Source organism: Malaclemys terrapin, chromosome 25, assembly GCF_027887155.1.
Source record: "Malaclemys terrapin pileata isolate rMalTer1 chromosome 25, rMalTer1.hap1, whole genome shotgun sequence".
NCBI lineage: Eukaryota > Metazoa > Chordata > Testudines > Emydidae > Malaclemys > Malaclemys terrapin.
The window spans coordinates 6902039-7044296 of record NC_071529.1 but is presented as its reverse complement, the minus strand read 5'-3'; the positions used below and the strand labels follow the sequence as shown (position 1 = coordinate 7044296).

The window sequence follows — 142258 nt, the reverse complement described above, 5'->3', positions numbered from 1 at the left end:
CAAAACCTTTGTGCTGTATTTCGGGGTTCTCAGCCTGGACCCCCAGGTGATGGAGAGGAGTCAAGGGTTTGCAGTCACCCAGCTCTACTCAGATTGGGAAATCTGCTGTGTGAGAAAGGCTGAGAACCCCAGCACCAAGGTATCAGTATTATAGCATGTGAAAAGCGACTACAAATGCTGGTTTAGAATTCCCCTGCCCTGCCAAGAGAGGCTCTGAATTCAAGAGGAATGTATCTGTAGCAAGGTAAGACAATCGAAGGCTGCCATCGGGGATGCGTGTCCCAGGCACACAGAGCGCTATTATTAAGTGTGCATCCCTGTTTACACAGCTGTAGCAGTCATGCTAATTGCCTTACAGACGGGTAGGAAGGCGAGGTCCCTGTCCCAAAGAACTGCCCGCAGAAACTGGAGCGATGGAGAGAGCGGAAAAGGGAGAACAAGGAGGGACGTTAAAGAGCTCGGGGGAGATTTTCCGACGTACAAATGGGAGTTAGGTGTCTGGCTCCCATTCTCTTTCCAATGGGAATTGGGCCCCTCACTGCTCCTGGTCCCTTTGAAAATATTTCCCTAGACTACACAGTCCTGTAGCCTTAAAATTCAACCTGGCCTGCAGGGTGGTTCCCACTGAATTCCTGGGATCAAAGACACTCTTCTTTCTGGAAGGATAAGGGCTCACTCAGGAATCAGTGGGTGAAATTTTTCTCCAGCCTGCGTTACGGAGAAGGTCAGACTAGGTGATCGATGAGCGTATGAGGAACGCAGCTAGACCATCACAAACCAATGGGTTCAAACAGCAGACCTCACAAGAGGACTTCTCCTGCTAGACGAGGCCAAACACGTAAAGGGACGTACGTATGGCTGAAATGCACCCCTGTACCATACATCCATTGGAACGGTATGTCCCACCTGAGCCCGTTCATGTGCACGCCAGCCCCAGGGGATAGGACATACCTGCACAGACCTTTAAGCAAGACATGCCCCACTGAAGCCCACGCGGAGGCTTGAAATGCTCACCGTCAGCACTGGCTGTCTTCATCACCTCCTTCAGCGTCTCCTTTGCTAGATGGAGTCCCATGCTGCTCAGGGTGGACTCAAGGTCGTGGAGGTCAAAGTGGTCATCCTTGAGCTTGCTGATGGCCAGGCAGGTGAGCTGCAGCCCTGCGGGGACACAGCCAACGCACGGCGGGGTGCACGTGAAACATAACTGCTACGGCATCAGGGACAGCAAAGAGAAGGGGGTGGCCAGACGGTCTTGGAGGCTGATACGGCCGAAGCAACGGCACAGGAAGCTTCCTGTACACTGTCCTGAGAAAGTCTCAGTGTCTGCACTGGGAGGACTACTTCGGGGTTGGGGGAGGGGGGCAGGACTCAGACTCCATGATCTAACCAGTCCTTGACATCGTCAACACAGGGATACCGTGGAAGTGCTCAAGCATGCACTTGAGTTCCATGCTGAAAGCTAAGCACATGCCCAAGTGCGCTGCTGAATGGGGGCCAAGAGAGGATCTTGCTATTATAGGGTGAAATTCACCCTACGCCCAGGCCTCTGCACCACGGACACTCCCTTTGGAGGGCTCCAGTGATGCACGGACCTCGTGCAGGGCCCTCGGCACAGGTTGGAATTTCCCCCATAGCCTCGGCCTCCCTGAAGTTGCTGGGAGTTTTGTAACTGGCTGGTTCACGATGCCTCTTCTTGATACGTCAACAGTACGTAACAGAGTGTGTTTGCTCCGAAGGCTTCAAAATCATCCAGAAACCTGTACCTCAAACGTTATCATCCCACGGATATCAGGTAAACAGACCCAGCCTCCCAGGGCTGCAGTGGGCCCAGCTAGGGCACATGACCCCCGTGCGCGTTACCCTCATTCACAGCCTGAGCCCGCTACATTCAAAAGTCAATGGAAAGATTCCCACGGACTTCAACGCGTGCTGGATCAGGGCCTTAGATCAACGGCTGCTCAACGGTCAAGCCGGGAGAGAGGGTGGGATTGGGGCTGGCTCCATCTTTACAGTGTTGCACCTGGAAAATGCTTTGTGCAGTTGAGAGATTTAGGAGCCTCAAAGGGAAAGATGCAGATTCAGGCCTCCAGGGGAGCCAAGGCTTTGCCCCCTGGTCAGAGGGCAGCGGTTCAATCTGGTTCTGGAAACCCTGCCAAGCACAGCCCGGATTACAAACATTCCTGAAGACCGCAGCAGGGCTGCTCCACAAGGATGCGCGAGGCTGTGCAGCGTCTGCCTGCGTGACCTCACCAGAAAGAGCTACAATTGTAGGACACGTCAGTTGCAGTCTAGGGGCTAGATTCCCCAGTCTGCTCCAGCGGTTCTGGGTGACTTCTCCCATGCAAAGCAGCTGGGACCTTGTCTGGAGCAACTTCATTGCTGCGTTGCACTGCCAGAGCGCATCAGTGAATCTGTCCTCCCACCAAAGCTCCTTTCTCTGCCCGGCACGGCGGTCACTCACCCACAGATTCTGCAAAGCGCTTGGTGGAGGTCACTCCCCTGATGAAATCTTTCAGGTTCACCTTCCCGCTGTCTGTGAGATAAAGAACACGGGTGGAGACTACGATTAGCAATGAGCTAACGCTCTAATGTTACCATCTCAGCCTCCTGCAACACGTCTGCAGCCACAGCGGCTCGGAACGTCACAGCGACGACGGAAATCAGATGCTCCTTGTTGCCATAAGCGCAGAGCCTGGCCACTGGAACTGCGGGAGAGTCTCCTTAGCAGTATAGAGTCTATGAAGCATTACAGAGCAGTGCTGCTTCTCCCTGGGAAACGGCAGCAGTGACCCATACCCGCCAGCCAGGACATAACACTGGGGAAAGAGGAATGGTAACATCAGGAAGCACACAGCATTGGCTATAGCAGCGGGATTCTAGACTATTAAATATCAGAGGGGTAGCCGTCTTAGTCTGTATCCACAAAAACAACTAGGAGTCCGGTGGCACCTTGAAGACTAACAGATTTATTTGGGCACAAGCTTTCGTGGGTAAAAAGCCCACTTCTTCAGATGCTTATGCCCAAATAAATCGTCCCCCTGAGGTAAATGCTCACCGTCAACAGGACATAACTGGAGCACATCGGAGAGCTCTTCGCTGGACAAACTGACGTCCAAGTTGCTCAGCACAGACTTCAGGTCTTGAACACCAATCTTCTCATCTTCCAGCTTGCTGATGATGCTAAAGGCATCCTGCAGGGCTGCGGGCACACAGACAACAGGCCGGATGGAGTCAGCAAGCGGCCAGGACTTATCTCTTGCAAACAAGAGCCACCGGGTTAGCTACAGGGAGAGCAGAAGGATGGGCCTACAGGTGCCATCCTGAAATTCTATGGTCAGCATTAGGCAGGCGGTCCGATTAGCCGGTCCCTTCTGGCCTGTCTCTGAATGCCAACACGCAACAACGCAGCTACAGAGAAACGGCTCTGGATACGTTCGTTACCAGCACTAAAGACGAAAAGCAGGCGGGACAGCTGAGGTAGCAGGATCTCCGAGTCGAAATGACCTAGTTGACGTGAGCAGAGCAAGACTCACCCAGACAGGACCCAAAGCTGCAGGGCATTGTGGGATGAGCTGCAGCTCCTGTCTTTCTCTGCCTGGCAGGCTGGATGTCTTGGGAGTCCTTGCACTCATGGGGCAGCAAAGTGAAGGATTGTGGGGTATGTTTGCACACGGAAAGAACCGGGCTGTTCCAAGGACACCCATGGCCCGTTTAGCCTCCCTGCCCATCGTCCACCCTTCATTAGGAGACTGGCTCTTACCTGGCGAGGTGACGAAATGCTGGCTCCTGGAGAGAGCTCTCATAAAATCGGTGAATTTGACCCTCCCGGCCTCTGCAAGGAGAAAGGCAGGACAGCTGGGAAGGGAACAGGCTCCCAACAAACACCAGATGCGACCCAGGAGTGCCCAGAATGCTGGCCAACGGCTTCTCATGCTGCCTGGCGAGAGGGACTAGGCACCATTCAGAGTTATGGCATCTCAAGAGCCACCTTGTGCAGTGCACAGCATGGGGAAGCTGGAATCGCCCCTGCTTTGAACTCACGTCATTCTGAGTCCTATCTTGCCTCCCTAGGAACTTCCTTTAGAACCTCAAAGAAGTGGCTGCCAGCTGAAGAACCTTGGCTGAACCCTGGCAGCACGGCAAACTAGCACGTAAGGTGGGTGTCTGGGGAGAAGGTATTGTCCTGCCTGGCCTTGCACAGAGCACCACGGCCTCTGATCCCACTGGAGTCTGGGGAAGTTCGAATGCGGATCTGGGTATAAAGCTGGGAGATTGGGCCCAGGGGATCAGTCAGAGAACAAGCCTGGCTGGTCTCTTACAACGTCCTGCCATCCAAGTTATCCCACAAAGTCAAACCCTTCACCCAGGCACCCCGTTTTATCTGCTTCACGCTACTCTTTAGGAAGAAAACCCCATTTTTGTCTCTTGTGCTCACTTGTCTGCTAACACTCACTTTCAGCCCCCCTCACACCACCAGAGGAAGTAACAAAATCCTAACCCACCTGACGCTCACCCCACACATTCTAGGGGAACCTGTAACGGTAACACTCAGCTCTTTAGACACTTGGCATGTAATACTTTATATACTTACTCCCTGTGGGGTCAGCCAATGTCATCACATCCATTTTACAGATAGAAAAACTGAGGCATAGAGCGATTAAGGCCTAGATTCTAAGGTATTTAGGTGCCTAACTCCCATTGATTTCAAATGGGAGTTAGGTGCCTAAATACCTTTGAGGATCTGGGGCTAAGTAAGTAGCCTGGGATCACGCAAGAAGTCAGTGGGAAACTAGGAACAGAACCCAGGAGTCCTGTTTCAGAACATTCCCAATACCTGTGTCACAAGTAGCTAAGAAACATTCGAACATGTACAGTACTCTTAGTCGGATTCCTTTCCTGGTTTATATCCAAAAAACGGAACGATCTCCCCTCCCCCGAATTCATTCTCCCATTACTCTGCACATTTTGAAATCGCAAAAAGCTGTCAGTGAGAAGTGAAATCAGGTGTGAAGGCATCAGATTGTCCTGATTCTATTTACCCGATATCAGTCTAGGACTCTACCACCCTGGCTGGCTGCCCTCATGCAGCAGCGGATTTGTCCTGGAAGGTGAGTTGGCAAATTTAGCAAAAGGAACGTTTCATTTGGACTGCAAACAGCAAGAATTCAGCGAGGTTTTATTGGTGCGTCTTCACCTGAACTCCTGGGAGCAGTGGTTAGAGACTGAGCATAAGGACTCCTAGGCTTTATGCCAAGCTCTGCGCGGGAGGGTTGTGCAGTGTTAGAGAACAGGACTGGGAGTCAGGACTCCTGGGTTCCAGGCCGAACTCTGCCACTGTCCCCTTGGCAACCCCCTCAGCTGTAATGGTAACACGAGGTTTGCAAACCGCCGGAGCATCTCAGAGGTTCACAGACCTCAAGAGGTGGTCTGGGCGACAACCAGAAAGCATTAGTAAGGCACATGCTCCACCCCGCTCTGCTTACCGTCCACGTGAGCCGACTTCAGCACTTTCCCGATCACTTCGTTGGCTAGACACAGCCCCAAGGTGCTCAGGCTGGTCGCCAGGTGGCTCACCTCAAGCTCGTCCTCTCTGACGTGCTTGACGGCCCTGATGGCCTCCTGCACCGCTGCAGAGGGTCACAGAACGGGAGGCCCGTGAGTGCTCATGGTTCGAAACCAGGGGCTTTAGATCTAGCCCCCTAACTGGCACCAGTCACACCTCCCAGGCGGCACTCCTATGTCCCGGAGCCTTCCTGGAGGATGCTGAATTAGCACATTCTCACAGCCACTCCGAGACTGCAGCCACTTTCCACCCTCGGTTGGGCCCAGCGGATCACTGGGAACAGAGGTGGATTAGGGGTTTATGGGGCCCTGGGCCACTGCAAGTGGGGACCCCTCCCTACCTCTTCCACTTGCAGTCCCCTCCCCCCGTGGCGTGCCTGCCGGGCAGCAGGGTTGAGGCGCAGGGGACTTCCCCCACCTGTCAGGTGCACCTGCCGGGGAGCGGGGTTGGGGCACGGGCGACTTCCCACACTCGGGTGGGTGGAGTGGGTCAGGGCGCTGAGGTGCCCATTTTTCTGGGGGTCCCCCCACTGGCTGGGGTCCCATTGGCCCAGTGGCTAATCCACTGCTGACCAGGAAGCCCTCCCCCACAGGAACAGACTTGTCCCCAGAAGTCAGAGCGGGGAGGGTAACACTTCCGGGGCCTTGGCAGAGGGCAGGCCACCGTGGGAGGAGATACCCCCTGGACACGGGTACGGTCATGCAGCGGAGCCCTCTGTCCCGAGATGGAGTCAGTCTCTAGCTCCCTGCGCACCTGCTCCAGAGCTCGCACGTGAGCGTGGCGGAAGGCGTGGAGGATGGACTAGGTTCCCAAGGGGTCAGCACCCACAGCTGGGGAAGATTTTCACAGGAGCTCAGCCCACCACGTGCCCCGGACGGGTTGAGCTCCGCTGAAGACCTGCCATTGGCTGGGGGTGCTGAGCACGTGCGAAATTCCTCAGCCCTTACTGGGCAGCGCTCTCGGGGCTGCAGGACAGGAGTCCCCGGCACGCCCCGGCCTGCTCAACGGAGCTCGGCTGGTGTGTAGACCTGAGTCAGATCCCAGCTGGCGAAAACCTCCAAAGGGCCCCTGAAGTCAGTGTAGCGATGCCGACTTCCAGCTCCAGCTGCTGTGTGTGACACTCTGCGCCCGAATGCCCCATGTGCCCAAAGCTCTGGGGGCGTAAGTCCCGGCCCCACGTGCCCAAAGCTCTGGGGGCGTAAGTCCCGGCCCCACGGGCCCAAAGCTCTGGGGGCGTAAGTCCTGGCCCCACGGGCCCAAAGCTCTGGGGGCGTAAGTCCCGGCCCCACGGGCCCAAAGCTCTGGGGGCGTAAGTCCCGGCCCCACGGGCCCAAAGCTCTGTTTGATCCGAGGCAGCTCCAGCAGTGACGGCTGGAGACGCCTTCCTGGCTGTGACTCGGCACTCAGAGACGTTGCCATCAGCTCACTGGGCTTCAGCACCGACTTGCCCAGGGAAATGCCAGCGATGTAGCACACACACAGCGAGCGCCTTTCTGACGCAAGGCACTGCAGGAAAACGTGGACAGCGGGGGCTGGGGAGAAGAGATGAGCCCCTGCCTCCAAATCGGCACAGATCCAACAGGACCCACACATCCTCGCACAGCTGGTTCTCGTTAACACGCAAGCCGCTTGGCATCTAGCTGGCAGTGTAAGGGGTCAGTTACCCTCCGCTTCACTTTAAGGTCCCTTTGCTCTTGCCAGAGGGGTGCAAAGAGCCTTAGGGTGCGTCTGTGCCGCCGCAGTCCTGGGACTCACTTCGGTCCCGCTTCTTCCTTGTGCCGTCATGTACACTAGTGCAAAGCGAGCCTGGCCTTTGACCCCCCATCTCGCACTGGTGTCAGTGGCCACCCAAGGGGCTGGCGAATGGAGAATCGTGCCCTACATGTTCAGCGCTCCTAATAACACAGAGATGAAACTTCACACTAGGCTGCAGCTGGCGTACAAAGACGACAAACGGGGCCGGATTCTGATCTCCCACCAGCTTTGCTTTGGCTTCAATGCAGCTATTCCTAATTTACACTGGTGTAAGGGTCAGGCAGGGTGAGGCCCATGATACCACAACATCCGATAGCAACAGGTGAACTGCAGCCTATAAACCCATATAAAACCAACAGCGAACCCAATCCCCTGGATGGCCTTCTACATACCACTCTGCACTGGGACGTTCTTACCTATGAAGTTGGAGAACCGCCTGGTACCCGTCAAGGCTGACATCAGTTCTTTAATATCCACGGTCCCGTCTTCTGCAGGGGAAAGCACAGTTCAGGTGTTCAGGGAGAGGAGTGGCAAGATTGGGAAGACGAAGGGCCTGATTCTGGCCTCCGACAGGCGTCAACCCAGAGTATTGAGAGTATCCAGAGCCAATGGGGCTCATCTAGGGTTTACACCAGCGTCGGACCAGAATCAGACCCAGAGCGATGAGTGACATCATCCAATCTGATGTATGAATGTAGGTTTGATCTTAGCTGGCTGCATCTCATGTCATGGAAAGTGGGTGTAGCATGTGCCCAAAATTGAGCAGGCCTGGGGTACACGAGGGGGTGGGGCATGAGCCAGGGTGATTTAGGGCTCAGAATTTTCTTCTGTGGCCTCCTCTGTTCTCCACATGAATTTCCATTCGTCTGGAGGAGAAGGAATCCCACAAGCAGCTTCAAGGACTCGGACCATTTCTTACTCTAGCCGGCAAGGAAATGTAACCAGAGAAACACAAGGTCATAGTTAACGGCAAGGCAAGAGTTAAATGCTGCCTGTTCAGGTGTCTGTCTTTAAGGAGTCAGTTTGTCCTTCCCAACACGTAAGACGGTCACACAAAGAGCGAGATCCGGTGCGTTCAGACTGCCAAATGCAGGGAAGCCGAAGCATATGCTGGGACTTACAGAACCCGCTGAAATACTCACTGGAAACAGAAAGGGACTTGGTCACCTCCTCTATCTCCTCTTTGGTTAAGTGGACCCCCATGTGGTCCAAACACGACTCCAGCTCCGAGATCTTCACCTGGTCCTCCTTGATCTGCCCGAAGGCCTGGATGGCGTTGTTCAGGGCTGCGGACAGGGAGAGACGGCGTTTGGATTGGGGCCTAACGCCGTATGAAGCCAATTACCCCTCTGCAGAGGAAGCTCCGGACCGGTGCAAGTCATGGCACGAGGGGAAGGGGGACAGAGACGCAGGCCCAGAGCGCTCACTTAGGAAGCTCTGACTGCAGCACTGACGCCAGATGAGAAGAGAGGGCTCGATTCTTTCCTCGGATTAGAACAGAGCAGCTACAGCGGTACCCAGGGGAAGCAGAACGGGCTCATCCCTCTATATAAAATAAAGGTAAAGTCCGGCCAGCAGGAGAGGGGAGAGCCGGGTTATATAGCCTGGAGCCTAGTGCCTGATCACCTCACCATCTTTAATGTATTTACCCTTCCAGCCCACCTGTGGCACAGTGAGGTGAAGTGACATGACCATGGGCACACAGGAAGTTGGGGGCAAAGGAGGAAAGATCCAGATTCAAGTCACAGCCTATGACCCTAACCACTGAGCCACTGTCCCTCTGAGGCCAGCTGCTCTGTTACCTGAAAGTGAAGAAACGGAGCAGGCAAAGCTAGCCACAGAAGGCAGTGCCCACAGGGTTAACATGCTGGCTGCTCCAGCTGGTAGGAACCCAGCCCCCCTCCCCAAGAAGAGGGCTCCGGGGGCAGATAGAGACCAGGCCTGCAGAACTCATGTGCTGTCAGCCCCAGAAAGCCAGGAGCTGGGAAGAAGCAGGTTCCAGGTACAAAACTCTGCCAGCGTTTCAGCTGTGCAGGCATTGGGGGGGGGGGGGGGCAGGGAAGGACCTTTCTGTGATGCACAGGCTCAGTTATTGGCACCCAGAGGCCTCAGCTGAGATCGGGACCCTGTCACGCTGGGCATTGAACAGACACTCTTTGCCCTGAAGACCTGACAAGACAGACAGAGGGGAAACTGAGGCACGCAGCAGGTCAGTGGCAGAGCTGGGCCTAGAACCCAGATGTCCTGGCTGTCAGCCCATGCACCCCCCCATCCCCAGGCACTTCCCTGCATGAAGAAGGGCTGGAGCATGGCCAGCTGTATTGGCTCTCTGCCCCCTGAGGATTCACCCAAATGGGGCGAGGGCAGGGCCAGGTTATCCCCTCTCTCCCCAGCTCGACATTCTCCCCCATCCAGGCCCTCGCTCACCTCCTAGCGCAGAGAAGCGCCGCATCTTGGACACCAGTGTCATGAACTGTTCCAACTTCACTCTTCCATCTTCTGCAAGGCAAAGGGGGTTCAGCCGTGGGGCGGACGGGGCCCCGGACACACGGGGACTGACGTCCGAAAACGGCCATCTGTAGGGTGCATTGGGGCTTCGGATGGGTGCTTACGAGGTCCCAGATGGGTAATTAGACCCTTGAACTGATAAACACCCGGGGCTGTGACTTAGGGACCCCCCTGCCTCCAGTCTTTGGGCTTAATATGGAGATGGGGGGCACACTGCAGCTGACCCTCCCCGAAGGAATTCTGGCTGGTTGAGCCTGGTGTCACAGCCCCTATGTGCCTCATGGGCAGTGTCCGAGTCACGGCCCCCCTCTCCCGTGCACATGCAGCTGGGGGGTCGAGTGCTGCCTGGGGACGGAGATCAAGGAGCAGGAGCGCCTGGTTCCCCCAGGCAAAGAGGGCAGCCCCGGCTATGCTCACGGTCAACGGTCACAGACTCCAGCATCTCCCGGAACTCCGTCTTGCTTAAATGGATGCCCATGTTGGCCAGGGTTCTCTCCAGGTCCCGCACGTCAATCAGGTCCCCCCGAATCCGGCTCATGGCTTTAATGGTGTCCTGAAGCACTGCAGACATGGAGAGAGCACACAGCAGCCGGGCCGTTGGTAGGAAACTAGCGCCCGGAGGGATGGGAGCTAGAACATGGCAGCCAAGCCAGAGTCAATACCCTCGTGGAGTGCCCAGTGTCGGGACCAGAGCTCGGCGCACGGAGCTCACTAGCTTACGGGAAACTGGCCAGTTTGTTCTCTGCTCTTATCTGACCCCTCAATACAGACTTTATTGTCATCAGCTGCATTGCACTGGCCTTGTCTTGATTGGGGGAAAGAAGTTGTGGTTGGCATCATGTAAGCTACCGTGATTTTGCCTCTAGGGTAGACAGAGGTTAACACTTTGCTGGGTGAAATGGGGTTGAAGTCATGGTCGATAACATGAGTTAGCCAACGTGACCGCCTTTGCTAGTCAAGAAAAGGACATCGAATTCCTGAGTGGGACTGGAGGGAGAACTGAGAGCCTTCTGCTCCAATAACACAAGTCTCTTGCACTCCAGCTGAAGAAGAATTTCTCTTGCTGTGACTGATATTAGACCCATTCGCCTCTGTAGGCTGCAGCCACTAGAGGGCGACAATCACACACACACACACACACACACACACACACACACACAGAGCAGCTCCGACACCCCATTTGGCAGAAGGCGAGTGACCCGCGTACACAACACATCCACACTGCAGTCCCTCCCTCACCCCAGGAGCAGAGAGCTGGGAATGTTCAGAGGCTGTTTTTATATTAGGATCAAAGCTCTCAGCTCGTCTTCAGTGACAAGTAAACGCATAACAGGTTCCTCCAACAAATGAATCCGCCATTTTACCTTCCCCGCGTGGATAGTTAATTGAAGAGCAATAAACATTTCCGCCATGTCATGCTCTTAGAAATCAAGGGCCTGATTCGGATTTCACACGGGTGTAAATCGGGGATAATTCTGGGAAGATCAGGCCTGGTTTGCAGCAGTGTGACTGAGAGCACAATCTGGTCTATTATGTGCCTCTTCTCGCCCAATTCCCATTTCTTGTGCAGTCCCAGAGCCTTAAAATCCCTCTTGTCCTGCTGGGGGATGGCTGCTCTGCAGGAAGAGTTTTGCTGGCTAACATTGAGTTCTTGCTAACAGACACCCCTTAATCTGAAAGACAGGAGCCATTTTAAGATCCCAGGGGCCAGATGTAAATCATGCATAAATCGATGTCGCTCTAACGACCTGACTGGAGTGACGTCGATTTCCACCAGCTGGGAATCTGGCCCATTGACCTCAGTGGAGCTACGGCTGATTTACCCCAGCAGAGGATCTGTCCCCAGGACTGTACATCCAGATTGCATGCAACAGCTTGAAACCAACCTGGTTTTTACGGCTGAATTCAGCCCCGTTTCCCACCTCGCTGCCTGGAGCGGACAGCAAGGGAAATTCGGGTCCCTTGTGTTAAAAGCACCTAACGGAGCTAGTTTCAAAGGTCACCAAATGCTGGAAATGGATTTGCTGAATCAAACGAGCGTCCGAGCCCACTGAGCAAGAGCCCACGCCCCTGTGATGCGTTCCTTCCCATCCGTCCGAGCCCCCACTCACCTAACAGCTTGGAGAACCGCGGGCTTTTGGTCAGGACTTCAATGAAATCTTTAATATACACCTTCCCGTTAGCTGCAATGGAGAGAAGAGCTCAGATTACGAATCAACAGCACCTCCAAAGCTCTGGACTGAGGCAGGAGTGGCGGAAGCACCCTAAAAGTGGGGGGGCCACAGGTGCCCGAAACATGGCCCTGCCCACCCCGTGCCACACCACTCCTTCTCCCTGAGCCCGCACGCTGCCCATTCCCACTGAGGCCCTGCTCTCACACTGCCCTTTCTCCACAAGACCCTGCCCTCTGCTCGCTCCTCTCCGCCTGTTCCCCCGTCGCTTGTCCTTACAGCCAGTAAAAAGCGAGGGGGCCCCTGGCTCCCCGGGTCCAGCACCCCTGGACCAACACACAGTGAGAGAGAAAGTCCCCTACAGTCTAACGAAGGGGGGGAGGAGAAACAGAGGCAAAGGAGTGTCTCACGCAAGGCCACATCACAGGAGAGGGGCAAAGCTGGGAATAGAACCAGCCTGTACCACGTCCTAGCTCAGTGCCATCTCCTAGGCCAGGATGCCTCGCTCAGGAGCTAGCAGGCAGAGTGTCCCTGAAGTGGTATGAAGAGCGGCGTGAGGGGTTTCAGTGCTTAGTACATTCCCGCCAGTACAGAACACGACGCCCGTCTCCACAGCAACACAGGCTACCACCGACCAACACATCACCCCTGTCCTCTGCTTCCTACATGGGATTCCCACAGAACAGCGGGTGAAACGCTAGGTGGTTTAAATTTCCTTTCCGGGTTCTGAGCCTCTAGGTTGCGCTTGGGCCACATTTTCAAGCTTTTCCCTGCAACCCCGAGGGCCAGAAACGTACTTTTTTAAAGAACGAAAGCCAGGCGTCTCCCATAAATCACATGACTCAAGGAGCTGGGGCTTTAAGGAAGCCACCGACTATTGCGAGAGTTGCCAACACTGACTTGGGACTGTGGTCCTGAGTCCATTTCTTGTCTGTCCCCACGCACTCACCATCCACAGAAACCAGCTTCAGCGCTTGCTGGAATTCTCCATCGGATAAATGGATCCCCATGTTCTTCACATAGGCCAGCGCCTCACTCACAGCCACCTTGTCGCCTTCCATCTTGCTGAGGGCAGCAATGGCGTCTTTCAGCACTGCGGACACGCAGAGGGAACAAGCGGCCCAGTTGCTCAGGAGGGGCCTGGCTTTCCAAAGGGCTCTGCTCCATTGTCTAGACGTCCTCAGCACCCCACAGGGCACCTGATGTACCAAGTTCCGCAAAATCTGGGTGCCTCGATGGGGACTCAGCCCTTGTGGGGGTGGCCGTTGGTGTGTGCAATGCAAGGGAAGCACTAGTACAGCGTATGCATTCTAACTGCAGGCGTATCTACGCTAAAAACGCTACGGTGACTCGGCTGACACTCTCTGAGAGGCAGTAGCTAGCTCGACGGCAGAATGTGACCTAGTGCTGTCTACACAGGGACTGTTTCTTTGTTCCGTGTCTGTACAGGACCTGGCACGATGGGGTCCCGGTCCATGACTACAGTGTGGATAACATACGCTGGCATCTGCACCCCTCACCTGAATTCAAGCATCCCAGCGGTGCGGTTTATGCACCGACAGGAGTGACTGCAAAATGCCTCGTTTTTTAGAGCCCAATGAAGGGAGAAGCAAAGAGAGAACAGTGCGTTGGCTGGAGCTATCCCTAAGTAGCTCCTCTTCCTCCGGGTTCCCGCCGTCTCCTCCTCCCCACTCCAGTTCGCGCGCCCTGCCATCAGGCAATCACCCACCTGCTGCCAGTGAATCCCTCACCCTTTTAGCAGAGTCCCTTCCCTATCCGGGCAGCGGGGACTTAACCCACTCCCTGCCAGCACTTGTGTGTGGGGACCCTCCACTCTATACGGAGAGAATGAAAAGGACATGGAACCTGACTCTCCGTTATCCTGCATGTTGTCAATAGGGTGACCAGATGTCCCGATTTTTATAGGGACAGTCCCGATATTTGGGGCTTTTTCTTATATAGGCTCCTATTACCCCCAACCCCCTGTCACGATTTTTCACACTTGCTGTCTGGTCACCCTAGTTGTCAAGGGCTGTGCCGTTAAGGGCTGAGCTTCCCAGCCAGCGTCTGGGCAGGGCCCTGCGAAGTTCTTGTTATGCACAGCCGGTTGGAACCAGACTCCGAATAAGGCAGAGCTCTTGCAAGCACCTTAAGTATTGAGTGATCGCCGACCCCCTGCCCAGTGTGTCATCATTTACACCAGTGCAAAGCGAGCGTGAAACACACCCATTCTGATCTGATGCTCTCACTTTGCACCAGTATGAGTGAGTTTACAAGGGGCAGGGCAGGGCTATGGAGCACAGCACAATTTGACTCTCCATCTTCCTGCCCAATCAGGTCCCCACTCACCTGAAAATTCGGAGAAGCGCCGGGTGTTGGCCAAAGCCATCATAAAGCGATTGAAGTTCACCGACCCATCTTCTGCCGTGTAAAGAACGGTTCAAAGTGCAAGGTGATGGGGAAGGACGCAGAGACAGGAGGAGAGAGACAGACAGAGGGGTTGATTGTGGAACACGCTGGAATCAGGCTAACATCTGAAATAGACATATTGGGCCAGATTCTCTGGGGCTGTAAATCAGCATCACTTCAGTGGGGCTATCCTGATTTATGCCAGCAGAGGATCTGACCCTTTATCGACTGCCTGACCATTTTCGCCAGCTGTTTTATCGTATGAGCGACAGGGGGCACGTGCTTTAACCACGGACAGGATATACTGGTTTGGATCTTCATACTGAATGATCACCCAGCTCTATAAACCGGGTTGTTTGTTCAACTCAGCCATGTGCCTAGAAGCCAGATCTCTGGACCGGGATGCGTTCGCAAATTGGTGTGAATCCGGAGTCACTCCACTGAAGCTTGACAGAGTTACACTGGGATCAAAGTGCTGTGAGAGGAGAAGTTAGGGCTGGTCTAGCTCAGAAAACCTGCAGCGGGCTCGCGGCACTGATTTTAAAAACACATCTTTAATGTACTTAACCCAGTTTAAACCTGTCTGAATCAGTTTAGCTTGCATCAGTAAATTACTGAATTGAGCTAAACCAATTTAAGGGTACGTCCAGACTACCCGCCGGATCAGCGGGTAGCGATCGATCTATCGGGGATCAATATATCGTGTCTCGTCTAGATGCGATATATCGATCCCTGAACGCGCTTCCGTCGACTCCGGAACTCCACCAGGGCGAGCAGCGGTAGCGGAGGCGACGGGGGAGCCGTAGCCGTCGATCCTGCGCCGTGAGGACGGGAGGTAAGTCGAAATAAGATATGTCGACTTCAGCTACGCTATTCCCGTAGCTGAAGTTGCGTATCTTACATCGACTCCCCCCGCCCAGTGTAGACCAGCCCTAAGGGTTAAACTGGATTAAGTGAGTCAACATTAAAGGTTCGCACATGTTTTACTAGATGCATTTAAAACCAATTTCGATGATAAAAAGTGCAACTTTTCACATGTGGACGAGGCCTCCCGGTAACATACGGCAGCCCCTGATCGACGCGAGCAAAGAGCAAACCTAGCAATGGGCCAGACGCTGAGCCGGTGAAGAGAGGTGTCGCTGCACTGACTTCAGTGGAGCTGTTCCAATGTACACCAACCCAGGTCACGATTGCCAGAGCTGAATTCCACTACACAGGACGTTTGCATGTGTGTGCGCTAAGGCATTCTGTCCACACGGGGAACATGTGTCACATGGAGACGCTGTTTTAGTCTGGTCAGTGCCGTGAATGGGCACGCTGGAGCCTCTGCTTTGCAGTTCCGGGGGCCAGTCCTGCTCTCGGCAACACTGGTGCCGATTTGGAGTAACTCCAGCATTTCTCACACCTCCTGGGCTGTTATTGGGGGGAGGAGGGGGAAAGTAGCGAGTGTCCCCTCCCCCTCCCTGTTGCTCCTGGATGCACCGTCTTGGTGTTGATGGGAGTTGGGCCCCGCCCCCCCCATTTGGAGACACACCTGGGGCACAATGCCGGAGAACCAGGCAATCGATGACTGCCCCACCTTCCCAGGGGCAGTTGGGCTCAGGCTTCGGGCTTCAGCCCTGGAGTGGCAGGGCAGCAGGCTCTGGCCACAGATTTTCAGGCTCCAGCCCCCCAGTGACTCCCCCCCCCACCCCCCTCCATTGCTCCTGGCCCCTGCTGCCTCCCCCTGCCCCAATCCAGGGTTTAACGTGTCCTGAGAACCCCTGCGTCTAGACTGCATCCTGGTGTAACTGAGATTAGCAGCCAGCCCTGGCACTTTATGTCAAAGGGGTCCCATAGTGGTTGGAACGCTGGCACGCACCAGCTGGCTGTATTCTGACCTGTGTACACGCCTCCCCTCACACATGCTCTACTAAAACAGAAAGACAGATGGACAGCTCACTTTCCAGTGTCACTTTTTGCAGCGCTTCCTGGAACTCTTCATCAGTGAAAGGGATGCCCATGGTTTGCAGAGTGCAGCGCAGGTCACCGACCTCAATGTTATCCGCTTTGATCTTGCTGACGATCTCAAAGGCGTCCTGTAAGGCTGCAAGGCAGAGAACGCACAGCAGGTTATTCAATCGCTGTTGTGATTTATTTATGGGCGTGCCCATGATATGCTAGCTGCTTTCTAGGCGGCTCCACATTTTTCCATCTAAACTGTTTTGGGACAGAAAATTGGATTGTTGATTACATTGAATTTTTCCTGAAAAATGACTGTTTTCATCAAAAAGCCAAATGTCCCCAAACCAAATCAAATCTACTCAGCTAGCCTACCTCAGTGCCTCATGGGAGTTGTAGTTCAGTTGTCTCATGCTCATAGTCTTGTCTATGGGCTAGACTTCCTGGCTGGACTACATCTCCCATGATACACCAAAGCGAAAGGCTCCCATTATGCACCAACTCCCCTCACCATAAGGTGAAGCTGTGATGCATCACAGGAGAGGTAGTCTGACCAAGGCGCCTGGACTATAGAGGAGAAGGGGACCATCAGGCTCCTGAACTACAGCTCCCATGAGGCCAGGTTTTGGAATCAAAATGTTTGGGGTGAAATATTTCAGCATTTGACTTTTTGCTGAGCAGTTGAAATTTTCCATGAGAACAAAACCCAGACATTTTCCAATCCGCGCTAGTTGGGTCTGGTGAAGTTACCAATTTCATTCTTGAGTAATAATAAGTTGTAATAAACTGATATTGATAGAGTCTTTTATCTTAGAGGATTTGTGTGTGTGTGAGAGAATGAATAAATAAAACTCGTCATCCACCACTGAAATGGAGCATCTCTGGAGTGGAATGCAACAGCTGCATGACAGTGTACAGATACACTATGCAATGGTTTGGGACAGGAAGTGAAAAGCAATACTGTACTTAGCTGAAGCAGCAGGGGGACGTTCAGGAGGCACCATACCGCTATGCCAGGGCACCAGGGTTCACTATGCGTCCTTTCAAATGCAGCAAAGGCAAAAGGTGTCTCAAAATGCTCGTGCCCAATTCATCTCAGAGTAAGTGGGTCTGATTCCTTGCATCTTGGGATGCCATTCACACCGGTTGAGAATGAGCGTGAAACACAACCGTTGTGCACCGGTATCATGTGGCACCCCCAGTGCAGAGAAGTGAGCAATGCCCCAAGGTGCAGGGCAGGGGTGGGGGACTCAGGCTCAGCAATGGGGGAACAGGAAAAGCAATTCACAGGAGGGCATAAGCTAACACAGCCCCACACTGCATTTTTTTTTCATTTATCCCAGCACCATCCCCAGTGCTCCTGGGGCCAAATCCTGCCATCATTTACTGCAGTGACTGGAGTTATCCTAGATTTACATCACTGTGAATGAGAGCAGACTTCAGCCCTTTGTCTATGGCGTTTGCACCTGCTAACGCTTTGGCCCCAAGAGGTCTCACTCGCTTTGTATACCCAGCTGGACTCAGGTTCAAGTCCTGGCAGAAGAAGTGGCCGAGGAAGGATGACCCGGGGCTAGGCAGCTTGCCTGGAACTTAGGAGTACAATTGTACAATTGCCGGCTCCGCTATGGGCTTGCTGTGTGACCTCAGACACGTCCCCGAGTCTCCGTGTGCCCCAGCTCCCCGTTGGTACAACGGGGCTAATCACACAGGATGGCAGAAATACGTTACAAGAGCAGCAGCTACTATGGTAAGAGAGCCAGAGACATACCCAAGAGGCACCTTTGACTCTCCTCCCCTGGGTTCTCTCACAAGTTTTTAAACCAAGAGTCCCAAGCGAGCCAGGCCGGGCAGGTCCTTCTCACCCTGAAGTTTAGGAGTCCTGCCAATGGGGCTCCCTATCACCCTCACGACCCTTTCCTCTTTGTGGCTGCCGCGCCGCGCCGCTTTCGTGCCCCTCCGCGCTTCTCCTGAGCCGCGTCCATCCTGAGCCGCTGGCTGGCTCGCTGCCATCAGAGGGGAGTGCCCGGGGCTCTGAGCCTGCTGCTGGTGCCGGTTCCACGTGACAGCCCAGCATTCTGTTCTCAGCCATAGTGACCACTGTCCTGTGGAACACTCCGGTGCTCTCCATCGCCCCCAGCCCACGGGGGCGATGTGTTTTGCAGGGGGCCAGACTAGCGGATCAGCATGGTTCCTCCCGGCCTTTAAATCTACGGGTCTGGCGACACTGCCGTGTAAGCCCAGGGTCGGTAGAACTCGAGTGAGCAGGCCCTCGGTTTGTTGCCCTATTTTTCAGTCCGGGGGTCGCAAGCCAGTACTGGGTCGTGGCATGTAAGGCACTGGGTCGCCTTGCTCTGGTCAACACCACCGACCAGGACGTTAAAAGTCCCATCGGCGGTGCTGCCTGGCTAAGACAGGCTAGTGCCTACCTTTTCCGACACCGCGCTGCGCCCTGGAAGCGGCCAGCAGCAGGTCCGGCTCCTGGGCAGGGGGGCCACGGGGCTCCGTGCGCTGCCTCCGCCCCGAGCACCCGCTCCACACTCCTATTGGCTGGGAACCGACCAATGGGAACTGGTGGGGGCAGTGCTTGTGTGCCTCCGCCTAGGAGCCAGACCTGCTGCTGGCCACTTCTGGTAAGTCCGTGCCCACGTCCCAATCCCCTGCCCCAGCCCTGAGCCCCCTCCAACCCAGAGCCCCTCCTGCACCCCAAACCCTCATCCCCAGCCCAGAGCCCTGACCCCCTCCCATACCCCAACCCTGAACCACGCATGGGGGAGTTGCGTTGTATGTAAGAGAGGAGTATGACTGCTCAGAGCTCCGGTATGATACTGCAGAAAAACCTGAGAGTCTCTGGATAAAGTTGAGAAGTGTGAGCAACAAGGGTGATGTCGTGGTTGGAGTCTGCTATAGACCACCAGACCAGGGGGATGAGGTGGACGAGGCTTTCTTCTGGCAACTAGCAGAAGTTGCTAGATCACAGGCCCTGGTTCTCATGGGAGACTTTAATCACCCTGATATCTGCTGGGAGAGCAATACAGCGGTGCACAGGCAATCCAGGAAATTTTTGGAAAGTGTAGGGGACAATTTCCTGGTGCAAGTGCTGGAGGAACCAACTAGGGGCAAAGCTTTTCTTGACCTGCTGCTCACAAACAGGGAAGAACTAGTAGGGGAAGCAAAAGTGGATGGGAACCTGGGAGGCAGTGACCATGAGATGGTCGAGTTCAGGATCCTGACACAAGGAAGAAAGGAGAGCAGCAGAATACGGACCCTGGACTTCAGAAAAGCAGACTTTGACTCCCTCAGGGAACAGATGGGCAGGATCCCCTGGGAGAATAACATGAAGGGCAAAGGGGTCCAGGAGAGCTGGCTGTATTTTAAAGAATCCTTATTGAGGTTGCAGGAACAAACCATCCCGATGTGTAGAAAGAATAGTAAATATGGCAGGCGACCAGCTTGGCTAAACAGTGAAATCCTTGCTGATCTTAAACGCAAAAAAGAGGCTTATAAGGAGTGGAAGATTGGACAAATGACCAGGGAGGAGTATAAAAATATTGCTCAGGCGTGCAGGAGTGAAATCAGGAAGGCCAAATCACACTTGGAGTTGCAGTTAGCAAGAGATGTTAAGAGTAACAAGAAGGGTTTCTTCAGGTATGTTAGCAACAAGAAGAAAATCAAGGAAAGTGTGGGCCCCTTACTGAATGAGGGAGGCAACCTAGTGACCGAGGATGTGGAAAAAGCTAATGTACTCAATGATTTTTTTGCCTCTGTCTTCACGCACAAGGTCAGCTCCCAGATTGCTGCACTGGGCAGTACAGCATGGGGAGAAGGTGACCAACCCTCTGTGGAGAAAGAAGTGGTTCGGGACTATTTAGAAAAACTGGACGTGCACAAGTCCATGGGGCCGGATGCGCTGCATCCGAGGGTGCTAAAGGAGTTGGCGGGTGAGATTGCAGAGCCATTAGCCATTATTTTTGAAAACTCATGGCGATCGGGGGAGGTCCCAGATGACTGGAAAAAGGCTAATGTAGTGCCCATCTTTAAAAAAGGGAAGAAGGAGGATCCGGGGAACTACAGGCCAGTCAGCCTCACCTCAGTCCCTGGAAAAATCATGGAGCAGGTCCTCAAGGAATCAATTATGAAACATTTAGAGGAGAGGAAAGTGATCAGGAACAGTCAGCATGGATTCACGAAGGGGAAGTCGTGCCTGACTAACCTAATTGCCTTCTATGATGAGATAACTGGCTCTGTGGATGAGGGGAAAGCAGTGGATGTGTTATTTCTTGACTTTAGCAAAGCTTTTGATACTGTTTCCCACAGTATTCTTGCCACCAAGTTAAAGAAGTATGGGCTGGATGAATGGACTGTAAGGTGGATAGAAAGCTGGCTAGATCGTCGGGCTCAACGGGTAGTGATCAATGGCTCCATGTCTAGTTGGCAGCTGGTTTCAAGTGGAGTGCCCCAAGGGTCGGTCCTGGGGCCGGTTTTGTTTAATATCTTTATTAATGATCTGGAGGATGGTGTGGACTGCACTCTCAGCAAGTTTGCAGATGACACTAAACTAGGAGGCGTGGTAGATACACTAGAGGGTAGGGATCGGATACAGAGGGACCTAGACAAATTAGAGGATTGGGCAGAAAAAAACCTGATGAGGTTCAACAAGGACAAGTGCAGAGTCCTGCACTTAGGACGGAAGAATCCCATGCACTGCTACAGACTAGGGACCGAATGGCTAGGTAGCAGTTCTGCTGAAAAGGACCTAGGGGTCACAGTGGACGAGAAGCTGGATATGAGTCAACAGTGTGCTCTTGTTGCCAAGAAGGCTAACGGCATTTTGGGCTGTATAAGTAGGGGCATTGCCAGCAGATCGAAGAACGTGATCGTTCCCCTTTATTCGACATTGGTGAGGCCTCATCTGGAATACTGTGTCCAGTTTTGGTCCCCACACTACAAGAAGGATGTGGAAAAATTGGAAAGAGTCCAGCGGAGGGCAACAAAAATGATTAGGGGTCTGGAGCACATGACTTATGAGGAGAGGCTGAGAGAACTGGGATTGTTTAGTCTCCAGAAGAGAAGAATGAGGGGGGATTTGATAGCAGCCTTCAACTACCTGAAGGGGGGTTCCAAAGAGGATGGAGCTCGGCTGTTCTCAGTGGTGGCAGATGACAGAACAAGGAGCAATGGTCTCAAGTTGCAGTGGGGGAGGTCCAGGTTGGATATCAGGAAAAACTATTTCACTAGGAGGGTGGTGAAACACTGGAATGCGTTACCTAGGGAGGTGGTGGAGTCTCCTTCCTTGGAGGTTTTTAAGGCCCGGCTTGACAAAGCCCTGGCTGGGATAATTTAGCTGGGAATTGGTCCTGCTTTGAGCAGGGGGTTGGACTAGATGACCTCTTGAGGTCCCTTCCAACTCTGATATTCTATGATTCTATGATTCCCGGCCCCAACCCTCTGCCCCAGCCCTGAGCTCCTCCTGCACCCCAAACCCTCATCCCCAGCCCAGAGCCCTGACCCCCTCCCATACCCCAACCCCCTGCCCCAGCCCTGAGCCCCCCCAAACCCTGAACCACTCATTCCCGGCCCCAACCGTCTGCCCCAGCCCTGAGTCCCTCTCACACCCCAAACCCCTCATCCCCAGCTCTGTTGGGTCGCGGGCATCAACAATTTTCTTCAACTGGGTCCCCAGAAAAAAAGTTTGAAAACCACCGATCTAGAGCTTGAGCGTCTGCACTGGTTTGTAACCCCAGGTTAGGAATGATGGAGCCCTGGGGCTCCAAGGACTACACTGCATTATGCAGGCCCAAGTCCACCCATAGCCCAAACTTCCTAGCGCCCTCCCAAAACACTCTAGACAGTGGTGTAGCCAGGGTTGCTGCTGAGGAGGAGTGGTGGAGAAAAAAGGCGCATGTCCTTCGGCGGCATTTCGGTGGCCCTGCACATGCGCCGAAATGCCGCCGAAAGACAGAGTGGCGCATGTGCCGAAATGCCGCCGAAAGACGGAGCGGCACATGTGCAAGGCCACCGAAATTATGGACGAGTGGAAAAGGCGCCACTTGGGGAATTCTGGGCTTGGGGGAGCAGGCGCTCCCCCTGCTCCCCCCCAGCTACGCTACTGGCTCTAGCCCTTTGTTCCTGGTGCAACGTGGGAAAACTTGACTGTCCACCAAACTTGACTGTTCAGCTGGTACGTTGGCTCCTGGGATTGTGGGATACTTTCTGGCGGACTCCCAAGAGCACAAGTCCAGTGAGGCTGCCTCTACATTGCAAAGCAAAAGGGCTTGACCCAGGCTTGATCCTCCACTCCTGATCCTTGGGTTAGCGCAATGTGTGTGTAGACGGAAGGGAGTCAGGCTTGAGCCCGAGTTCAAACCCTGGGCTTGCATTGCAGTGTAGACGTACGCTAGGCTTGTGAGGCCACCTTGGACTTGTCAAACCTCTAGCAAAAGAGGAATCCTGGAGAAATCACAAAGCCGATGAGATGAGAGGTGGGATGGTGCAATGGGACACTGCCTGGGGGTCAGGAGACCTCAGCTCAGTTCTGTGCTCTGCTTCAGACTCCCAGCATGACCTCGGACTAGTCCCCTACCTTCTCTTCGCCTGAGATCCCCATCTGTACAATGGCGTAATGGGCCCCCCCTCCATCACAGATGTATTGTAAATAAATTAAAGATGAGAAGAGCTCAGATACTCTGGTCACCTAAATACTGAAGGTAGCTAGATGGGCGTATGGAGGTATGTGTAGAGAGATTAGGCCAGATCCTCTGTTGTGTTGCAGGTGCTCGGGTTCGGACCTCCTACCTCCATCTAGGCAGATGCCGGAGTGGAGCCATCTAGCTGCTTTACTGGGCCTGCACACCCAGGTCATAACAACGCCCATGCACGAAGCTCAGCAGTAGATCCCAAAGCACTTTACAAAAGAGGTCGCGATCATAAGCCTCGTACAGATGGGGAAACTGAGGCACAGAGCGGGGAAGTGACTTGCCTCAGGTCATCCAGCAGGCCAGTGGCAGAACTGGGAATAGAAGTTAGGTCACCCATGGCCCCAGTCCTGCCACCTAGCGGTTAGACATTGCCATTAACTAGCCAGCGTGTCTGAAATTAACCTCCTAGTGGGGGTAAAACTGTTCACATACATTGGCGGATGGGCTGAGGCCCCTTTAAAGAAATTCCCCCCTCCCCCCACGATTTAAATCAGATACATGTGAATTCTCTCCGCCTTTGCTCCTTCAGTTACCTTCATAATCGCTGACACACTTGCCAGCAGCAGATGCCATCCCTGGCTCTTCCGTCCCCACTGGCCCTGCAGAATCAAGAACAGGTCAGTTCCAGGGAGCCCTCCCAGCCGGAACGTGGATGAAGCGACTGTGCGTAGAATTAGATGCGACAGAGGCATGCTGGGCAGAACACATTCCACACCCTGTCCCGAAAGCCCCTGTCCCGCTGGCACAAAGCCAGGAGAAGGTGCCTGTTCCAATAGTCACGTACCAATGCAGGAAGGTTATACGTGGGGATCAGCGTGAGCGGCAAACGGACTCAGAGATGGAGTTGGATTGGAAGCTCTGTGGGGCAGGGGCCATCTGTTTGGGCTGTGTTTGTACAGCCCCTAGCACAACGGGGTCCCTATCTAGGACGGGGGCTGGATGCAGACCCTGGCAGAGAGACGGACGAGCCAATCCAGCAGGCGTCTCCAGCACTAACTTCAGAGGTGAACTCTGTTCCAAACACAGGCCACAGGGAAGGTGCCAATTCCTGACCGGCCTCTTCCCTGCCTGCCTATAAGTTTTGCCCGGCTGGGCACAATTTGTAAATAAACATTGTGCCTAGCCAAGCAAAAAGTGCACGACCTTTACCAGGGCAGTTGGGATGGTTCCTGGGAGGTGGCTGGCCCAAGTTCCCCGCAGCAAGGCAGTAGTAGAGATGGGAATGGTTCCCACAAGCCCTGACTCCTGTGCTATGCCCTAACCACTAGGCAATTCTCCCTCCAAGCTAACCAGCTGGCTACTTTAGGGCTCTCACGCAATATTTTTGTTTCCGAATGAGCCGTCTTCGTTTCGCATTCGGACGCACAAGCGGACACCAGCCCTGCACGTGGACACGCTTGTGCATGCCAGATTGCCCACCTGTGCTCTACCAGGGCATGCGTGCTGAAAGGCTCACCCCTGGCTGCAGCGAATCGCTGTGACTTCTGGATCCTCTCCTGGCCGAAAGAGCTCTCCACTTCTTCCAGAGATTCCTCTAGGTCTTCCTCAATACTAGTGCTCCAAGCAGGCTTCTGTTGGGTCAAACGCCTCTTGGTGATTTTAGGCGATTCCTCCAGCCCGTCTTCCACATCAAATCTAGTTGGGAGCTTTTCTTGGAAGGAAAGGAACCTTGGTCGTGGGGATGAAGATTGTTTACCAGCCCTGGGTGGTTTTTGTTGACGAGCTAAAGAGGAATCCGGCTGAGGTGCGTCAGCTTTCTGCAGGTACTTGACGTCAAAGGACAACCGCGTCCTTCTTCTAGCCCTGGGCTTTGCATCGAAGTCAAATTCACGCCCAGGCTTCCTGGGCTTCAAAGTATCGTAGAGGCCCAGGGATTCTGTGGAGATACAGGGCAGGGGCACTCACGTGAGTCCATCTGCATCACTGGCAAAGGGGGGACATTGCTTAAGGCCTAGCGATTTGAAGGGACCCCATGACAACAGGTAGGCCTCACCCACAGCCCAGACAGCTCCAGGAGGCTGGGGGACGGGAGTCAAAATACCGGACAGCTTGCGGATTGGCAAATGGCGTTCTCCATTGGGTCTTTGTGGGGGAGGCGAGGCGAGGCCTTGGTCGGGGACTGGCAGGGAGGGAGTTTGAGCCCCGAGCCAGGAGCATATGGGGGTGCAATGGAGTAGGACTGGCAAGGAAAGAAAAATCAACGGGCTGGTGTGAAATCCAGGCAGTGGGGGCTCTGAAAGGGGGTCACGGTCACTCTACAGGGGCACAGGCCGGCAATTGCTTTGAGCCTGAGCTGCTGAGGGTCACGCCCGCCCCGATTTGCTCTGAGTTTGATGCCTAAGAGCCACAGTGAAGCTGAGTGCCAGCCCATGAGCCTCACTCAGGCCTGCACGGAAACCTCGTGAAAAGGTGCCACATGCTGCGGCATCAAATTGGTGCCCGGGTTGGGTGAATCTGGGCCCAGGTTTGACACCAGCAGCCAGGGCCAGTTGGCCGCGCCGGGACTTAGACTCCGTGCGATGCCCCGGTCCGTGCGCCTGATCCACGGACGATGTGAGTCGATGGCAGCTCAACAGGTCCCTGGTTCAAGCCTCAAGATGGCAGCCACCATATCCGGCGCTCCAGGGTTGGGCCAGCCTGGGCCTTTCACTCACCCACATCCTCGTAGTGATGCTCGAGGTCGCTTATGACCATCAGGAAATCCGAGATGTTCAGCTGCCTGTCCTCTGCAAGGAAAAGAGCCGGCCAGGCTTGGAGCAGGGCCTCTGGGTGAGGGCCCCATCCGCCTCCCACCTGGGAGGTTACACTACCCGGTAGAGGTGTAGCTAGCTCCGAAACCATGGGCTGGGTGGGATACGGGGACGTGGGGGTCCGAGAGCATGGGCTGGGTGGGATACGGGGACATGGGGGTCCGAGAGCATGGGCTGGGTGGGATACGGGGACATGGGGGTCCGAGAGCATGGGCTGGGTGGTATACGGGGACATGGGGGTCCGAGAGCATGGGCTGGGTGGGATACGGGGACATGGGGGTCCGAGAGCATGGGCTGGGTGGGATACGGGGACATGGGGGTCCGAGAGCATGGGCTGGGTGGGATACGGGGACATGGGGGTCCGAGAGCATGGGCTGGGTGGGATACGGGGACATGGGGGTCCGAGAGCATGGGCTGGGTGGTATACGGGGACATGGGGGTCCGAGAGCATGGGCTGGGTGGGATACGGGGACATGGGGGTCCGAGAGCATGGGCTGGGTGGGATACGGGGACATGGGGGTCCGAGAGCATGGGCTGGGTGGGATACGGGGACATGGGGGTCCGAGAGCATGGGCTGGGTGGGATACGGGGACATGGGGGTCCGAGAGCATGGGCTGGGTGGGATACGGGGACGTGGGGGTCCGAGAGCATGGGCTAGGTGGGATACGGGGACGTGGGGGTCCGAGAGCATGGGCTGGGTGGTATACGGGGACATGGGGGTCCGAGAGCATGGGCTGGGTGGGATACGGGGACATGGGGGTCCGAGAGCATGGGCTGGGTGGGATACGGGGACATGGGGGTCCGAGAGCATGGGCTGGGTGGGATACGGGGACATGGGGGTCCGAGAGCATGGGCTGGGTGGTATACGGGGACATGGGGGTCCGAGAGCATGGGCTAGGTGGGATACGGGGACGTGGGGGTCCGAGAGCATGGGCTGGGTGGTATACGGGGGTACAAGCAACGGAGTATTTCAGCCAGAGAAACCCAGGGCAGGAGTGAAAGGCAAATGGCTCGACTGGACGTGGCACATTTACCGGACGCCTACCGGCCAGCAGCTACTAAAAAAGATTGCAAGTGAGGTCCAGGAGCCATACCCGGGTGGGGAGCTCTGCCAGTGCTCCAAGTGGGGTGTGGGGATGGCACAAGGGGTCACAGACCCCACCAAAAACATATACTCACAAAAATGAAAACCTGAGCTGGGTGGCTGAGGGATGCCCGTCAGGCACTGTCTTACCACACCTGCTGCTCCCAGATTACGACAGAGCCCCCCTCCCTCCACACTCCATTTTTTCACTGGACTCTGGCTCCGCCCCAGCCACATCTGCTGGGAGCGGGGAGGGCCAAGATTCCATCTTCTGGAGGTCACTTCCAATCCCATCAGCCGCTGGAAAGGGGAAGGGGCATCTCCCTCCCACCCCAGAGCCTCCTACACACAGAGGACTTTATGTATCTGCTTCTCTTCTCGCTTATGCTGGTTTCAGACCATGGATTTCACTGGAGTCATACCCAGTTTGCACTGGTGTAAACCAGGTCAGGATTTAGCCCTGTAACGCTGTCCCCTTCCAGCAGCCGCCTTGCAACTCCATGTGCGTTGGGATTCTCCACCTCTGCAATGGGGCTGTGAATGCCACCCTGCCCATGCAGTGTGTGACCGCTCCCTTGACCAGGAACCATGCCTGCTTCCAGCTGCAATGCGCATGTCTCGCTCACCCCTCTAGCAGGCAGCACCGGGGATCATGGCAGCAGGACCTGTCAGGAGCACTAAGGGGAGATCTTACTTTGCTACCTGCACAGGGTCAGGAGGCCAAATGCTCTTGCAGCCCAAGGCAGGATCTGGCCCTAGGCGCTGGCATTTTACTTTAAAGGGATCACACGTTCTTCCACACGGGGACCCGTGGCCACGCACCAGCAGGTGAGAGACTCACTGTTCACGTAAACGTGTTTCAGCGCCTCCTGCAGCGTCTCAAAGTTTAACCCGACGCCCATGCTGATCAGAGCAGGCTGCAGGTCGTCGACGGCGATCAGGCCCTTTCTCATCTTGCTGAAGGCTTGGTAGGTGTTCTGGAAGGCTGCACGCGACACAGGGAACAATAGCACGTTACTCAGCCCCAGAAAGGTCCAGGAAACGGTGCAGGAGCAGGACCCAACCACCAGTGACTCCTCTTTCTGAGGAGTTTGCTGAGGTGTGTCTGGTTTAGAGCGGGTCAGAATCTGATGGAAAATGCCGTCGAAAGCCAAACGGTTCGGGGACTTGTGTCAATTTTGACGTGATTTGATGTAGAGAGAAAATCTGAACACATGCGTCTCTGCTTCCTTTGGGGATGAAGCGGTTTGATCTCCTGTTCCGATAAGACTTTTTGTTTCCCTTTTTAAATGATATTCTATATGTCCCATTAAATCAGAATCCGAACAAACCATTTCCATTTTAGCAAAACAAAAAACTTTTCGACCGGCCTGAAATGGATTTTTCTTTTCCAGAATTTCATGGCACAGGAAAAGGTTGAGCACTTTTGTTCTTGTTCTGTTTCTGAATGGAAACAAAATTTCAAAATCGTGGATTTTCCTGCAAAATGAAAAATCCGGTAGCTGCCCCGATCTAGTCTAGTAATGTACCAGAGGGTTTTATTTTCACATACTGTGCACTTGAATTTCGATGCAGACAGTGGGAAGGGCCATGTACACACTCATGTGTGCACGGGCACATGCATATAATCACAGTGTGTTCTTCCACGGGACCATCAAGGTGAACTCGAGTTCTTCCTCATTTGGTTCCTTTGATTTGCAAGTCACTTTGCTCTTTGTATCTAGAGAAACATCACCCAGGATACTGGCACAGAGACCAGGGTAGAATCCAGCGGGTATCGACTGTATTCTCACCCTAATGAGGTGAAGGCCTTGTGCAGTGTTCCGATTACTCTAGGAAATATAACTATGTGTATTGGGAAAAAAAAAATCAGTGAACTTGAGCTAGGTTATTGTGGAGGATGGACGGATAATTACAGAGAAGCAATGCACTGCTCTGTCCCACTGCTCTATCTCCGGCCTCCCTGTCTCCTCCTCCTTTCCCCTCACTCACCCTCAGTCTGGGCGAAGGGCGAGGTCTCATCCAAAGCTTCCAGGAAATCGGTGAAGGTCAGGCTCCCGTTTGCTGCAACAGAGAAGAGCGGGTCAGAGAGGGAGGGGCTGGGAAAAGCCAGCGAGACAAGCGGGGCCGCTCACCTTCGATGTCGATGGCCTTCAGCACCTTCCGCATCTCCGTACTGGTCACGAGGATCCCCAGCGTGTGAAGGGTCAGGAGCAGGTCGTTGACGTGAATTCTCCCGTTTCGGATGGCGCTGAAGACGAAGCAGGCTTTCGGCAATCCTAGAGCGGGCAAGCCAGGGGACAGTGGGTCAGGGTACGCTCCCAAGGCAGGGGGCACCTTCCTGCTCTTGGCCAGAATGCATGCTGTGGAGCTAGCCACAGGGACTCCGAATCTGCTCCCAGGAGCCTGGCACTGAGAGGGGCAGGCCATGGACCTGCACAAGGCTCGCTCTAGGAACCGATGTGCCTTACCAAGGAGGCTGCAACCCAGGCCACCAGTGGGGATAATTAACACAACCCTTCCAAGTTCCAGACCAGATTCTGGGAACCGATTCCCTCTGGCCTCCCGTTGCCATGTACGCTCAGCGGGTGCACGAGGCCACCAGATCTGACCGGTCACATTCCTCCCCCGCTATGCACAGGGTGTGAGCAATGGCACGAAGCATGATCCTTCAGGGAGCTGTCTGGGCCCTTTGATACAAAAGCCAGAGCCTCTACTGACTCACTGCTTCTGAGGAAGGTAAGGCCCCCTGCAGCAGGAAGCTGTGGCTACCTGTCCGCAGGTAAAGTCTCCTCCTGACCCCCCCCAACAGCTAATACCTGCCGCTTGCCTAGGGCTGGCTGGCTTTTCCTCTGGCCATGTCCCAGAGCTTTACAAAGGTGCCATTAGTCCCATTTGAGAGATGGGGAAACCGAGGCACCGAGCAGGGAAGTGACTTGCTCAAGTCACCCAGCAGACCAGGGAACAGAACCCAGGCCTCCATGTCCTAGGCCGCCCGGGCTCCGCAGCTAGAGGGAACCATCCCTTCCAGAAATCGTGGGTTTTTCTTAAAGCATTTACTGCTCCCAATTCCCCCGCCCCCTCAGAAACTCGGACATGATTCAGATCATCTTCCTGAGCATGTCTGAGTGCACGGACAGCCTGTGAACAGGGGACACAGGTCTGTTATTATTTAAAACAGTGAACCCCCCCCCAACCCTCCTGCCCTCTCCACCCCCCACAAAAATTTAGTTTTTTTAACAAACACCTGAACGATTTCACCACACGTGGAAAAAAAAAAAAAAAAAAAGTTCATTTCCGCCGAGCATTTTTTTTTTTTGGTGGGAGGACCAAAGAAATCATTTCCCACCAGCTGCAACCAGCCTCTCTGAGCCGATTTGATTTCTGGGGTGCGAGGGGGGCACGCGTGAGTCCGGGTTACCTTCCACTCTCTGCACAGCCCATGGCTCGTCTTCCCCCACCTCCTCGTACAGATTCATGTAGAGGTTGTTTAAGACTTTACTCCTCCTGTCAAAGAAGCAGACGCACACAGAGTCTCGGCGTCGGCCCGGGTCACTCACCGCAAACGGTCCCGGGGACGCAGATCTCAGACTCCCCCTTGTCACAGCGAAAGGCTCACAGCCGGGCGGGGACAAGCCCATCACAGGCAGCAGCATCCCACTGAACCGCCTCGCTCCGTGCTCTGCCAGCGGTGACTGCTGCCAAAGGGATCGGGCGGGAAGGAGACCGCCAGGAATCCCGCTCCACAGCCACAAACAGGCCAAGGGGCAGGGAGATATGTGGATACCCATCTGGACGGGGACTCGCCAATGCAGGGTTCCATTCGGCACCGCTGGGAGTTTCCCCACGGCATGGGGGCAGGACCAAGCCCCGCAGCGCAGAGAGGCCAGCAAACGGCCGTGGGCGCTCTCTCTGACTCTGTCCCCCAATACCACGGCATCTGAGCCGGCTGGTTGCTGGCCTTTGAACCACTGGCCCTGGGCCCCCTCTCATTTCCCTGGGCCACCCCCCCGACCTCGCACGGGACGCTCCGGCTCAGCCCGCCCAGGAACAGGCCGCAGGCCGGCCAGAGACGCTTCACGCCGGGCACAGAGAGGGAGCGAGCGTCTCCTGCTCCAGGAGGGACGCCGGACGCCTGCCGTTCGGTACCTGGGCGCCTGGGAGAAGTGCTGCTTGGGATAGCTGGGCGAGGGGGCCGTGCTCCTCCGCGGCCGAGTCCGGCCGTACCCCTTGGCCTCGCTTTTCTTCTTCCTCCTGCTCGCTGCTCTCTGCTTCAGCATTGTCTCAAAGGAGGGGGTGATCTAGGGCCAACAACAGAGGCTCTGCCCCGGTCAGTGGCTCGTGCAGAGGCCCCTGGAGCGGAGCAGCTACCCTGGGGAGTGGCTGAACCTGTGACGCCAGCATAAAGGGGAAAACTGCCCTAGACCAGGATAGCTAATGGGGAATAAGCTAGGCCAGCGTGGCCCTTTAAGGGGAGTCAGGCCCAGCCTTGTCTTTGACAGACTGGCTACCCTCCCAGCTGGCCCCATCGGCTGGGGGTCGGCTGGCCCAGTTCCATGATTAGGCCTGGCTGGGAAAGGGTCCTGGGCTGCCCTCCTGAAGGTGAGAGCGCTCCGTTAGCAGGAGCAGCCGGCTCCTCTGACAGGCCCCGGAGAAGGGTAACGTCCAGGCCGACGGCCTGGGGCAGGTTCTGGAGGAGGGTAGCACGAACTGAGGGGGCAAAGGGGAAAAGCCCCCGAGAACCGTGTGTCTGGAGAATAAAACTGGAGATAGACTCTGGGTGTGGCAGGGAGCCCATCATGGGCCATAGGGACAGGCCAGCAGCCTGCACGGTACAAGGCCCCTGTTCACCGGTACAAGTCACCCGTTCACCAGTAGAACTGCACCCACACGAGGGCTTGTACTGGTATACGGATATCAGTAAAAAAATCCCCCCACCTGCCATAGCGATCCGGGTACAAAGCCAGCATGTAGCTCAGGGCTGTGGTGACGGGGGAGGTGGGGAATACAAAGGGGGAAGCAACATGAGCAGGGCGGGACCCCTGAACACCGTGAGGGAAACTCATTTCCAGCCCTTTGGAGGCCACGGTCACCGTGTGTGCACGCCTGGGGGAGAACCTGATGAGGTTCAACAGGGATAAGTGCAGAGTCCTGCACTTAGGACGGAAGAATCCCATGCACTGCTACAGACTAGGGACCGAGTGGCTAGGCAGCAGTTCTGCAGAAAAGGACCTGGGGATTACAGTGGACGAGAAGCTGGATATGAGTCGACAGTGTGCCCTTGTTGCCAAGAAGGCTAATGGCATTTTGGGCTGTATAAATAGGGGCATTGCCAGCAGATCTAGGGACGTGATCATTCCCCTCTATTCGACATTGGTGAGGCCTCATCTGGAATACTGTGTCCAGTTTTGGGCCCCACACTACAAGAAGGATGTGGAAAAATTGGAAAGAGTCCAGCGAAGGGCAACAAAAATGATTAGGGGTCTGGAGCACATGACTTATGAGGAGAGGCTGAGGGAACTGGGATTGTTTGGTCTTCAGAAGAGAAGAATGAGGGGGGATTTGATAGCTGCTTTCAACTACCTGAAAGGGGGTTCCAAAGAGGATGGATCTAGACTGTTCTCAGTGGTAGCAGATGACAGAACAAGGAGTAATGGTCTCAAGTTGCAGTGGGGGAGGTTTAGGTTGGATATTAGGAAAAACTTTTTCACTAGGAGGGTGGTGAAGCACTGGAATGGGTTACCTAGGGAGGTGGTGGAATCTCCTTCCTTGGAGGTTTTTAAGGTCAGGCTCAACTTATTGGTTTTTAAGGTCAGGCTTGATTTAGTTGGGGTTCGTCCTGCTTTGAGCAGGGGTTTAGACTAGATGACCTCCTGAGGTCCCTTCCAACCCTGCTAGTCTATGATTCTATGAACGCCTATCTGTGAGTGCACGGGCGTGCCTGCGTGCACACGGGAGCAGAGGTGTTCTGTGTGCTCACGGCAGTTTGTTCGTGCACTTCGACGTGAGCAGGTGGGTGTGTCTGCGTGAGCGTGAGTGCATCGCTGTCACGTGCCCCTGAGTCACCGTCAGTGTACGTGCAGGCGTGTGTTTGTGTGCGTTGTGCGCGCATGGACCAGCCGGGCCGGTTCTCACCTCAGTTGCTTTATCTGCCTTTGTTATCCACTTCCTGTATCTCACGTGCCTCGTTGGCGACGCCGGCGCAGAATCTCGCCTGAATTACCGAGAAACCCCCAGGGATTAGAGCCTGGGCATTATTTTCTGCCTCTTTGTGTCTCCTTGTTTTTCAAGCCGGATGCTTTTTACCCGAGAGGGGCCCAAGCAGGGACGCTGGATCTGGCCTTGTCAAACCTTGGGCAAGTTTGGGTCCCAGCTGAGCTACCAGATCCTGGCTTGGGACTGTCTCTACAACAGGCCGAACCACAACCCAACTCTAAAGAGCCTGAACTGTGGGAAAACTTCACGAGGGATCCCGCTCTGGGACCTGAACATCAGCGAGCCATTCCCCGACCAGGCCAGGAGAACGCACGTTCCTCCAGCTGCAAGCCGTGGGCAGAAACCCAAGCCCTCTGACTCACACTGGGGCAAAGCCAATGGGATCCCCCAGAGCCAAGCGATGGCCGAATTGGGAGGTCAGACTGATCAAACGTCACTAGATGCCGCGAGAGTCGCAGCCGGGCGATGTAGGACTCCGACCGGCATATGCCTCACGGCGTTGGGCCTGTAGGTGCAGCAGGAGGGGCCTGTGGATTCGGCGTCGGGGTCCCACTGTTCCCTCCTCACGGGCGGCTGGGATGGCTGTGCGGATGCAGTCCCAGCTCGCTGCATATCCCCGGAGAGAACGGTCACCACAGCCCCGGTGAGCCGGTGTCAGCCTGCCAGCGCACGGGAGACCCGAAGGCGGGGAGGGAAGCCCAGTTACCTCTGCTCAGGGCCTCCAGGCCTCAAGGACGGGAAAGCCCCACTGGCTTCGACGGAAGAAAGGGTCTGGCCATTCCCCTCCCAGGCCTGGAGTTTAACATTAGGGTCCGATGGACACAGGCCACCCCATGCCGGGGGGGCTCGGCTGCTGACAGCCACACATCACTGAGGCTGGGTGCAAGAGAAAGGGCATGACCCCAGGCCCCCGAAGGGACGGATCTAGGCCACGAGGCACCCCGCGCTGTCCTCGCTTACTTTGCTTTCGGGCAAGAGCATCTGGGCTGCCGCCACGCCTCGGCAGCTGGGGAAAATGGCGGCTTGGCCTTCCCCGCGGCTGCTCCATGGCCGGAGACCTGCTGCCAAGCCTGCACGACGGAGGAGCGGGGTGGCTGCGGCAGGGTCTGCTGGTCCGGCGGCTCCCAGAGCTCCATCTCCTCCTCGGCCCCTTTAAATCTGAGGAAAGGAGCAAGAACCAAACATCCCCTAAGCGTGGCCAGCCGCACTCCCACGTCAGCCCGACACACGGCAGCCTCAGTGAGGCCCAGAACGAAGTGCCTCGACGATGGGGCATTCCCCGGGGCAGCCTGCTCACCCAGGCACCCAGGGGAGATCAGGCTGAGCCTGCCGCAGAACTGATCAGCCACCACGCGAGGGAGACAGGCTGATACAGGAGCCTCTGTATTCACAGACGGACACCTACGACGCTCCTTTAGCTGTCGGCAGGATGCAGTCTATGGCTCACAGCTGAGCTGTTCTGATTCCATCCTGTAGGGGGCAGTGGTGGCTTGTGTGCACACACACGTGCATGCACGCACACACACACACACACACACACACACACACGTGCACACACACGCACCCAGAGGCCAGTGCATGGCAGTTGCAAGTTTAACGACCCTGCTTAGATCTCTGTTAATTGAAATTAGGGTGACCAGATAGCAAGTGTAAAAAATCGGGACCGGGGGGAGGGGGTAATAGGTGCCTATATAAGAAAAAGCCCCCAAAATCGGGACTATCCCTATAAAATCGGGACATCTGGTCACCCTAATTGAAATCCTTCATTTCTCACAGGTCACTTATGTCCCCCGAACACCACAGCTCCTCAGATGTGGGTTGCCACTAGCAACCCCAGGACGGGGCCCGGTGCAGAGCTCGGACTCCTCTGGTCACACTTAGCCCATGGGCTTCAGGCACCAGAGTCACTTCTGTGACTGCTGAGTCCGGGCCAGGACTTTAGGAGACCCTGAGCCATGAGCCAGAGAGTCTGTCTGGGTTCCCTCTCTGGAGCTGTTACAATCCACTCCTGTCTTCTCTCCAGGGAGGGGCACTACAGGCTGGATTCTGCTTGCAATGTCCTAGCTCAGGTGGGGGTCTGATAACCAGAGTCACGTCCCTGCTTTGCTAATTACACCTGTCCCCTGTTATGGCCGGAGCTGTCTGCCTAAGAGCTCTCCTGGCTCCATCCTTCTGCCTTGGACTAGGAGGGTGGACTCACCTGTGCTTGAAATCTGGCAATCCTCCCGGAGTAGACTGACGGGAATTGGAGCGAGGGTTTTCCTCCAGCAGAAACCTGGCAGGGTCAAGGCGACACAAAGCCTGTCAAAACATCCAGGGAAGGCCAATGGCCTTCAGCACCCAGGGCCCACGGACTGATTTTTGGAGCAAGCTAGAAAATGAACGGTTAATTGACACTAGCGATCTGGAATTCCAGCCTGGGTTAAACAATAGCTCGGTGAGCAGGGGCTGGGCCAGCAAGGGTTAATGATGCAAAGGGGGTGGGGATCATTGGGAAAACAGTCTATAAGGTGCCACAGGACTCTTTGTCGCTTTTCTGAATTGTTCATTTGTCTCCTGACTGACACCAGATGAGAGAATCAAATGAAGTATAAGGCCAAGTCCCGCCCTGCGAACATTCAGTCCCAGGTATAGGGCATGCAGACTACCCGCTACAGCGAGAACTCCTCTGGGGAGTAAACGTTGGCAGGAGCCGAGAGCCCGATCCGGCAATCAGTGGCAGGGGTCTGATTGCAGGATTGGGGCCTTAAACTGCAAACGGGGGCAGGGACCTCTGGGGCAGGTCCACAGATGGGGAAAACGGTCACCTGGCCACCACTTGGATTTCTAGAGGCTGAGGTTTTAGAACCCATGTTAAAACCTTGCCGTAAGAACTCCAGAACGTACATTTCCCCTTTGCTGTGAGCAGGGCCCTTCTGCACGGAGACTTCTATATAGAAACCGCTCAGTTTGTGAAGTCAGTGGAGCTGGCAATTGACAAGAGTGGGTGATCCATGTGTCTGGAAGGGCCCGGCCGCCTGGGGAAGCAAACAAGAACTGAGCAGGAATTTTCCGACCCAGCAGTTTTTCCATTGAAAAATGGTGGTTTGTCAAAACAGAAACAGAGCTGGGTTTGATGACGTTCCCGACTTGAGAAATGTTAGGGGTGGGGGTAGGGAGGGGGAAGGTTCAAAAATTGTCCAAAGGTTTCATTTCCACATTTTCAAAGTGGAAAAAAAAATAATCTGGATTTCTGGCTCACAACCACTTTTTGTTTAGAAACCGAAGCTGATTAGACTGCGAGAAAGGGTTAAAAAAGAGAAAAGATCAAAATTGGAACAAAACGTTTCAAACGTATCAAAAGCAAATGCTTCGTTTGGCCCAACCCAAAACGACAACTCGGTTTTCTGGTTCGCAATCAGCCTTTGACTTTTCGTCCCGATTTGAGACGGGGGCGGGGAAAAAAGCGTCCCACTCTCGCAAATACAGATACTGGTTCCCACCCAGCCCGGGTGCGAACACAACGATTCCCATTCGCCGAGGGGTTGCAATGACTCGGGGCACTTTGCTCTGCGAGTCAGGCCGACCCGTGCTTGGAGCTGCACGCAGGCCTGACGCAGCAAGGCTGCTGTTCCCAAAGGGCTCCTCCACCAGCTAGTGCTGCAAAGCAGAAGTCAGGTCATGACAGCCACCAGCTTTGTGAAGCCCATCCCTCAGCAATGTGGCAAAGGCCTCCATCCACCCCCCAGAATCGGGTCCCTGAACTGCTGCTCGGTAAAGGCTCCCGCTGGCTGGGTACTTGAGGTGCAAGGGCTCCATCTAGTGGCCAGTTGGAAAAGTCACAAATCTGTATCTCTCTCCTCCTACCTCACCTTCTAGATTTCCTTGCATTTCCCTCCTGCATTTCTCTTTCTCCTTATACATTTAGGCCCTGATGCCATAATGCTCTGCACGGGTGGACCCTTAAATCAGCGAGGTGCCACCTGCAAGATTATGCAGCCTAGGGGATAAAGCACTGGACTGGCACTCAGGAGACATGGTTTCCATGCCCAGTTTTGCCAATAGCTTCTGGGTGATGTTGGGCAAGTCACAGCCCCACTTTGCGCCTCAGTTTCCCCATCTGTAAAATGGGGACAATAATACTGCCCCCCCCCTGTGTAAAGCACGTTGAGATTGGGGCTAGAAGGCGCTAGATCAGAGGTTACTGCGATTAGTTTGAGTTGCGGTAGCATGTTGGGGCTTCAGACAAGTCTATCAAGTGATCTTTAAAGTTGAGGAAACTTTTCTTTAGTTGAATTCCTCTGTGGCTTGAGGAGGGGTGTTCTGAAAAGCGTCCTGCAGCTTCAGGAATGCCTGTGAGTGGTAATAAACACCCCCGGGGTGTGACAAGCTGTCCTGACGCAACTGTTACTTCGCTGTAAATCTATGTTTTGTAGCACTTACCCCGGCACGTACCGAGCTGGGACAGGGGTAAGCACACGGCGGTCAGAGTTCTTCACAAGGAGCCTGAACCAATTGTAAGGGCAACGTTTTCCAAAGAGCCCCCCCCCCCCCCCCCCCCCAGCACCCAGGTCAGCCCCACTGCTTCCCCTGGGGCTCTTCATACCTCTCTCCCAGCTCCAGGGAGCTGCAGCGGGGTGCCCTTCCGGGCTGGGGGAGGCCGCGCCAGGAGCTCTTCCCCCCAGTTCCCAGCCTGGGTGTTGCAAGGAGGGCAAGGAGCAGAGCTACCGTCCTGACCCCATTGCTCACAGGAGAGGGGCCCGGGGGCTGGGCTGCCGTGAGGTACTGGGCTCTTTAGCTCCCCCCTTTCCTGCCTGTGGGAGCAGCTTCCGAGCCGAGAGGAGGGAGATGGGGTGAGAGCTCTGCCTGCAGCAGGCTGCTCAACCCAAGGAAGCAGGCAAGGGGGGCAGGCAGCCAATCAGGGGGTTCATATTGGATGGAGGCCCCCCGCTATCCCAGCTCTGGGCTCCCCACACCCAGCTCTGCCGGTGCCCCTCACTCCTGACCCACAGCCCCCTGCTATCCCAGCCCTGGGCTCCCCACACCCAGCTCTGCCGGTGCCCCTCACTCCTGACCCACAGCCCCCTGCTACCTCAGCCCTGGGCTCCCCACACCCAGCTCTGCCGGTGCCCCTCACTCCTGACCCGCTGCTCCCAAACTGTTCCAGTTCTGAGTCCTCACGCGCAGCTTTGCCCAGGCCCCTCACTCCTGATTGACCTCAGCTCCTCAGCTCTCCTTGGGGGAACGGACAAGGCCCAAATCCACAGGTCCACCTGTAAACCTTTAACACCAAACTCACCCTGGGTTTACGAGCGAGAACCCAACTTACCTTCCCGAGCTGCTTTGCCTGGCACGCACCCTCCTGAGCAAGACCCTGTCCTAGGCCACGTGGCTGAAAGCAGACTATCAGAGGGGGGCACTGGCCAGGCAGGGTGAGGGGCACGGCTGGCACCGTGTGGCAGGGCTAGGTGGATGCCCCAAGGCCAACTCACCTGCCACAAGATCATGAAAAGACATCAGCTTTGGCTCCGTGCAGGGGCCCTGGGCTGTCGGGGCTCTGGACCAGGGCAGGGTCCAACCTGGCTCCCTGATGTCACTGTTCCGGCCTGATGTCACAGTGTGCCGGGTGACAGAGAGAAGCTGGAGGGGCAGATCCTGATGCCCGGACGGGCTGTGTCCAGCAGGGCTCTAGGGCTCTGCCCTCTTCTTACTGACCTGAGAGCAAGGCAGTGCAGCCTCAGGGCTGTCCTATCTATACCTCGCTGCACCATGGCCCCAGGGCCTTTCCAACAGACAGGATCTGTTGGAAGTTGTGGCCACTCCCACTGGTCCTCGTGTTCACCCCAAAACACCCCATACCCTAGGGGCTGGGCTGGGCACTGGCACAGAGCCTGGTATGGCATTCCTGGGGAGATGCCTGGAAGCTGGCCAGCTTTGCATGGCCAGGGCACCCCAAGCAGCTGGAGCGGGGCTCGGATCTGGCTCCGAGCCCCTGGGGCGATCGCAGAGAAAGCTTCCCAGCTCAGCAGCTTCCCGGGGTCCCCGCTCAGTCTCCCTCAGCAGGCAGTGATAGATCCATCCCCGCACGAGGAGTGAGGCGGGCACCCAACGAAAGGACCCTGGGGGTGCCCGGACGGCGCTGAAAGGGGCAGCTCTCCTTTGTGGGACAAGGATGAGGGCTCATCCTCCGTGGACGGGTGGGCTTCCCTCTCCCGCTCTGGCCTCCTGGCTATTCCCCCGACCCCCTTCTGGGAACACCCAGGACTCCTAGCAGGCCCAGAAACCTGGTTACCAGCCCCCTGCCAGTCAGAACAACAGCTGTGACACCAACAGGCCCACATGCCCACTGATCACAGCTGCTGACGCCCCTGTAGCTACTTCTATTGGTACTGACAGATTATTGAACTCTGCTGGTGGTATTTCATCAGGTCCCACTCGCTTCCCTTTTAGGCTGTGCCGCCCCCGCGCCAGCTAAAATGCCCTCTGCTTTCTTCCCTGGCCTCCGCTCCTCTGGGCTCTCCCCTCCTGGCCTTGAGATGCTGTTTGATAGTCACCCTTGTCTTTTTTGACTAAGTCTTGGGGGCATTTATACCACTGGAAACGTACAAACGGCTGCAGGAGAAAATCCTCCACAGCGGAAACTCCCTTGGGGAGCAACCCCCGCCCCATCCCTTGCAGCTGGTTGATTGAGTCAGTGTGATTATCCCTGCAAATCACTGCTGCTTCCATGTTGCTAATTGTACATTGCCCCGAGCCAGGTTCAATTTCCCTTCGCCAGCCCTGGGGCCTGACTTCTCATTAGACACAGCCCCAGCCAATCTCCCCTGCAGCACAGCCTGGAGGGCATTGCCACCCGAGCAGTATTCAGTTTGTGCTGTTAGCTCTGCTACCCGAGCTGAGACAGGCCACACAGGACTGCTTGGCAACCTGCTATCTCCTGCTTTGCAAGGGGGTGACACACTCCTCAGGTTTTACTGCCAGGGCCCCCAAGGAAAATTGTTCCCTGAGTGTCCTTATCTAAAGTAAAAAGAAGAACAGGAGTACTTGTGGCACCTTAGAGACTAACAAATTTATTAGAGCATAAGCTTTCGTGGACTACAGCCCACTTCTTCGGATGCATATAGAATGGAACATATAATGAGGAGATATATATACACACATACAGAGAGCATAAACAGGTGGGAGTTGTCTTACTAACTCTGAGAGGCCAATTAATTAAGAGGGAAAAAAAAAAAAAAAAAAAAAAAAAAACTTTTGAAGTGATAATCAAGCTAGCCGAGTACAGACAGTGTGATAAGAAGTGTGAGAGTACTTACAAGGGGACATAGTCAACGTTTGTAATGGCTCAGCCATTCCCAGTCCTTATTCAAACCGGAGTTAATTGTGTCTAGTTTGCATATCAATTCTAGCTCTGCAGTCTCTCTTTGGAGTCTGTTTTTGAAGTTTTTCTGTTGTAATATAGCCACCCGCAGGTCTGTCACTGAATGACCAGACAGGTTAAAGTGTTCTCCCACTGGTTTTTGAGTATTTTGATTCCTGATGTCAGATTTGTGTCCATTAATTCTTTTGCGTAGAGACTGTCCGGTTTGGCCAATGTACATGGCAGAGGGGCATTGCTGGCACATGATGGCATAGATCACATTGGTAGATGTGCAGGTGAACGAGCCCCTGATGGTATGGCTGATGTTATCTTATCACACTGTCTGTACTCGGCTAGCTTGATTATCACTTCAAAAGTTTTTTTTTTTTTTTTTTTTTTTTTTTTTCTCTTAATTAATTGGCCTCTCAGAGTTAGTAAGACAACTCCCACCTGTTTATGCTCTCTGTATGTGTGTATATATATCTCCTCATTATATGTTCCATTCTATATGCATCCGAAGAAGTGGGCTGTAGTCCACGAAAGCTTATGCTCTAATAAATTTGTTAGTCTCTAAGGTGCCACAAGTACTCCTGTTCTTCTTTTTGCGGATACAGACTAACACGGCTGTTACTCTGAAACTTATCTAAAGTCTCATTTGCAAAACAAGAGCAGCCCAATTGCTGACTAGATGGCCGCCACGCCTCGTGCTCGGCATGAACCGCCTCCAGCTGTTGCAATTCTCAGGTTTTCCCTTAGTGCCAGTTTTGTAAAGGGGCCAGGCCGCTCACCAAAGAGAAATCTACTCACAGGACTGCAGGCTGGGCACTGGCTGCTTTCTTTAACTGCAGCCCAACGGAGTGTGTGAGAGAGTGGGAAACTCCCCTTGAGCAAACGGGGGGGCGGGGGAAGCATGGCTCCGTCCCGTAATTACCCAGCTAACTCGGTTTCCCCCATCATGACCATTTGGCTACACGGACTAGCTGTTTCCAAAGCTGTGCAGTGCTCATGGAGGGTAAGCCGTCTTGCAGGTTCCAGACCTTCACTATCAGGGAGCGGCCCAGCACAGCCTGGGGTGGAGAAGTTATAACTGTAACCGTTGAAGAGAGTGCCCGTGGACCCAGCGGCTGATTGACACAGGCTCAAGAGACATGCTGCGTAGCGTGGGTCCTAGTCCCTGTACTGCTTTGACACAGGCTACAGGTTTGTTTCACCGGCAACTGAGGAGACCAGTCAGCTGCTAACCCCCTGGCTGGGATGCTGATCGCTTTGGGGGTCCCCAGGCTGCCCCTCTTCCCCGGCTCTGAAAAGTCCTAGTGGCACCTGCCCCTGGGCATGGCCACACACGGAGACGGGGAACTCCCCTGTGACAGAAGAGCCCAGGGGAATTGGTTTGCTAAAGCCGAGATGGGGAGATGATATGCTGAAACCGTGCCCGGAGATAAGTCAGAGTAACACAGCGAGGCAGGCTGCCAGCAGATTCCCTGCCCGGTAGCTGTTGTTTAAAAGGGCCGTGGAAGGGGTCCAAGCGCTATTTACGATGTAGTCTGTGTACATTATGTGTTTGTTTCCGAAGTCCCTGCGCAGGACTCGTTCTGAAGCCGACTGGGGACTGTTAAGGCCTCCGCTCAGGGTGTTCAGACAATTGCCCTGCGGTTTAACTCCGTGTTATGTTTTCTGCCCAGGCCTGAGAAGGCAGAAGGGGAACTCGGGCCGTAACATTGCCTCAGCATCTACACCCGTTTCACTCTTCTCGGCGCTCCATCCTCTCCATCACAGGCCGCTTGCTGCAGAGAACACCAGGGCAATTGGACTGGGTGCAGCCAGACCCTCACTGCCAGGGCTTGGCTTGGTCTGGCACCCAGGGGTGCAGCCTGGCAGCCCCTGCTGTTTGTCCCCCAGAATCATAGCTTTTAAACGTCAACATTGTTAATGCCCGGATTGCTTGTGCACGAAAGAAGAGGGAGGGTCAACGATCTCCCCAACCGAGAAGCAGGCTTTCCAAACTGCAGTCTCAAAACCTGCCCCTCATGGCCACTAGATGTCCCCACCGTCCTGGCATGTAACGCTTAGCCAAGATACCAGTTCTTGCAGGCCAGAGCACGAGCTGAATCTCCCCTGTGGAACTGCCCCAAAGTTTAGAGCATTTGAATCTGGAGTCGCACTCGTTAGAGGGGCCAGAAGCCGGCTGCAGCCTGGGATGGCAAGAGCAGGCGAATCCCCGCCCACCTTGTGCTTCCCTTCTCTTTGCACCCCGGGGCTTTTCGTTCATCCGGCCCGGGACCCGAAGGAGCCTGATCCCTGACTGGGGCTTCCCCAGCCACTCATAAAGAGGCAAGCGGCTGTAGGGAGCAGTGTGCATCGGGGCTCTGACAGAAACAAACCAACCCCCAACTTTTCCGTGCCCAATTTCCTTTAAATTAATTTTTTTAAATTGGCCCCGGTTGTTTTGATTTGGTCGAAACAAAAACATCTTGTGCAATCCAAACCCATTCCCCTCCCACGTTCCGATTTGCTGAAACGGTCAAAAAATTCACTGTCGGACCAAAAACTATTTTCCCCTGCCTTTTTGAAATGGCCAGCACCCGGCAAATCCATTATTCACCCAGCGCTCGCTGCTGCCCGCAGCCGCCCCCAGGAGATGCCAGCCATGACCGCTGTCGCCAGGCGCTGCCCCTACAGCCTGCAGCTAAGGACCAGACACGCTCGGAAGCCCTCGTTAGTGCAAAACTTTTTTATTTGGTGCCGTAGAAAAGTCTGAGGTTGGGCCAATCTCAGTTGGGCCCTGGGCTCATTTGTGATCAGTTCTGGAGTTTGCGCCGTGTAGGAGACAGACCCGAACTCCCCTCCTCTCCCCAGCCCTCGGGATCTTACCCTTGTTCTCAAAGGGGCAGCCAGCTGGCATCAGAGCCCCACCCCCATTCCCCTGCGGGTGCCTCTGGGAGGTCAGGGGGGCTCCTTGTGACTAGCCTGGGCTGACGTAGGTTAGACTCCAAAGGGAGCGTACAGTAGCTAAAGCGGAGCTATGCCTGGGTGCCAGCCATCCCTGCCCCGTGCTGCAGGCTCTGGGGGCCTGGCTTGCAGCTGCTCAGGACGGAAGAGCTGAGGGGTAGCTCCCTGCCCTGGCAGGAGGGGGCAGTGCTGGGGTAGCGTGTCTGACTCTGCCGCCGCTTGGTCTGCAGAGTAGCGGCCAACAACTCGCGGGCAGCGGGGGGTTCCCGGCATGGCCCAAAACCAGGCCTTGGCCGCTGTCCTGCACGGAGGGGAATTCGCGCCCCAGCTCGGGCCTGGAAAGCTGACGATGTTCCCCCTTCCCTGGCCCCCCAAAACCACTGGTGGGGGTGACAATCTCACGTATCTTGGCTGGTATACCATCCAGCTGAAGATCTGAAAGCACTTTAACATTCACTTACAAAGCCCTACAAGCCACCTGGGAGGTAGGTACGGGCCAGGAGACCCATTTTTGGCAGATGGGGGAAACTGGGCTTGACGTGGCACAGTCAAGGTCGTGCGGGGAGAACCCGCGTCTCTTGCGCTAGCCTCGTGGCAAGAAGCTCTCCCCAATCTTTGGCTGCTGGTCCAGGGAGAGAAAGAAGAGGTTGTGTCCCAGAGGCCAATTCCCCAGTGTTCCGCTTCCTTGCAGTGACACCTGGAGGGAATTTGGCCCCACGCTAGTGGCTGGAGCACTCCTTATTCATTTCTTTGCATGACCACTAGATGGCACGTCCCAGCGCTGGATTGCAAAGGCGCATCAGCATCATGGTACAGAGGGGGAAACCGAGGCACGGGGGGGGGGGGGGAACCTGAGTGGCCCTGTATGACACACCAGGTGTGTCAGCTACTTGCTGTGGGTTGGAAATCCTGGTAGATCTAGGCTGGGGTGGGGCACGTCTGGGGGGAGCTGGTGTCACCCCCCCTTGTGCTCCCTTGCGTCAAAGGGGCCTCAGCCCAGCAGGGGCACTGGTAGAGCCCATGCTACAATCATCTGCTTTGTGTACAAATGCGGGGGGCGGTGAGGGGCAAGGAAGCAGCACCCGGCCTGGCCAGGGCTTTCTCGGGGGTCACGTGGTTTCTATCTTCCTGGGAAGCAGCCGGGCCAGGGACTCCTGGCCAAGCGGGGCCCACCCCGGCGGCCGTTCAGAGCGTTTCCTTGCGGGCTGGAGAAAGGCAGGGAGACGGGCTGAGGTCGGGCTGTTCTCATCCATCCTGCGTCAGACTCAGCCACAAACAGTCCCATCTCGAACGGAGCTCCCAGTCCCCGCAGGCTGGCCTGCACGCCCGCCATGGCGAGGCTGGCTTCTCCTTATTCCGTGTGCAGAAGGGCAGGCCGGGTCCACCCCCGGGCACGCCGAGGTAGCGACGGGACAGTGGCGTGGCGTGGCTGGAGAGGCCCAGCCCTGCGATACAGTGGAGTGACATGGACACCAGGTCCTTGGGATTGTCATTAAATTACACGGACGCGCTCACGCCGGCTCTTCTGTAAACAGGAACCGTCCCCACTCCGGAGCGGGTCCCAGGGCCGGCGCCGGGGGCGGGGAAGGCGGGCCTCCTTACGAATTCCCGCGGTACGTGATGTTAGTGAAGGTGGAGGTGGCGCCTTTGTATAAGGGGTTGTTGGCCTGTAACAGAAACACAACAGATGTCGCGTCACACAGCCCTGCTTGCCAGCAGGCTGCAAACCACCCAGGGAAGGTAAATAGCATCATCTCCCCTTTATAGATGGAGAAACCGAGGCCTCCTGACCCCACGCATAGGCGCTGACTGTGGAGCACCCACCGGCAGCTCCACGACCCCACCGCCCCAGCTCACCTCCGCCTCCTCCCCTGAGCGGGTGCCGCGTCCTGCTTCTCCCCCTTCCTTCCCAGTGCTTGTGCCACTAAACAGCTGTTTTACACAAGCCTGGGAGGGAGGAGGAATGCGGCACGCTTGAGGAAGAGGCGGGGCCAAGGCTGGGATTTGGGAAGGGATCCAATGGGGGCGGGGAGGGGGCGGAGTCGGGGCAGGGCCGGGGGTGCGAGCTTCCACCGGCGCCAACAAAAGTTGGCGCATGTGACCCCACGCACTGGTAAGAAACGGGCTGGGTCATTTCAAATGGAGAGGACGACCCAGGTTCCCCCTCACTTTCTGATGCTGCGTTCTAGTGCCTGTGTGCCAACAGACAGGGGCCAGGCTGCAGCAGCCTCTCCCCACCAGTTCAACCCCCCCCTAGGGCTCAACCAAAGAGAATGCCAAAGCCTTGCCCTCAGGGACATTTCTCCACTTCGCTACCCAGTTCAAAAAGGACTGTATCTGCCTGGAAGGGATCAAGGGTTGCACGCCAGCACTGAGGGGCACGGGCAGAGCTGGGTGTGGGGAGCCCAGGGCAGGATAGGGGGCTGCGGGTCAGGATTGAGGGGCACCAGCAGAGCTGGGTGTAGGGAGCTCAGGGCTGGGGTAACAGGGGGCTGTGGGTCGGGATTGAGGGGCGCTGGCAGAGCTGGGGATGGGGAGCCCGGGGTTGGGGTAGCAGGGGGCTGTGGGTCGGGATTGAGGGGCACTGGCAGAGCTAGGTGTGGGGAGCTCAGGGCTGGGGTAGCAGGGGGCTGTGGGTCGGGATTGAGGGGCACTGGCACAGCTAGGTGTGGGGAGCTCAGGGCTGGGGTAGCAGGGGGCTGTGGGTCGGGATTGAGGGACGCTGGCAGAGCTGGGGATGGGGAGCTCAGGGTTGGGGTAGCAGGGGGCTGTGGGTCGGGATTGAGGGGCACTGGCAGAGCTGGGTGTGGGAAGCTCAGGGCTGGGGTAGCAGGTCAGCGCTGTGGGCAGTGAGTTTTGCCCAGAGTCCGGCTCTAGCCAAGGTGGACAGTATCACTGTTATCAGCACCACTATATTTCAAAGAACGGGGCCTAAGAATTTCATCAGCCGCTTGTGCCCTGCTGGGGGCCCCCGGAGAGGTTCAGAGCTGCCTCGAACCTTGCCCGGGCGGGATGAGAGAAACGACCTTCCACAGACCCAGCCGCCCCCCTCCCCCTTTGGTGCCGAATTCCCCGCACTCCGTGTCTCAGCCTTTCCGGCCGGGCCAGGCCGTGCACAGGGATGGAAAAGCAGGAGGAGAGTGAGTCAGAAGGACGTGCTGGGGATGAGCGCTCAGGGGACGGGGCAGGCTGCTGGGACATTCTCTCCTGCACACGTGCAGCCCTGCTGACTGGCATGTGTCCGGAGGGCAGTGCCCCATAGCCAGACTTGGGTTCTCCCTCCCCAAGGCCCTTGATCTTCCCCTCCCAGCACCCTTCCTGCCAGAGCATCTCCTGGCTTCCCAGCGCCTACCCAGGTCCCCTCTGACCGCCAGGCCCAGATCCCCAGGGCACGTTGCCCCCGACAGAGGGGAGCGGGGCGCGACCGCCGAGTGCAGTCACCCCAACACACCGTGATGGCGGGAGAGGAGCAGGCTGCCCACCCGACCCTTACCGTGTCCCATTTAGCCCGCGCCCTCTCTTCCTCGAACTTGGCGAACTCCCGCCGGTCGTGGACGGTGATCAGGAGTTTCCAGATGAGGAGGGCGACCAGGCCGATGAGCAGGATGGCCCCCGCCACCAGGAGCAGAACCATCAGGATGTCGGGCCCCTTGGGACAGTCTGGCAAGGGAAGGAGGGAATTAGTGCTCGGCCATTCCCTGCGTAACCCGGCGCATCTACTGCCGCTCCCTCACGCAGCTAAGCGACAGGAGAACGCCTTCGGCCAGCAGCAGTAGCGGATCTCTTATCCTGTGCTACTAGAGGGCAGCATTTCGCCCACATGCAGGGCCGGGTCCGGCGCTGAAGCACATGAGCAGCTCCACTGAGTTATTCTTGGGCCGACAGGTGAGGTTTTCAAAGGGGCCTGAGCACCCAAATCCCCCTGCCATGCACCCTCGCTCCCTTTGAATGCCCCAGCCGACGCGTCTGCAGGGCCAGGGCACTCCATGCTAGGGTCCAGGGGGCCACGCCTTCAAAGGGCTGAGATTCCCAGACAGAGAGTCCGGGCGGGGCGCCGGGAAGCTTTGTGCAAAGCCAGCGGGAACCAGACGCAGATGAATGCTGAGCTCGTGCTACTGCTGAGTGGGCACTGCCCGCCTCTGACCCTGCCTGGCTTTCCAGTGCCAGGGATGGCGAATGCGGGTAACTCCCTTGCATTCAGTGCCAGCGGTGAAGTGCTTGATGTTGAGGGGGCACCTGCCCCCTCACTGCTCCCAGGGCACCTGACAGCCGCCCCTGCCCGGGAAGTGGGTGTCTGACAGCCTTCCCTGGAGAGGAGGGATGCCCCAAGGACGATGGCACGAGCCTACGACCTGGGAGACCAGGGCTGAAGCCCTTGCTCCACTACAGACCTATACAACCTTGGGCCAAAGCCTGGATGTTCCCACGTGTCTTACGCTGGCTTCACATCACGCAGCTAGAAATGTAAGGGGCACAGCCTGCGGCAGCGGGGACATCCTGCAGGTCCCTGAGCCTCCCTGCCCTGACTGTAATGGGGACCCGCGCCCTGCCTCCCGGGGTGCTGGAAGGGCGACCACGGTACAGACTGGGAGGTGCCCTGATGCTCTGAGAACAGGGGCCAGGTCGTACACAGGCTGGGATCTCTCCTGTCCTCGAGCCAGCCAGTCCCCTCTCGTTAACCTGCTTTCCTCCACACACCCGATGGGCGAGGCAGCTGGTGATCGCAGAGGACATCCGCTGCCTGGCCCCTGCTCCCCTTGGGGAACGAAGGACTCCAGGGCTGGGTAGGAGGAGTTCCCGTCTAACACCCCCAGACAGGCTGCTTTGCTTGTCTTGTGGCTTTGCTCGTGTTTCGATCTGTCTGAAACTCTCTCCCCCGCACTGGGCAGGTTGGCTCTGCTCCGCACTCCCCTGTCCTGAGTCGGTGTCTGCGAACACCTGGGTGCATCTGTGTTTGACGGAGGAGGGGACAGACCCGTTCCCCAGCCTCTGACGTGGCGTGCAACCCAAACAAACCGGAGCCACCTTTGCCCTCCTGTCTGTCAGGCCCGCGGGGCCCAGCCCAGCTCTCGGCAGCCTGCCAGCAGTTACACCTGGCGGCTGCTTTCCTGCCTCTGTTTTCCAAGGCGCTCGGGGCAAAGCTTGGGGTGCTGGCGGCCCCCCAACAATGGGATCTGCATGGGGCGTGGTGTTATACCCCTTCCGTACAGGGGACGGCCTGCTTCTGTCTATGCCCAAGGCTGGGGCCGAAAGAGCCCCGAGGCTCCCCCAGATTACGCTGCAGTGCAGAGGGGTCAGTGCAAAGCTAGGGAGCCCCAGGCGTTCTCTGCACAGGGCGAGGTCTCTACCGAGCTCGGCCCCCCGACGGGCGCCCACTGTTCTGAGCTGGGGAGACAAGGCAGGGCCGTGCAGGGTCTCTGCCGCCCACGCTGGCTGCAGGGAAGTGCTGAGCGAAGCGCTGAGCGAAGCAGCAGCCCAGGGAGACGGAGACAGGAAGTCCCGGTGCTGAATGGCGTGAAACAATCCAGTCACGTTCTCACTCAGCCCTGTCAGACGCTCAGGCCCTGCGGCTGAGCCGCACCAGCCAGGACAGGCAAACTGAGGCTTCAAATCCTGCTTCCTGGCGTACGTTCAGGCAGCCCCCGCGGCTAGTCTAACCCGCAGACTGCGCCCGCCAGGCCGTTCTCTTGGCCTGAGGCCGGTCAGCCAGGATCCCCCAGGGGCTGGTCACGCTGAGGCCGCAGCAGAGCCCAAGGGGGACCAAACCCTGAGAGGTGCCAAGACTTTCCACCCCCCACGGACGTCTGGGGAAGCTGACGGACCTGAACTCATTACATGGGGCCAGTCTGTATGAACAGGGTCTGGAGGAGGAAACGGATCGTGTCCTAGGGTGACCAGAGGTCCTGATTTTACAGGGACAGTCCCGATTTTTGGGTCTTTTTCTTATATAGGCTCCTATTACTCCCCCACCCCCTGTCCTGATTTTTCACATTTGCTGTCTGGTCGCCCTATTGTGTCCACAGAGGTTCTTTGTTCTGTTCCTCGTGTTTCGGTCGCATTTGCCGAACGCAAGGGGACGGGTCTCGCTCTCCCGGCGGCGTGAAGCATGGACGCTTACAGCTGGGTGACGGACACCAGAGCCCACCCGGGCTCCAGCTACTCTGGCCCGAAGTCGCGCCTGAGCCGGGGCTGCCAGACACGAGGCCGAATCGTTTCAGATCATCATATTCAGCCTCCGAAAACAGCCAGGGAAGAGTCCGACCACAGAAGTGCCTGTAGCCCCTAGGGCAAGGGAAGGCTGTTTGCCACCCGCCGTGCGGATGTTGGCACGTAATGGGGGTAATTGGTTGGCGCTAGTCCCTGGGATTTCCCAACTACCCCCCAGCCACATTAGGAGTCTGAGCATGCTCATAGTGTGTGTGTGTGTGTGTGTGTGTGTGTGTACACACACCCCTCTGTTAGGCACTACTGTCATATAAATAATACTAGAACCGAGCCGTCCTGACCCCCTGGCTCCTGCTTTATGCGTTAGCATGCCTGTTGCCTTTAGAAATTAAATCCACATCACCCAGCCCTGGGGAGATTTCCTAAGCAGCCCGCCCGTGTGCCATGCCCCACCTCCCCGGGGAACCCGTCGGGGACGATCGCCCATTTGCTGGTGGCCCCCTGAATTCAGATCTTGGCCGGTGGGCTCGATCTGGGCCTGTCTCCAACTCCGTCATGAGCCGGGGACCTCTGTCTCCTGGCCAAGGGTGAAGCGGGGGGTCTCAGAAGAGGATTAGGATAAAGGGCAGATGCAGGACAGAGAATTAACCAAAAGGGGGAGAAGGCAGCAGGCGGGGAGAGAAAGGATCCCCCAGAAGAGCTGGACAACCAATGGGGCAGCCACCGGGGCACCGGATGCCAACTCCTCCCCAATTCCCTGGTGAATTCCCACTGGCCGCACCGGGAGACAGTGAATGGGAGGGGATGGGTTCAAGGAAGAAAGGGGAGCAGGAAACCTACACCCCAGCAGCTCAGGTCCTGTCCCTGCAGTGTGCCATAAACCTCCCCCCACCATATGGAATAGGCCCGGGCTGAAATTCACACCCTGCCTATTATCTCTGGCCTAGCCACTGTGTACTCCCAGGGCGTGTCCGGTCTGTGATCACAGGGCGTGAAAGCAGCTTGGGTCCGGAGCTGTACAAACCCGCCCAGCATCCCGGGCTCCGCAGCTTCACCGCTAGCGGGATTCAGACGCGGTTGGCTCAAGCTGCCGTGGTTACAGGCTAGACACCCGCCCGGAGAGGAAGCAGCTGTCCAGGCTGGACAGAGCCAAGGAACACTGCCCTGCCCTGCAGAGATCCCATCCAGCAGCTGGGATCCTCCGGGACACCTGGCTGCGTATCTCCGCTCCCAGCGGCAGGAGCGGAGCCAGCCCGGGGGCTGACCCTCCTGGGCCGTCGCTCGCTCCCTGTCTCACCTGGCTCCTCGATGACATAAAGGATGGATTTCCCGCTGGAGTCCTCATAGTACTGAAACCGCACCACGCAGTCGTTCTCATTCTTGTAGGTGCAGTTCACCGCGTCTTTACCCCTGTCACCTGCGGGGTGCGAAGGAGAGGCCGTCAGCCCAAGCTGTGCACCCCAGGGGGGCTAAGCAGACGCTGCCCCGCTGGGCAGACAGCGAAGCTGGGGCCGGGTCTGCGAGTTCCCCCACAGGCTTTGTCTAAACGAGGAAGAAGGTCCTAGGCTAAAACAGGAGCTGAACCCTGCCGTGCGATCCCCTTCCCACACCTCAACACTGGGGTTGTTACCGATAGCTCCGGACCCGCTGCTCAGAGCGGTCGCTGCTGCGTGGGCCCCAGGATCCCGGCGCTGGCCGGGCATGTCCGAGCAAGGTGTGAAATCCCAAGGGGCACCCACCAGGTCCTGATCCTGCTCTTACCAACAGAGCTCGACGGGAGCAGGATGGGGACCCAGTTCTGTATTCGCTTTCCTGGCCAGCGCCCCGGGAAAAGAGGCTGGGGCTGGCCATGTGGGGAAGAACGACGCTCGGCGGGCAGGGCGCTGAGCTCCGGCTGCATTAGGCAGGTGGCCGATGGGAGGTCAGGTGAGGCTAACGGGTGCTAGCGACACTCAGTGTCTGAGTGCCCAGTTTAGCTTGCCTGCCGGCAGGCTTACCAACCAGCTGGCACACATTTATACCTCACAGGGGTGGGGTGGGGTGTCTCTGTACAGCCCAAGTGAGTCACCCCAGGAACGCTCAGCCTTTAGCGTCTCGTCTTTTGGGCCCCGCAGCGGGTGGCCTCTGCCTGGGGCATGCGGAGGGGGAGGTTCGGATTCTGGCTCTGAATCAAAGGGGAAGCTCCGCTCCCAAAGATCTCGCTGCTAGCGTCCAGCAGTTTGTTTCTCTGCCGTACACTGCTCCCCCCGCCACCCCCAGCACTTGGGGCAACAAACGCCGATGATCCACCACCCTGCTGGGCGTTCTCGGCTCAGCACCGAGCAGCTGACGTCCGAGGCCTCAGCGGACAGCCCAGCTCCTCCTCCGCTCACCAAGTTCCTGCACCGAGTTGATCTCGTCACGGCAGGTGCGGCTGCAGGTTTGCTGCTCCATCAGCGTCCCCCTCTTGAACTTCTTACACTCCACACATTCCCTGAGGAGGAGGAGGAGGAAAGAGCGATGAAGGACAGGATCATCAGAGGATGCTACGTGCAGCTCCAGGGCTCCCTGGGAAGTCTTTAGGTTTGGGACTCAAAAATCAAACTCACCACTGGGGGCTCCCACAGAGTCCCTGAAGTAGCCCTGCCAAATGGAGAGGGGGAGGGGAGAAGGGCCCCCCCGATCACCCCAACTGCTTCACATTGTTCCCCTATCCTATGTCCCTGCTTCCCAGCACCTCCATTCCCAGTGGGGATCCCCTGTGCTCCCTGATGGGGCCTGGCCCCTGACACAGCCACTGGTCTCGACCTTGCCTCCTGCCAAGCCCCTGGGTGCGTGGGAGGCTTCCCCCAGGGAGGGGGACCCTGATTCTGACCCTCCCACGCAGGAGCGACCCTTTGCCCTGCATCCACCCTGATTTCACGCTGGAAGATCGGCTGCCTCTTGGCATCAGGGTCTTGCAAACCTGCCCCCCATGCCCCTCTGATTGCAGTCACAGTATCCCACAACGTCTAGAGCTCAGTGCAGATCCTTCCCAATGAGGTGCCAGCCGGACCCATGCACCGAGCCCCTGCCAGCACCACCTGCCGAGATCCCCGCAGCCCGGAACCCAAGAGAGCAGCGCCCGCTCTGCCCCCCAGCCCCACTCACTTCTTGATGGTGCAGGCGTCGGGGCAGGTGGGGCACTTCTCGCAGGTGTCCCCATAGGCGCCAGCCTGGGTGCACTCGCATTTCCCGCACTGGCAGAGCCCGTGCCCGCTGCACACCAGGCCGTTGACGGACATGCAGGTGTCGGTGCGGGTCGTGCAGTTGCAATAGTCCCCAGTCCAGTCCGAGTCGCACAGGCAGTCCCCGCAGCTGCACTGCCCGTGGCCTGCGGGTGAACGCAAGGGCGTGAGGTGTGAGCCCAGGCCACCCACCTAGGTTTGCCTGGGGCCTTGGGATAGCGAGGGGCTAATCCAGGCTGGGGCAGTTTCTCTTCACCCCGGCCTCGGCTCTGCCAGGACCCATCAGTCCTGACCGCCCCGCATGGCTCTGCCAATGCACCACCATCTTGACCGGCGCCACCCTCTGCTATTCCAGTCCCCACCAGCAGCTTTGCCCCCTTATCCTGGCCTGCAGCCCCGGGGATGGTGGGAGGCCGAGTTTGGGCCACGGGGGTTTTCTCTGTCCGTTTGGAATGAGCCTAGAAAGCGAAAGAGACGCTTGGCTGGAAATCCTGACTCTTGCTCACTTCCTCCCCGACCCCTAAGTCCTAGGGCCTCTCCTTGGGTCGGGCTGCTCCAGAAACAGACCCAAGTTCCTTGAGACCCAGGTTCAAATCCTCTCCGAGCCTGGGGCTGTTTGGCTCGCAGGCCCTAAAGATCCCAGCGAACCTAGCTGGAGTGTTGGACCCACAGCGAAGTCGACCTGGCCCCTGCCCTCATTGGAGCACTGGGGAATTCTGCCGGTCGCCGCGGTTGGGAGCGGGACCGCAGCCCCTGGCTTCGGCTTTCCTTGGGAAAACTGTCCGGGGCTCCAGTTCCCGTTCAGCCCCGGGCACAGCGTCGCTGCTGGAGAGACTGAATGTGTCACTTTTTAGAGAATGGGAAACTAGGGATGAGTCAAAGGAAAAGTGGCCAGACAGGCCTCAGGAGAGCTACGGGTGGGCAGGCCGGGGCTGGATTGTGCGTGTGTGTGGGGTGCGGAGGGGGGGGGGGGGGCAGTGGTCAGCATCAGGTGGCATTAGTAGAACGATGTGCAGGGACCCCCAGGCTTGAAGAGCAGTGGGTGCAGTGGGTCCGGATGGAGGGAGGATGGTTAAGCTGCGGGTAATGCAGACGTAGCCCGACAGGTGCCCAGGAGCTGGCATGAGGCATCCGGGAGAAGGACGTTAGTATAAACTTCCCTCTTGCCCCCATTTTAATTTCACAACAGGCACGGAGAGAGTGGGGGAGGGGTGGAGGAATGTGAGATACGGACCAGCCCCACCCAGGAGCCTTTCAGCTCCGAAGATAGGTCCGGACGCTGATCTCGTTAACTTCTCGGCCCCTCCTAGAGTGACTCCGGATTGACAGCAGTGTGACTGAGAGCAGGCCCTCTGTAGGCTGCCCCCCCTCCCCCGCCCACTATGGGGCTTTGATGCTGCCACCCTCTCCCCCACAATGAAAGATCCCTGTCTGGGTGATAAACCGCCCGCTCACCCCCTTCCCCCCATGGCTTGTTTGTTTGTTGGGTGTCATCAATTTGTCATTGTCCTGATAACCAGCTTGGCCCCGTCTCAGGCCAAACATCCGGAGTCACTGCATTGCACAACAGCCAGCGAAGCGTGTGACGAACCGGCCCAGATTACACTGGGGGGGGGGGGGGGGAGCCAGTCCTTATCGCTGAGAGACACCGGGACACTAGGAAAAACAGGCCCGCCCCTCCCGCCTCCACTGCTGTGGCAAGCTAAGCATCATAACAACTGCAGATAAGGAGGCCCCAAGGGAGGCAGAAAGCAACAAGGGCACTGGGTGTGCCAGGGACAGGAGCGCAGTGGGGAATCTGGCCGGGAGGGCTCAGCGAGGGTGGGGGGCAAACACGGGGCTGTGAAGGGGAGCCCGGGAGCAGGCTGCAAAGGCCCGAGGCAGAATCTCTCTCATGCAGGGTGGTTCAGACAAAGACCAGCCCCCAGGGACCTTATGGGAACCCCCAAGGTCTGCGCCCTAGGGCCAGGTGCCTGGCAGGGGGTAAGGCCTCTTGGGGGATTTGGGGGCTTCCCTGAGTGCTGATGGCTGCAGGGTCAAGTGGCTGCCCCCGGGGATGTGATTGGTTTGAACTTGCGGATGGAACGGGCCAGGGAACGGCCGGGGGCTCTTTCTGGAGTGAGCGGTGTGTGCATCTCCCGGCGTTCAGGGAGCCTGCGCGGAGGGGAACAGGGCAGGGGCTCGCTGGCCCCCTTTCAGGACATGCTGTTCTGAGTCAGGCCCGCCGCCTGCTCCCGCCATGAACTCTGCACAGCTTGGCTTGGCTGCTTCTGTGAGAAGCGCCGAGGGAGAGAAACAGATGCGGCGTTAACCCAACTGGCTCAAGAAGGGGGAGCATGGCGACGGGGGGACAGCTTGCCCTGTGGCAAGGGTTCTCCTCAGGCATTCCTCATGCCATCTGCTCAGGTTACACCACTGAAATGCAGCCACCTCTGGGGAGGGGACCTGGCACTTGCTACACAGCACGGTACAACAACAAACATCCCGCAGCCAACTACACCGACGGAGGAATTTTAGGCAGCCCGTGTGGAATGACACAAGCTGGAATACAATCAGAGCAAACCCCACTTTTCCTTCGGGGAGCTGCCGTCAGATCTTGGAGGATTCCCGGCATCTTAGACCCAGCACCGGCTCAGTGCTAACCCAGATGGGGAGATCACGGCCTAGGGAACCCCACGCCCCTCCGAGCGCCCCTTCGCACCACTCACCCGAGCACATCTCGCCCTTGAAGCGGACGCAGGAGAAGTCGTCGCACTCACAGTACTTGCCGGTCACCTTGCCGAAGTCACTGGCGTGGCAGACGCACTGGCCGCAGAGGCACTCGCCCCGCTGGCTGCACAGGGGCTGCCCCGTGCCGGGGCTGCAGTTGTCCTGCTGCGCGGGGCTGTACTCCTCCTCGGAGCACTCGCAGCGGGAGCCCAGCCGGCCCGGGGAGCAGCGGCACACGCCGCACTCTAAGGTGCCGTTGCCTTGGTGGCAGACGGGGCTGTTGGACTGAGCGTGCTCCTGGCAGGTGCAGTTGCACTCGAAGTTCACCAGCACCGTCAGGCTGTCCTTGAAACCCACCGGCTTGATGGTGAAGGATTTCTGCTGCTGCTGGGGGCAGCCTCGCACCTTGGCCTCGATGCTGAAGCTCACCTTGGGAGAGAAGCGGCCGGGGTTCGATTCAGGCCGGGCTGCTCCAAGCACAGCTGGGGTCACCTGGCTGCAAGGCCTGAGACCCGGAGCCGTCAACCAGTCCCTTCCAGGCACATTCGACCCGACGCTGCCTGGTGACATGGGGCAGCCAGCCATTTGGAGAGACCCACAGGCTTTATACAGCATCCCCTTTTGTATTTGTCCCAGCCGAGCCCTGCCCCGGAAGACACTACATGCCTGTGACCTTCATAGAATCATAGAATATCGGGGTTGGAAGGGACCGCAGGAGGTATCTAGTCCAACCCCCAGCTCAAAGCAGGACCAATCCCCAGACAGATTTTTACCCCAGATCCCTAAATGGCCCCCTCAAGGATTGAACTCACAACTCTGGGTTTAGGAGGCCAATGCTCAAACCACTGAGCTACCCCTTCTCCCGCAGGGGCTGAGTCTGGGGATGATCCCAGGGTGCTGGGCCGGCTCCTGCAGCGGGATCCCCCTCCCAGCCGGCCGCCAGCTGGCAAGACTCACCGTGTCTCCTATATTGAGGCCCACGCAGGACTTGAGTCCCTGAATGACCTCGTTGTTGAGGCAGGTGGCGTTGAAGGAGAGGGACAGCTCCTCGGGCAGGTCTCGAACCTCCAGCTCCACCTTGGAGCGGATTTTCTGGAGGGAGGGAGGAACAGCGCACGCCCCGCACTTAGGAAAGGGCATCGAGAGGAAGCAGCCGAGCACTGGAAGTGGGGAGCTCGCACCAGTACCCAGCGCAGAGATGCAGGCCTATGGAGACGCAGAGAGGGCCAGCCGGCTCCATCTCTCAGGGGGTCACCAAGCGGCTGTCACATGGTGACAACTTTCCTCAGCTGCCGCCCTGGGCTGGATCGGAACCGGTGACCTGCTAGGGAGAGAGGGAGGCGCTCCTAGAGCTGCGAGCTCAGCGCATGTCCCCGAGGTGCGCTTGGGAAAAGGCTCGCTAGCCAAAGGTCCTTGCCAAGGCCTCAGCCAGAGGGCCGGCCTGTCTGCTGGGAGGAGGGGAAGAAGCGGCTGCCAAGGGGAAGGGGACAAGGTGGGGAATGGGATGACCTCACTTCCTCTGTGCATCGCTAAGGCAGATGTTCACAGCTGGAACCGGCGAGGCTGCTCAGGGCACAAACAGCTGGCAAGTGTCTCTGGGCTGCTCAGGGCTGGAGTGCATGTCCCTCTTTAAGGGCTGAGATCCTGCGGAAGCACCCCCCATTTTGCTCTGCTTCCGACATGAGGCTCCTCTCAAGTGAGGAGACCCCGGTAGGAACCCCCCCAAAACTGCTGCAGGCAGCGGCCCTGGGAGATGCCCCAGGTTTGCCTCGAGGCCATGGAGTCCCTGCTACTCACGCTCACCCCATAGGACTCCAGAATGAGTTGCAGGATGTTGCTGGAGTCGCTGGACAGGATCCCCACAGTGGTGCCGGGAATCAGCTCGCTGTAGTTCTGGCAAGAAAACACACAGCCAGAGGTTCGGTATCAAGGCCTGGCGCTAAGCTCGGATCGCTAGCTTTATGGAGCGCGGCTGCTCTGTCGGGGCATCAACCCGGCAATTGCCACGTGGCCCAGCGTGTACCGGGGCGGGGGTTAAACCCCTGCGGGGGGAGTGTTTGCAACCACAGGCAGGGTGAGGCCAGGGCCAGAGCGCTGGCCTGGGAGCCCGGAGAGCTGGGCTCTGTTCCCGGCTCAGCTGCTGTCTTGTTGGGTGACTCTGGTCAGGCCATAAAACCTGAGAGTGGAGAGCTGAGGGTCATTACAGGCCTGGGAGGGGATCGCGAATGGGTTTCTAGCCACCTGGGAGCAGATTGTGGGCAGACGCAGCGTCTCCTTTCATCGGCCCTGGCCCTGGGGGCTGCCTGCGAATGTCTAGAGTGTGCTGAGCTCCTCAGGTGCTGGGGAGAGGAGGGGAGGGAGCTGCCATTGGGGGCGGAGCTTCCTGGGCTCTGGGCGGGGCATCCAGGACGCCAGCGTGGAGCAGTCACCTTATAGAGGCCAACCACGCTCTGCGTCACGGCAAAGATCAAGTTGATGTTTTTCTGGGAGAGTTTCTCAGTCATCAGGCCCAGCGAGGGATAGTCCTGGGGAGAGAAACGAGTGGTCAGGCCTTGGGGGCTGGCGCTTCCGCAGGCGCAGCAGGTGCTGAGACATCGAATACCACCACCGCAGCCCCACTGCCCAAAACGTCTCACCAGGCCCTGGCCTGTATTCCCCTCCCCTCCCCGGAGGCTGGAGCACTGTCTGCCTTCAGCAGCCTGCTGTAATCCCATGTGGGGTAGGGCTGTTCCAATCCCACAGGCTGCTCCCCTGGGACATGGCTGGGGGAGCCCTGCGATCAGCACACATCCTTCCTTTACTGTCTTACATGTACAGAGGTGCACACACGTGGCCCATGAACATCCACGTGGGTACACACAACTACACACACACGCGTTTACACACAGAGGTATGCACACATATGTATCTGCGTGCTCTCGTACGCAAGCTTCCCGCGTTCCACAGGGACCCGCTTCCCTCCCCCCCGACCCGCAGGCAGGGCCCTGCGTTTACCAGCGTGGTGGAGGCCGAGTAGAGATTATCCTCGTCAATGTGGCACTGTCCGTCGTTCGGCTGTACGATCCCAGCCAGCCTCCCGTCCAGAGCGAGGTGGGTCTTGCCGTCTGTCGTGAAGACCAGCAGGTGACTAGCATCGTTCCTCCAGCCGATCTGCTCCTGCAGCAGAACACAGGAGCGGGTTCCCAGCCTTTTCTATACCTTAGCACTGCTGGACACCATAATTACTGTTACTGCCTGAGCTCTGGTACCTGGAGCTCCCAGGGGTGACCAGCACTAGGGGCAAGCCAGCAAGGAAGTATGGGCTACTCCTAAACATGGGATATTATTAAGAAAGGATGCAAATTAATAAAGGGGACACCCTGATGCTTCAGGGCATGAGCAGCCTTGGGGTCAGGAAGAATTTCCCCTGATGGGCAGGTTATTCCATGGTCCATGCTGGGGTTCCCTGCCCCTTCCTCTGAAGCATCTGGCACTGGCCCCAGAGACTGTTCTGTTCTGACCCAGCCTGCCAATTCCTATGTTCAGCGTTCAACACCCTGCACCTCACACCTGCTCTCGCTGCATGTCCCGCTGGCCTCACCGCACTATGAGATATCCAACCTACCACATCCCGCCTGGTGACCCTTCTCTGCCCCGGGCCAGAGCTCTTACGTCACAGACGGTCGCTTGGATGATGGCATCGAACCCCCCTTCGGGTGCGTCGCGGTTCCGCGAGACACTCTGCTTGCGCACCTCCTCGTTGAAGCGGGTCACCTCGTCCGTGAGCGCCAGGACGTGTTTGTAGCCGAACATGGGCAAGCAAGTTTGGCCGATGCTGCGGGGAAGCAACCGTGGAGAGAAGTACTGTAGCTCCCCAACGCAGAGGAAGGTCAAGACCGTGGACGGCACAGCGCCCCTGCGGCCTAGCCTGCAGCGTGTCTTGCAGTGTCCTTACTGGTATGGGGGTTATCAACCATTTCTGTATTTCCCCCCCAATTCCATACTGGGACGCCTCCCCTTTGCAATAGGGGAAGAGCAGGGTGTTAGCGACTCCCTCAGGGGACACAGAGCAATCGAGTGTAAGGTGCACGCTGCAAACACAGCGCACGTGTGATAATGTGGGTGGAGAGTGCTTGAAAAGCTGGGCCTGGGCATTTTGGAAAAGTTGGCACACACCATCTGCAAAATTGGCATAAACTCCCCATGGAGTGCATGCAGCTCCCTTTGGGGGATCGAAAGCACCAGGATCACCACGGCATAACGTAACGCCAGAAACATGTGCCCGTCCCCGTACGTTTTTAAACCCCCATTCGCCGTAACATTTAAAAAACCATAAATCACCGTGCACTTTGTGAAACTAAAACTTCACCTTCTTTTTAAATCTTCTGTCCTTTAAAAAAGAAAATCAGACAAACCTCCCCTCCCCCCCAATGTATTTTTCCAGTAGGAAATTGGAGAAACACTGAATTTCTTATACCGAAGTTACATAACTCTAATAAATAACAACGGCACTTTACTCTTTTTTAGCCAGACTGGATCACATCCAAAGTCAATCTAGCCCAGCATCTTTGCACCGTGGCCAGTGCCAGATGCTTCAGAAGAAGTGGTCAGAACTGTACAGTAGCAGATGTGGGATAGTCTGCTCCCTACATTAGGTCTCATCTTGGGCCCTAATACAGATTGGCTTCAGCCTTGAAGCACAAGATCTATTATCCCTTCCAAAACATTGGTGGTTGTTAATTATAAACAACTCTGGGTCTTCTTGCTATCCATATGAATGTCCAGTCTCTTGTTCAGTCTTGTTAGGTTCTTGGCCTCCATAACTTCCTGTGGCAGTGAGTTCCACAGTCTAACAACACAGAAGGTGAAAATGTCCTTTTACTCATCTTAAATTTCTCCTCTTCTCATTTGGTTGACTGTCCCCTTGTTCTTGTGTGAATTATATTGTGGTCTTTCTTACTTAGCAGCTCAGCTGCTGTCACTTCTTGAGTCAGCTCCTGCATGCTACTTAAGACTAAGCCAAGAACAGCCTCTCCTCTTGTGGGCTTTAGAGATGGCTTTTCCAAGAAGTCATCATTTAAAAGTGTTCAAAAACTGCTATTCCAAACTGTATCCCGTTGTGCTGCTTAAGCAGTAATAATAATACCTGACTCTTATCTAGTACTTTTCATCAGTAGAGCGCCAAGTATTTTACAAAGGAGCTCAGTATTATTGCCCCCTTTTTAGAGATGGGGAAACCGAGGCACAGGGAGGGGAAGGTCACACGGCAGGGCCCAAAATAGAGCCCTGGCTTCCTGAGTGTCCGTGCAGTACTCCATCCGCTAGGCCACTCATCAACACTTCAATAACCCTCTGAGGTCGGCAGTGTGGAAGAACGGATAGCGCACTGGCTCGGGAGTCAGGACTCCGGGATTCTGTTCCTAGAGCTGTTAGTGACTCACTGTGTGGGTTTGTATAGTGCCCTGCACAAGAGAGCCCCATCTGGGCTGTGATCTCTAGACGTTACTAGACGAAAACAATACATCTCTGCAGATACTGTTCTACACAATGGCAGTAATGCAGCTTACTCTCGTAAGGTGGCTCGACAATCTATAGGTGAAAAATGATATTCAAGTGTTTTATCCTCCTCCTTTTGCAGATGGGGACATGAGGGCCAGAAAGATGTAGCCTTTTGCCCACGGTCCCACAGAAAGGGAGCAGCAGAACCCAGGAGCTGAGCGGTGCGTCTGGCTGAGTTTTCGGATCAGTGGCAGAACCAAATAAAAAGGAAAAAGGGTTTCGGTGAACCAAAAACGTTGACAAAATTTCAGTTCAGCTTGAACGACAAGTTTTGTTTCATTTGTGTGTGTGTGTGTGGTTTTTTTTCTAAATAAAATTGAAATAAAATTCTAAACAAAAAGTGAAAACCTTTAGATTTTTTCAGAATTCACACTCCCCCCCCCCGCCACGACTGAAATAACTTGCCGAATTTGCCACGAAGTCTTGAAGTATTTCAGTATACCCAATCTGCGGTTTTTTGGTGAAAATTTTTTTGCCCAAAAAGCTTCGCCCAGCACTTCCCAGGAGCCCTAGCTCCCTCTCTCCAACTATTAGACACAATGGGCCAGACCCTCAGCAGGTGTGAATCAATGAAGCTCCCTTGATTTACACCAGCTAAAAATCTGGTGGATTGTCTCTCGCTGACATCCTTGTGCCATAAAGCCAATTGGCTTTGTGCACCTACCATCTCAATGCCCCTTGGAAGTCAATGCAAAGACTCCCATTGACTCCAATGAAGGGTAGCTCAGGCCAGCAGTGTTGCTGCTTCCTCTGGGTTGGGACTTACTCATAGCACGGGTTGTCGATGGCTTCTTGCGGGGAGATGAACATGTATGGCGAGATGGGTTTGTCCACAAAGGCCCCGAAGCCGATCCGCAGATTGCTGGTCAGCTGGTGCATCTCAGTGGCTAGCTTGGTGCCCAAGCTCTGGATATTGGCGAGATCGTCCTTCATGGAATTGGACAGGTCCATCAGGTAGTAGATGTCGACCGGGTAGTCCTCCACCTGGCGCACTTGGACGGAGAAGATCTGGGAGTCATCTGAAAGGGAACACGGCAGCGGGGTTAGGAGCGGGTGTAGGAGATCTCCCACGGATCCCAGTGGGAGGGAAGGAGGTTGAGTTGACCAGGGTGACCCTGCTCACAGACCCAGATGGAAGCTAAGTGTTTGCCTCATTGGACAGGAGTCTTCTTCCCCATGGAGAGTCTTAACCTGCTGTGGTGAGACAGACCAGGGTAAACATAAATGGGGATAAAACTGCAGGGCACAGTGCTTGGGATCAAACAGGAATTAATTCTGGGAAGTCCCATGGCCTGTGTTGTATAGAAAGCCAGGCTAGATTATCATAATCCCGTCTCATAATCTAAAATATATGCTGGTTTTATCCCATATGGGCAGAAGTGCAAGGAGCTTGCATGCCTGGCCTAACGCTCCCACATGGATAATGCAAGAGTGTCCTTAGCTAGGCACGATCAACCTCGAATAATTTGATCCTTGGGCGCTAACATCTATTATGGGCATGAGCAGGGATTGCACTGGGGACGAAAAGCGTGTGCCTCTAACAGCAGTGACAGTTTCTGTCAGGCACGCTATTCTGTATCTGAATGCAAAATGTGTGTCCTCCATGCGGTGTGACTGGCACGCAGGGTGTGTGCAAAGTCACGCTGGGCGGAGGATGCCGTTTGATTTGAGGGCCGGACGGAAGCGTCCCCTGGGCACAGACGGTTGTGGGGGGTGCATTGCACGGGCAGACAGCACACTGCTGGCTTCTATCAGCCCAGAGCCTGTAGGTCCGAGCTGTGACTTGCTCGGATCCTCACTGCCCCAGATAAAGAGCATTAGCTGCTGAATCATTCCAGGGGTACAGGCAGAACGAAGACGCAGCCTCTCTGACTCTGATGGAAACTTTGATGGGGAACTTTCCTCCCAGGAAGCATTCACAAGCCCCCAGGATGAGAGAAAGAACAAACCACACATGACAGACGTTAGTCATGTCACTTAGCCCGTGACTGCGAAGTGCTCAGGTGACTATGACGAGATACGAACCTGCATAGAATAGGCGCAGTCTTTCGCCTTCCCGAGACCTAAACGGACTCTGGCTGTACCCCTGCCAGCACTCAGTTCTTGACAGGCTCCTCCCAGCCGGTCAGAACCAGAATCCTGGGCCGTAAGTGAGCAGCCAGGTTCCTCTTTCCCCGCGAAAGGAAAGGAGACACTGTGTGATGTGCCGATGATTTTCAGGCTGGCAGGAGTGGGTCCCGCAGCTCTGTGCCAGGGTATTGTCACGAACCGTTTAACTCCTTCCCTACGGGGCTAGCACTGAGTTGAGCCTTTTGCCCTCAGCTCAGCGCCCCAGGTCACCACGGAGCCGTCAGACTCTCCTCTTCCCAAAGAAATATTCCTTCTCTCCCACCCTCGAGCACTTCCTGGCTTGGTAAGAGACACCCAGAATGCATCGCTCAGCGGCCCCATGGGTGGGCTATCAGAGGTCCGTAAGGAGTTTCCCAAGCACCTTCTCCTCCAAAGCGGTGGGATGGGAGGGGTGCCAGGGCTTTAGGAGGTTCGGGGTTAATTATAACATGGATGAGAACATTCATGTTTGAGGACTCAACTCTTTTTCCAGATACTCAGCCTAAGTCACCTATCTCCTCCCTGCCGGGGTTGCCAATTTTGGTTGGCGGTATTCCTGGAGGTTTCATCAAATGACATACTGTATATACTCATTCATTAGCCCGCTCGTTTATAAGCCGCCCCCCCACCCCAAGATGGTTAGGTAAAAATAGCAAAAACTGTATGACCCTTTCATAAGCCAACCCTATATTTCAGGGGTTGGCTCCTGGCCCGTTAGGGTAGGCCTCTAGCGGGCCTGGACGTTTTGTTTACCTGGAGTGTTCACAGGCACGGAGCTCCTCAGCTCCCAGTGGCCGTGGTTCCCCATTCCCAGCCAACGCCACTTCCCGCAGCTCCCATTGGCTGGGAACGGTGAACCGCAACCACTGGGAGCTGAGGGGCTCCATGCCTGCAGACGCTCCAGTTAAACAAAACGACAATGTATTAGATATTCAATTCAATGATTCCATAGAGTTTAAAATCATCCCATTTTGGTGTAGACCCGTTTATAAGCCGGCCCCCGCTCTTTGATGCATCGCTTTTTTACCAAAAATATTTGGCTTATGACCGAGTATATAAGGTAATCTTTAATTAAAGATTCATCTTTAATTCCTGGAGACTCCCGGACAATCCTGGAAGGTTGGCAACCATACTCCCTGCAGATTTTGGTGCAGCAGGTGTAGCTTGCCAGCTCCCCAGGAAATAGGATAGGAGACTACTTGGCTGCCCAGAGAGGACTAGAAAAAGGGAGAGGCGATCTGAGGGGAGTGGGGATAAAATGTGGCTGCCCCCCTGCTGGGAAGGTGGCTCGAGGGAGTCCCAGGGGCTGTGGCAGGGAGCAGATCCAGTACGGAGTCGCACGGTGAAAACGGAGGTTTCAAAATGCCAATGTGGAGAAGATTCTTAGTCGTGGCTCAGAATCGTCCCCAGGTCCTCGGAGCCCCAGGCCTCACAATAAGCAACACGCACAGACCTCACTGACTCGGCTGCAGTCCAGGGTAAGCAAACCGAGGCCTCCAGATTAGCTGCTCATTAATAAGGGAGGGACCATGGCCCAGTGCACAGGACATGGCCCAATGAGTCAGGAGACCTGGGCTGTGGTCCCAGTTCTTCTGCTGACCTGTCGTATGACCGTGGGCAAGTCCCTTCATGCTGTTTCCCAGGCTGCCTTGGACGCTGTGTATTACGCTGTCTAGCACAAGGGGGCCCCGACCTCAGCTGAGGTCTGTGTGGTGTGCGAGTTGGTTTTGACGGCATTTCACCAGGGCTGTAACGAGCATACTGTGTGTATGTTAGATAGAGACCCAGTGTGTATAAAACACAAAACACAGTCCTACATTACCCGGCTCTCCATCACATCAGACGAGGGATAACATCTTCCTAAGCGCCCCATTGAATTAGGAGCCTCCGTCCCATTTTCAAACCCGAATTTCAGTTCAATTGACCTGGGCAAGTCACGTCCCTGCTTTGTGCCTCAGTTTCCCCCTCTGTTAAATGGGGATAATGATACTGACCTCCTTTGTCAAGCGCTTTGAGAGCTACCGATGAAAAGCACCATACAGGTGCGAGGCATTATTATGATTATTATGCTCCCAAGCACCTAAGTGGCTTTTGAAATTGGGACTTCGGCACCTAGGTCACTGAAGTGCTTTTGAAAATTTTATCCTGTAACTAGTCTGGCATCAAGTCACAGGTCCAATCTTAACAGCTCACCTGGCCAACAGCATATCACCTGGCCTGCAGGGTTAATCCATTGATTAACACTGGGTTCCTGTAACAAAGACACAACCTTCCTGATTGTAAAGCTACAGGATTGAATGTTGCTCTAGGTACGTAACCTACACCACTCGTGGGCTGCTCTGGTCTTCTCTAGGGTGGCTGGGTCATGTATGGAGGCTGATGAAGCTGCCAAGAGCACTAACTCTTTTAGCTCAGGCAGTAGAAGCTGATGGTTTGAGAGCTAGAGGTTTCAGGTTCAATCCCCTCAACGCCAACAAGGTTTTTTTTTTGGCTCCTACCTGGCCGCAGGTGCAGTTCAATTTTCTGAGGGCTCATCTGGGTAGTGACGGTCTGTCCAGAGCCGGTGTCACTGAGTGGCTTGTCCTCTAGGATTTCCGTGCTGCTGACCGGGTACTCCATGAAATCCTGCATGCACCCATTTTGGAGAAGGTTCTTTTTCAGGTCGCAGCGAGGGGTTCCCAGCGCCAAGTCCTGTGAGCAAGAAGGTGGAGATAGAAGCAAAGTCCCGATGCTGCTGCCTGGGATTAGGCCAGAAATAGGGGCAGCGGAGCAGGTGCTGTTGGGAGCGGGGCTGTGGCTCTGAAACCCCTTATCACAGAGCTTGGGACGAACCCGGGCTGGATGGATGGCAGGGGCCTCCCCTCATTGAGGATGGGAGGTGAAGAGCCAGTGACAGGCTGGGAGCTTCGGCAATACATAGACCCAGAGGTAACGAACTCAGGCTCAACAAGGCCTGCCGGGGTCACAACGGCCGTCTCTCCGGCCTTCCCATCTCTCGCCCTCCAGCCTGTCCAAAATGCCGCCCTGCCTGCCTCTCTCCCCTTCCTCAGCTCCATTTTAAATGCTTCCCCCTCTCTTCCAAGGGGCTCTTTTATAAACCTGGCCCTTAGTGAGTGTAACTGTGGCCCTGGCCGGCCCCACAACTGACAACAGCCTGCTCCGTGCTGGGTGCAAAGGGAGCTGCTTCTTTAGCTGGGGTGGTAAAGGCCAGTGCTTTTTTGCTGCAGAAGATTCCCAGGTTCAAGTCCCACAGCTGCCCATGGGGCATGTAGGTGTGGAAACCTCCAGCTCCCGTGGACTTGGGACAATAGCCTTGAGCTGCTGGCAAATGTTTCCTGAGTGGGGTTGACTCCGCTCTGCCCCTTAGGAATCACCAGAGCAGACCCGCCGGCCATCTAGCCCAGATCCTGTCTCTCTCCGTGGCAGGGGCGGGAAGCCGTGGGGGACGGCCTGCCGGTTGCCATGAGGGCGGCAGTCAGGCTGCCTTCGGCAGCATGCCTGCGGGAGGTCCGCTGGTCCCGCGGTTGCGATGGCAATTTGGCGGCGGGGGCGTGGGACCGGCGGGGGCGTGGGACCGGCGGGCCTTCCGCTGACGTGCCGCCGAAGGCTGCCTGACTGCCGGGCTTGGGGCGGCAAAATACATAGAGCCGCCCCTGCTCACTGGCCAACACCGCCAGCTGCTGAAGAAACTCTGCGGGAGGCAGTTACGGGCTAACCCACCCTTAGGGAAATTTGTTCCTGATCCCCAGGAATTAGAAGGCCTGGAGCAGGATGGTTTAAAACCCTTGTCACACCAGGGCTAAGCCGGAAGGACCCAGGAGCGCTGCTGGCGCAGACCTTTCTCCACAGACGCTTTGCAAACAGCAGCTAGGTTTGCCCGGAGAGGGTGAGACGCAGCCTAGGCACCGGCAGAAAATGGGGACGGAGCAGCCAAATGGTGTTCAGACCTTCCCAGGCCCCGACTTCCCCGAGTCCTGGGGGCGAAGCCTGGAGCTCTGCCTAAGGGAGGGGTTCCAAAGCTGCAGGGTAGTACCAGCCCCCCTGCTGGAAATTCACCCTGAACAAGCAGCCAGCCGGTCGTGGGACGGCCTGTCACATTGACAAGGTTAATTCCTGGATAAGGAAACCACAGACTTATCTGCCAACTCCAGCCTACCGCAGGCTGCAGGGCTGCGGGGGAACACAGCACCAAAAAAGGAGTGAAAGAACCGAAAACAGCCAGAGCTGAAACAAGGGGACCAGAAACCTAAGTGGCAAAGTCACTGTGTATCTCCAGGCCCCTTGGGCGTTTCTGAGAAACCTGCCTGGCCCTTTCCCCCAGGCCCAGTTACTAATCTGCCGAGGGCTGGCGCTGCCAGCTTCCCTGATGGGGGGTTCTCAGGTAGGCCAATATTGCAATAATTGAACTCTTGATCTCCACTGTCCTCGAACTGGCTAGAGACAAAGGCCAAGATTTTCAAATGACATTGGCACCTAAACGCCATTGGGGCTCTGTTGTTGTGCTAGGTGCGGTACAACTCCCGAGCGCAGGCTCGTCTACACATGGAAATTAATCCAGAATAAGGGGTGTGTGTGGGTGGGTGGGTGATTTTAGAGCAGATTAACTATTCCTAATTAACGCCAGGTGTGGACACTCTTATTCCAAATTCGCTTTTTAGTCTGCTTCCTGGAGTTAATCCGGAATAGCTATTCTGGAATAACTCCGCATTGAATAAAACCCAAGAGCCAATCCCGGCCACAAAGAATAAACAGGCAAAGGCTGGGAGAGACAGCAGGAGAGAAGTGACTGGCACCAGGTCACACAGCCGGTCTGTAGAGAGCCAGGAATAAAACCCAGATCTCCCAAGTCCCAGTGCAGCACCTCTACCCCCTGGGCAGCACTGCCCCTCTTCCCAAAAGAAGACGTGGGCACCCACCTGCTGAAAATCAGAGCCTCTTTGATCACCGTGATGCACGCAGGCATCCCATTATTCCCTCTGCTTGTATATTACATCCCCCCACCCCTTTGCTTTGTCTAGTTAGACTGTTAGCCACTCTATGAACATAGAAAGCATCAGACCAGGGCCCTGGCCTCAGCTGGGCCCCGGGGCGGTATCGTAAGACAAACAACAACGTATGCAACCACAATGTCTGTTCCTGTATCAGGCCTGTGGGTTTATTCACTTGCTGTGCATTGTCTAAGCCCCAGATGGAGAACTCTCTGGGGCAGCTGCTTCTGTTTTATTTGTCTGGACCTTGCCTAGTGCAAAGGAGCCGTGATCTTCAGGTCTCCCTGAGACAGAGATCAGTCACAATCCTCACAGCATCATCCTAAAGCTACTGTGTGTCTCTCTCTCTCTGCGTCATGGTCAGGTTTCCGCTAAGAATCTCCTCTAACCTCCCTCTACCTGGCTTCTTGTTCCACATTTAAAGAAACACGACATGTGTCCTCCTAAATCCAAAGTCTCTAGTCCATCTGCGTCTGCACTACGCGGGCCTGATTCAGCACTGGGGGGGTTTCGAATGCCGAATCCAAACCTTCCCAGAGCTTGAGGCGTTTAGAGTCAGCTTGTTACAGATTCCAGCTGCGAATTGGGAGCTGAAAGGGCCCAGGAGAAGGGACTATTTTTTTGTTCGGCTCAAATGAGTGGAAGGATACAAATGGCGTTGGGAGGAGGGCCTCGCTGGAAGCAACTGCGCTATCTGCCTCGCTTCCCCCCCAGCCGGGCCGATAGCCACGAAATGCAGCAGTAGCCAGCTCCCTCCTTTGTGGCCTTCCGTTTCTCAGCTCTCCGCTTGGGCTTCCTGCCGTCAGTCACTGGCCAGATGGCATCCTGGTCTGCTCCATATGAGCTACGACATGGCCAGCCACACCGGATGACGGGGCCTGCTGGGCCTTGATAACTTGTTGCCCGGCAGTAGCTAGGACTCCTGGATTCTATTCCTGGCTTTGCCACTGACTTGCTGCGTGACCACAGGCAAGTCACCCGGCCCCTCCCTGTGCCTCAGTTTCCTCATCTGCAGAACAGGGATAGTATTTACCTACTTCACCGGGTGGCTGAGAGGCCTACTCGCTAACTTTGTACAGTGCTTTTGGCGTGGCCGCCATCTCGGCTGACGGACCGGGGTCCCCAAGAGCTCAACACCGGAGCGGCTACCTCTTGAGCCAAAGGTTGCCTGACTGGGGCTGTCCCAGCCTCTGCTCCTCTGCAGATCGGGGATGGAGGGGGAGAGGTAACACTCACTCCCTGGGATGGATCCTTGCTAAAGGTGTCTGGGTCCCACGCTGTGTTCCCAATCCTAGCCTGTCAAAACTGGAGCATGCCACTGGCTAGGGATATTCTGCAGTGACACTAGTGCTGGGCTCTGCCATGCTAGGGATAGTTAATAACACTGCTGGCCAGACAACCCGCGCTGGGCCCTCACAGTTCCTATGGAGTTCACAGGGAATCACTCAGCACCTGTCAGGATCAGAAGTTTTAGACACGCTGCTCGAGAGGGGGTGCTCTTCCCTGGAGACTGCAGGTTAATGCCAAGCAGCCCTCCAACACCCCCTCCACACGGCTCAGAAGAACCATCAGCGGGTAATTAGCTTTGGCTGCTAATGACCAAGGTCGGTTTTAGACTCATAGACTTTAAGGTCATCTAATCTGACCCCGTACACATTACAGGCCACAGAACCTCACCCGCCCACTCCTGTAAGAGAACCCTAACCTCCGGCAGTTACCAAAGCTCTCACATAATGATTTAAAGACTTTGAGTTACACAGAATCCACCGTTTACTCTAGTTTAAACCTGCCAGTGACCCGTGTCCCAGACGAAGGCGAACCGCCCCCCTCCCAGGATCTCTAATCCCAGCTCTGCTATTGGGTACACATGGGCGTATTACTTCCCCTCTCTCCGCTTCAGTTTCCTCAATGAAGAGAATGATTCAGAGCCACCTTCAGGGATGTCTAGGGTGAAGATACTAAGGACAATGATTTATTATTCATCCACTCACGGATGATGATCAGACCCAGTGGAAAATTCCTTCCCAATTCCAAGTATGGTGGTCAGCTGGAATCTGAGCACATGGGCAAGATCCCCCAGCCAGACACCTGGGAAAGAATTCTCTATAGTAACTCGGAGCCCTCCCCATCCAGGGTCCTATCACCTGGCCATTGGAGATATTTGCTGCTAGCAGTCGCGGTTTTGAACTGGCAAGCTAGCAAGGGAGAAATCAACATGCCACTGATGGTCCCCTGGGCTACCAAGCCCTCCCATCCCTTAGTCCTAATAACAAGCAGGGCTGCGCAGAGCCTTTCTTAGGTCTCTGCAGCCTCTGTAGGTCCGGCTGCCAGCCAACAGCTTGGGCACTTTGCTAATGCTTGTGACTAAGTTAGAGACCTGGTGCCAGGGGAAAGCAACTGAATCCAGGCAAGCCGGGCCGCACGGGTTACGCTGTTCCATAGCTGCATAGCCATGGTGACTGGCTGGGACGTCACTGCCTTCCGTAGTGCCCGGCGCTGATTGAAAGCCACATGTTCCTACGGGCAGGGCCCCGATTTGGGAGCCAGGGGCCTGAAGTGCTAATCCCAGCTCTGCTATTGGGTACACATGGGCGTATTACTTCCCCTCTCTCCGCTTCAGTTTCCTCAATGAAGAGAATGATTCAGAGCCACCTTCAGGGATGTCTAGGGTGAAGATACTAAGGACAATGATTTATTATTCATCCACTCACGGATGATGTTCAGACCCCCATGAAAATAGCATCCACTGCTGAGATCTCCGGGATAACATCAATGGATCATTTCCTCAGCCGTAGCAAATACTTAATGCCTTGGAGGCAACCTCCTTACCTTATAATGCAATGGCGTGCGGGGAGGGAGGTTTCCTCCTGACTCCTGCCAGAGACTATGCCCTGAAGCCTGAGGGTTGGGTCCCCTGGATCACCACATGCAAAAGTTATGAATGGCCATCAAAATCAGCCAGCCCCAGTCTGCGACTCCCTGACCTGCAGCAGCAGATGCCCCAGGCTGGACAGGATGCAATGGAAAGCGGAGTTTCCCTTGATTGTTTCCTCACGTATGTCCCTGCCCTTTCACTGAAGGGCCCGCTCCCTGGTTTTCAGCTGGGTCCCACGGAGGGCCAAGACTGCCCGGAGGGAGGGAGGGAGGCAACATGTGAAATTCTGCAACAACCAGCCGCTGCCTCTGCCCTTAAGGAGACAGTCGCAGGGCTTGGCTCTGCAAACCCTGCTCAGGCAGTGGCGCGCATACTCACGCTGCGCGCAACGAGGCTACTCACTACGCTCTGTACTACTCGGCATGAGTAACGGAGGCAGAACTGGCCTGGTTCGCAGCCAGGCCTGAGTAAGTGTGACTGGGGACCCCTGTTTAGAATGGAAGCGGCTGGAAGGCAAAGAATTGAGGCAGGAAGGAACCAAACCAATAAAGGTGCTGTCCCTTTAAATAAAGTGTGATGAAGGGCTGGGAGAGGGGCCTGGGGGGGTCGGGGGGAGAATCTCATTTGCTAAATTAAAACAACATGGCCCAGATGTGGGCAGCCACACAGCGGAGCGGGCTTTGCGCAGCCCAGCGCTCCGGGGGCCGGCTGCTGACAGTCAGACGTCTCTTTCCCTAATTGTCACGTCTCTGTAAACACGGCCCCCGGCCGGCGCAGGGAATATTTCCTTGTTTGGAAATTCTGGCTGGATCCGGGGAAAGAACTCCCAGCCCCCGCTGCACGTCATGCCGCCCCCGCGGCCTGGGAACAGGGGCAGGCAGGGGAAGGGTTGTGCTGGAGGCAGTTCAAAAAGCCCCATTTCGCCGGGCTGGCCCAGAGAGAGCTAGCGCAGTTCTGCCTGGAGGTTTGGCTGTCACACATGGGGAAATCACAGCAAGCGGCTCCCTGTGCTGAGAACAGACCGGCCTTAGTTATCAGATGGGGACAACTAACAATGGCTCCCTTTCCTAGACAGACAGACACACCCACCCCTCAGTGTCTCCCCCCTCCCCCAAATACACACACAGTCAGACACTCCAGCACACATGGGCTTTGAGACAAATCCTGTCACACGCACACACATGCATTTCAACACACAGCCCTGAGGACCTGGTCGATGCATAAAATTAGCCTGACCCAGCTGCGGATGCTCAGGGCTGTGAAAAATTTCCCGACTTAACCCCCTGTGGAGATGCGGCTAGATCAACCTCCTAATGACCGCGCCTGGATTAACCACACGGATGGAAAAACCCCTTTGATAAACCCCAGCCCCCGAGCCCTCCCCCACCCCAAGTTTCAGACCCTGGGCTCCAGCCCAAACCGGAATGTCTACACTACTATTTTTAGCCCAGCGGCCTAAGCCCAGCAAGCCCGAGGCAATTGACCCAGGCTCCGAGACTTGGCACCGTGGGCCTGACGCACACCCTAACAGTCGGCGATTGGCTCACACCCCCAAGCACGATATCCCCGCCAATTTTTTTATCCTCACTCATGGCTCCTTGACGGGTGACATCGTCAGGTCAGCCACCAGCAGCTCCCATTGGGACACACGTTTAAAAGCATCCAGCACCCAGGGGGCCACGATCTCATTACAAACGATGGTGGAGTTTACACTCCGGACCCAGATGCAACTAACATGCAGCTAAAGGGCTGAATTCATTCACCATTAAGAGCAGGGCTACGGGCAGCAGCCGATATGCAAGGAAAGGCCGGGCAAAGGGATGAACCAGACAGGCTGGCGGCAGGCTTACCTCCTGGAAGCACCATGCACACAACGGGCTCACGGCCAGACACTGCTGGCAGGAATTCACCCCGCGAGTGGTACAGATGTTACCTGAAAGAGAGAGACAGACACCGATTAACACCTGCCCCGGCCCGGCCTGAAGCAAAGAGGCTTCTTCCAGACGCAAAGCGGGGTCTCATCGCTCTTTGCTGGTCAGGAAGGCCAGCTAGCGCCCAGCCCTCCTAGCACAAAGAAATGACAAGTCTCTGAAATTCATTGTTATTGTTGGTATGACTGAGAGGCTGCAGCCGAGATCAGGGCCCCAATGTGGGGACAGTCCCTGCCCCAGAGAGCTTCCAGTCTAAATAGACAGAGGGAGGGAGGGAAAGCAGAACCACAGAGAGGGGAAGCGACTTGCCCAGGGCCAGGGGCAGAAGCCAGGTCACCTCGGTGCCAGTCTAATACCGTCCCTCCTTGGCCACACTGCCTCTGTCTTCCGTGCCACCTCGCCATGCTCTGATTACGGAGGCGGCCATTTGCCTCTGTGGACGCTCACACACCAGGCCGATCACACTGACTCTCTCCGATCGCCATGGCGGGTCCCCAGTGAAGAACGAGAAGCTGCCAAGGATTCTAGGGCCTGATTTTCAGAAGGGAGCACCTGCCATTCCCAGTGGCTTCGGTTCGGTGAGACTCACCCACCCTGGCCCTCAGGCCGCCCGCCACACACAGACCAAGCCGAGAGGGGCACTGGCTGGCGGGAGCCCTTGGGTTTGGAGGAACAGCCCAGCAAACGCAGAAAAAGTCCCACTCCTCTGCACTTGGGAAGGTTTGTGCCACCTCTGGTCCTGCGCTTCCATGGTGCACGGGTCCCCTCCAGAAGGCTGCGGAAAGCAGGCCAGGGCAGCGCACAAAAACGTCACGGGAGAACGGAGCAGGGAGACCGGAGAAGAGGCGAGCGAACCGAGCTGGGCTGGCTCAGCCGAGAACTGGAAGGGATGGAGGCAAAGCAAGTGCACCAAGGACGTGAGTTGAGGGGCAAACTCCTACCCGCTGAAGGATCTCTGGGGTTCAGGTGACACCAAAGGCGGTGGGGGGCTCTGTCCTGCAGCGGGCAGGAGGCGGCTTTGGAGAGAGCAGTGAGCTGATGTGGGTGGCTGCCCAAGGAGCAGGTGGGGGAGGATCAGGCGCTGCATCTACACGCTAGGCGGTGTAAAGCAGCCTCGTGACGGTGAAGTCAATGGAGCTGTGCTGACAGAACCCAGCTGGGAATCTGGGCTGATATTTACACACACACGTGCAGCAAGAGGAAGAGAAACAGAAAGACGATGACGCCAGGTCTCACTAACTTGAGAGCAGGGATAGAAACCAGCGAACATGAGAAGTCAGGCTTCCCTGCTCTCCTCCCTCCCCCAGTCCCTGCACACTCGACCCCAAAACCGAGTGCAAGTAGAACCGGCTCCTTCCCAGCTGAGCAGAGGGCCTGGCTACGTTCCAAGGAGTTTAATCCTAAGGGGAACGCACTGCACATAACTTCAGGAATTCCTTCCCTTCTCTCAGCTGCTGTCTGTGCAGCTGGGGGCAGGAAATCCTGAGTGCATGCAATATACAGAACAATGCACAAAGCCACCTCCGAAGCCAATCCTGGGAACCTAGGAGCGGCCACAGCAGCTTCGAACGCTCTAGTGCGGGATCCTGCCTCCGGCAGGGTACGTCTACACTGCAGAGAAAGGGGAGCCCGTCACTCGGCTTCAATTAGCAGTGTGGACACAGCGACCCGGGTTAGCAGCGCAAGTTACAGCCGCTAGGAGAGCCTGGGGTGGAAGTCGCGCTGCTAACCCAAGTTCGGAGCCGTGTCTTCCCTGTTATTTGAACCCGAGTTAGCTAATCCGGCTTGCGAACACTCCTTTTTTTGCAGCGTAGACGCACCTTCCGTGACCCGAAGAGAAGGAAGACAAATCCACCTGGGGCCCCGCAGTGTTGTCTGTCGAGTGGGGACATCAAAGTTTCGAGAGAGCTTTTCTCCCCTGCTCAGCCGCAGACTTGGCCTGCTCTGGTGTAGCTAGCACAGACACCCGCTGGCATTTGAACGGGCGCTTCCCGGCCCACTTTCAAGCCTTCCGAGCTCCCCATTCACCAGGAAACCTGCCCACTGCTGACAACAGGGTGCGGCTGAATGGCTCAGGGAGGGAGCTCCAAGCATAGACAGGCCCAAGCCATACTCATCACCATGCCAGGAGCCAGAGTACAGCCTTGTGCTGAGTTGAAAGCTGCTCGGCCCTGTCTACACTAGGGAGAGGTTGCAAACATCTTGAGGGGGATTTGGCTCTCAGAGTGTTAGCCATGCTGGGAGTTCCTGCAGGGACTGGCTGTCACCAGCTGTTCGGGCACTGTGCCGATCAGACCTGCTCGCATCAGGGTTAGAGGACATGGGGCTTAAAATGCTGGCCGTAGCCTCTGTACACTAGGGCCCCCAGCAGTGGAGCTGGGTACACGTTAGCAGCAGTAGGAAACTTTTGCAAAATTCCCCTGGGGTCAGCAGGACCCTGCGGTTGAGGCCTGTCGGCATCAGCCCAGCTGCAATGTGGCCAACAACGGTTGTTATCAGCGGGAATGTTTGCTAGTGCAGACACAGCCAGTGCGTGTAACTCACTGCTCCAGAGCACCTATTGCAACATCGCGGGCGGGGGAGGGCAGGAGCATCGTAGCAGTTTTGCCTCAGTTTCCCCTGGGTCTTCCAAAACTCCATTCAGCCTCCAACGCCTTCCAAGCTGCTTTGATGACTTAGCCCTCCAGCTAAGCCATGTTTAGCCCCACCCTTTGCAGGGTACCAGTGTCTCCAGGCCTTACGGCGGTGTAGCCGGGAGCAACACCTCCGTAGTTAGGTTGCTGTTAACTGCCTTGCACCACCCTAACTCTGTAGCATGGACCTGACCTCAGACCTGCCAATTCTTCTTCCTCCCCTGTATCAGGGCTCCCCCATTCCTTCTTCCCCCGGACTGCAAGGGTCCCCTCCAGCCCTTTCATGAGGGTCTAAAGAGTCCGCTTAGCTTAGCTTCAGGGTCCTCCGGCTCACGAGGACTCCTTCCCCAGACCCTGGCCCTCAGAGATCTAACAACTGCCCCTCTCTTCCCTTAGCGCCATCTACTAGACTCCTCATACAGTCACACCACTACGCTCCCTTACCCTGCTCCAGAGCCTTTAAAAATCCCAGTAAAGCGCTTTCCCAATACTCTGAGTATCTTCTGTCACCTTCAAGTAGTTAAATTCGTCCTGCTTTTCCTGGGAACACGCCCTGCATTCCCATATCAGCTAATCAGCTGTTTCTTTAACCTGACCTGCCTTTCACAACCCATTGTTGTGAGGCCTCAATAAAGATCAAAATGATTATTCAACCCACAGTGACTAGTCAACACTGCAAATGTAAGAACTTCACTGAGCCCCGCCGAACTTTGCCGAGTAGTGCATTTGCCTTGATTCTGGGGCTTTTTTTTATAGCCTTTTCTTCCTCACCTCCTCGGCCAATAATTCTTGTCATTCCTTTTGAAACTAATCTTTAAATCCCTTATTACTCAATGGAATCTTTAGAGCAATTTCTCCATATATATATATATATGCGCTTTTTCTCCACTCACTGATTCACCCCCCATCCCAGCTCAGGTTTTTCCTTTTAAGGCCCACACCCTGCGGTGGTGTGTTGGGGCCTGGCTAATTGAACAGGGCTGGCTGGCCCCAGGCCTTAAAGGGGCAGGCTGCCAGTCACAGGGTGCTGGGTGATGTTGCTGGCCTGCGATACACAGGTCAGACTAATCTGGTGGTCCCTTCTGGCCTTAAACTCTATGGTTCTCCAGTGACACTGCCTCTTCCTGCACCTCAGTTTCCCCATAGAAACACGGAACTGCACCGTCTTCACACGAATGCTCAGCATCCTAGTAACTGGTGTCTGCAAAGTGTGGGGGGATCCTTCGTGCAAATGACTGATCGTTAAGTAGCACCCTCTCTGGCTGGTGGCAGGTGTAATGCTGTTACTCTGTGGATCAGCACAGACGGGGGGGCGGGGGACGACGACACAGCACACACTGAGCAGTGGGTTACACATGCACATGCTTTCCTGGAAAAGAGGCTCCCATCACCAGTAACCCCCCTCCCAGAGCCCCTATAGACTGACTGGTCCCTCTGATTTGAGGGGAGAGGGATAGCTCAGTGGTTTGAGCATTAGCCTGTTAAACCCAGGGTTGTGAGTTCAATCCTGAAGGGGGCCATCTAGGGCAAAAATCTGTCTAGGGATTGGTCCTGCTTTGAGCAGGCGGTTGGACTAGATGACCTCCTGAGGTCCCTTCCAACCCTGTGGTCTAGGATTTCAATCCATCCAGGGCTTCTCAGCAGCCAGCCTCCACCTGAAGTGCCCTTTAATGAGGGCTTATGGATTTTATCAGTGCCGTGCCCACACCAGCCAGAGAGGGCGCTCTTTAGCTACATGGTAACCCACCTCTGCGTGGTTTGTGAGTTCTCTCCCGGCGGAGCTGTGCGGTTGTACCGCGCCTGGCACAATGAGGCCTAGGGGTCTGACAAAGGCGCTAATATAATACAAACAATGCTAACTGGTGGGACTGGCTGCAGGAGGGGATGCTGCATGTAAACAGGTCCTGTTGTGGGGAAGAAGGGAGCCAGAAAAAGCAATTGGCTGGGGGTGACCCGGTGACTGATGCCCTCTCTCCTGTTACTGAGGCCCTGGGATGATTCAGCCGGGTTTAAATCACCAGGGCTCCTGCTCCAGCCCCATCGCTTGCCCCACTGCAGCGGATGTTGATGGGACACAGGCTGGACCGAGAGGCGCCCGTCACAAAGCCTGACGGCCTGACGCCCTGCCCCAGGATGGCCTGGCTCTGTGCACTGCAGTTGCAGATGCGGGGGTGGAAGCACCAGCTAAGGGGATGGGAGGAGGGGAAGGCAGGAAAATGAAAGCAGAGCAGGAAGAGGAACTGGTGAAGCGATAACGGCTCGTAGGAAGTTGCTTAAACAGCAAGCGGGGTGCCCAGACTGGTTCTTTGCCTCAGAGCAGGAAGGGACACCCTTCCTGGGCTCGCTCCTTAAATGGCCAGAGGAACGTACGCACGGCTTTTGGCCCTCGCTGGGACAGGGCATAATGGGCCTGCCCTTAGCCAGCGCGGGGCACATGGCCGGGCTCCCTGCTCCATCGGAAGCAGCAGCTCACGTCAGTCATTTGCACAGGGCAGGGGCGCTGTAGGCAGGCTGATGCACGCTGTAAAACTCAGCCCCCAGCCCTCTTCAGGGACCAGGTTTTCCAAAGAGTGGTGGGTGCTGGGGGCAGTTTAATGGAAAGGGGTCTGTTCCCCGCTCTGTATCTCCTACCAGGAGAGCCTTCGTCACCCACGTACAGGGAGCGTCGGATTCTGCAGCGTTGGGCATTCACTCTGCACGGGTGTCAGTGCCCAGCCCAGGGGTGAGGAAAAGGGCCATCAACGCTGAGCTTTGCCCACGTAATCCCCAGCTTTCATGCAGCACTTTTCACCCATAGATCTCAAAGTGCTTCACAACCATTATCCCTATTATACAGATGGGGAAATCGAGGCACGGGGAGCTGAAGTAACTTGCCTAACATCACCAGGACTAGAACCTGGTTTTCTTGAGTCCCAGAGCAACACTCCTTCCATAAGACCACCAAAGACCCTTATTTAAGAAGATAAATCTCTACCGACCACCCAAATTCACACATCACTAAGTGCCCGTCTAGATTGAGGGCATTCCTACCAGCGTAGCTACAGTGATATTACAGTCAGCCCCCTGCAGTATAGATACACAAGTATAGATGGTTATCACCCGGCCTTTCGGCTCCCCTGCCCCCATCAGTGTCAGAGCTCACCAGCCCTGCCAAGCTGCAGTCCGGGGGGGGGGGGGGGGGCACTAGGAGCCTGGGGACTGGATTTCATTTGTTCATCACAGCTGGAAGACAGCCAGAAAGGGGCTCAGAGAGAAGCTTAGTGCTAGGGAAATCTCAAGGGACGTATTAGCCTAGAGGCACAAAGGGACCGTCAGTTGGCCATTATGGGGGTTCAGGATTATGCACTGGGTCTTGCAAACCACTGGAGCTCCTGCTAGATAGATACATAAAACAAAGCTCTTTGAAAGCTAAGGGGGCTCAGGCCCCAGTGGTGGGCAGTGTCCAGCCCCCCTCAGAACAAAACCTGGGAGGCAGCTCTCGGGTCTGTGATGCCGCCCGGCATCCCGCAGGTTCAAACCAGCGCTGCTGCAGTCTCGCTGCTGGAGGGAGAAGGGAGGGTGCTCAGGAAGGCTCCCTGACCCTGCTGCAGCCCTATCATTTCCTCCATTCTTCACTACTGCCTTCCTAACAACCACATCCACCTGCTGACTCATGGGCTGCGGTCACCACAGTGCAGCCGTGTAGCACTCAGCCCACGGGGCTTAGTTCTCCTTTGACAGCTGATCTGCAGGGCTTGCTTCCTATCCGATGGGCTTTCTCCCCTCCGTGTTCGGGGCCCGTTGACAGGGGTGGTCGTTAGCCTCAACCCTGGGCTAGCTGGAGCTCCTCCCTTGCCCCACACAGCTGTGTTAGGGACAGGGCCCTTGGAGGACTGGGTTGACGTGGGGGGGGGGGGGGGGGGCTGAAGCTGGCTCTGCCACCGACTTCCTGCGTGACCTTAGGCAAGTCACTTAGGCCGAGTGTGGCAGCGCCCGTCATGGCTGTGGACCTGAGCTAGAGGCCATCTGATGGACACAAAGCACTAAATACGCTGGGCTAAAGAACACAGGGACAAATGACTCCCCATCTGTGTGTTGCAGCCACGCTGAGCAGCCGGGACCTGGCGTGGGAAGGTCTCCTCTGGAAGGGTCCTGCGCTAGGAACTCCATGGAGCACTGTTCACCCGAGGCTGAGCTGGTCGTGCCAGCACTTGGAGCCGAGAGCTCAGCTGTGGCTGAACTCTGGGGCTAGGCCTCCTCTCCAGCCCTCCTGAAATCCCCCGTCTCTCCCGCGCCCTCAGCGATGATGAATGCCACCTCAGCTGCTTTCCAACCTGCACTACCACTTAGCCTCTGTCTGCTCCGTTACCGTCCTGGCCACTTCCTTTTGATTCACTGCAGTAAGGCGAAGGGCCAGGGGGTTTTCAGGGCTGGCTACAGGCAGGTGGTGAGGGAGAAGCAGACCCAGCAATGCTAGTCCCAAAGGAATTGCGCAGAGCTAACCCTGCCAGAGCTGGTCTCTGTCTACGAAACGCCAAGTCTCCTTCCCTGGGGCCGGTGTAACTGGCACACAGCGGGGTGAAACTGGCGCCAGTGAGATCTGACTCAGGGCCCTGGTGCCGTCTCCTTTTGGGCGGGGATGGTCAAAGAAGCCAGCGGGGGCTAGGTGCACAAATCCCATTGACATTCAGTGAGAGTCAGGCATCTAACTCCTTTAGGCTCCTGTGACCATCCCAGATTTCACACAATTCCAAGCTCCTCTCGGAGGCCTCGAGCCATGTCCCCTGTCCCGAGCAGACCCCCGCAGGGCGCTGGCACTACAGAGCCATCTATCTGTGTCTTCTCCCTGGCTGGACGGGGGGGCTTTGCTGGTTCATTGGTTCACGGCGCAGTCAGCGCTCTGGCTGCCAGGTGACAAACACAACGGGCTGGGTCTCCATTGTCCGACCCCTTGTGTCCTCACTTACACTCGGGCAAAGTGGGAGTAAAACAACTCTCCCGCTGCAGGGAGCGGAGAATTCAGATGTGGCAGCATTTTATCCCCGGGGCAGACTGGCCAGCCAACGTCCCGGGCATGGGGATCTCTATTGTACGCCAGTGTCTGTTCCCTGCCCAAGAACATTAGCTGGAGGGGGGCTAAATTAGATGGGATGCCAGCAGGAGAGAAGGAGTCATATCTCCAGGCTGCCGCCTGGTTCTGATGGCAGCAGCGGCTGTTGCCCAGGGGTACTATACAGGTCGTGATGAGCTGGGAGGCAGGACCCTGCGTGCACCCACCCCTGGAGGTTCTGATGAACCATGGTAATGGCGGAGCAAAATCTGAGTGGTTTGAGATATTAACAGACGCCTGGAGATGAGACTGAACACACACCTTCCCCAACGCATTTCTAGCCTAGTGCCCCAGCGCTGAGACAAGACTCCCCTGCAAGGAATACAAAGGGGGGGGGGGTGGTTTTTACAGCCCCTGCTGGACACAGACAGCCCCCATCCTTCTTTCTGGACCTCTAGCTCCCAGCCTGTGCTGCCCAGTTTCCCCACATGTGGTCTCCCCGAAGTCCTGGCCCGACCCAATCCACACAGGAGAGAGTGCGCACTCTGCGACAGGCTATCCGCAAAGGATAACGCCCCCCAGACCATCACGATGCTCTGCAGCCGTGCACCTCGTGTCGACATCTACCCCAGTGCCACGCGGGTGGCAAACGCTGCCCGTCGGCTCTCTGGGGGGCTGGACCCCTCTTTCTGTGCTGTTTGTACAGCACTTACCACAACACACGGAGTAAATAATAGGGATCATTCCTCCACTCAGCTTGCTCCGTGGTACACAAAGCCTCCTTGAAAAACCCGGGCAGCCCACACATCAGAAAGCACAACCTGTGTCCCCATCCAGACTTACCCCTAGGCTCCGGCTATGGATTCCCTTACACCAAGGGGGTTTTATTACAGCCAAATAATCAATGTGCAAGAGTTTTCTCACTGTAAAATCCTCAGTAGAGACAAGGCCCGGGTAATTTTATTGCATGGTAGCCAGGCAAGGCCAGCGGTGAACTCGCTGTCTGGAGCTGCCCCCGCCCAGTTTACCTCAGGGTAAAACCAAAGTGCGGCCAGCGGCCAGCACCTAAGTGGTTGTTATCCCATGGTAAAAACACACCTATGTGGGCAGACATCAGAGGTGATGTGTCAAGTGCGGGTCTCACTGACTCACACCCGTTCACCACAGCTGGTGTGCAATACACATGCAAGGAGCTGAAAGGGGGCAGGTTGCATCACCATAGCCCTGTTCTCTGAGTCTGGCCCCATGTACCCCGTCTGCGCTCAGTCTTCCCCTGGCCCAGGACTGCTGGACAGGACCTCCCGGTGGGTAAGTCAGCAGCAAGAAACTCAGCTCTCAGGCCTGGGCAGGACGGGGGTAACCTCAGGGGAGCAGCAGGAAGGACTGAGATGGGGCGTGGGAATGGCTGAAGAGAGACCCGGCTGAGTCCTCCGCACACAGCTTTGCAGCTCAGGGATTTGGGATCCAGCTCTCATGTGACGTTAGCTTCTTTCACTGGGAAAATCCCAAACTTGGCCTGGCTCTCAGCCGCCTCTGCAGGATGTGCCCTGGGCATTTCCTAGTACGTTTCTTTCCTGGGCAGAGGCTGGGAATCTTCCTGCTAGACAGGGACACACACCCAAACATACACACCCACGCCCAGACACCAGCCCATCGCAAGGCAAGTGCACGTCCACACTCCTGCCAATGCTGCCATTGCACAGCACCACACACCAACCACACCCACACTAACACCAACAGTGCAACCACACACACCAAACACCCACACTAACACCAACAGTGCAACCACACATCACCAACCACACACTTCCACACACACCAAACACACCCACACTAACACCAACAGTGCAACCACACACACCAAACACACACTTCCACACACACCAACCACACCCACACTAACACCAACAGTGCAACCACACACACCAAACACACACTTCCACACACACCAAACACACACACACTAACAGTGCAACCACACATCACCAACTACACACTTTCACACACACCAGACACACAAACAAACCAACAGTGCAACCACACATCACCAACCACACACTTCCACACACACCAAACACACCCACACTAACACCAACAGTGCAACCACACATCACCAACCACACACACCAACCACACCCACACTAACACCAACAGTGCAACCACACACACCAAACACACACTTCCACACACACCAAACACACACACACTAACAGTGCAACCACACATCACCAACTACACACTTTCACACACACCAGACACACAAACAAACCAACAGTGCAATCACACATCACCAACTACACACTTTCACACACACCAAACGCACACAAACTAACAGTGCAACCACGCATCACCAACCACACACTTTCACACACACCAAACACACACACAAACCAACAGTGCAACCACGCATCACCAACCACACACTTCCACACACATCGAGGGTGCAGTCACACACACACACACACACACACACCTCGTTAGTGTTTTATCAGGTAGTTTTAACCAGCCCAAGCAAAGGGGCCCCGGGAGCTCTGGCACTGACAACTCCAAGCCTTCAAAAATCAAGCGCTTGGCTTTAAAATCATGAGATGCTAAAAACAATCAATTCGGGGGTTCGCTGGATTTCTCTTCGGGGCGGGGGGGGGGGTCACCTTTCCCAGCGATCCTCTGCAGCTGGGAGGCTTTTCAAAAGCGACTTTCGTGCAATCCCTTGAGTCCGGGGGCTTGAAGAAAAGGACCAGGCTATCGCAAGCCTCAGGAAAAGCCCCCAAGCCGTTGCAACACCTCGCTGCTCGGGGCAGGACACCTCAATCTCCTGCAGCCCAGGGGCCCCGCAAGCAATGGCCGGCTCGGATCTGGAGAGCTCCCCAACGCCTAACGCCCCAGCACCCCCCCAACAGGAGAGAGAAACACAGAGCCAGGCACCTTCTCCCCCCAACGCGCACACATCCCCTCCGGCCACAGCGGGATGGAGACATCGCTGCAGCCTCCCGCTCCGGAGACATCCCGCTCATCGGCCCCGGGGTAACCCAGCGCGGCCCCAGGGTAACCCAGCGCGACCCCCAGCCGCCAGGCAGCGTCCGAACCTACCCTGGAGTCCCGCCGCGCACAGCGCGAGCACGAGGGTCCGCAGAGCCAGGCGGGGCCCCCGCATCTTCTCCGCGTCTGGACCGCAGCGGTGGGGAGGCGGCGAGGGCTGGAGCCCGGGGCTGGGGCTGCCGGAGCTTTTGAGCCGCTTGGGGGATGAATCATGAGGCGGAGGGCTCGGGCTGCCTGGAGGAAACTCCGCCGTCAGCTTTGAGTCAGCGACTGCCCCCGCCTGTCTGCCTGCAGCCCAGCGCTCCTGCTTCTCCCTCCGTTTCCTCCTCCCAGGGCCTTATAAACCCAGCCCCGTGACCCCCGGCCTGCAGCCACGCTGGGGCCAGAGCCAGTCTCTGCCTCTGCTTGAGCTAGAGATGCAGCCTGGATCCAAACCCTGCGAGTCACCCACAAACTCCGGGGTGCAAAACACCCAACAGCCCCAGTTCTCCTCTGGCTGACACCGGTGTAACTCAGGAGTAACTCCGCTGAAGTTACTGGCCTGATGCTGGGGGGATCCCACTCGGGGTCTGAACGGACAGCCGCTCGGCCGCAGGGGGCTGCGTTTGGATCCAGCCGTCCCAAAGGCGGAGGAAGTTTAGACCTGGTTCAGAACTTTGGGCCTGATTCTCCCCCTAGCTGCACCAGTTTTACCTCCTTGACCAAAGTGGAGTCACTCCAGATGTACACTGGTGTGAGAGACGCTTTGGGTCTCAGACCCAGCTCGACTGTGGGAAAGTATCCAAACTTTGCGGGGGCTTGTCCGATCTGGGGAAATCTCTGATCCTTTTGGATCTGCCCAGAGCCCGGAGTCCTACCAGTCCTCGGAGCATGGCTGGAAGGGGCCAGAAGCCACAAGGAAATGAACCTCTAGTACTAAGATTGGAAGCGCTCCGGAGCAGGGACTGAACACCCCTGCACAGCCCCGGGGGGGCCCTGCCACTCCCCCAGCAGCTCCCTGCCACTGGCAGGTTTAGCCTTCCCTTGGAAGGATGCTATTTGGGGCCAGTAGGGGCTGGGACAGCCGGTCTCTGCTCCCTCTCCTCTGTTAGGGAGCAGCCCCTGTGCGCATGGCCCCGGGACATGCTCCATCACTCACAGTCTGTAAATCAAAGCTAGGTCTCTTTCCAAAAGATACAGGCTAGTTCAGTCAGAGCTGCTGGGCTGAGTGCAGGAGTCACTGGGCGAGGTGCCCTGGCCCGTGCTAGGCAGCAGGTGAGACTGGATGAGCCAAGCGATGAATCCGTCTACGACTGTGCTCTCCCACCCCAGCCCTGCCCTGTTGTGTCCCTCCCTGGGGCACCGTTTGCCTCTGTCTATACCGCACCTAGCACAGTGGGGACCCCCGATCCTTGCTCGAGGTAGCTAGATGCTACCCTAACAGTAACATGAGGCAGGGGGTGAAGAGAAGGACATGTCTGTTTTCCTCTTCCTCCAGCCCTTCCCCTTTCCAAGCTGCAGGAGCACTTGCGTGAGGATGAGCTGTTGGTAGATATGCCTCATGCCAACTCAGCACCTGAGTGGCTGGAAAATCGGAGCTCTTAGCCCCGCAACCACCTGCTTTCCACAGCCTTCGGAGTGATTTAACAGCAGCTCTTCGGCAAAGGAGCCCAACTCGCCCCTGCAGCTGGGCAAATTGACTGTGTCTGTATCAGCGATAGTTATATTACAGGAGCAGCTACAGGCCAGTCAGGATCAGGGCCCTGTTGTGCTGGGTACTGTACACACACACACACACATGCTGGGTACTGTGCACACACATGTGCTGGGTACTACGTGCACACACACACACACACACACACGTGCTGGGTACTGTGTACACACACACACACACGTGCTGGGTACTGTGCACACACATGTGCTGGGTACTACGTACACACACACACACACACACACACGTGCTGGGTACTGTGTACACACACACACACGTGCTGGGTACTGTGCAGACACATGCTGGGTACTGTACACACACACACACACACACATGCTGGGTACTGTACACACACACACACACACACGTGCTTGGTACTGTACACAAACACACATGTGCTTGGTACTGTACACACACACACACACACATGTGCTTGGTACTGTACACACACACACACACACGTGCTGGGTACTGTGTACACACACATATGCTGGGTACTGTACACACACACACACACACGTGCTGGGTACTGTACACACACACACACACACACACGTGCTGGGTACTGTACACACACACACACACACACACACATGCTGGGTACTGTGCACACACATGTGCTGGGTACTACGTGCACACACACACACACACACACACACGTGCTGGGTACTGTGCACACTCATGTGCTGGGTACTGTGTACACACACACACACGTGCTGGGTACTGTGCAGACACATGCTGGGTACTGTACACACACACACACACACACACACATGCTGGGTACTGTGTACACACACACACACACACTGGGTACTGTACACACACACACACACACACATGCTGGGTACTGTACACAAACACACACGTGCTTGGTACTGTACACACACACACACACACGTGCTGGGTACTGTGTACACACACACACACACACACACACGTGCTGGGTACTGTGCAGACACATGCTGGGTACTGTACACACACACACACACACACATGCTGGGTACTGTACACAAACACACATGTGCTTGGTACTGTACACACACACACACACACACACACACACGTGCTGGGTACTGTGTACACACACACACACTGGGTACTGTACACACACACACACATGTGCTGGGTACTGTGTACACACACATACACATGTGCTGGGTACTGTGCAGACACATGCTGGGTACTACGTACACACACACACACACACACACGTGCTGGGTACTGTGTACACACACACACACGTGCTGGGTACTGTGCAGACACATGCTGGGTACTGTACACACACACACACACACACGTGCTTGGTACTGTACACACACACACGTGCTTGGTACTGTACACACACACACACATGTGCTTGGTACTGTACACACACACACACACACACATGTGCTTGGTACTGTACACACACACACACACACACACGTGCTGGGTACTGTGTACACACACATATGCTGGGTACTGTACACACACACACACACACGTGCTGGGTACTGTACACACACACACACACACGTGCTGGGTACTGTACACACACACACACACACACACACACATGCTGGGTACTGTGCACACACATGTGCTGGGTACTACGTGCACACACACACACACACACACACACACGTGCTGGGTACTGTGCACACTCATGTGCTGGGTACTGTGTACACACACACACACGTGCTGGGTACTGTGCAGACACATGCTGGGTACTGTACACACACACACACACACACACATGCTGGGTACTGTGTACACACACACACACACTGGGTACTGTACACACACACACACACACACACACATGCTGGGTACTGTACACAAACACACACGTGCTTGGTACTGTACACACACACACACACACACACACACGTGCTGGGTACTGTGTACACACACACACACACACACACACACACACGTGCTGGGTACTGTGCAGACACATGCTGGGTACTGTACACACACACACACACACACATGCTGGGTACTGTACACAAACACACATGTGCTTGGTACTGTACACACACACACACACACACACACACGTGCTGGGTACTGTGTACACACACACACACTGGGTACTGTACACACACACACACACACACACATGTGCTGGGTACTGTGTACACACACATACACATGTGCTGGGTACTGTGCAGACACATGCTGGGTACTATACACACACACACACACACACACACACACGTGCTGGGTACTGTGTACACACACATATGCTGGGTACTGTACACACACACACACACACGTGCTGGGTACTGTACACACACACACACACACACGTGCTGGGTACTGTACACACACACACACACACACGTGCTGGGTACTGTACACACACACACACACGTGCTGGGTACTGTGGACACACACATACACGTGCTGGGTACTGTGGACACACACACGTGCTGGGTACTGTACACACACACACACACGTGCTGGGTACTGTACACACACACACACGTGCTGGGTACTGTACACACACACACACACACACACACACACACACACGTGCTGGGTACTGTGTACACACACATACACGTGCTGGGTACTGTGGACACACATGTGCTGGGTACTGTATACACAGACACACATGCTGGGTACTGTACACACACAGTAAGAGACCAAAGGTGGTGTTGAGCGAACACACACCCTTAGCATGGGAAACTGAACCCAGCCCTGGGTCCAAGTAGCTGGGAGTGGGTACTGGAGAAAGAGTCAGAGAACGTTTGTAGGTGCAAGGACCGAGTGGCTGGTGCACCAGATTAGGGACCCAGGAACCCCTGGTTCTCTTCCAGACTTTACTGCTGCCTGTTATGAGATGTTGGGCAAGTAACTTCACTTTCATTTACCTCTATTTTCACTCTTCCCCTTTGTCTAGTTGGACGAGAACCTCTTCAGGGCAGAGACCGTCTCTCACTATGTGTCCATCCAGAACCCAGCACGCTCCAGCCCTGATCGGGATCTCTGGATTCTACTGTAATAAAAACACTTCCATACAAACTGTGGTTCCAAAAAAATTCAGGTTGCCAAGTCAAGCACTTGGCAGTTAGGAAGTGCCAGAACTGAGGTTGCCCAGGTACCTTTCATTGGCCCTCTTTGTGTGTATGCATGCCAACGGGCCCCCTTTATGCATATGCATGCCAACGGGCCCCCTTTGTGCGTATGCATGCCAACGATACAATCTTTAATGACACGATCGCATACTATTTTGTTTGCCACCGGACCCTCCCTGGCTCAGCACACACCATGGACAGTGCTCACAGAAGAGGCAGGTATTTGACATTTCTTTGTATCCTGCTCATTCAAAGGGCAGCTCAGGTCTTATTTAACGCACCCCCCTCCAAAGCCTGCACTCAATACAGAATGATTGATTTCCCCCCGGATGCTTCTGTTGGGCGTTCACCAGAGTACCCGAGGGCATCACAGACATTCATGAATTTATCTTCACAACCTCTTCACATGAGGGGCTACTGTTAGCCTTGTTTTTCTGATGGAGAACCTAGGCCCAGCGAGATTAAGGCCAAAAGGGTCAAAAGTGTTTTGAGTGCTCAACTCGAGACAACTGAGGCCTGGGAATCTTCATAGGACTTAGCATTTTTAGTGATGTGCTCGGGGCACAGCTCCGTGTCTTCTGCGGCAGCTGTGAGCGTCCAGCACTTCTGCACCTCAGACCCCCCACCCATCTCAGGCTAGGCACCTAGACAACGAGGAATACACCATTAGTAACCACTGGTTTAAGTGACTCGCCTGGCATCACCCAGGAACGTAGGCAGGGATAGAATCCAGTTTTCCAGTGGGTTTCACAGCTAATTACTGACAGCAGAGGGACATAGAGAGTCAGGAGGCCTGAGTTCAAGTGCAGGGTCTGGAAGGGAGTGTGGACTAGTGGTTATAGAAACCTTTCTGCCCTGTTCCCTCATGCGATTCCTGCCCCTTTCCACCCCCACGTTCTCGCGTGCACAGAACCCTGCAACAACTTGGGAGGATGCAAGCAAAGTGCATGGGCAGAGCTACCAAGGGGCCCGGGCCTGGGACAGCAGGGAAGGGCGGCAGGCCACTAGTGGTGTGAGTGACTGACTCTGCCCGGCTTCCTCTCCAGGGGCATCAATTTTCAAAACCCTCACTGGGTCCCTCAGCTGTCCCCGGGTCCTTTCCATGGTGTTCTGGTGCTGCCCCCTAGTGTCCTCATGGTCACACTGCTGCTGAGCAGATGCAGGAAAAAGTCATTGAGAAAAGTGTCTGCCCTCACACTGAACTTTTTGTCCTCTTGATTATAACCCCCTTAGTGCTGTTCTAGCATGGAATTTCCGGTTAATTCCCCTGCTTCAAGCACTCACAGAAAAGTAGCAGGAATCCTGTAAGTATCACGGTAACATTCACTACCCACAACCTCTCCAACGCATCATCAGTGATCTACAACCCATCCTGGACAATGATCCCTCACTTTCACAGACCTTGGGAGGCAGGCCAGTCCTCGCCCACAGACAACCCGCCAACCTTAAGCATATTCTCACCAGTAACCACGCACTGCACCATAACAACTCTAACTCAGGAACCAACCCATGCAACAAACCTTGATGCCAACTCTGCCCACATATCTACACCAGCAACACCATCACAGGACCTAACCAGATCAGCTACAACATCACCGGCTCATTCACCTGCACGTCCATCAGTGTTATATATGCCATCATATGCCAGTAATGCCCCTCTGCTATGTACATTGGCCAAACTGGACAGTCACTCCGCAAGAGGATAAATGGACACAAGTCAGATATCAGGAATGGCAATATACAAAAACCTGTAGGAGAACACTTCAACCTCCCTGGCCACACAATAGCAGATGTAAAGGTAGCCATCTTACAGCAAAAAAACTTCAGAACCAGACTCCAAAGAGAAACTGCTGAGCTCCAGTTCATTTGCAAATTTGACACCATCAGATCAGGATTAAACAAAGACTGTGAATGGCTATCCAACTACAGAAGCAGTTTCTCCTCCCTTGGTGTTCACACCTCAACTGCTAGCAGAGCACCTCACCCTCCCTGATTGAACTAACCTCGTTATCTCCATACTGATTTATACCTGCCTCTGGAGATTTCCATTACTTGCATCTGAAGAAGTGAGGTTCTTACCCATGAAAGCTTATGCTCCCAATACTTCTGTTAGTCTTAAAGGTGCCACAGGACCCTCTGTTGCTACCCACAACAGTAACACTGTAAAGACTTTAATCGTGTTGACTGGCTGGTGTTTATGGAGATGGTCTTTAGGCTGAGATGCCCCACTGAGGCCTTAAAGACCCCAACTCCCTCTCTTTGAAGAGCTGGGGGATGTCCTGTAAAGGGCAGTTTGGTGTCGTGGCCCATCTTTATTCAGCTTCCCAGTCCCCTCTGCGGTCACAGAATCAGAAATGTGGGGCTGGAAGGGACCTTGAGAGGTCATCCAGTCCAGCCCCCTGCACTGAGGCAGGACCAATAAACGTAGCCCATCCCTGACAGGGGTTTGTCCAGCCTGTTCTTAAAAACCTTGAATGACGGGATTCCACAACCTCCAGAGCTCGACTATCCTGAGAGTGGGAAAATTTTTCCTAATATCTCATCTAAATCTCCCTTGCTGCAGGTTAAGCCCATTGCTTCTTGTCTTACCTTCAGTGGAGATGGAGAATTGATCACTGTCCTTTTTGTAACATTCCTTAACATATTCAAAGACTTATCAGGTTCCCCCTCTCCGTCTTTACTCAAGACTCATGCCCGTTTTTTTTAACCTTTCCTCAGAGGTCAGATTTTCTAACCCTTTTATCATTTTTTGCTGCTCTTTTCTGGCCTCTCTTCACATCTTTCCTAGCGTGGCACCCAGAACTGGATGCAGAACTTCAGCTGGGGCCTCACCACTGTCGAATAGAGCAGGACAATGACCTTCCGTGTCTTACGTATGACACTCCTGTTAATACAGCCCAGAATGATGTTAGCTTTTTTTGCAATGCATCACACTGTTGATTCATGTTCAATTTGTGATCTACTATAGCCCCCAGATCCTTGTCAGCAGGACGATCGCCTAGCCACTTGTTACCCATTTTGTAGTTGTCCATTTGATTTTTCCTTCCTAAGTGAAGAACTTTGCGCTTGTTTTTACTGAATTTCATCTTGTTGAACTCAGACCAGTTCTCCAATTTGTCAAGGTCGTTTTGAATTCTAAGCCTGTCCTCCAAAGTCTTGCAACCCCTCCCAGCTTGGCGTCATCTGCAAATTTGATCAGCATGCTCTCCGCTCCATCATCCAAATCATTAAATGAAAATATTGAATAGTACCGGACCCAGGACTGACCCCTGTGGGACCACACTAGATCCACTTCCCAGGCTGACAGCAAAACATTGATAACTAGTCTCTGAGTACAGTCCTTCAACCAGTTGTGCACCCACCTCATTGTAATTTCATCTAGACCGCATTTCCGTAATTTGTTTATGAGAATGTCATGTGGAACTGTGTCAAAACCCTTCTTAAAATCAAGTTATATCACGTCTACTGCTTCCCTCCATCTGCTAGGCTAGAAACCTGTCAAAGAAGGAAATTAGGTTGGTTTGGCATGGTTTGTTCTTCACTATTTTAATCTTATTATCTTTTAGATGCTCACAAATTGTTTAATAATTTGTTCCAGTATCTTTCCAGGTATCAAAGTCAGGCTGATGGTCTATAATTCTCTGGGTCTTCTTTGTCCCCTCTTTTAAAGAGAGGTCCTAGATTTGCCCTTCTCTACTCCTCTGGGACCTCACCCATCCTCCAGGAGTTCTTGAAGATAATTGCTAATGGGTCCGAGATTGCTTTAGCTAATTCCTTATGTACTTAGGGTGAATTTCATCAGTCCCTGCTGACTTGAATACCTCTAACATATCTAAATATTCTTTAGCCGGTTCTTTACCTATTTTGCGTTCCTTCCCCCTTGTTGTTAATATTCATTTTGTTGACTATCTGGTCATTAATCTTTTTAGTGAAGACCGAAGCAAAATAGGCATTAAAGCCCTCCGCCTTCTTGATGTCACCAGTTACTAGCTCTCTTTCCCCATTAAGTAGAGGATCTACACTTTCCTTTGTCTTTCTCTTGCTGCTAATGCTAAGAGAACCTCTTCTTGCCTTTTATCTCCCTTGCTAGTGTAACTCATTTTGTGCCGTTGCCTTTCTGAGTTTGTCCCTGCGCGCTTCTGCTGGTCTTTTGTGCTCCTCCTTAGCAATTTGTCCATGTTTCCACTTTTTGTAGGAGTCCTTTCTGATTTTCAGGTCATTAAAGAGCTCCGGATAGAGCCATACTGGCCACTTCATATTCTTCCAATCTTTCCTTCGCTTGGGGATAGTTTGCACTTGTGCCTTTATATTGTCTGCTTGAGAAGCTGCCAGCTCTCCTGAACTCCTTTTCCCCTTCAGTTTCCTTCCCATGGGACTTCACCTGCAAGTTCTCAGCGCTTGCTAACGTCTGGTTTTTTGGAAGTCCTTTGGCCTTAGTCTGCTGCTTTCACACCTTCCTGTCCATAGAATCATGAAATCTATCGTGAGCACTTGCACCCAAATTGTCTAAGGTGCCACAAATACTCCTGTTCTTTTTGCAGAGTCACTACCGATTCCTCCGGTTAGTCTAAAACGGTGACTTCCTCCACTTTCTGAAACAAAAAGCTGTCCCCGGGACATTCCAAGAGCTTACTGGGAATTCTGTTTTGCCGTGTAACTTTTCCAAAAGATGCCTGGGTAGTTAAAGTCCCCCGGTCCTATGAGGACTTGTGTTCAGGGCCGGCTCCAGGCACCAGCGAAGGAAGCAGGTGCCTGGGGCGGCCAGTAGAAAGGGGCGGCACTCCATCTGCTATTGGCCGGGTCTTCGGTGGCAATTCGGCGGCGGGGGGGTCCTTCACTCCCTCTCTTCCTCCTTGGCAGCACTTCGGTGGCAGCTCAATCGGTTTTTTCCCCCCTTCGCCGCTTGGGGCGGCAAAAAAGCTGGAGCCGGCCCTGCTCGTGTTTTGGATCTTTCTATTGTTTATTCTAGAAATGCCTCATCCCCCTCCTCTTCCTGATTTGGTCACGCTCCATTTCCCTTCCTGAAACCTGCCCTGGACCAGTGTGCAAGGCTGTGTTCCTATTTGACTCACTGGTGCGGAATGGCTCTGCCCATCTGACAACTGCCCTCTTGGCTGGGACCCCAGGGACTGAACCAACCTCCTGCCTAGCATGGGCCAGAAACACTCAGCCAGTGATCCCTGCATCCAGCCAGAGTGAACTAGAGTGTATCCATTAGAAAATAGCTCCAGCCTTGCTCCAAGGACTCCAGAGACTCTATCACACCCACCGTGCAGTGGGTTACTTGGCACTTCCTCTCCTTATGCAGAGTTATTCGTTCGGAGGGGTTACGGGGACGTGTGCAGAGTGTGCCTTGATTGGATTGGCCTCCCTCTGCATTTACCTCACCCTTCCCGGACCCCCTGCCAGGGCTGCCGAGAGCGGGTTCGGGCCCCGGTGAAAATTTTTTTCGGGCCCCCCAGCAAGGGCGGACCGGCTAAACAGGGCCGACAAGGGGTGTGGGGGGGAAGCCGGGCCCAGGGCCCCCTTCCAGACCCCAGTGATTTGTACCGGCTTCCCCCCCCTCGTCGTCCCTGCCCCCTGCTGCATAGCCTCCCGCACCCCGAGTGCTCCCTAGCGCACACCTAGAAGAGGCGACTCAAGGGTGGCGTGAGGCCTTCCCCTGCCCTCAGGAGCTGTGCGGGACTTGGAGCCGTCTCTTCCCCCCTGCCCCATTCAGACAAGAGACTCCGACCCCACCGCACCAGGTCACCCCTGGCCTACAAAGCATCTGGCCAGAGCTGGTGCCCCACAAAGCGGACCATAAAACTCCCTGGCAAAGAGACACAAGGACGGCTACTGCCAGACTGCAGCCGCTAGAGGGGGCAAAAGTTTCTTAAATTGGGAGTGAAATGAACGGAGGGTTATTTGCTGCATTATGTGATCCTGCAGAGACAGTCCTTCCACGCCCGGGACTGACCCCCCAGTGCGGCCGGGCCCAGGGAGCCTCTGGGTGAGGTGGGCTTTGCTAAGAGATCTCCACGCTGGGGTGGGGGGGTCTCCGCTCTGGGCTGCCCAGGGTGTCTAGTTGGGTGCAGGTATATTGGGGGGGGTTGGTTCTCTGCCATCCGATGCACGGCTCTGGCTGGGCTCAGGGGTCCTTGCTCCAGCACTAGGCTGGCAATAAGGGGCAGGGCCCTGACCAGTTGGGATGTACCTTATCTGTCTGAAGTTTGCTCTTCTTAGCCCTGTTGCACCAGCTCCTGATGCCCCGTCACAGGTGGGTGGCAGAGATGAGCAGGAACAGCTCCCAAGACCTCCCCTTCTGGGAGGAAGTACGGCCTAGTGATTGCAACGCAGGCATCGGCTCCAGAAGCCAGGCGCGCTACCAACAGGTAATGAGAGATGGCTCCTGCCTCAGATTGCTTCCAATCGAAATAGACAAGAGGCAGGGAAACTGAGGCACGGGAAGGTGAAGTGACTTGCCTAAGGTCATGCTGTAGGTCAGTGGCAGAGCCAGGAACAGAACCCAGGTCTCTAGACTCTTAAGCCAGTGCCCTTTCCTTAGTTCAATTACTGATACTGTCAGCTCTTTGGGGCAGAGACTGTCTTTTTGTTCTGTGTTTGTGCAGCTCCCAACACTATAGGGTCTTGATCCACGGCTGGGACAGCAGGTGCTGCAGGAGGGCAGTGTACCATTAAATCCGGGCTGGTGCCGTATACTAAACCTCTCTGGCCTCCTTCCCTTGTATTAGGGAAAGTAACTGTGGTTTTGTGTCTCCCCGGCCGGCCAGCCTCAGAGCCTCTGGGGAGCAGCAGTGCCTTGATAGAGGGCAATAAAAAGACCCCGAACAGCTGAATACAGGCCTTTGTGGTGGGGAAGGCTGGTCTTGTGACTATAGCATGGGCTGGTGAGTCAGGACTCCTGGGTTCTTTTCCCAGCTGTGCCAGTGACTCCCTGCAGCACCTTGGTGAGTCTCCTCATAATGGTTCATTCTAATCTTGAGATCTATGACCGGAACTTCCCAGACTTTGCCAGCCTCAGGGAGAGCCAGTGAGCTCGCAGGAACTCGATCCTTCCTCAGCTCCAGGGATCGGTGCCAGAGGATTTTCATATCAGGTTAGCTTCTTGGGGGGAATGATCCCTGATAAACCCTGACGGTCACACCCAAAATGCTGGAATGAACAAAACTTCTGCACAACTCAGGAAATTCCACCTTGTACATCCACCCTCCGCTCACCGTTGGAGGACTGGCTGGCCCATGGGACTGGTACTAGTAGACAGGGTCAAAGCAGTCCTGTTGAGAGACATTTGGGGCCCTGCCCCCGCCCATATCACCCCAGTTACAGGCATGTTAGGCCCCCCCTGAGTTCAGGGCCCATGTACAATGTCTCTCCCCCTCCCATTAGCCCTGGGTCAAATGCTGCTCAGAGTGGCAGTGACCAGCAGGGCTTGCTATTTTGTGGTCTGGAATGAGCTGGTCTTAGTCAGGTGCCTATGGAGACAGTGTTACGAGGCTCACCATCCCAGAGCACTGCCCCCCACAGCAACACCCAGCACGGCAGCACTCCTGCCTCAGTTTCCCCACACCCATCTTCAGCCTTCTCCCACTGGAGAGGTGCTTTGCTGCAGTGACTTGGGCCCTCAGTCATTATCAAAACTCCCCCCTCCGGGGTATCCAAATCCAAAGCAAGCAAAACACAAAGCCTTTGCCCCACTAATCAATCGGGCCCGGCCCTGTCTTTCCCCAGGGGTCTGTCCTCTCTCCTCAGATTCAAACACTCTTCTGCCCACTCTCTGGGCTCAGCTTTCCCCCAGCCCATGCTCCTTTCCCTCCCTGCCCTCAGCCCCTCCTCGTATGGGAGCCTCTAGTTTGCTCCTTGGTCTTCCTCAGCCTTCCTGCCTGGAGCCTGCCACGCACCCCTGCCTGCCTGGTGCACTGCTCTGGCCCTCTGCTCCGCAGGGCATCCTTCCTTTTAAGCCCAACACCCAGCTCAGGACAGGGCTGACTGGCCCCAGGCCTCCTGGCCCCTGTGCGGGAGGCCGCCTTGTTCCTGGCGGGCTTCCAGTTTATAGAATGTTGCCACCAGTATGGCAGGCCCAGCACGGAGGCCAAAGAATGGGTGGGTCATGAGGATGAGAAGGATTGAGGAGACACATCGGGTGGCGCAGGGTGCTGGGAGTTTGCACTGCTGCTGCTCACGCTGTCCCTGATCTCTGGAGAACTAGAGGCCTCCAGGCTCCCGGGTTGTCAAGCTGGAACTCGTCGCAAGCACATTTAAAAATAACAGCAATCATAACTGGCAACGCATTACCGGAGACGGGTGGCAACTGGCGTCAAGATGTCTCTAATGCCACCATGACCAATCAGTAGCAGGGATAGACCTCAGGTCCTTCTGCTCCGAAAGCCCATTCCCCGCCCAGTCCTGCTCCAAAAGTCACTTGAGCTAAAGGAGAATCTCCACTAAGTGTTAGCAATATAGGGCTTATGATATGCAGTTGAGCATTACTGATTCCATCCAGTGGGGGGCAGTGGTGCACATACAGTCTAGCCTGTTCACTACAAAATGTAGTAATAACCAATGGCCGGTCTTTGCCCTTACCGTCCTGAAGCTTTCAACTCTCACCTGTCCTGTCAAGGTGTTTATGGGCCCTCAGGGTGAATCCCATGGAATAACAGTAGGGCCCAGTGAGGAGATTAAATACCTTTCAGGATCTGGGCCAGGGCCAGTTTCTGCGGGAGCTGTCCCTGCTTTGGCTGCTCCAAAATCCTGATGTGGAGTATGGATGGGAGACTCTGCAGGATAGCACTTGACCTTGCTTCCCTTCTCTGAAGCCGGGGGATGTTTTTGCACCATGGTAACAATTCCAGGCTTGCAAACTCCTGTCATTGGATTGGATGCAATCAAGAAAACTTTGGATTCAACTTTTAGGGGCTGAAGCTCCTGCTTCCTTAGGGACTCTTTTTATTTTATTTTATTTTAAAAAGGATAGCTGGAAGGATACCAGCACAGGAAGCATTTTTTAGCCTAACATCAACGTATTAAAAAAAAACCCCCAAAAAGGTTCTCGCTCTGCATTGCTTACCAGGCTCTGAGATTAACCACTTTGCCATGAACTTTAAAAACACTCCCTCCTTAGGCACTTTAAAGGTGGCCTGCAAAAAGGGTTTGTGCCTCTTTTTTGCTTCTGAACGATGGATGGGGGAAGGCCTGGCAGACTGGTTGGGATTTTTAAAAGATTTTATTTCTGTCTGGAAGGCCCAAACTGGGCTTTCCTGCTTTGATTGGAGGACTCCTTGGAAGACTCAGAGATGCATAGCAGGAGCTTTCAGAGTTTGGTATTTCCCCAACGTAGCTTTCCTCCCGAAGAGTTGGAATAAAGGGCCTGAATCCGGCATTCGGTATGGCTGTGAGTAGCCCCAGTTAAGCAGATGGGACTTTGCTCTCATGTAAATGTAAACATGTGCCTAAACCCTGGAAAGGAAACTTTTTAACTTCCCTGCGTACGTGTGATATCCTAACTAGAGCTGGGCGCCACTCTTCATCTGAACCGTTTCTTCGCTGAAAAACGCAAACCTGGGTTGACCGAAACGTTCTGTGAATTTGTGTTGAATTTGCTAAATTGTTTCAACAGGAAAAAAAAAAACCCACTTAAAAAAAAAAAATCGGAAAAAATCAAAATGTTTTGTTTCTACATCTTCACATCAGAACAACTTTTTGTTTAGAAATTTACCTCCCTGTCATTTAAAAGCGAACCCCCCTACGAACGACATGAAACGTTTTGGGCTGGGGTTGAACATCCAACTCCAAACCATGGGCTGGTTTGCTTTGGGATGGTCAGCGAAGGGAAAAATCAGTTCTTCCCCCAGGGCTGGTCATACCCTTACACGTTCCCCGGCGGGCAGGTCTTCAGGGAAAGGCCTGAATAGCGAATGTTAAAAAACAAGCAATTAAAAAATACGCTTTTTAAAACTTTCAGGCCTTCTTTATCTGCCACAAAAAGGCAAAAATGGGCACGAGTCCCATACCTTTCCGGGTTACAAGTCACCCTTAAAAGGAAAGGAAACCTTCCCCCTTAGTCCTGTCCCACCTTGCTGCAAAGTTACTGTTCACCCTCCCTCAGCCAGTCATCTTCAGTCCCCTCTCAACACCCCTCCTGCTATTAATCTCCATTTAAGCCTATTCTAAAGCCCACAGCTCCGATAGCCTTCTGCATTCCGCACACGGCAGAACCAGCCAATAATTATAGTAACAATAAGGAGAGAGGCTTGTCTGCCAACCCCAAGCAAATAAAAAAGAAACCACGACAAAGCCAGCCAGCGACAGCTCTAGAAGGGTTCTCCCCTTTTATGGTGCCCCAGCGTGTTCACCGTTAGCTAATAGGCTAATGCTAACCAGCCAGCTGAGATCAGACAGCGAGGGGGGGCCGCCTGCGAACAGAAAGTGTCGCCGGGTTGGTAGAGAGAGGTCTGACAATGGGGAGTCCTGGTTTCTAGTCCTTGGTCTAGGGGGGAGTGTGCTTTTCAGAGTCAGAGCAGTGGTTAGGGAGCCAGGAATCTCCGGATTCTCAGTCGTCCTGCACCTTGCGCGACAATTGGCACCCGCGTCAAACGCTCTCAGTCTGATTGGGTAGCACTTTGTGCAGTGTAAATGATAGCACCGGGGGCAGGGCAGTGGGGAACGCAGCCCCTGGTTTCTATTCTACTCACAGCGTGGCCTTGGAGCCAGTTGCTTAGGCTGAAATTTCCCGAAGTGGGCAGTGATTTGGGGGTGGGTCTCTCCATTTTTGGATGCCCGGATGGGGACCCCAAGGTGACCCAAGTTGGGTACCTAAAAATCAGAGACATCCCAAATCAGTGGCTGCAGTTTGGCCTAGGGGGAGGGATAGCTCAGTGGTTTGAACATTGGCCTGCTAAACCCCGGGTTGTGAGTTCAATCCTTGAGGGGGCCACTTGGGGATCTGGGGCAAAAATCAGTACTTGGTCCTGCTAGTGAAGGCAGGGGGCTGGACTCAATGACCTTTCAAGGTCCCTTCCAGTTCTAGGAGATGGGATATCTCCATTAATTTTAAACTGCTCTGTGCCTTAGGGTACGCCTACACTGCAAAACCCAAACTGCGCCAGCGAGTCTCAGACTCAAGGCCTGTTCTATGGGGCTGAAAAGAGCAGTGTAGACATTCCGGCTCAGGCTGAAGCCCGGGCTCTGAATCCCAGCGTGATGGGCAGGTCCCTGAAGGGGAACGTCTACACCGCTGTTTCTAGCCCAGTAGCACAAGCCTGAGTGACCTAGTTGACCCAGGTTCTGAGACTCACTCCCGTGGGTCTTGTTTTACTGTGTAGACGTCCCCTTGGTTTCCATATCTATAAGACGGGGATAATAGCTCAGGTCCTGAGAGGCGTGAGTCATCTTTGTAAAGGAATTCCCAAGGCTCAGCGGGAAGACGGGATGGAAGATCAAAGGGCTGTAGGATGCAAAGCACAGACTGTGGAGATTAACCCTGCGCTGGTGGGTCTGTCTGCTGAGGGATTGAGTTTACAGAGCGACTGGTAACCAACCCGCTGATTCCCCCCTCCCCAGGGGATGGACGTGACGCGCCAGCCCTAGGAAGGTTATAATAAAATCAGGCTACAGACAATGGCTGGCCCTGCTCTCACCTCTGCCCCCAGCATCCGCATCAGCTCCCTCTGGGTTTGGTCCCTACATGGATTTCGGGGGGTGGGGAGCACTCTCTGAACCCCGGTCCGCAGCTGGTCTGTCCCAGCCATTCGTCCTCTCCTGCGGCAGGTCAGACATAGGAGGCCCCTAACAAGAATGACGGAGCGGCAGAGTCCAGCCAGTGGGCCAATGCATCCCCCCAAAATAACAGCCCAGAGCAGGAGCCCCCTCCACTCCTGGCAGGACTATTTTGTGTGGGGGACCTCATGGGGATGGGGTCTGGAGATAGGGAGTAGCAACCGCCCACTTCGAAGCTGCTTTCCCAGCCAGGGGAGTGAGGGAAGGGATCTTGCATTGCTAGGACTCACCTGAAAATTCTTCTTCCATTCCCCACCTCTTCAGAACGCTATCTGCTCTCCTCCATCCCCTGGTCAGCCCACTTCTTCCCTCTGCCTTCTGCTCTCCTCAGCCCCTGCTGGTCTCAGCTCCCTGTCTCCCCAGTCCATCCTGGGAATTGGACGGGGCGAGGGTCCTGTGAACAAAGTAGCAAGTGGGCATGTGGTTAAGGCTGGTATAATGCGCATGCCCAAGGGGGCAGAGCTAAGGGTATGTGCATGAGGGGGCGGAGCAACCTTCATTGTGCCCCCTCCTAACTTCTGAGCACTCAGCTTGGCAGCCTTAACATTCCCAGCAGGTTGTTTTTCAAAGCATGGGAGACCCAGTGGGGGATACCTGGGGGGCACAGCCCATGGGCTGGGGGTCCAGAAATGGGTGGGATGGCACTGAACGGGGGAGGGGGGGATGTGAGCGGGGCAGCACTGACCTGGGGGGAGTCCAGAGTGGATGAGCGGGCAGCAGTGAGTGGGGATGGGGTCAGGACTGGTCCTGACACACATGCCTATTGCTGGGTACGGCTGTCTCCCACCCATCCCTTGTCTAGGGATGGGTGGGAGACAGCCGTACCCAGCAATAGGCATGTGTGTCAGGACCAGGCAGAGGCCAGCCCGCTCTGGGCAGTCAGGAGTGGGGGAGGTTAGCGATGAGCGGGCATGGTGGGGGCTAGGAGTGGGTCGGGGGGCATCATTGATCTGGAGGCAGGGTGTCAGGAGTGGGTTGGGGCAGCAGTGAGTGGGGGGGAGGCGGTCCTGGGGGACCAGAGAGGGTGGAGTTGACAAGCGATGATTTTTTAACACCGCATAGACTTTCGCTTGGAACTTGCATTTGTTCAGTTCCCAGCCTGCAGGATTCAGCCTCTTCTGTCTGTGTTAATTTCACGACTGGGAATGTGCATCTCTGCTTCGCTTTCCTAGAGCACTGGGGGAGACTAGGGATTTGGGGGGACTGAGGACAGGGTAAATTGCATTCTCCTGCTTCTTTGCTTGTAGATTTCCCCTCCCTGTGCACCCCTTGCCTTCTCTCTCTGCTCTGTTTGGGGGCTCAGGTTTAGAATATCCTTGCACAGAGGAATCAGTGAGTGAGACATCTCTCAGCTACACAAATTGGCTGCCTAGTTGCTTGCTGCCTCGAGGAAGTTTCTCCAGTACCTGACGCTTCGTGGTGAGGAGAGTGAGGTAGTGACGGACCTACCCCAGCCCCTGTCTTGGCTCCAAACCAGGAGTGGCTTTTCTCTCTCCCCCCTTGGGTGGAGATTCTGGATTAAAACAGCAAAATGAACGGGACCTTTTTCAACCAGACTGTCATGGAGCAAGGAGTTTATTCCAACAGGACCCAGGACTTGGGCACTTTGATGGGTTGTTGCAACGGCACCAGCTCGGTGGTGGCCAGCGATGGCGGGTCGTCCATCCTGCTGCCCGATGAGAGGAGCCTCTACATTACGCGGGTGGTCCAGATTGCTGTACTCTGCATCCTCTCCTTGACTGTGGTGTTCGGGATCTTCTTTTTGGGCTGCAACTTGCTCATCAAGTCGGAGAGCATGATTAACTTTTTGGTCAAGGACCGCAGACCGTCCAAGGACGTGGGAGCTGCCATCATGGGGCTGTACTGAGAGGATCCCGGGAGTCTGTAGGCAAGCGAACGGTATGGAATTCCGGTCGAGAGGTGCAATCCCATGCACATGGGGGGGCCGGGTGTGGAATCCGGACTTCTTGCAACCTGCTGGTGTACAGGGTAAATCAACCCTCCTGTGCTGAATGAAATACGTGCTGGCGAAAGGGACGGAGACATCTTTCCGGCTCTGTGTGAAGCACAAAAATAAAATTGTCATCCTAATGTTGCATGCCGAAATGTTTGACGTTTTGCATGAAAACTTGCAAAAACAAAGTGAAGGTTTGGAATCTTTTTGGATACTGTTACCTGTTTCTTAAGGCTTTTTTTAAAAAACCAAACAAGTGAAATGTGGTGTGCAAGCCAATTCAATGAAATGTTTGTGGGGGCAGGGAAAGTGGGGTGCTCTTTGGGTCTTAAAGCCAAGACTGCATGCTAATGAACGTGCCTGTCTGTTTCTATTTTCGGACCTCAAGCATGGATCCTTTTGTAAATCAAGTGTTTTGTAATTGGGAAAAACACGTTCTTTTTGTGGTTTGTTTTTAAATGCCTGAGATCTCCTCATCCATGAACTGGGCGTTTCTTTCATTTAATTAAATCTACTTATTTATTGACACTATATTGAAGGAAGAAAAGGTAAAACAAAAGCATGGCTTTGTTTTGGGACCTTTTTCGAATGCAACATTGTTAACTCCTTGGGGTTTTATTATTATTATTATTTTTTTGTAGTTTTGAAAACCAGTGAAAGTTGAAAAAAACAAAAACCTGTTTCAAATGATTTCGCTGTCGTCTTCATTTTTTCGGTGTGTGTGAATTTTTTTCCCCAATGACAGCTCCACGAGGCTAAATACCCTCCTCTTACTTTGCAGTTGAACTCACATTTTGAAAAAATACGATTGAAATTCAAAATACCACTCTTGGGTCCCATTAGCTCACAAATTAACTGGGGACTGTATATTCGGGGCTTCCTAAATCGCTGCCAAGCACCGAAGCATAAAGGTTCAGCAAAGGCAGCTTGCAAAGCAAGATTCGGAGTTGAAATCTGCGTCCTCTGTGATTCTTGTAAAGCTGTCAAAACCCGGATATGTGAGTGAAAGGCAAGAGATGACAAAAAGGAGGACTCTTGACCTTTCCACTACGGTGGAATGATTTCTCCGCGTGTGGGTGTAGGATGAAAACGATGCCTGCAAATATGCTGGCTACTTTCTCCCTTTTGTGGTGGGGATGCGAGCCCGGCTAATGCGGAGTGGGATAAAATTAGGATCTGCTGCCCCAGTGTAAAACTGGAGTAACTCCACTCCGGCTTCACCCAAGCTGTAACTGAGATCAGAATCTGGCTTATCATTACCAGGGCTGACCTTTGATGGCACATTTCCCCCGGGGATTCCAAAGCATATTAGTGAAATATCCGTAATGTGAACTGTGACTAGCCCAGTGCTAAGTCTGTCGCTCTCCAGCCTGTCGGATGCAAAGAGTTTGTGATGACCAAGAAACGACGGCAGAAGGACGGGGGTGTCTGTCTTCTGACACCCCTCCACCCCAGTGAAACTAGCTAACAACGAGGGGCCTGATCCCATTGCGCTCTGTGAGCCTCAGGCCCCTGCCCTGCTGTTCCGATCGGAGAGTGTTTTACAGCCGCTTTGCACAGAGGCAAGTGGCGACAGGTGGTGTAGGGCAAGTAGGAATTTAAATAAAATAAATTAAAGGAAATATCCCATCTCCTAGAACTGGAAGGGACCTTGAAAGGCCATTGAGTCCAGCCCCCTGCCTTCACTAGCAGGACCAAGTACTGATTTCGCCCCAGATCCCTAAGTGGCCCCCTCAAGGATTGAACTCACAACCCTGAAATTTAGCAGGCCAATGCTCAAACCACGGAGCTATCCCTCCCCCGGTTGAAATACATGGAAAGGTTCCCATTTGCCTCGATTTCCACTGACTTAGTTGCATGCAGGATCAGACCCCCAAGGCTATGTACTCCTCTGCTTTGCATCCTGCATTATCATTTACATCTGTGGAAAGCACTACCAAAATCAGCAAGGTCACCGTTGTGTGCTGGTGGGCGTAGGCAGGGAATCATGTATCTATTTTTTGTGGTGGGAATGCGATCCTGGCTAATGTGGAGTGGGATAAGATTAAGGTTGATTATACCAGGGTAAATCTGGAGTAAACTCCACGCTGGAGTCCCCTGATCTGTAACCGAGTCCGGGGGCAATGGAGAATTAAGCCCGATGCATATTAAAGCCCTGATTCTGCAAACCCGTAGGCATGTGCTTCACTTCCCTACCGCGAGTATTCTTGGAAGTGAAGTGAAGCAAGGGCCTGGTATTTGCAGGATTGGGCCCTACGGCTGCAATGGAGTTTCCATTTCAAACTGGATTTTGGCCCCATCGCTATAATCGATCAGCCTCACACCTGGAAGGTGAGATCTGGTGGGAGTTAGAAATGCAGGAAGTGCTGAGCTGCGGTTGGGCCTCCCAAAGAAGGCCCCTAGACCACCATAACTCTCACCCGTAGCGATGCCCTGAGGAAGGCAGAGACTCGTCACAAACTGGCTAATTTGTCACTGGAGCTAAAATATTCCCATTTTAGCTGGATGGTGATGGTGCCTTTTTCTGGTGATTCCTGGCACCCATCGGCTCATTCCGCAAATCTCTGATTAGCCAAGCATACGGAAGGCAGCATTCCCGGCGCTCTGTTGAGGGCTGGTTTCTGAGACACGCTGCGGACACCCAAGGCTCGGGTCGTACGATTCCACATCTCAGCCAATTATCCAAGTGTCTTTAGACACCAGGTTAGCTGCGTCGCCGTGTTTTTCAACCACTTACGCCCAGATCATGCTGGGAGAGAGCTCACGGGAAAAGAGCAAGTGTCACTGCGGAGACCGCTCATCACGCATGTTGGAGTCACGTGTGTAACCCGGTGCTCTGCGAGGAATGTTTTCGATGCTTTGCATAAAGGATGGCATTGCAGAGTGACAGTGATTTGAGTTTGCATTCCAACATATGGGGGGAGGGGGATTCCCTTTTAACTCTTAACCGGCTGGGAGGAGGACAGAAACCCCAGAAGTGCCTGCACCTTAACAGGAAGTTTGTAGGGGAGCGTGGTTACAGGTTCTTTCTTTATACACAGGAGCAGCTCGAGCGACAGTCAAGGATTGTTCCTGTCCCGGAGAGCTTGCAAGGTCCCATTGCACAGGGGATGAATGGAAACTTGAATCGCCTTGGCACTGTACTCCCCTGGGTTCAGCCTGGCCCCGCTGGACGCAAATTGGTCCTGCTTTGAGCAGGAGGTTGGACTAGATGACCTCCTCAGGTCCCTTCCAACCCTGATATTCTATGATTCTATGAAAGGGGGCTGTGTGCCACATGCACACCCTAGTTCTCATGGGAGCAGAGGGTTTGTTTGGTTCCCAGCACAAATTCAAGCAGCCTTCTTGCTTCAGGAGGCCATCCCGGGGATCACGCTTCCTGGCTATACCCCCTCCCTCCAGATTCAACCGAGGAAGAACGAGCCAAGGGCTAAGTGGTCCCTAAGGCGCCCGTCCATGGTAGGCCAGGCCTGATGGCTGTGGGGGGGGAGGGTCACGCCCGGTGTCCATCAGTGCGAGTTCGGAGTCAGGACTGGCTGTTTGGGAAGCAGGAGGGAGTGGAGCCAGACTGCACGTGGCGGAAGCCTGCTGTGGGAATTTTGGGCCCCGCTGAGCCGCATTTGCTACAGAAACAAGCCGCAGTGACTGTCCGAGCGACGGCATCTCAGCCGCTTCCGGCGGCTTTCAGAACCACATGCCCGGCACGTGACAAGTGCCCGTGGCTGTGCGTGGAGGTAGATACACTAGTCACCTTGTGATTAACCCAGCTCCTCGGTCACGAGTGCTTCCAATAAACCAGAGAGCTATGCGGGCTGGGAGACAAAATGGCTAATAACAGCCAGGTATGAACGATGGTAACGAACAGCCTTATAAACCGTCTGTTAACAGCAGTACTATGGCTTCACATGATATCGGGGCCTCGCTGTGCTAGGTGCTGTACATACACGTGTAAAATACCATCGCTGCCTCAAAGAGCTCACAGTCTAGACAGGGCAAGGGGGGCACAGAGAGACCTTTTTTGTCTTCATTTTACAGACAGGGAATTGAAGCACTGAGAGCCAAGGGACGAAATCCGGGCCCCCTTCAAGTCAATGGGGGCTTTGCCATTGACTTCACTCTAAGTGACTTGTCCGAAGTCACACAGGGAGCGAGTGGCAGGGCTGAAGGCTGAGCCGTATGACGGCCCTTCCTCTCCAATGTCGTCATAAATAAAACCAAGGTGGGACCTTCCGGGCAACTCCCTATCTGCTGAGTTGTCTGAAGGTCCGTCCAGTCCTTCCCCCGCTGGCGTCAGTAGGAGTTTTCCCGGCGACTCCCCCTGGGATGAGGATTTGGCCTGAGTTTTCTCGTCTGTCCAGATAGGACAGTGGCAGCGGATCCCATTCCTGGCCTGCACCCTAGTTGCCTGCTAGATTCTGGGGAGACTGGAGAGGTTATGCCTGGAGCATGTGTGTCAGTGCCAGGACAAAGCTTTCATCATCGCTGGTGTCTCTTGGCTTGTTAAAAACATCCCGCCCGATCCTGGGAAGCGCTGAGCATTGAAATCAACGGACCCTCAGAATCTCCCAGGATCGGGCCCTGAAATCCCAAGAGCTGGGAGGGGAGAGCTCAGTGCCATGCATGCTGGAGCCAGACACGAGGGCCATAAACTCGCTGGAGCGAGGCCGGCCAACGAGCCAGGCAGCTGGAAGTTGTCGCTTTGGACACAACTGAGGGATTGTGCGATGCTCCCAGCTGCCAGCCTGGGGAGTGCGATCGACCGGGGATGAGTCACGCAGGGGGGTTGGAGTCCAGTACGGGCGTCGTCTCACGGCTGCGATTGCTCATTTGCTTTTCTCCCTCAGCTCCTAGCAAGTCCTGGCTAGAGGTCAATCAGGGCTACTGTCCGCAGCGTGGCTCTTGGCAGAGAGGAGACGAACCCCGTTACACAGAGACAAGAGGATTGTTTATGGAGGCTGTGTAACCCTGGGGTTCTCTCTGGCTCCCAGCCTGGGCAGCCTCACATCACCACACCAGGTCTCCTTAAATCCCAGCCTGGCTAAACTCCACTCCCATCAGCCCCCAAGGGGAAGGGAAGCGGCATGGTTCACGGTGTACAGACAGAGAGGGTAGATAAAAAACACAAATCCTTTTGCTGCTAGGCTGCAGCGTAACGTGACTTTGCTTCTTAGAATCCAGAATGACAACACCCAAGCACCCTAGAACAGAGAGAGACAAAGCAGGCTGCTCCCTGAAACAGAACAGCACAACTCACCCCACCCGGCTCTAGGCCGGCTCTCTGCAGACTGACTGCCCCAAGGCCCGGATCGCACGCTTCCCTACAGAGCCCCCTAGCCTGCAAGCAGGACTAGGAGAACCCCCCTGAAATTTAAAGTGACAGCTTCATACAGTTTGCAGTACACCAGTCACCCCAGAGTCTCGTCCCTGCATCCTAGAGGCTCCATGCTATTACTATGAAATGGATACCACGGCTTGGCTCCATATGTGGGGCGGTGTGTGCTGCATGGGGAGGAGAGGTGGCAGCCTCCCGATCAGGAACCTCTATGCTTTAGTGGGGTGTGGGCTGTCTGCCTGGCCTCCGTGCTCTTTAATTACTGATCCCTGACCCTCATGAGGTCCCACGGTGTGCGGCTGGCACCGGGGGACCCCCCGCAGGCTTGGTTTGCTCGCGGCAGATTTAAGACACAGACAGACAAAGCCCCGGCTCAGCACGAGCGAGGTTGACAATGAAAGATTAATCACCCCCTTTCCAGGAGAGTTATTTTGGGAAAAGGAACTTGGCTGCAGGAACCGCGGGGGACCGGGGATCGGCGGGACGGGTAACTGGTAAGGCCGGGTTGCCTCTTCCCTGAGCTGCAGGTAGGAGCAGTGACCCCAGGGGGCTAGCATGGTACACAGACTCATCCAGGCCTTTATCTGACCTGACCCCGCTGTAGCCCCAAAGCCAAGGGGGCCGGAGGGCGACGCACACAGCCAGTGCTCTCCCTGGGGCCACCCTGAGGGGAAACAAGCAGAGCTTCAAGGTGGGTGTGGACAGCCCAGCTCTCTGCAGTAACCCCCAGCTGGGGGTGCAGGTACCTGGAATGTCTGAGAACTGGGCTCCCAGGCCCCATTCGAAGTCACCCGGTGCAAAGGGCTGGTAGTGCCGCTTGTATGCCCCTCCCCCGTGAGAGAGAGCCCCCCCCAACCCTCCCCAGCCCAGAGGTCCTCTGCAGCAGCCCATCCCTGGGGCAGGCCGTGTTCTGGGGCAGGAGGACATGGGGCTGGGGTGTATTTATGCCTCAGGGCTTCTGCCCCTCTGCAGTGGCCCTCAGGGATTCCATGGCGTGTGTGACGTGCCCCCACTCCGGCCTGGGAGTGTTTTACCCCCGCCTTGCCCCAGCGTAACAAGGCCACCAGGCGCAGGGCAGCGGAGAACCAGGCCCACCATGGTTTCTATTCCCGGCTCTGCCATTGGCTTCTGGCGAGCCCTTGGGCAAGTCACTTAGGCCCAGCTCCTCAGAGGTGCCCAACTCCCATTGACATCACTGGATACGTTTCAGTGGGAGTTGGGCACCTAAATACCCCAGCAGATCCTGGCCTTAATCTCCTGGCTCCTCTTCCTCCCTCTGTGCCACCCAGGGCTCGTAAGACGTTATTGATCAAGGGTGGAAGCTGAAATCCATGAGCGTCACCGTCCTGGGCGGTGAGAGACTCACGCGGGAGCTGCCGGAGAAGGATGATTCTAAATGGCTGTGTAGCGTTCAATAGCTACCATGTTCCACCCCAGAAGGAGCTGCATTTCAGCCACGGGGGGGTGGGTGCGAGTAGCTTATCCAATAAGCATCCAGGCCAGACGCTCAGCGGCTATGGTGAGTAAATCTGCCACCAGCCGGGTGCAGCAACCACTCAGGTGTCTCCAAGCTAACGCGACCTCTTATATAAAATATAGAGGCTAGGTCCCGTCAGATAAAGCCAGACCGGCGGCACTCGGTGAAGATCCCCGCCTCCAATTAACAGACACCGCAGTAAGCTGCAGTTTTCCCTCAGCCCCATGGTTAATGACACAACACTAACCACGGCAGACACCTCAGGCTTGGGTCTCGGCTTCCTGTTCAAGCAGATCTCGGGGAATTACAGCACCTGTTTAATTCTGAATCCCTCCTTTCCTCCCCTGCCAGCGTAACCCACACACCTCCAGGGGGTGGTGTTCTGTCCTCCTGCCTTAGCTGACAGCCAGGTGGCGTTTCGCTCATGCACTAAGCTCCCGAAGTCGCAGGTTCGATCCTGCCTGCCGACAACCGCAATCTGTCGGCGTTACACCAGCAGCCAACCTGTGGCACTGGTGTGAAAATCTGCCCCCAAGTGAGATTTTGAGCATATGGAAACTGCTGCGGGAGACTGGCTGCATTACACCCGTGTTCGGGGGCAGGGACACAGAAGGGACTTGACGCTTTGCTCCCACCTATCCTTATGAACCGTTAGAAGTGCAGATGAGCTATTCAGCCAGAGATCTCTGGGACCCCGGAGCTCTGCTGAGTTCTCTCGTCTCTGCGGTTTTACAGCCGTTCGCGAGCTGGCCGGATCAGTGAACCTTTCCGCCAGCAAGAGGAGGGGGATGGCTGAGGCTTGTATTCTTTTTAAAAAAGCAAACACGATTCATTGCTAATTTTTTTTCGCTCTATTTTGTTTTCTTGCAACCAGCTTTCTCACCTCACACCCTCGTGTTTAATTCAAGCTCAATTGCGGCTGCTAGTTTTCAAGTTTTTAGCCATTTTTTTTTAACCAGGCCAGTTGCCTATTGCTTTATTCATTTTAATTATTTGTCATATGATAGGGAGGCCCCCAGCTGAGACTCGAGTCCCATGGTGCTCGGTGCTGTACAAACACATGGCGAGAGACACAGAGCTCGCTGTCTAGACAGAGCATGGGAAACCGAGGCAAAGAGAAGTGAAGTGGCTGATGCAAGGTCGGTCTGCGGCCGAGCCAGGAACAGAACCCAGCTCTCATGGGTCGTTTCCCTCCTGTGTCCTAGGAACAAAAACAACTGAGGAGCAGGGGAGGTGACAAAGGATGGCGACCGTGATTGTGAAATGCCCAGGGAGATTAGCGAGGCTACAAAAGCAGAAAATGCAATCAAACAGGGGATTTCAACTATCCCCAGACTGACTGGGGCCGTCACCTCAGGATGGATGCAGAGATGAAATTTCTAGACACTATTAATGACTACTTTTTGGAGAAGCTAATCCTGAAACCCACAAGGGGAGAGGCAAGGCTTGATTTAGTCCTAAATCCAGGATCTGATCTAAGAAGTTAATGCAGCTGAACCACTCAGTAATCGCAACCATAATGTAATTAAATGTGTGTCAAGTATCGGGGGTAGCCGTGTTAGTCTGTATCCACAAAAACAACAATGAGTCATCTGAAGAAGTGAGGTTTTTTACCCACAACAGTTTACGCCCAAATAAATCTATTAGTCTTTAAGGTGCCACTGGACTCCTTGTTATTTTTGTAATTAAATTTAACATCCTTGCAGGGAAAAAAATGCCAGAAACCCACAACAATAGCATATAACTTAAAAAAGGGGAGCTAGACAAAAACAATGAAGCTAATTAAATGGAAATTAAAAGGAAGTCACAAAGGTGAAATGCCTGCAAACCGTATGGAAACTATTTAAAAACACCATAATAGAGGATCACACTAAATGTATACTCCTATAAAAAATAAGGTAAGAGAATCAAAAAATTAAAGAAAGGCCACCATGGCTAAACAGGAAAAGTAAAAAGAGGTGTTTAGAAAGAAAAAGGCATCATTTAAAAATAGGAAGTCAAATCCTACTGAGGAAAATAAGAAAGGAGCATAAACTCTGGCAAATCAAGTTTAAAAGCAGAATAAGCCAGGCCAAGGAATTTGAAGAGCAACTAGCTAAAGACACAAAATTAACAGTAATTTTTTAAAAGTACATCTGAAGCAGGAAGACTGCCAAACAGGTAGCATGACCCTTAGCTGATCAAGGTGCTAAAGGAGCACTCAAGGAAGACAAGGCTGTTTCAAAGAAGCTAAATGAATTATTTCCACCAGTCTTCACTGGAGACTGGATGTGGGGGAGATCCCTATACCTGAGCCATTCTTTTTAGGTGACAAATTTGTGGAACTGTCCCAGATTGAGGTGTTAGTAGAAGAGGTGTTGGAACAAATCGATAAATTAAACAGTAATAAGTCACCAGGACCAGCTGTTATTCACCCAAAGTTCTGAAGGAACTATAATATGAAATTGCAGAACTACTAATTCTGGTATGTAACTTATCACTTCAATCACCCTCTGTACCAGGTGATGGGAGGTTAGCTAATGTAACATCAAGTTTAAAAAAAGGCTCCAGAGATGATCCTGGCAATTACAGGCCAATAAGCTTAACTTCAGGACCAGGCAAATTGGTTGAAACTATTGTAAATAACAGAATTATCAGACACAGATATATATGTTTTGTTGAGGAAGAATCAACATGACTTTTTTAAAAGGAAATCATGCCTCACCAATCTATTAGAATTCTCTGAGGGGGTCAAGAAGCATGTGGACAAGGGTGAACCAGTCAACATAGTGTACTTCGACTTTCAGAAAGCCTTTGACAAGGTCCCTCACCAAAGGTTCTTAAGTAAACTAAGCAGTCATGGGATAAGAGAGAAGGTCCTCTCCTGGATCAGTAACTGGTTAAAAGATAGGAAACAATGGGGAGAAAATAAATGGTCAGTTTCCATAGTGGAAAGAGATAAATAGTGGGGTCCCCCAAGAATCTGTATTGGGATCAGTGCTGTTCATAAATGATTTGGAAAAGGGGGTGACCAGTGAGGTGGCAAATTTTGCAGAGGATACAAAATTATTCAAGAGGGTTAAGTCCAACGATGACTGTGAAGAGTTACAAAGGGACCTCACAAAATTGGGTGACTGGGCAACAAAATGGCAGATGAAATTCAATGTTGATAAATGCAAAGTAATGCACGTTATAAAACATAGTCCCAACTACTTATACAAAATGAGGGGGGACGGAAAGGCATGAAATAGTTAACAAACCACAGTGAGACAAAATAGATTAAGGGGGAGAGGGGGAAACCAACCTAGCCTGAGTCTGGCACCAAATGCATGCATAAAAAAAGCCACACTGTATTTCATAATTCCTGCAAATTGCCATGGTAATGAAGTACAGAGTCAGGTTGTTATGGTAACTGTATTTTTTTCTTTAGGCAGGGAGACATTGTCCAGGTTGTAACCTCAATCCAAATTGAATGTATTTGTGAGTCGAAAAATAAAACGGCCTTTTCCAATCGCTTGGCTGGCACTTGGGCTTGTTCCCTCAACAAGAGATGGGCGCTTCGCAAGCACCTGGCGCTGAAGTGCTGGGGATACGGGAAGGTGCGGGAGGGGTGCAGTGGTGGAGTTGCCAACTTTTTTACTGGCACAAAACCCAACACTCTTGCCCCGCCCCACCACACCCCTTCTCCTAGGCCCTGCCCCTTGCTCGCTCCATCCTCCCTCCCTCTGTCACTCGCTCATTTTCACCTGGCTGGTTCAGGGGGTTCGGGTGTGGGAGGGGGTAAGGGCTCCAGCTGTGGCTAGAAATGAGGGGCTCAGGGTGCGGGAGGGGGCTCTGGCCTGTGGGAGGTGGTTTGGATGTGGGAGGGGGTGAGGGCTCTGGCTGGGGTGCGGGCTCTGGGGTGGAGCTGGGGGGTTTGGAGTGCACGAGGGGGCTCCAGGCCAGGGGTTGGAGCTCAGGGGTTCAAAGTATGGGAGGGTGCTCCGGGCTGAGGCATGGAGTTGGGGTGTGGGAGGGGGTATGGGCTCTGGGCTGGGGGTGCGGGTTCCAGGATAGGGCCAAAAATGTGGGATTCAGGATGTGGGAGGGGGCTCCGGGCTGCGGCAGAGGGTTTGGATGCAGGAGGGGGTGAGGGCTCCGGCTGGGGGCTGATGGCCCATTAAAGGGAATTCACTCTCCCAACGACCATCCCAGAAGACTTCTCAGAGACAGCACCTAGACAACGGAAGCTGCTTGAACTATGGGGGCGGACCGCCAGGTCACAAGCATAGATCTTCCCAGCAAGCTGGAAGAAACTATACAAAGGGGAAGTGACATCATGGCTTGGCCTCGCTCCCCTCACAGCTCAACACCTGGAAACACGTCTCGAGGACAAAGACTTTGAACTGGGGAGGGTGGTCCTGGGCTAGAGCCTGGGTACTGAAGATCTGTGACCTGTTTGTACCATCTACCAGGGTGAGACATGGCTGGATTCAAATCCTGTTTAGTTTATAGAACTTAGACTGCGGATTTACTTTATTTCTTAGGTCATCAACTTTGATCTCTACACCTGATACTTAGAATCACTTACAATCTATCTTGCTGTAGTTAACAAATCTGTTTATATTTCACCTAAAACTCTGCGTTTTGGTTGAAGTGCTTGGGAAATCTCAGCTCAGGGTACCAAGGCTAGTGAGTGTCCTCTCCACATTGAGGTCAGGCTTCTGAGCAGGGCAAGATGGTATATTCTGGGGTGCAAGGCTGGAGTGCTGGGGAGAATTGGCTGGAGCCCCTCTAGTGTTGGTTCATGAGTGGCTGGGAGAAGCATTCATGTAACTCAGCTGGGTGTGTCCCTGCCTGTGGCTGGTTGTGTAAGGGCACGACCTGCCACAGTGTGAGAGGACACCCCAGGTTGATGGGACAGAGGGCTTAGCAGTGCCACAGTTCAGGGTGCACCCTGGGGACCCTGGCACAGCCACCACCAGAGCCCTGGGTGCCATCCTGCAAGGTGCAGAACATCCTCAACTCCCGCCCGTGTTTGGGGTGTTCGGCCCCCAGCTGAGCAGGGCTCTTCCATTCCAACCAAGGCTTTAAAGTTAGTTTAGAGCTGCAGCCCCCCGCCCAGCCCCTCTCCCCTTTCTGCCTTGATTTCGGTGAGCCACGGTTGTAGTGGGGATTGCAGTAGCCCCTTCCCCACTGGCTGGCTGGACTGTGCTAGACGCTAGGTCGGCGTGTGGCGCATACGGGGTTAAATCCAGAGCCGGCCCTTCTGCTGGGCTCACGCGCGTTCCTAGCTACAGATTTCTGTACAGTTGCCGGTGCACCCCTCCTGCCTCACCGAGGCCCAGATTGCAGGTTTAATAGGATAAGATGGCTGATGAAGCTGGCGAAATGTAATTAGGCTTTAATTAGCTGGGTTCTTTCTTCCAGATAATTGAAAATCAGACTAATTGGTTTCTATGAGTTCCCGCTGCAGCCAGGCCGGCGGCAGCCCTGCATGGCAGAAGCTGAGAACGCCTGCACCACCAGCGGCCCCGGAGCTGGGCAAGAGCAGCTTGGGGGTGGGAGACACCCCTTCTTTCCTAGCTGCAAAATCCCACTGCAGCCCCCGGTGGGTGCCGAGCTTCCTGGGGAAGCCCAGCTGGGAATCCCAGGGTGATGATGGTAGTGTCATAATTAGGCAGGGAGGTAGTTAGAATTTCCGCTGTGGGCTCCATAGGAGGACACCTTCCTCCCTGCCAATGTCCTGCTGCAATCCCCTGATGGGCTTCATGCCCTCGGAGTCCTGTGCTAGGGTCTACGATCAATTTCAGATGAGCAAAACTCGAGGATATGAGAAGTACATCAGAGGCACGAAGCTTGCTAAACAACCAGTGGGGCCACTGGAAAATCGAGATGCTAAAGGACCACTCAAGGACAATAAGGCCATTGCGAAGAAACGAAATGAATTCTTTGCATCCATCTTCACGAATGAGAATGTGAGGGAGATTCCCAAACCTGAGCCATTCTTTTTAGATGACAAATCTGAGGAACTGTCCCTGATTGAGGTGTCAGTAGAGGAGGTTTGGGAACAAACTCATAAACTAAACAGTAGTGAGTCACCAGGACCAGATGGGATTCACCCAAGAGTTCTGAAGGAACTCAAATGTGAAATTAAAGAACTACTAATAGTAGTCTGTAACCTGTCGTTTAAATCAGCTTCTGTACTAAATCACTGGAGGATAGCTAATGTGACACTAATTTTTAAAAAGGGCTCCAAGGTGATCCCGGCAATTACAGGCCTGTAAGCCTGACTTCAGTACCGGACAAACTCGTTGAAACTAGAGTAAAGAACAAAATTGTCAGACACAGATGAACATAATTTGTTGGGGAAGAGTCAATATGGTTTTTGTAAAGGGAAATCATGCCTCACCAATCTACTAGATTTCTTTGAGGGGGTCAACAAGCATGTGGACAAGGGGGATCCAGAGGATACAGTGTACTTAGATTTTCAGAAAGCCTTTGACAAGGTTCCTCACCAAAGGCTCTTAAGCAAAGTAAGGTGTCATGGGATAAGAGGGAAGGTCCTCTCATGAATTGGTAACTGGTTAAAAGACAGGAAACAAAGGGTAGGAATAAATGGTCAGTTTTCAGAATGGAGAGAGGTAAATAGTGGTATCCCCCAGGGGTCTGTACTGGGCCCAGTCCTATTCAACATATTCATAAGTGATCTGGAAAAAGGGGTAAACAGTGAGGTGGCAAAATTTACAGATGATACAAAACTACTCAAGATAGTTAAGTCCCAGGCAGACTGCGAAGAGCTACAAAAGAATCTCTCAAACTGGGTGACTTGGATCTTGGAGTCATTGTGGATAGTTCTCTGAAAACATCCACTCAATGTGCAGCGGCAGTCAAAAAAAATAGAACAGAATGTTGGGAATCATTAAGAAAGGGGCCAATAATAAGACTGAAAAGATCATATTGCCTCTATATAAATCCATGGTACGCCCACATCTTGAATACTGCGTGCAGATGTGGTCACCTCATCTCAAAAAAGATATATTGGAATTTGAAAAGGTTCAGAAAAGGGCAATAAAAATGATTAGGGGTATGGAACGTATGCGGAGAGATTAATAAGACTGGGACTTTTCAGCTAGGAAAAGAGACGACTAAGGGGGTATATGATAGAGGTCTATGAAATCATGACTGGTGTGGAGAAAGTAAATAAGGACGTGTCATTTTCATCCAATCGATAATCCGAAACATTTTTTGGCTGGGGTCAGGCCCAACATTTCATTCTGGTTATTTCAAAACGTTTCATTTGGATTTCCAGCTTTTTAAGTGTTTTAAAAACACTTTTTTAAAAAGAGTATCAATTGACAGTTACTTTTGAAACTTTAGTTATTTTGAACCAAAAAAACCAAAACTTTTTAGCCCGTTTCGATCATTTTGAATCCCCCCTCCCCAAATTCTTTTGAATTCGCATTTTATCGAAACCAACCCTTTCTTCTAAACAGTTCTGGTTGAGACGAATTGGCATTTTCCAACAACAAAACAAAAACAAACAAAAACTCTTGGGAAACTTATGATCAGCTCTTAAAAAAAAAAAAAAGAAAAAAAAAAAAACCCACATGCTTGTGCCTGCGTTAAAACTGGTTTACAACCATTTCATTGAAAAGCTCTGGTGCCTCCATGTATTGATGCAAAGACTTGAAATTTAGCAGGGGGGTTGCCCTGGTGTCAGGGAGTAGTTTTTTTTTTGCCATGCTGTGAAAATCAGCTAAAATTTGGCAAGTCCATAAGCCTCTGAAAATCTCCGTTCACACATGCGCCGTACTGGAGATACAGGCTGGCTGCAAAATTCTCTGAACATTTCATCTGCACTGAGTATGTTCCAGCCTAGGTCTGAACTTCCCTGGCTGAGTTCCCCTGCTAGTGCCCAGGCTGTATGGAGGAGGAGTGGGACGGTACAAGAGAAGACAGGATCAGTTGGGGACAGAAGTTAGGGTGACCAGATGTCCTGATTTTATAGGGACAGTCCTGATTTTTGGGTCTTTTTCTTATATAGGCTCCTATTACCCCCCACCCCCGTTCGGATTTTTCACATTTGCTGTCTGGTCTCCCTAACAGAAGTATACATATTGGAATGGGACAAGAATTGATGGGATCAGATGGGGATACAAATATACACACACAGTAGAAATCTCAGTTACAAACACCAGAGTTACGAACTGACCGGTCAGCCACACACCTCATTTGGAACCAGAAATACACAATCACGCAGCAGCAGAGACCAAAAAAAGGCAAATACAGTACAGTACTACATTAAATGCAAGCTACTAAAAATAAAGGGAGAGTTAAAAAAAAAAAAGATTGGACAAGGTAAGGAAACTGTTTCTGTGCTTGTGTCGTTTAAATTAAGATGGCTAAAAGCAGCATTTCTTTTGCATAGTGATGTTTCAAAGCTGTTTTCAGCCACCGTTCAGTTGTAAACGTTTGAAAGAACGACCAGAACGCTTTGTTCAGAGTTACGAACAATCGTCCGTTCCCAAGGTGCTCGTAACTCTGAAGGTCTACCGTATAGGCCCCCACCCCAAGCTTTTGTCCCACATTCATGGCACAGCAAGGAGCCCGTGCCACTGCTAGTAAGAGGATGGGTTTACCCAGGGTCCTTGGACAAATTTCCCTTCTTTCCCACGGAGAAGCAGCATTCTGCATGCCAGGGGGTTGCATTTCTTTATGTATTTTAACAAAGTGTCTCAGGAAGCAAGGCATGGCGGGATGAAAAATTATACACACAGTCTGCTGAGCGTTGGACGGCTGTCCTTTTATTACGGGGAAAAGGTAATCAACATATTTTTTGGGAGGTGGAAGAATGTCGCCAATTGCATTTTGCTGTTCTTGGAGCGTGTTGTTTCCCCCCCCCCCCCCCCCCCCCACGCTTCACTGTGCTTGGCCTTTCATTTGCTGGTCATTAGAGTCATTTCCGGGCTAGCGCAGCTCTGGTTTTTAAGTGCAGCTCTTCTCTGAAAAACGACTCTGAAATGGCAGGTTGGGATCTGCGTGTTTATTGTCTCTCAATTTCAGCTGAATCCTGATCAGTTTACTAGCCTGGGTCCTGATACTCTTGACCCGCTCTTTGTACAATAATTGCACCCATGTGAAACGGCTATAAAATGCTACTAAATCAGACCAGTCGTGTTTTCAATTTGCTTCACACAAGCGTAAGGTAACAAAGAATCAGACCCAGGCTTTTCCAACTGCCAGGCCTGCACACTTCCCCTGGGATCTGAAAGTCATGCTTGGTTTTGCTGGCTTAGGCTTTAGCAACAATAAAGACTCTGCACTGGAAACTGAGCTCATGATTCTGCTGATACACGAACCAGAATAAATTCCAGCTCCGTCTCCTACAGCTGGGCACGGTCGGGCAAGCTGGCCGGAGTAAAAAGCGAGTAAAAGCTTAGATTGGTTACGAAGGTGCCACTTGCCCCATAGTAACTTGAAATAATACAGTCCTGCTGGGTGTGGGTGTCTGTCTTCGACGCTCCAGTATGACTAATAGCGCCATTATTTTCTGAGACACACGAACAGGTTACCCTTTAACAGACGGCTGTGATAAATGCTCCCTGACCGCTTGGTAAACAACATGCGGGAAAAGCACAGCAAGCCAACGGGATAAGTGGGCCAATACCCTTTTTAATAGCTCTCTCCCTGCACTTATTAGCTTATGCTACACGGGGATTTGCAGGTTTGAGGTGGGTGTGCAGGATCGGTAAGGTCAGTAACTCCCAAAAGGATGCCAGAGGCTCCGTGTAATGAGCAGAAGAATTAAAACATATGTGTAGAGTCTTCCTTTGCCTCATCCCCCCCCCCCCCCACACACACACCCAGGGAGCAGGGTGTCTTGAGGAATGTTCCATTGTTCTAGACGAGGGAGCAGCGACTCACCGAATACACAACGACCTTGCCCAGGCAGCAGTGCTCATGGAAGGTTCCATGGTCCTGGTGATCAGAGAGAGTGTGTGTGTGTGTGTGGGGGGGGACGGGGGGACGTCGAGTCACTTATGGCTCTCGGCTCCCTCCCTCCCCTTAAAATCCAGCCCAATAACTCTCGCTTCCCAGCTGTCCACGCCCTGTGCTTTGAAAACGTGAGCTGTGGGTGGCTGGCCACCTGGTATAACACTTACAGCATCTTCTCCATCCACCGTTCCCTGCAGCTGCTTCATTTCACAGCCGCCCTTGCTGTACCAGACCTGGAGGCACCGTAGTAGGATAGGAGATGCTGGACCTGGAGTATTCCTTCTATCTTCTTCTTTTTGGTTCCCATCTGCTTGCTTCTGACAGCCCCACCCATTGACTCACGCAGCCGATGTCCAAACAGTGTCATAGCCCCTTCACTGCATCAATGGAGAGATGCAGTGACAGCTGGAGCAGCATGTGGGGAGAATGGGAGCAGTAGGGGCAGAGAGAGCCAGATGAGTGTGTAGGGAGAGGTGGTTGGCAGAACAGGTCCTAGGGGTAGGGAGAGGGAACCAACGTGCCATCTGCAGCTGGGGAACTGCAGGCAGGCAGTAGGGTAAGAAGGGAGGAGATGGGGCGGGAGGATAAGATGCACGTAGGAGGAGCTGCGGTGACTTCTGAGAAAGGCTGGAGTTGTATGGCAAAGGGATTCCGTGCTTTGAGCGGGCTGACACTCTCTGCTCAGCCTAGGAAGTAAAGAGTTAATGCACCCTTAAATCAGAGACAAATGCCAGGCAATTCCAGAGTCCGAGTCAATGCTCTAAGAGCCAGGCTAACTTCGCCACCTTGGGCAAACCAGTTCAGAACCGATCATCCCCGCCACCGACGCTTCAGCCATTCCGAGAATCAAACCGAGTGGAGTCTGAGATGCAGCACTCTCATTCCGTTAAAATAAAATAAAATAAAATACCGCTATAACCTCTCCTCTGTCAGGTCCCAGAGGGGGCCAGCGTTAGAAATGCAGGGACGTTGCTGGTACTTCTGTGCGGCGTTCAAAGTGGAATAGGCACGGATCTTGAGAGTAGGCCTGTTTCCCTGTGATAATCCCCTCTGTTCTGCCAATGTGAAACGTCACAGAAGCTTTGGAAGGAATCTGCACGATGCCAGTGCCAACCATATTGTGCAGAAGCTGGAGTGCCCCGGACGACCTGATCCTGACGGGCCACCAGGAAAAGTTCATCTGCCAGGTGAGCATTGTATGCTTAGTGTGTGCAGGTAACAGAGAAGCTTACGCCCTGAACCCTAGGAACAGAGTAAAGGTGATGCCCTAGAGTCTGCAGGTAACAAGAGTGATTGGACGAGCTACATTTCCCAGGAACTGGATCTGGTAGATTGTCCGCTCTGTGGGGGAGGGGCTGTCTTTTTGTTTTGCACTTGTACAGCCCCTTGCGCAGAATGGTCCTGGCCCATGATGGGGGCACCGAGGCGCTACGGGAATACAAATAAATCATCCTCCGCCTTGGTTCTGAGGGGGCAAGGGAGTAAAAACCTTACGAAGGGCAGAATGGGACCCGGCCCCAGCCAATGGCTCTCCCTGTGTCTTGGGCAGAGGACATGATGTGACAGAAGAGTGCACTCACTTCGAGGGCAGAGATGTGTTTCGAAAACAACAAACCAAGCAGTGCTTCAGGGCCAGTTCCTCAACTGGGGTCAGCTGGAAGAACGCACTGGAGGATCTGGGTGACTGGGCAACAAAATGGCAGATGAAAGTCAGTGTTGATAAATGCAAAGTAATGCACATTGGCAAACATAATCCCAACTATACATATAAAATGATGGGGTCTAAATTAGCGGTTACCACTCAAGAAAGATGTTGGCATCATTGTGGAGAGTTCTCTGAAAACAGCCACTCAATGTGCAGCGGCAATCAAAAAATAGAACAGAATGTTGGGAATCATTAGGGAAGGGATAGACAAGACAGAAAATATATTGCCACTATATAAATCCCTGGTATGCCCACAGCTTGAATACTGCGTGCAGATGTGGTCCCCCATCTCAAAAAAGATATATTGGAATTGGAAAAGGTTCAGAAAAGGGCAACAAAAATGATTGGGGGACATGGAACAGCTTCCATATGGGGAGAGATTAATAAGACTGGGATTTTTCAGACTGGAAAAGAGATGACTTGGGGGGATATGATAGAGGTCTCTCGAATCATGACGCGTGTGGAGAAAGTAGATAAGGAAGCGTTCTTTACTCATTTTTAATACAAGAACTAGGGGTTACCAAATGAAATGAACAGGCAGCAGGTTTAAAACAAACAAAAGTAGTTTGTATTTTTTCACATAACGCACAGTCAACCTGTGGAACTCCTTGCCACGGGATGTTATGAAGGTCAAGGACTATAACAGGGTTCAAAAAAGAACTAGATAAGTTCATGAAGGATAGGTCCATTAATGGCTATTAGCCAGGATGGGCAGGGATGGTGTCCCTAGTCTCTGTTTGCCAGAGGCTGGGAATGGGCAATCACTTGCTGATGACCTGTTCTGTTCATTCCCTCTGAAGCACCTGGCACTGGCCACTGTCGGAAGACAGGATATTGGGATAGACCTAGTATGGCCCTTATGTTATCCAGCCCACAGGTTCTGAATAGGGCAGGGAAGGTGGGAGCCATTTCAAAGCCATCCTGAGCAGTGGGTTGTTTTGCGTGGGTCTCCTACGAGGGGTTCTCTCTTTAAATCTCCCATCGAACCTCGGAGAATTACCTGTCTGTGCGCGAGGGCGTAATTCCAGCTGACTGACGAATTGCAGTCACTCACCGCCTGATGCGAGATTGACGCGGAAGATTCGGAGTTCTCCAACATAACAGCCTCCGGCACCATTTTATTAATGCTCCTTTCAAAAATGTGTCAAAACTCTGTCTTCCTCCTACATGTCTGCTCTGGGGGCTGTCAGTCTGGTGACTGAAGAGCCGGAGGGGGAAGCATCTGGAGAACAGGACGCAAGGGGGAGCTTCTCCTATATGCCAGTTTGCTTCAGCACGGCCCAGCGGACCCAGTCTGCAAAGGGAATGGCTGGGAGCTGTGCTGACTAGTGTACCAGTGGAGAGCGTCCCCAGAGGGAATCTTGGATGGTCTTGGTCACTGAAAAATCTTACTCTACAGAGGCGAGGTTGAGGCCCAACTACTCAGAATCGGAAGGTATTTAGACGTCTAACTCCAACCAACGGGAGTTCGCTGCTTAAATACCTTTGAGGATCTGGGTGTAGATCCTCCATGGTAGCGTGGCTCCATAGAGGAAGGCTTCCCACCCTCGCAAGCTGCAGACCTGAGTCAGAAGGTTTCCGTCGTGCAGTGTGGACGCGTTAGCACAGCTGCGAGACCCAGGCCCAGGTTTAGAGTGCAGTGCGGACGCTCACGTGAGTCCACAAGCCTGGTCCCACAGACCCCAGTTTACAATGCTGTGTAGACGTACCCCAGCTGCTTCATTAACGAAGCAACATCCAGGCTACGGGACCATTCTTCACCTAGGGCCAGATCCTCGGCTGGTGCAAATCAGTGTCGCTCCATTGATTTCAAGGGCACTGTGTGCTGATTCACACCAGCTAAGCATGGTCCTCAGTCTTCACCAGAACCTCCTTGGCATTGGCAGGAGCAGATGGAACAGTGGAATAGCCTCTCCAAGCCCTAGTGCTAGAGGCACTTAAACTGACCAGCAAATGCCCTGCAGCGACCGGATCCTGGCACAGCCTCTGGCTGGGGGTGAACAGGGGACCTTTAGAATAATAGAATTTCAGGGTTGGAAGGGACCTCAGGAGGTCATCTAGTCCAACCCGCTGCTCAAAGCAGGACCAATCCCCAACTAAATCATCCTAGCCAGGGCTTTGTCAAGCCGGACCTTAAACACCTCTAAGGAAGGAGATTCCACCACCTCCCTAGGTAACCCATTCCCGTGCTTCACCGCCCTCCTAGTGAAAAAGATTTTCCTAATATCCAACCTAAACCTCCCTCACTGCCACTTGAGACCATTGCTTTAGCATCTCTCATTTCTAAGGAATGTTGGGCCTGGGTCCCATGACTGATTTTCACATCCAGCAGGAATCCATGCTGGTCAGATCCTGGTTGCCACAGCGATGAAAGTGCCAGGAGAGAGACTTTCACCCATAGGCCCACCTGGGATGGAAGCTAAAGAACGGTCGTTCCTTCACAGAGCATGCAACTATTTGGGAAAGCAGCGGCAGTGGAGCGACAGATGGTTAGGAAGGCAAGCGCGTTGTGTGTCACCTCTGCTGCCTCCTGCACTATCTGCAGCATTCAAAGCTGGCATATGGTGTGTGTACATGGTTGGCACCGGAACCAGAGAGACGGCAGGAGGCTGCAGGTAGGGGCTGGCAGCCAATGGGACATGCTCTTCCCTTTGCTTGCCAGGGCCACGTGGTTCTCTGGGAGGGGCAATCAAGAAGCTCTGGCTGGACCATGGGCCCACGGAAGGGTGGCTGCTCACCAACTGGCTTTGGGCACAGAAATCCAGTGACTTAGCCTGACCCAGCTGGGCACCAAAAGCCAATTTCTGGTCTTCTCCCTGAGTCCATTCAAGGCGCGCACAGCCAGGAAAGATGGGCTGGTGGTTCGAGCGCTTGCCTCAGACTTCGCCGCACGCTGTGCCTCAGTTTCCCCTGTTACACACGGGAATGACAGCCCTGCCCGCCCTGAGTTCAATCTCGGCAGGTGTTGAGCTATGGAGGTAACAGGGGCCAGAGAAGTAAGATGGACCTGCCCCAAAGAACTACTACTCTGTGGTACAGCGCCTAGCGCAATGAGGCCTTGATCTTGGCTGGCCATTAGATGTCACTGTAACAAGCATTAATAAGTATCTAAGACAGACAGACCCTGGCTCGCTGCATTGGCGAGGAAGTTTTAAAGGAGCGGTTGCAGGACTGGGGACAGGGATGGGGAAATGGTTCCCTTAATTTGCAGTCTCGGGGGAGGAGCGGATTCTAGACGCATGTTTGAGCGGGGAGCAGCTGCCGTTGGTCAGGAGCTAGGATGGGATCGTACGGCCGCGCAGTAGCCACCGCACCCAGAGCCCATGCAGGCATTCAGCCCCGGGCTGCTCTGCCAGGCTCAGCTCCAGCCCATCTTGTCTCCTGGTTCCATGGGTGATACTGCTCCCAGCCCGCTGGTTAACTCCCTTTGCTCTCCTCCTGGTGGGAAGGGGACAGCGGACGTCTCAGTTCAACCCGCAGCACATCTGTCTCCCTTTCACAACTCGGTTATCCTGTGCACTCCCTGTATTCACCCCTTGTGCAGCTGGATGAACACAGTCACTGGCTAGCGTGTCTGCACGAGCCACTGCCATCTGCTGGAAAGACTCAGAACTGCTCAACTCCAGGTCTTATCCCCTGTACTGGGGACAGCTAACAGAGGTTCTCCTGGAATTAAAGCGGCGGGGGAGGACGATCAGATTTCCCTGCCACCGTCGCCAGGAAGCTCTGAGTGGCTGCGATGAGCAGCAGAGTGAAAGGCCTGAAGTCCTAGGCAGCCAGCGACTTATTTCCAGAATCAATCCCTCCTGGATCCTCCAGTTCCTCTCTCAGCCTCTGCACGTGCTGGCTCAGGCCAGGAGCGTCCCTGTAGCCCCTGGCCGGCTGCTCCCATCCGCCCCAGATGCAGGAGGCCGGAGAAATGCCAGAGGAGATTTGCAGAGCCGAGTCCCTAAAGCTCAGGTACTTAAGGACAGAAACTCAGAGCCTGTTGCCCACAGCGCAGGAAATGCTGGAGTGTCAGTTCCAGTCCATGCATCCACCCCGGGAGAGAATAAGGCCCTGGGCAGGGAAGGGGAAGAGCGAAGGTGGGAGAGAGACGCTCCGGGAGAAAGGGAAAGAGAGATGGAGAAGAGAGCGTGAGAGGGAGGGTGCGAGCTAGATGGGCCGAAAGGAAAAACAGAGGGAAGAGGAGACAGGGAGAAGCAAGTCAAGGGAAGGGAGCATGTGGGAAGGACAGACAGACAGGGAGGGAGGGGCTGTGGGAGGGAAGGAAACTGCTCCCCCGCGCACCGAGCAGGCCTGGCCACAGAACAATAATCTGCTGCAGATGCATGGAGATGGAAATGGGTTTCTATTTAAAGTGCCCAAGCGCCGGGAGCAGCCTTCCCGCTCCCCACACGGAGACAGGCCGGGTCCCCTCCCTCCCGCCCCCAGCCGGAGACATCTCTGCACCATGGGCACCCACCGCCTGGGTGATGGGGAAGCTGTCTGGGCTTTGAAATGGGGCGGGGAAGGGCCCAGATCTCCCAACCCCCTATGAAGAGCACAAAGCCCCATGGGGCAGCTTGCCAGCCACATGAGGATCAAACAAAATCAGCCCTTGCGACCCCTCCACGCTACCCCCCTGGCTGAAATGGGGGGTGGAACTTGGCAGCGAGCAGCTGTTTATAGGATCCGCAGGTGCCATGTCCCCAGCCGCAGAGAAGCGACAGGGCTCAGGGCGAAAGACTCCCAGCACTAACACCTGCCTCTTCTCTAGGGCTGTCCCCCCATAGATCACCAAGTCCTTTGCAAAGCCGGGCAGGATCATCCTCCCCATTTCACAGAGGGAGAAACTGAGGCACAGGGAGGAGTCTGTCCTGCTGGCCCTACACCACCAGGGAACCTCCTTGATGATGCAGCTGTTCCCCGGGGAAGGACCCGCCAGCTTTGCAGCCCCTGTACACAAAAGAGGGGCTGGTGCAGGGCCAAGAATTTTGCCCAGGCACTTTGCAGCCTGGAACTAGACCAGGACAAAGGCTCATGCCTAAGTAACTCCCCACCAGGGAGTCTGAAGCCATCAGCACAAATCACCTGAAATCAACAGAGTGGAAATCTCCTTGTAGCGCAGGTCATCCTGCTAGGCTCCCGGTCCCTCCCCTTTCTGTCTCTCCCCCACCCAGCAGGGTTGTCCCAGGGAAGCTGGAAAGGGGTGGACTTACCTCAGGCACCCCCCCCTTCTAGTGCTCCCTGGCGGTGTTGGTCGCTGCGGCTTCAGGGCGTCCGGCCTCTTCTCAGGTGTGGTGATCAGCCCTCCCACTGGGCCACGCTTAGTCCTACCCTTGCCCGTGGAATTGACAGTCCAGCAGAAACCAATGTCTGATCCGTGTGCAGGGGATCCCAGGCCTGCCTGCTATGCTGGGCTGCAGCCCAGGGACAAACAGTCCAGGTTCACTCCACCTGACTTCTCCCCCGAATTCTTCCTACCGAGCCTTTCCCTGGGCTTTCTCTGCCCCTGCCAGATCCCTCCTGTTCCCTCCAGGTCTCTTTGCACCCCACAACTGGGAGAATGACTGCAGATGTCCTCCCTTCAGCCCAGTCGGCACCAAGCTTCCCCACCCAGCTGGGTTTCATCATTGATTAGGCCTGGCCCACCCTCCAGGTGCGACCAGGTGGGTTAATTGGCCTCCTTTAACCCTTTCACCACCTGTGTGTGGGAGGCAACCCCTCAGAGAACCCCCCTGTTCAAACACTGGTTTCACTTCCCTGGGGTGGGGTCTTTTGCTTGGGACCAGCCCTCTAGAGCAGTGGTTCTCAAAGCCGGTCTGCCACTTGTTCAGGGAAAGCCCCTGGCGGGCCGGACCAGTTTGTTTACCTGCCGCGTCCACAGGTTCGGCCGATCGCAGCTCCCACTGGCCAATGGGGGCTGCGGGAAGCGGCGCAGGCCGAGGGATGTGCTGGCTGCCGCTTCTCGCAGTCCCCATTGGCCTGGAGCGGCGAACCGCGGCCAGTGGGAGGCGCGATCGGCAGAACCTGTGGACGCGGCAGGTAAACAAACCGGCCTGGCCCGGCCTGGCCCGGCAGGTGCTTTCCCTGAATAAGCGGCGGACCGGCTTTGAGAACCACTGCTCTAGTGAGATGGGGCCCTCGGAAAAGGAAGGGTTAAAATAGGGTTACCATACGTCCTCTTTTTCCCGGACATGTCCGGCTTTTCGGCAGTCAAACCCCCGTCCGGGGGGAATTGCCAAAAAGCGGAACATGTCTGGGAAAATGGCGGCTCTGTTTAAGAGCCCGGCTGCCTGAATGCTCCCGGCTTCGGGCAGCCCCGTGCCTGGAGACCCTGCGCCGCCGGAGCCCGGGAGGGGAAGTGCCCGGCTGGGGGCGCAGGGTCTGGAGGCACGGGGCTGCCCGAAGCCGGTAGCGCTTGGGCAGCCCGGCTCTTAAACAGAGCGGGGGCGGCTGGAGCCTCCAGCCCCCGGGGCTCTGTGTAACTGACCCAGTGTCAGTTACACAGAGCCAAAGAGGAGAAAAGCCTCCAGCCCCCGGGGCTCTGTGTAACTGACACAGTGTCAGTTACACAGAGCCCCAGCTGCTGGAGGCTCTGTTTAAGAGCCGGGCTGCCCGAGAGCTACCGGCTTCGGGCAGCCCCCTTGCCTCCGGACCCTGCGCCCCCAGCCGGGCACTTCCCCTCCCGGGCTCTGGCGGCGCAGGGTCCAGAGGCACGGGGGCTGCCCAAAGCCGGTAGCGCTCGGGCAGCCCGGCTCTTAAACAGAGCCGAAGAGGAGAAGAGCCTCCAGCTGCGGAGGCTCTGCTCCTCTTCGGCTCTGTGTAACTTATACAGTGTAAGTTACGCAGAGCCGCCGGAGCCCCGGAGGGGAAGTGCCCGGCTGGGGGCACAGGGTCCGGAGGCATGGGGGCTGCCCAAAGCCCAAGCGCTACCGGCTTCACGGTTTGCTGGGCAGCCTCCAGACCCTGCGCCCCCGGCTGGGCGCTTCCCCTCCCGGGCACCAGCTGCGCTGGGGAAGCGCCGGCTGGGGGCGCAGGGTCTGGGGGCTGCCCGGGAAACCGCGATGCTGGTAGCACTGGGGCAGCCCTTTCCCCCTGGCTGGGAGTGGGAGGGAGGAGGGGGCGGAGTTAAGGTGGGGGAAGGGGCGGAGTTGGGGCGGGGCTAGGGGTGGGGAAATGGGCGGGGCCATGGCCCGTGGAGGGTCCTCTTTTTTTATTTATGAGATATGGTAACCCTAGTTAAAAGAGGAGGCGAGAGACCAGAGCTGTAAAGATAAAAAGCCAGGGACATCTAGAAGCTCGCACAGCATAAACCATGCCCTGCATTCCTCCAGATAGCCCGCATCCCTACCTTTGCCTCCTTCTCCCTGCACATTCCCGAGCAGGCCCTCTAAGGCCGCTGCCCTATCTCAACCCATACCCCAGAACAAGCCGATCATAAGCCCGTGGGGCTCTCTAATTGGGCTGTCTCGAGACGGATGGTTTGAGATTGAAGGCTGGGAGGCAGCCAGCGGCCCTGTGCCAGTCCCCTGCTGCTGGTGTGAATGGGCAGCTGGAGGGGAGAGCCGGACTGAGCATGTCCGAGGCTCAGAGTCCAGCAGGACGGCGGAGCTCTGAACGGCACCTTCCTGTTCTGGTCCATTTAAGCAAAGCTGGCTCAGTGTGTCGCAAGTGGGCAGCAGCCCGCAGTCCCGGGGGAGCCAGCCTCCGCTGGGCTAATTTCTTTTCTGTGCAACGCCCCTGTTAATTCAGCCGCAACAGGCCAGGATAAATGAGATCAGCCAAGCGCTTGGCTCTGCGGAGCCACGCACTTCCTGGCCTTTCAGAGCGATCTGTCCTCCTACGCAGCTCCCACCCTCCGGCGCTGCTCACCCCCGAGAGCTGCGCGTGGAATTGACAAGGCATTGGCATGGCAAGAGGCCAGATGTTTCTAGGAATAAGGGCCTGCAATTACATTTGCCAAGATAAGCATCTGCAGGGCTTGATTCTCCATTGCCTGCACCCTGCGTAATCATTAACCCCGGTGCAATGAGGGGGGGGGGAAATGGAGCCCTACAAATAATGGATGTTTCCCGTCACTGGCAATGCTGAAAAACAAAAAAATCCATTTCGGGTCGACCTGAAAACACATTTTTTCATTTTTTTCTGCAAATGGAAAAGTCGAAACGCCCCCAAACCCAAACAGTTCATGTCGATCCCAAGCCTTTTTGAAGTGGTTACCAATAAAAGGGCAGGGACAGTTGGAAACAGAGTCGTTTTGAAGCAAACCATGGAAACGTTCTGTTTGGAAAATCTTTTGAAAATCGTCATTTTTTTCTGATTTTTTTTTTTTTTGGACTGAAATATTTTGGCAAAATCAACCCAAATTCGCAAAACGTTGCGGCGTCACCGAATCTCTGTGTGTGAGGGAGGGGGGTTTGTCAGAAAAATGCTTCAGTCCAAAAATGTCATCTAGCTGCAGGGTAAAACGCTGTCGGATTTTAAATCAATCGCTAATGATCAGGATAAGGCCTAATGAGGGGCACAGATTATCCTGCATCTGCTCCTGTAGGGTTCGTAGGCCGACGTTGGGCAAGTCACGTCACCCCCCCGTGCCTCAGTTTCCCCTTCTGTCAGAGACATGATACTGGGCCAGGCAGACTGCAGATCTGGCAGTCTGGCGATTCCGGTCTGTTCCAGCAGCAGCTCTGATGTAAATCTACTGGCTCCAACAGATTTACTCCCGTGGGAGTGAGACGAGAACCAGGCTGCGGCATGGGTTGTTTCTTCTGGCTAGGCCTCCGCTTTCTGCAGCTGGAGGGGCTCTGAAAGGGTTAAGTGACATCCGCCAGCTGGGTGAGTCTATGATTAATGCAACCAACCCTTGTCATTGAGCGACTGCAGAGGAGCCCAGGTTCTTTGAAGTCAGGACAGAGCTCATGAATAAGTGACTGCCAGGCAGGGAGAGTCTGAAGCCGTCAGCACAGATAACCCTAAAGTCAATTGAGTGGAAATCTTGTATCAAAGAGCTCCCTGCACAGTTCCGTCCCCCTCCTCTCTCCCTCATGGCTAGCAGGAATGGAACGTGTAATGAACACCGCTTTGGGCTTTAGGGGATTGAACCCTTGGCTAATAGCACCAGCCTCTCTAGAGCTTGAGTTAAAAACAGGGCTGGGCTCACTGAACTGTAGGTAAGAGCTCTGATTCAGCATCCACACTCAACCTGGATGTGCCGAATGCCAGGCAGCGTCCGTGGCTGGTTCCCTTTTAAGAGAGGTAGTGCCAGTGACCTAGTGGCTAGAACCCAGAGGAGACTGACATTGGGCAAGTCACTTCCCCTCCCCGTGCCTCAGTTTCCTCTTCTGTCAAGTAGAGATGATGATCCTGACCTCCTTTGTAAAGTGTTCTGTGATCTATGGTAGGTGAGAGCTAGGTGTTATCTGCAGACACTGTCCCTCTCCTAGTTCAGAAACTTCTCCCCAAGACGGAGGCCAGGGAGCGACAAATTGCCCCTTTGTACCCCACCCCTGCCCTGAAGCAGAGAGAAGCAGCTCGCATGCCAGGAGATCACTCTTTAATGCCACCTGGAGGCTGGGATGAGATGGCCGAGCCCCCCTCATGCTGTGTCTATGTCTCTCTCCTGTGACTGTCTGCCCACCTCCCCCCGGACTGCTCATGCCACCCACCCGCAGAGGGTGACACACATACCCAGATGGTGCACGTGCCCGGCCCTCCGTGCTGTTGACGCAGGCTGTGCTTGGTGTTATTTTGGGACACAACCAGCGTGAGTAACGCACACGGCGTTGCCAATCCCCAATTCAAATTTGCTGCCAATAATCATGAACCTTTTTTGGACGGACAGACTTTCATGCGGGAAAAAGGGCCGCTGGTAAATCCAGCTCACTCATCGACTCGGCGACCCCTTTGGCCCGGGAAATATTGATTGTAAAATAATGCTGGGGCTTCAGGCAAGTTGCTGTCGATACGTGTTCAGGCATGTCGGCTATTACAGGATCTTCTTGGAACAATTAGCCAGTCCCCTTCCTTTGGCCCTCCTACTGAGCCTACAGTAATGGACTGTCACGCTGAAAGGTGCTAATGGCTGCCAGCAGTTGAGAGGCAAAGACAATCAGAGACCTCGTTAAAACCTGCGGGGGGGTTGCCAAGCAATCTCTTTTGGGCTCAGCTGAAGGCGCAATCAAGCCCTTTCCCGTAGTAAAGACAATGTCGGTGACAGCCCAAGGCAAGAGGCTACCTGCATAGTGGGTCTATGTGGACCGAGGGGCTGCCCTGGATGCAAATGCAGGGGCTAGGATATCAGGCGCAGGCTGGGTGTGATGGAAGCCAATGGCCAGGAGAAGGAGTTGTGAGCATGCTCCTGAGAGGAAGCAGAGAGGCAGGGCTTCTTGGGCACAGAGCCTGCTGGAGGGTCAGGCGTGGGGATTTCTGAGCAAGGAAGAAGCTGCCTGCTGTTGTTTGTTTCTACTGTGTGCAGGAAAACTGGGCATTGTGGATGTTCTTTGTGAATACACGAGATCACCCCAAGACTAGATCTGATTCGTGTCCTCAGTTTCTCCTTCTAACTGGAATAATCCTGCTAGGCCCTGAATATTAGGTAAGCCGCTTGGGCCAAAGGGGTGACCATACTCCTCTGCCCAGGCCACTCCATGCAGGTAGGTTTGGGGGCAGTTATAACTGGGGAGGCCATACTTTCCCAGGGTGGCGGGGCAGCGGGAGGTGGCCGGGTAGCCGGCTGGAGGCATGTGTATGCGTTTTGTCTCCAGCAGATCCACCATGCACAGGTGTAACAGTTGGAACCCTCTGCCCTCTACTGAGAGGGCAGCACTCATGGGAGAAGCGAGTGGACATGTGTGTGGAGGTGTCTTCGCTGCATATTGGGCTTGTGTGTAACCCACACACCTCCAGGGTGTGATGTTCTGGCCCATCTAGTGGCACCAAGACCACTTAGAGAGAGATTATGAGTCTGCTCTACAGCCAGTTGGCTTTTAGCTCATGCGGTAGAGGCTCATGTGGTCTCGGTGCCACTGGATGAGACAGAAAACCACATCTTGGAGGCGTGTGGGTTACAGGTACTTGGGTGTTGCCCCAGCCCCGCTCCCAGCCGCACACAAAACCCAAGGGAAGTGGTGTTTTCTTTCAACCCAGGCGAACTGGCCCAGTTGGGGCTAGGTGCTGCTCTCACTAGGGCTGGCCAACTACTTACTTTGCAGTGAGGACGCAGGCGAAACCCTTCAAATGCTGACAGTCAGGGCTTAATTTATGCCCAGGGATGGCAGGGCTGAGCCCCGGCACCTCTAGGCTTGGCAATTAATAGTCTTGGCACCTCTGGGCTTGCTGTGTTAGGTATAAATGGAAATTGGTAGCTCAGTGGTTTGAGCATTAGCTTGCTAAACCCAGGGTTATGAGTTCAATCCTTGAGGGGGCCACTTAGGGCTCTGGGGCAAAAATCAGTACTTGGTCCTGCTAGTGAAGGCAGGGGGCTGCACTTGATGACCTTTCAAGGTCCCTTCCAGTTCTAGGAGATAGGATATCTCCATTGCTTGAGTCCTGGCATCTGTTTCATTACAAATTAAGCACTGCTGACAGTCCTCCAAGACCCTCTCACAATTCCTGCCTCCAAAGGACAGCTGGGTTCTCCCACCGTTCCCTGGGAAAGAATCATAGCCCTACTGCAGCACAAACACCTAGGGGATATGTCCCCAGAAGTCCTAGTGATGCACACCAGGGAGCGCAGCGCCAGTGAGGACATGACATGGGAAGGCCTGGTCTACACTGAAGAATCAGATTGACCTAACTCTGTCGCTCCCCCTGAGTGCTGTAGTTAGGTTGACCTAACGCAGCTGGGCTGATGGAAGAATTTTTCTCTCCACTTAGGTACCGCCTCTCAAAGAGGTGGCTTCTCTGCGTCTGCAGAAAACCCCCTTCCATCGATGCAAGGAGCATCCGCACTACGGCGCTATAGTGACACAGCTGCAACCCCATAGCTGTGCTGCTGTAATGTGGATGGACCCTAACTTGGGCAGGGCTTTGCAGCGTAGCTGCTCATGCCCAGACTAAGCTAACCCAGGGACCGAAGTCTGCAGTGAAGACACATGCTGTGGGTGTCTGCTCCGGTGTGTCCTGTCTGCGAGTCATTCCAGAGCAGGCTGGTCATTCATTTCTGGGAGACAGGACAGCAGCACTGGGGATCTGCAGTTGGGGTGGGCTTCTCATGGAAGAGATTCAGGGTGACGACATGAAGTCTTGCAGCACCGGATTAGTTAAACTGGTTTACCTAGGGGCTTGCCTATATGGGTGAGTTTTACACCCACACCCCCACACCTCCACCCACTCACACCTCATCTCCCTTCGTTTCCCACACACACACACACACACACACACACACACACATCTCCCTTTGTTTCACCCCACCCCATTTCCCTTCATTTCACACACACCTCCCTTCATTTCACACACACACACACACACACACACACACACACACCCATCTCCCTTCGTGTGTGTCTCTCTCTCTCACACACACACACATGCACGCACACACCCCTCATCTCCCTTTGTTTCACACACACATCTCCCTTCATTTCACACACACACATACACCCTCCATCTCCCTTTGTTTCACACACACACACATTTCACACACACCTCCCATACACCCCCCATATCCCTTAGTGTCTCTCTCTCTCTCACACACATACACCCCTCATCTCCCTTTGTTTCACACACACACACGCATTTCACACACACCTCCCTTCATTTCACACACACACATACACCCCCCATATCCCTTAGTGTGTCTCTCTCTCACACACATACACCCCTCATCTCCCTTCATTTCACACACACACAGACACCCCCCATATCCCTTTGTTTCACACACACACACACACACACACACACACACACACACACACACACGCCGGACCTGCGTTCTATTCATGCTGAGGAGATTCTGGCACCGCTGCCCAAACGCAGGGTGAGGCTACGCTTGGGGCGTGCGGTGTAATTTCCAGCTCGAGGAGACATTCCCGTGCGGGCTCTGAGTGGCCTGCTCCCATTAGAGCGTAGCCGCCCCGAGTCTGCACCGAGCAGCATGAATGGGCTCGCTCTCTGGGTGGCTTGGCCCTCCCGCTTGGGCGAGCTAGCAGGGGGACGTCTCCTTGAGCTGGGAAACAAGTGGAGACATCCCCTTAGCCAGGCCTCCAGGGCTGTTACTCCAGCGGCCCCCAGAGGACCCTGTTTCAGGAGGACACAAAGGCCTCGGCGTAGGGTTTAGCTTCATTGCCTCTGGGAACGAGCCTCCCAGCCTGGGGCTATTAGTGGGGCTGGCGGGCTAAGAGCAGCTGTGGAGACGTCCTGTCTTCACCCAGGGGGAGCCCGTCACCAGCTCCCCGCTCTCTGGATGCCCTCCCAAGCCTCAACCGCCGGGCTGCCCAGAGCTTCCTCCGCAAAACAGGCCACCCACCACTGCTTGCGGTAATGGGAACAAAGCCCGGTGCCCCTTTTGCCCTCCCTTTGGCTGCGAGGTGGAAGGCAGAGTTTTGGCAGGTGAAAATCCACCTGCTGGTGCAGCTGTTATCACTTAGTTAAATATTAATGATAAAAAAAGCTCCGTTTGAGCACAAAGGTTTCTGCTCCCGCAACTCTCCCGAATCGTGTGTGCACGTTACCATAGCTACGGTGCCGGAGTTATTGTGGGACCCGGTTTCATCTTCATCTTCTTGCTTATTTGGTGTGTGTGTGTGTGTATGTGTGTAATAGAAGAATATATATATAGCTCCATTCCTCCATCTGTCTGCTCCATCTGCTTATTTCAAAGTGAAATCCGACCTGTCGGCTCTTCAGCTACTGCTCGGAGAGGCTGCCTGGCCTTCCCCGGATCTAGCAGGAGCAGGTTCAACTGAGCAAAAGGAAATGCAGAGAGATGGGGGAAAAGAGGAGTCGGATGGTGGGACCTGGTAGACTGTTGAAAGCTCTTAAGAAAAGTAGTGGGAGAGATTTAAAACTAGACCTGGACCTAACACTCAAATATTTAGGGCAGGGAACAATCCTTCAAGTTCTTCCTCTTCTTGTTCTACTTAGCAAGTGTGGTTTAGTGGTTGGGCGCTAGACTGAACCTTGGGAACCCTGCGTTCAATTCCTACCTCCCTGTGGTTGGAGCCCCTCCACCTTTCTGTTGCCTCTCCTACGCTTTGTCCATTTCAGCTCCTTGGGGCTGTACGTACAGCACCTAGCGCTGTGGGGCCCAGATCTCAGTTGCCTCCAGGAATTACATTGCTAAGAGAGCAGAATCTGGCCCTAAAACATCCCGGGCATAGGAGAGGGGAGCAGCAGGGAGGCAGATGAACTCTGCTGCGTTGTAATGTCTGTTTGTCGGGCATAGACGGTGATTGTTTTTCATGAAGTTACAGCTGGGTGGGAGCAGTGAGTGTCCAATCAGTGGCCTATGGCGCAGTCATGTGCCCAAGGGGGATGAGATGCCATCAGGACAGAAAGGGAGCAACTGACACCCGTTTTGCACAGGAGTGAATGACGACACAAGGGGCCGAGGCAGGGGGGCGGAGGGGTGGCCATCGGGCCCATTCCGTGCCAGGTCCCAGCACAAAGGGAATTTTTAACAGCTCGTCCCTGCAAGGTCCTGACCAGCTTCAAATCCCGTCCCAAGAGCCAGATGGGCATCCGGTCCTGCTGGAGAAGGGGGAATTCTCCCGCTGGTGTCAATCCGGAGAAACCCCACTGGCATCAGTGGGGTAAGTCAGAGCGCACTCGAAACCCACATATTTGTATTACTCTGATTCATCCCTTCTCCCCCGACCCAGACACATTAGCCGGGCCAAGCTGCAGGCTTCTGGCCCATCACCGCCCAGGGACCCGGGGCCGTTTCCATGCAGCCAGCACTTGTCTCCTTAACAGCGGATTCCACGTCACACCACCTTGCCTGCCTGGAGACTGCCCAGAGCTCATTACCGGAGCGCCGGGAGGGAGAGGACATCAGGTCGTCAGTGGTGGTAATGGGCAGCCCTGCGGGCCTGCAGAGATTTCCCTGGAGTTATCCCATAGGGGCGAGATCGGCCCCGTCCTCCCGGCTTCCTGCCTCAGGTGGTGCTTCGGGGGAGATGACATTCTAATGAAGCTGGAATTCACCATGGCAGGCGAGGCAGGTCCTGGACGATCCCCAGCAATGAACCAATCCCTCCTGCCCTGGCAGAGCCCAACGGGACCCCATAGGGGCATCGCCTCCCAGACTGCATCGTCCACGCATCACTGCAGTAGGATGACCCAGTGCCAAGACCCCTGTGCTGAATAGAGCCCGCTTCTCCCCTCCACTCCTCTGGCACGCGCCAGGCCTGCTCCTGCGGGCGGGCATCACATGTCCTCTGGCACCCAGGACAGATTCCTCCGCGGCACTGTTTGTCTTTAGGGTTTGTCTTCACGTACCGCGCTGCACCGATGCCACTTCAGTGAAGACGCTCCTCTGCTGATGGGATGGATTCCCGCCGGCCACGGCTAGCTCCAGGGTTTTTGCCACCCCAAGCGGCAGAAAAATAAATAATAATAAAAAAAAAGCCGCGATCGCGATCGGCGGCAGCTCCACCGCTCCGCTTTCTTCTTCGGCGGCACTTCGGCAGCAGGTCCTTCCCTCCGAGAGGGACCGAGGGTCCCGCCGCCGAATTGCCGCCAAGAGCCTGACGTGCCGCCCCTTCCCCTTGGCCGCCCCAAGCACCTGCTTGCTGAGCTGGTGCCTGGAGCCGGCCCTGCTGCCGGCGTAGTTAATCCACCTCCCCGAGAGGTGGTTGCTGTGTTGACAAGAGACGCTCTCCCATCGACGTAGCACTGTCTACACCAGGGTCAGGTCTGTGTCACTCCGTCGCTCACGGATGTGGATTTTTCACACTCCTGAGCCATGTCGTTACACCAATGTAGGTGTACACCAATGCTGGCTCCACCCCCCCCCAATGTCCCCCCCCGCCCCCACAGTGATTGGGCAAACCAGAGCATCTACTTCCAGACACAGTCTGCTTGGCACTCCAGTAGCATGCCTTCAGTCTGGGCTTACCCAGGGCCCAGCAGAGGCAATGAAGAGATTAAAAGCAGCTTCTGGCCAGATCTCTGAAGCTTGTGAGGCGGAGACAGTCCCGAGCCTGGCTGCAAGAGAGCAGGGACTGTCGTCTTGATTTGTGTCTGTTCAGCGCTTGGCGACATGGCGGCCTGCAACACAAATAATCAATCCGAACCGTTCTGCGGGCTCAGGGGAAGGGCCCAGGCCACGGCAGCTTCCTGAACGAATGGTCCGTTGCCCTTCTCCAGCACCGTTCCATCCCAACAGCTTCCCCAGCCTGGCTGTGGGGCCAGCAAGATGGGGAAACCGAGGCACGGAGGGGGGAAGAGACTTGCCCGGCGTCACCCAGCAGATCAGCGGCAGAGGCAGGAGCAGAATGCAGGTCTCCTGATTCCCGGCCCCGCTTGACAACCCCCCACTCAATGCCCTCAGACCCAGGCTCCGGCTACGCTCGGAGCTGGGGCTGTGATTCCCCGCTCACGTAGATGTACTCGTGCGAGTGCTCTTTGCACGCTCAGTATAGCAACAGAGCCACGGTGGTGGCAATCAGAGGTTCGGGTCAGTCGCCCCGAGGATGCACCCACGGGGTCCGGGCGAGTTCGAGCTCAGCACGGCTAATCCGTGCCGCTGCTCATTGCTCTGCGGATTGTAAAGCTGGCTCCGGTTGCATCTAATGGAAGTGAAAGTCCTCACTGCTACGGCAGCTCCACCCTGCAGGGCTATTGCATATCCCGAGAGGAGGGTGCCGACCCCAGCTCACCCGGGAACGCGTGACGGTTCATGGCTATGAACTCCCTGCCTCCCTCGAGCGGCGAGACGGAGTATGGTGGGTTTATAAGTCAGCGCCTGCTTCCCAGCAAGCTCCAACAGTGGCACCTCCTGCTTTTGGATGAAAAGGTTCCTCGGGTCACAGCATTTAAAGCCATGTTTGCTAACTACACCCAACCAGGCCTAGCTATGGCCCCGTGGCTGCTCTGACAGCCTTCGTCCTGGCAGCTTCCAAACCAGCACTCGAGAGCTCACAAAGGATTTAAAGGGGACCCCGCCCTATTCCAGTGCCCTCCAGGACAGAGCGTGGGGAGGACAAAGAAGACAGGAGACGCGCAAGCGAGAAAAGGAGAGAGAAGAATGGCAGAGAGCTGGGAACTGGCTCTCCTTTCACTGTTACTAGAACGGACGGGTAGCTGAGGACAGATCTCGAGGCTGGGAGGCTGTTGTTAAGCAAGCACTTGCTCTGCCCGATTTGCATAATCAACCCACTGTCATGATCATTTCGTCTTGAATAGGTGTTATTTTAATTGGGACTTCTCCCGCCCAGCGCCGCAGTAATTGGCGCCATGACAAAGGAGCGGCAAAGCGCGGAGGCTGCCGCCAACTCTGGCCTTTCCCTCCTCCTGCCCCGCCGCATGCCAGATGGCAGCCCAGCCGCTGCCTCTCGCTTGGCGCCCTTCTGGCCGCCGCAATGGGCAGGCTGGGCCGGGGACCCCCTGGAAGGGGCTTTTCCGTCTCTGGACCTTGGTCCTCGGCGCAGCTTGCAGAATATGAACAAATCACACGGGATCCGAACCACCGGGCGCACTAACCGTATGCAAATACACAAGGTCTAGCTACGTCTACACCAGCGTCCCCCGACTTTTCATGGTTGCGCCCCCACTTATCCCTGTCCGCGTCCCACCCCAGAGCTGAGCCGGGAGAGGAGGGGGGAGTGGGGCGTGGACAGGGATAAGGGGGCCGAGGCTGGGGCCGCAGCTGGGGATGGGTCTGGGGCCGGGATGGAGCCGTGGCCAAGGGCAGCGGCTGAGGGCGGGGCTGGGGGCAGGAGCGGAAGCCATGGCCGGGGGCCAAGGCTGGGCCCGGGAGAGGAGCCGCAGCTGGGAGCTGGGGGTGGAGCATGGCTTGGCGGCCCCATGGGGGCTGGCCCAGGACTCTCCACTGGGATTAGCCACTGGGCCAACAGGGCTCGTGCCCAGGGGCCCCGGCCAACTAGGGGGCCCCCAGAAAAATGGGTGCCCCCGCACCCTGACCCACTATGCCTGCTCGCCTGGTGCTCCTGCCAGAGAGTGGGGTCGGGGCACGGGGGCTTCCCCCACTCCCCGACAGGAGTGCAGGGTAGGGGACTGGGGGCGGAGGGACTGCAGTCGGAAGGGGCCCCCACTTGCTCTGGCCCAGAGCCCCACAAATCTGCCTCTGCCGCCAGCCCCCCCCAAACATTCCTTGCACCCCACAGTTTGGAGACCACTGATCTGCCGCTCAAGGGCTCCCCCAGCATTTAAAGGGACACTCCCCGGTTTCTGCATACCGCGGTACTGACCCAGCCGGACAGCGGGGCTCTCTTTTCAGCTCTGGTATGTGAGTGCAGCCTCGCCTTCGCCTTGAAATAAGGAGACCCGCGGGATTGACTGGCCAGGAGCCGGCAGAGCGGATGTCCAGACGCCAGCTCAAAGAACGCCATCCTTTCCCCGTGGGGACGGTGTATCTGGGCTGGGGGATGCCCCAGAAGAGCAGAGTGCAATTCCTGGGGGGGGCCCTCGTGATTCTGAGGCGCTGAATTGCCTTGGTTGAAGCGGGGTCACGGGGTGTATTAGGAAACAAGGGGAGAAGCCAGGAAAGCATCTCAGCTGCTTTCCACCCAAATCCAGGGGCATACGCAGGACTGGATGAACCTTTTGTGGGCCCTGGTGCTGGAACTGTGGCCCTGCCTGCTCGTTCCGCCCTGAGGTCCTGCCCCTGCTCGCCCTCTTCCCCCTGAGATCCTGCCCACTGCTCGCCCTCTTCCCCCTGAGATCCTGCCCACTGCTCGCCCTCTTCCCCCTGAGATCCTGCCCACTGCTCGCCCTCTTCCCCCTGAGATCCTGCCCCTGCGTGCCCTCTTCCCCCTGAGATCCTGCCCCTGCTCGCCCTCTTCCCCCTGAGGTCCTGCCCCTGCTCGCCCTCTTCTCCTTGAGATCCTGCCCCTGCTCGCCCTCTTCCCACTGAGATCTTGCCCACTGCTCGCCCTCTTCCCCCTGAGATCCTGCCCCTGCTCGCCCTCTTCCCCCTGAGGTCCTGCCCACAGCTCGCCCTCTTCCCCCTGAGATCCTGCCCACGGCTCGCCCTCTTCCCCCTGAGGTCCTGCCCACGGCTCGCCCTCTTCCCCCTGAGGTCCTGCCCCTGTTCGCCCTCTTCCCCCTGAGGTCCTGCCCACGGCTCGCCCTCTTCCCCCTGAGGTCCTGGGGGTGGAGAGGAGCGAGCGGCGGGCGAGGAGGAGGTGGACAGGAGCGAGTGGAGGGTGGGGAGGGGGTGGAGAGGAGCTTATTAAGTTTGCAGATGATAGCAAACTGGAAGGGATTGCAACTGCTTTGGAGGACAGAATGATCTGGACGAATTGGAGAAATGGTCTGAGGTAAACAGGATGAAGTTTAACAAAGACAAATGCAAAGTGTTCCACTTGGGAAGGAACAATCAGTTTCACATATACAGAATGGGAAGAGACTGTCTAGGAAGGAGTACGGCAGAAAGGGATCTAGGGGTTATAGTGGACCACAAGCTAAATATGAGTCAACAGTGTGATGGCCGGGGATCTTGCGCCACCATTCACACTGGGGCAGAGTGGGCACCAACGGTAGCCGTTTGCCCCCACTGCGCGCTGGTGTAAACGACCGGGTGCAGAGCATCGGGACCAGGGACCGCCTCCCATGAGCCACCAGCCCTGCTGGTCGCGCCTTCGCTCCGTTCTCTCCTCAGGCTCAGCCGCGATGGACACAACGGCCTCTTCTGGCCTTCAAATCCCCGAAGTGATACCGGAGCGCTTCTAACTGCTCAGCGCCGACAGCCGCAGCCCGGCCCTGCCAGCACTCAGAGAATGAGCGAAGCGCGGGGAGGAGATTTAGCCAGGAGAGGATCTGGCTGCTGGGGAATCTCTTAGCTAATTCCACCAAGGGGAGGCAGGCAGGAGCGCTGAGGTCAACAGCAGAGCCAGACCCTCTGTGTAATGGGTCTGACTCCGGAGTCCCCACTCCTCTGCTCTAACTGCTGGACCACGCTGCTTCTCTGTCCACCTATACCTCATTTCAGCGGATTGTTATTTAAACCACAGGGTGGCCGGAGGCTCCAGGCGCCATCAGGCCCCTCGGCGCTGCACAGACACACAGGAAAAGAGCCTCCGGCCCCGACTGCTAACAGCAGAAAGAGCCAAGACATACAACGCACTGAAGTGGAGCAGGCATAGCGGCCAGGTCTCCCCCATCCTCGCCTCGCGCTCTACCCATCGGTCCCCCCTGCCTCCTGGAACCATTCATGCCTCCCAGCTCTCTGCCCCGGCCGGAGGACGCCTGTGTCCGTCCTTTGATTTCTGCCTGATCCAGAGACCAAGCGAGTCCTGTTTACCTGGCTCGGGCTGCCAAGAGCAGAGGCCTCGCCGTGGGTGCCAATGACTGATCATTACTGAGCTCGGGGGCAGTTGCTCGTGTCCTGGGATTTCTGCCAATTTCACTGCCTCCAGGATTCCCCCGGAGCACAGCTTAATGACACCGGAATTAATCTGTTGCGACAGGGCGGGACTCAGTGGTCCAAGCAGGAAGGTGGTTTGCTTGGGTGCTGTCTCAGGCTTTAGCGAGGAGCCCCTGCCCCGAGGCACATGGGGGGGGGGTGGCCCTGTCAGCAGCACTTTTAAAAGTAGCATGTGTCCACCTGGACCCAGCACGTGCCATGTGAGCACACGGTACAGTACACAGCGTGTCTTCCCCGGGACACAGAGACTTTACGGCCAGAAGAGACCCCTGTGATCTTGTCTGACCTCCTGCAGGTCACAGAACCTCACCCACCCACTCCTGTAAACAGGCCCCTAACCTCGGGCTGAATCGGCATGTGCCATGCGTGCACGGTATAGAACCCAGGAGTCCTAACCACTGAACCTCACTGCCTCGAAGGACAACTTGGGTTGAGAGACCCCAATGAAAATAGCAATACATGAGGCCATTAGCACATGCCCCTGCAGAGCTGGTGACTGTTGACTGAAGTGATCCTGACAGAATCTGCACCTCTAGCCCAGTGGTTCCCCAAACTTTTTTTGTCTGCGGCCTCCTCTTACCTGGTCCGCACCCCTCCCCCCACCCTCACCCCGGGAGCCAAGGTTGGGAGTGGGGCCGGCGCTGTAGCTGGGGCCTTGGCCTGGAGCGGGGCTGGGGTTGGGGCCGGGAGCCAGGGGCTGCGGCCTGGAGCAGAGCTGCAGCTGGGAGCAGGGCCAGAAACTGGTGGCCAAGGCTGGGGCCGGAGCTGAGGGTGGGGCCGGAGTGGAGCTGGGGGCAGAGTGAGGCTGCGTGGCACTCCCTCCCTGCCATGGGGGCTGGCCTGGGACCTGCCATGCCCCCCCTAAGGGGGTGCACCCCACAGTTTGGGGACCACCGCCCTAGCCCCAGACAAAAAACATCGTTAGCTTACAGTTAAGCTGGTTCAAGTGTCTTTCCTACTGAGGAAACCACTAGTTAAGTCCATATTCACACTCAGCCCCATTTCAACCCACCCACCTTATCCGTGCAACAGACACCTGACCCCCCCAGCAAGCTTGCTCTCCACGCTAACCCAGAACTGCCCCCTTCTTCTTCTTCTTTCGTATGGCTTGGGTAGGTAGCAACAACTACAAATGTATATCGAAGTTAGGGTGACCAGATGTCCTGATTTT

At 54.9% G+C, this 142258-nt stretch overlaps 2 protein-coding genes across 2 annotated transcripts; one reads left to right on the top strand and one right to left on the bottom strand.

Moving 5' to 3' along the window:
• Nucleotides 1-43147: 43147 nt before the first annotated feature.
• Nucleotides 43148-83895, bottom strand: ITGB3 (integrin subunit beta 3). Its single transcript, XM_054014525.1, has 15 exons — nt 83654-83895; nt 72821-72903; nt 65606-65798; nt 61765-62017; nt 59112-59274; nt 58455-58616; nt 57890-57985; nt 57264-57353; nt 56418-56552; nt 55460-55889; nt 52675-52897; nt 51918-52018; nt 50843-50962; nt 46874-47040; nt 43148-45047 (listed from the first exon to the last, which is right to left on the bottom strand). The coding sequence occupies exons 1-15, from the start codon at nt 83715-83717 to the stop codon at nt 44979-44981; spliced, it is 2349 nt and encodes a 782-aa protein (XP_053870500.1). The 5' UTR covers nt 83718-83895; the 3' UTR covers nt 43148-44978.
• Nucleotides 83896-101191: 17296 nt separating this feature from the next.
• RPRML (reprimo like) lies at nt 101192-102773 on the top strand. The gene has a single exon (XM_054014463.1). It carries the CDS (start codon nt 101661-101663, stop codon nt 101994-101996), a length of 336 nt encoding a protein of 111 aa, XP_053870438.1. The 5' UTR covers nt 101192-101660; the 3' UTR covers nt 101997-102773.
• The last annotated feature ends 39485 nt before the right edge of the window (nt 102774-142258 follow it).

What these genes read in the sequence shown, in the direction of transcription:
- ITGB3 (XM_054014525.1), bottom strand. Translation starts at nt 83,717, where the DNA reads ATGCGGGGGCCCCGCCTGGCTCTGCGGACCCTCGTGCTCGCGCTGTGC. An exon ending in CAAGGGCGAGATGTGCTCGG is followed by an intron (nt 52,898 to 55,459) that starts GTGAGTGGTGCG and finishes GTTCACCCGCAG; the next exon opens with GCCACGGGCAGTGCAGCTGC. An exon ending in GACGCCTGCACCATCAAGAA is followed by an intron (nt 52,019 to 52,674) that starts GTGAGTGGGGCT and finishes CCTCCTCCTCAG; the next exon opens with GGAATGTGTGGAGTGTAAGA.
- RPRML (XM_054014463.1), top strand. Translation starts at nt 101,661, where the DNA reads ATGAACGGGACCTTTTTCAACCAGACTGTCATGGAGCAAGGAGTTTAT.